This window comes from Aethalodelphis obliquidens, unplaced genomic scaffold, assembly GCF_003676395.1.
Source record: "Aethalodelphis obliquidens isolate GAN/ISIS:26980383/991018 unplaced genomic scaffold, ASM367639v1 scaffold14, whole genome shotgun sequence".
Lineage (NCBI taxonomy): Eukaryota > Metazoa > Chordata > Mammalia > Artiodactyla > Delphinidae > Aethalodelphis > Aethalodelphis obliquidens.
In genome coordinates, this window is record NW_020837958.1 from 28,225,395 (window position 1) to 28,345,706 (window position 120,312).

General features: G+C 39.1%; 1 protein-coding gene, 1 long non-coding RNA gene and 2 other non-coding genes across 5 annotated transcripts; 2 read left to right on the forward strand and 2 right to left on the reverse strand.

Annotated features, from left to right (window-relative positions):
* Positions 1-582: 582 nt before the first annotated feature.
* NUCB2 (nucleobindin 2) lies at positions 583-48,039 on the reverse strand. Of its 2 annotated transcripts, none has more exons than XM_027115288.1 (14): positions 47,908-48,039; positions 42,673-42,824; positions 30,823-30,966; positions 30,117-30,224; positions 24,817-24,943; positions 18,310-18,413; positions 17,299-17,484; positions 17,013-17,103; positions 16,361-16,419; positions 16,171-16,263; positions 14,871-14,960; positions 4,170-4,340; positions 3,803-3,884; positions 583-3,376 (listed from the first exon to the last, which is right to left on the reverse strand). In XM_027115288.1, exons 3-14 carry the CDS (start codon positions 30,964-30,966, stop codon positions 3,369-3,371), a joined length of 1,263 nt encoding a protein of 420 aa, XP_026971089.1. In that variant the 5' UTR covers positions 42,673-42,824; positions 47,908-48,039; the 3' UTR covers positions 583-3,368. The 2 variants fall into 2 exon arrangements, with proteins under 2 accessions (XP_026971089.1, XP_026971090.1); XM_027115289.1 differs by having other exon boundaries at positions 3,002-3,204.
* Positions 48,040-48,241: 202 nt separating this feature from the next.
* On the forward strand, positions 48,242-66,525 carry LOC113624959 (uncharacterized). The gene is made up of 3 exons (XR_003434521.1): positions 48,242-48,342; positions 50,816-50,897; positions 66,478-66,525. It is a non-coding gene; the product is annotated as an uncharacterized LOC113624959 (long non-coding RNA).
* Positions 66,526-107,454: 40,929 nt separating this feature from the next.
* On the reverse strand, positions 107,455-107,527 carry TRNAV-CAC (transfer RNA valine (anticodon CAC)). The gene has a single exon. It is a non-coding gene; the product is annotated as a tRNA-Val (tRNA).
* Positions 107,528-112,626: 5,099 nt separating this feature from the next.
* LOC113625238 (U6 spliceosomal RNA) lies at positions 112,627-112,733 on the forward strand. The gene has a single exon (XR_003434581.1). It is a non-coding gene; the product is annotated as a U6 spliceosomal RNA (small nuclear RNA).
* Positions 112,734-120,312: the final 7,579 nt, after the last annotated feature.

Consider the following 120,312-nt stretch of genomic DNA (forward strand, 5'->3'; position numbering starts at 1 on the left):
TGTTGTATTGATATTTGTCACATTTCATAAAAGTACAATATTATTGTCTCCAATTACTTTCTGATTTGACCCTAGTCCACCATCTAAAAAAATTTATCCTAGATGAATCCCTGTCTTATCACAATAACGCTTACAGATAGAGTCATCAACAAAAGGATATCCCAGAGCATTTAAAAATATTTGCTACAATTTAAACAACAGAGATAGGAATTCTTTTCTATCTCTAAAGAAACATAGCATTAGTCTCCTGAGTGATTTCTGTGGGTTTTTTTAAGCTACATATAAGCATAACTTTTCTAGATTCCTCTATTTAATTTTGGGATCCATGATTTAAGGAAAAAAATCTGAAGTGTTTGGAGGAGTATGCAATGATTATTTTTAAATTTGTAAAATGAGAACTAAGAGTTTTAAAAATTATTAATGTTAAAAGAAACAGTGTAAATTTTTGAGGTATTACAGTGGATTTGTTCACTCAACAGCTTTAAACATGCATTCCTGTACTACAGGGGTAGGAAATTAAATATTATTTCCCAACCTCCCTTGCAGCTAGGGTTCCAGATATGATTGGTCCAAACAATCAGATGTACTCACTTGAAACTTTTACTCAGAACTGAATTACATGGGGAGAGAAGCAGGACATGAAATACCCATTTTTGCTGACACAAAGCAAGGCAGAGGTGGTGTGGTTCTGGAGCTGGCAACTTCATGACTTCCTAATATGGCAGGTGGCTTCCTGATTTAGCAGGCAGCTTCTTGATGGTTCCAAAAGCAGCAGCTTCTTTGGCAGCCCAGTCTCATGATGCAGTTCCTAGAAGCTCAGCCTAAGTTCCGTTCTTTCAGCCCTCCCAAAGATTCTGTGAGCTATCTATCTATACTGCTCCCCCCCCATCAATCCCATTCTGTTTAGTAGCTGAAGATGATTCTATTACTTACAATGAAGAATCTTAACCTATACAGAATTTGGTAGCTAGAAGTAAGGTGCAGCAAGTAAAAGGATCTGAAAAAATGGAATTGGCTTAGTTAAGAAGGCAGGGTTTGGGGCAGTGATACTTCATGCCAACTGAGGTTAAGGTATCAGAGAAAATGGTGGTAGAATTTCAGAATGATAGCATGTGTGGGCTGCGCCTTGCCTCTTTCAGAAAAGTGCTACAGGAGAGATGTGGCTCGGGCTAAGGTAAGCAAGTCTGCAGAGATGGAAGGCAATATAGCTTTGCCGAGAGAACTGCTCTCTATCTACCAAATAAATTGATAAAGTCCCAAATCTGGAGCCCTGAAGAATTGAAAAAGTCACTTACTGTACTACCGTACTCTAAACTGAAACAGTTGTAAGTAAAGGTTCTGAGGAAGCGCTAAAGCTTTCACAACCTTTCCAAGAACCTTCCCTTAAGAATTTTCTGCCAAATAATGGGAGCCATCCTAAGGAAAAAGATCAGATTAAGACTGCTGTTATCCCATCCAAGCCTATAGTTTAAAACAATCCCAAGTGGGTACCATTCATTTAAGACCCAACAGGAGAAAAGAACACAGAGGCCAGCAAGCAAAAGATGAGGTTCTTTGTTAAATATGTCTTGACAAGATCTCTGTGGTTTCTCCTGGTAATAATTGAAGAAAACAGACCAGAAACGTACAACTTTTGAGGGAACTGTTTTGCCAAAAAGCAAAACGAAACAAAAACAAACAAAAACCCTAAACCTGGCCTGAAACAGCCTGTAACTATCTGAAACAATCCCAAGGCCCCAAACCCACAATAACAGGAAGTGAAGTGCGAAGACTGTCCAGCCTTCCAGAAGAGGACACTTCCCAATGCCCACTTGCGTCCTTGAAGGTTAATGGGCAATAAAAACATCCTAGAGGGCAATGCCAAGGGCCCCTGAGGACATTAGACAAGGGAGTTCCTCCCAGAAAGGTGAAGCAGGGGTTGCCTAATAGAAAAACCGAAGAATATATTTATGGACAGAGCAGAGAGACCTTGCTATTTTTGCCAAGCAGTATTTTTTTAATTGTTATGGAAAGATGACTGCTCTGTTTCCTGTTTTCCCCTTTTCTAAAAGGTTGATTTTATTGCAGTTATCCTGTATCTATCCCATTATGCATATGGTGCTCAGGGGGCAGACATGTTGCTTTTTAGTTTGTAGATGACCAGAACATAAAAAAACCACATCCTAACCTGATGGAGGGGACTATACTCAGATGTCATGGGCTTTGAACTACATGCAATAATAGATTGGGCTTTGGTGGTTTCCTTTTGAGGTGAGGGAAGTGAGCGGTTTCTGTTTTGGAAGAATGTACATAGATATTTAGGTAACCAAAAGGCTGTTTAAATTAAAGCTGTAAGTTGCCTACCAAACATTCCCTCTTCCCTTCTTAAAGGGAAACCTTCCTAAAAGAATCCTAACTTTTAGCCTGTCCCATTGCCAAATGGATTTCTCAGCTTCCCTAGCAGCTAGATGGCCATGTGACACAGCTCTGGCCAATGAGATGTAAATTCAAATGCTATGTGGTTCTCTGGGAAAACTGCATCAAGGAAGCTGATTCAACTGGGGGACATTCCTTTTGTTGCCCTTCCCCACTGCGTCCAAGAGCCATCTTGGACCCTGAGAATGAAATAACTCGAGAATAAAAACTATGCACTGGGGAGAGCAGAGGAGAAAGATAGGAACCTGTACATCACCTACTTCCAGATTTCTTCTATGTAAAAGGCAGAAGTTCTTATTCAGTTTAAACCACCATTATCTTTGGGTTTTCTGTTATATGTAGCAAAACCTGATCTTGAATGATAGAGTATAAAGCAAAATTGTAAATGAAAAATGAACTTAAGTGGTAGCAAGAGCTGTTTGGTTGAAGAATTTCTAGCAGTTAAGATTGCTGAAAGTAGGAAAAAGTTACCAACACACACTGGGGAATACTATGGTCTTCTCAGGAGAAGAATTATTAATATCAAAGAGCTTTTATTGAGAGAGGGGATGATAAGCACCCATAAAAGAGTATTTACCTTTATGAATAAGAGAAAACAATTTATTTTAAAAGCAGTGGGTGGCGCTTTCTCACTTAAATAGGTACTAATAGTTTCATTAAATTATGGCATAAAGCCACTTAATTAAATCACTAAAGGAGAACAAAGGAAAAAGAAAAGAGGTATGAAAATGAGAGCAGGTATTGAGTTTGTTTCCTTCCTGGTTCTGGTAGACTTCAATCCTTAAACATCTGTGTCCAAAAAAAAAAAAATACGTTCTCATTTAAAAAGTATCTTCCTTTATTCCATATATGCTTTAAAATATTTACTGAGCAGAGGAAAAGGAAGGGAGGTAAAAAGATGACACACATGATGATGTAACAATTTTATTCTAAGTTCTGGCGGACTTTGGACTTTAAATGCCTGTTCAAAAAAAAAAAAAAGCCCTCATTTTAAAGGTATCTTCCTTTATTCTGAATATTCTTTTATACTTAGATATACTGAGTATTTGCTTTTTAACTATGTTTAGTTAATCACTGATTACAATTAAAAAACATATTCTGTGATAGTATCAATAACTGATTAGGAAGAATTATGAATAATACTGAAAAAAATCATTTCACCATGCATATGGCTATCAAATTATATAGCTTTTGAAATGTACTGATGTATACAAATTTGAGAGGCTTTTTCATTTTTCTGTAACACAAATTGCTCTATTTCCACAAATAAACAGAAAATAGCACAGATATTAATGATTTGAAATTATATTTGTAATAAATGTGAATTTCTATTTATTCAATTTTTTAATTTCCTCAAACAAACAAACAAATAAACAAAATTACATACGTGGCTGGATCTTTGATTCTCCACCAGGCACTGATGGGGAAATTTCTTGTTGTAATTTTTTTTGTTCCATCTGCTGTAAAACCTAGTGAATGGAAAAAGAATGCCTTAAAAGTAAGTGTTATTTGATTTTCTCTGATATGTATGACCATTGACAATGCACAACAAACTGAAAATTGTTTTCCAAAATGGGATATTTACGTTCTATAATTTAGATTAATATTCAACAAGGAAGTTTAAAAAAATGCAGTTTAAAAAATACTAAAATTTAAAATACGACAGCTAATTAAAATATATTACAAAAACACAGGCTTGTAGCAAAGCCCCTAAAATCCTTTTTAATGCCACAAGCCTTTTTACAAAATATCACCTGATGGTATTCCAGCTTCTGAGCCTCAAGTTGGTCATGCTGACGTTGTAGCTCTTCTTTTTGTTTCTGAAGCTCATCTGCCTTTTTCTTAAGTTCAGTTTCTTGTATGGAGATAAGATTTTCATATTCCTTCAGTTCTTCCTCTGTGAAGAACTGTTGTTGATCCAATGTCTAAAAGACAAAGAAATGAGAAAAGAAAAACCTTAGAAAGAAAACAAAAAGGTCTGATTCAGCTTTAAAATTCTATGCTTAGCAAAGTACAAAAGAATATCTATAGTATTATATCTTTTGGGTAAGAAAGAAAGGGAAATAAGAATATACACACTTGCACTTATTTGGGCAAAAGATATAACAGGAAGGAAAATCCAGAAACTAATAAGACTGGTTACCTACAGAGTAAGGGGAGAACTGGGTGGAAAGGACAAAGACAATGTGGGAAAAAAAAAAATCACACTCCTTTGAATATGCCTTTTTTTGCACAGATTTGATTGTTGGAAACATATCAATGTTTCACATACTCAAAGAAAAAAAGAAAATAAATAAAAATCCACAAGGACAGAAAACCTCTCCAAATTGAATACAAATAGAAACAAATAATACTTTTATTTTAAGTGAATAAAACAATCCACAGAAGGGGGCAGGAGAAAAGAACTAACCCAAGAAACTTTTTTTTTTTTTGCGGTACGCGGGCCTCTCACCGCTGCGGCCTCTCCTGTTGCGGAGCACAGACTCCGTCCGGACGCGCAGGCTCAGCGGCCATGGCTCACGGGCCCAGCCGCTCCTCCTCCCACACCGGGGCACGAACCCGTGTCCCCTGCATCGGCAGGCGGACTCTCAACCACTACGCCACCAGGGAAGCCCCCCCAGAAACTTTTGATCACAGCATTTGGACTATATGCCCTTAGGCTAAAACAACAAAAAAAACTGTAAAAAACATTAAAGTCTGGCTTTGCAGAGGCATCGATTAGCAATTCTGAAACTCTTCGTACATCTTAGGATTGAACAAATAAATACAATATTATTGTGGAAAATGAGAGCCAGGCTTTGTATGAAATATGGAAAAAGAAAAAGAATGTATTGCAAGTAGAAGCGTTAGATTGAAATTTAAGGAGATATCAGTATGAACTCATGAGTTTTAATACCTCTTGATAGCTAAAATATAAAAATGAATATAAATGTGTAGATGTGTCTATATACATATGTGCATGCATGCATATATATATATACACATACTATAAATATATATTTTTTATATATATATATATATTTTTTTTTAATTCCTCAACTCTGTTACTTGATAAGACCTAGAAGCAATGGCACTCCAGTAGCAAGGAGCAAATCCAGTGTCCAGATCCTGGACTGTAATATTGATCTCCACTAAAAGGAACCAGTGCTCCTCAGAAAAATGTCTGAGTCCAGAGGTAGGGCAGAGAAAGAACAAGATGAGCCTTGGACACCTTATTACGCTAAAAAGTAAGGAAGTCCTCAAAGAATGATAGGGACATGCCTGAAGGACACAAAAGCCAGTCTGAGGAAACTCCTACTAGCCAAATCAGGGACAATTTGAGCATTGAAAACAAATGACAGTAAGAATTCAAGTTTACTGAATAAAATAAGAAGCCAAGAGTCTACATTGATATAAACAACTAGAGAAGGGAGAAGGAACAGCTACAGTGGAAAGTCAAAGGGAATATTGGCTTTTTCCACCTACAGCGGAAAGCCAACTAAGGAATGATGATTAGAAAATCACCATTTGTCAACAGTCACAGTAACAATTTATTCTGGCTAGATTCATCAATGCATGCTAAACCCCGTAGATAATGAGTCTCAAAGTATATCCCCAAAGACAATACCTTTTTAAAAAGTAGAGCAATCTCTTTTTTTATTGGTGGAAATGTAAATTGGTACAATTCTTCTGAAAAGCACTTTTACGAAGTATATCAACAACCTTAAAAATATTCCCTTGGTCCTGGTAATGCTACATTGAGAATTTATCTTAGAAAATAATCCTGAACACATAAAAACTTTATATAAAAATGTGTTTATAGCAGCACTATCTTTTTAAATAACAATAAAAGACTGGAAATAACCTATATGTCTAACCCTCAGAAAACAGTTAAGCACCTCCATAGTTATTAAAACAATTCTTACAAATAGTATTTGGAAATACTTTTGATATGATGTTGAGTGATCTTTTTTTTTAAGCTGACTTCTGATTCTAGCAGTATGGTGGGATAGACAAGATACTTTTCAAATTACAAAAGGTAAAATAGTAATTTTACAGTGGGAAAACCTGGTAGACACCACCTTAACCAAATAAGCAAAGTTAACATTGCCAGTTATGGAAATAATCAGCAGCATATGATTCTTGATATGATGCACTTAGCATCACTTCAGTGATATTCCTATCAAAAGTAGGAATCATAAGGAAACACCAGACAAATTCAAAATGAGGGACATTCTACAAAATAACTGGTCTGTAATTTTCAGAAATATCAATGCTATGAGATACAAAGACTCAGGAACTGTTTCAGATTAAAGTAGACTAGAAAGACATTACAACTAAATCCAATGCATGAACTTGGATTTTCTTTTGCTATGAAGACCAATACAGGAAAAATTGACAAAAATCTCAATAAAATCTAGAGATTAGAGAATAGTATTTTGTGCGTAGCATTGATAATCTTATTGTGATTATGTAAGATAAATCTTTGTTTGCAAAAAATACACACTCAAGTATTTAAGGTTAAAGCAGCATCGTGTGCAACTTACTCTCAAAAATAATTATAGATGTTATATATAAATACACACACACAGATTAAAAATAGAGAAAGAGAGAAAAGGAGGGAGAAAGCAAATGTAGTAAAATGGGAAATCTGGGTGAAAGGTATTCAGGAATTCCTTGTTCATACTTGCAACTTTTTTGTAAATCTGAAATTATGCCGAAGTGAAAAAGGTATATAATTGTCTATTGATCCAGTTCACCAGAAGCACTCAAGGGAATTCATGTTCAAATAATCTTAGCATTCTTTTTCTTCACCAATGTCCAGAAATAGTTCAAACGTTAGACAAAAACTTACAACAAAAAAGAAGCTGATTTCTTTAACCTCAAACTAAGATGACCAATCGTCCCAATTTGTCCAGGATTGTCCAGGTTGTAACGCTGAAAAGTTCCGCATCCTGGGAAACTCCACAGTCCGGGTAAACCAGGACAGTTGGCCATCCTATCTCAAACTAATTAAAAAGGTAATATTTTTATTTTATATAGGAAAGGACAATGTTCTTTTTTTTTTTTTTAACATCTTTATTGGAGTATAATTGCTTTACAATGGTGTGTTAGTTTCTGCTTTATAACAAAGTGAATCAGCTATACATATACATATATCCCCATATCTCCTCCCTCTTGTGTCTCCCTACCACCCTCCCTATCCCAGCCCTCTAGCACCGAGCTGATCTCCCTGTGCTATGCGGCTGCTTCCCACTAGCTATCTATTTTACATTTGGTGGTGTATATATGTCTACGTCACTCTCTCATTTCGTCCCAGCTTACCCTTCCCCCACCCCCGTGTCCTCAAGTCCATTCTCTACGTCTGTGTCTTTATTCCTGTCCTGCCCCTGGGTTCTTCAGAACCATATATATATTTTAGATTCCACATATGTGTGTTAGCATACGGTATATGTTTTTCTCTTTCTTAGTTCACTCTGTATGACAGACTCTAGGTCCATCCACCTCACTACAAATAACTCAATTTCGTTTCCTTTTATGGCTGAGTAATATTCCATTGTATATATGTGCCACATCTTATTTATCCATTCGTCAATAGACACTTAGGTTGCTTCCATGTCCTGGCTGTTGTAAATAGAGCTGCAAAGAATATTGGGGTACATGACTCTTTTTGAATTATGGTTTTCTCAGGGTATATGTCTAGTAGTGGGATTGCTGGGTCTTACGGTATTTCTATTTTTAGTTTTTGAAGGAACCTCCATACTGTTCTCCAAAGTGGCTGTATCAATTTACATTCCCACCAACAGTGCAAGAAGGTTCCCTTTTCTGCACACCCACTCTAGCATTTACTGTTTGTAAATTTTTTGATGATGGCCATTCTGACTGGTGTGAGGTGATACCTCATTATAGTTTTGATTTGCATTTCTCTAATCATTAGTGATGTTGAGCATCCTTTCATGTGTTTGTTGGCAATCTGTATATCTTCTTTGGAGAAATGTCTATTTATGTCTTCTGTCCATGTTTGGATTGGGTTGTTTGTTTTTTTGATATTGAGCTGCATGAGCTGCTTGTAAATTTTGGAGATTAATCCTTTGTCAGTTGCTTCATTTGCAAATATTTTCTCCCATTCTGAGGGTTGTCTTTTGGTCTTCTTTATGGTTTCCTTTGCTGTGAAAAAGCTTTTAATTTTCATTTAGGTCCCATTTATTTTTGTTTTTATTTCCATTTGTCTAGGAGGTGGGTCAAAAAGGATCTTGCTGTGATTTATGTCATAGAGTGTTCTGCCTATGTTTTCCTCTAAGAGTTTTATACTACCTGGCCTTACATTTAGGTCTTTAATCCATTTTGAGTTTATTTTTGTGTATGGTGTTAGGGAATATTCTAATGTCATTCTTTTTTTTTTTTTTTTTTTGTGGTACACGGGCCTCTCACTGTTGTGGCCTCTCCCCTTGCGGAGCACAGGCCCCAGATGCGCTGGCTCAGCGGCCATGGCTCACGGGCCCAGCCGCTCCACGGCATGCGGGATCCTCCCGGACCGGGGCATGTTGGCTGTGGGTTTGTAATATATGGCCATTATTATGTTGAGGTAAGTTCCCCCTCTGCTTACTTTCTGGAGGGTTTTTATCATAAATGGGTGTTGAATTTTGTCAAAAGCTTTTTCTGCAACTATTGAGATGATCATATGGTTTATCTCCTTCAAGTTGTTAATATATTTTATCACATTGATTGATTTGCGTATATTGAAGAATCCTTGTATTCCGGGGATAAACCCCACTTGATCATGGTGTATGATCCTTTTAATGTGCTGTTGCGTTCTGTTTGCTAGTATTTTGTTGAGGATTTTTGCATCTATGTTCATCAGTGATATTGGCCTGTAGTTTTCTTTCTTTGTGACATCTTTGTCTGGTTTTGATATCAGGCTGATGGTGGCCTCGTAGAATGAGTTTGGGAGTTTTCCTCCCTCTGCTATATTTTGGAAGAGTTTGAGAAGGATGGGTGTTAGCTCTTCTCTAAATGTTTGATAGAATTCACCTGTGAAGCCATCTGGTCTTGGGCTTTTGTTTGTTGTAAGATTTTTAATCACAGCCTCAATTTCAGTGCTTGTGATTGGACTATTTATATTTTCTATCTTCCTGGTTCAGTCTCGGAAGGTTGTGCTCTTCTAAGAATTTGTCCATTTCTTCCAGGTTGTCCATTTTATTGGCATATAGTTTCTTATAGTAATCTCTCATGATCCTTCCTATTTCTGCAGTGTCAGTTGTTACTTCTCCTTTTTCATTTCTAATTCTATTGATTTGAGTCTTCTCCCTTTTTTTCTTGATGAGTCTGGCTAATGGTTTATCAATTTTGTTTATCTTCTCAAAGAACCAGCTTTTAGTTTTCTTGATCTTTCCTACTGTTTCCTTCATTTCTTTTTCATTTATTTCTGATCTGATGTTTATGATTTCTTTCCTTCTGCTAACTTTGGGTTTTTTTGTTATTCTTTCTCGAACTGCTTTAGGTGTAAGGTTAGGTTGCTTTATTTGAGATGTTTCTTGTTTCTTGAGGTAGGATTGTATAGCTATAAACTTCCCTCTTAGAACTGCTTTTGCTGCATCCCATAGGTTTTGGGTCATCGTGTTTTCATTGTCATTTGTCTCTAGGTATTGTTTGATTTCCTCTTTGATTTCTTCAGTGATATCTTGGTTCTTTAGTAGTGTATTGTTTAGCCTCCATGTGTTTGTACTTTTTACATTTTTTCCTGTAATTGATATCTAGTCTCAGAGCATTGTGGTCGGAAAAGATACCTGATACAATTTCAATTTTCTTAAATTTACCAAGGCTTGATTTGTGACCCAAGATATGATCTATCCTGGAGAATGTTCTATGAGCACTGGAGAAGAAAGTATAATCTGTTGTTTTTGGATGGAATGTCCTATAAATAGTGATTAAGTCCATCTTGTTTAATGTATCATTTCAAACTTGTGTTTCCTTATTTATTTTCATTTTGGATGATCTGTCCATTGGTGAAAGTGGGGTGTTAAAGCCCCCTACTATGGTGGTGTTACTGTTGATTTCCCCTTTTATGGCTGTTAGCATTTGCCTTATGTATTGAGGTGCTCCTATGTTGGGTGCATAAATCTTTACAATTGTTATATCTTCCTCTTGGATTGATCCCTTGATCATTATGTAGTGTCCCTCTTTGTCTCTTGTAATAGTCTTTATTTTAAGGTCTGTTTTATGATATAAGAATTGCTACTCCAGCTTTCTTTTGATTTCTATTTGCATGGAATATCTTTTTCCATCCCTTCACTTTCAGTCTGTATGTGTCCCTAGGTCTGAAGTGGGTCTCTTGTAGACAGCATATATACAGGTCTTGTCTTTGTATCCATTCAGCCAGTCTATGTCTTTTGGTTGGAGCATTTAATCCATTTACGATTACAGTAGTTTTCAATATGTATGTTCTTATTACCATTTTCTTAATGGTTTTGGGTTTGTTATTGTAGGTCTTTTCCTTCTCTTGTGTTTCCAGCCTAGAGAAGTTCCTTTAGTATTTGTTGTAAAGCTGGTTTGGCGGTGCTGAATTCTCTTAGCTTTTGCTTGTCTGTAAAGGTTTTAATTTCTCCGTTGAATCTGAATGAGTTCCTGGCTGGGTAGCGTAATGTTGGTTGTAGGTTTTTCCCTTTCATCACTTTAAATATGTCCTGCCACTCCCTTCTGGCTTGCAGAGCTCCTCCTTAAAGATCAGCTGTTAACTTTATGGGGATTCCCTTATATGTTATTTGTTGCTTTCCTTTACTGTTTTTAATATTTTTTCTTTGTATTTAAATTTTGATCATTTGATTAATATGTGTGTTGGCATGTTCCTCCATGGATTTATCCTGTATTGGACTCTCTGTGCTTCCTGGACTTGACTGACTATTTCCTTTCCCATATTAGGGAAGTTTTCAACTATAATCTCTTCAAATATTTTCTCAGTCCCTTTCTTTTTCTCTTCTTCTACTGGGACCCCTATAATTTGAATGTTAGTGCATTTAATGTCGTCCCAGAGGTTTCTGAGACTGTCCTCAATTGTTTTCATTCTTTTTTCTTTATTCTGCTCTGCTATTTTATTTTCCAGGTCACTTATCTGTTCTTCTGCCTCAGTTATTCTGCTACTGATTCCTTCTAGAGAATTTTTTTTTTTTTTTTTGCGGTACGCAGGCCTCTCACTGCTGTGGCCTCTCCCATTGCAGAGCACAGGCTCCAGACATGCAGGCTCAGCGGCCATGGCTCACGGGCCCAGCCACTCCACGGCACGTGGGATCCTCCTGGACCGGGGCATGAACCTGTGCCCCCTGCATGAGCAGGTGGACCCGCAACCACTGTGCCACCAGGGAAGCCCCTTTCTAGAGAATTTTTAATTTAAGTTATTTTGTTGTTCATCATTGTTTGTTTTCTCTTCAGTTCTTCTAGGTCCTTGTTAAACGTTTCTTGTATTTTCTCCATTCAGTTTCCAAGATTTTGGATCATCTTTACTATCATTACTCTGAATTCTTTTTCAGGTAGACTGCCTATTTCCTCTTCATTTGTTTGGTCTGGTGGGTTTCTACCTTGCTCCTTCATCTGCTGTGTGTTTCTCTGTCTTCTCATTTTGCTTAATTTACTGTGTTTGGGGTCTTCTTTTTGCAGGCTGCAGGTTCGTAGTTCCTGTTGTTTTTGGTGTCTGCTCCCAGTGGCTAAGGTTGGTTCAGTGGGTTGTGCAGCCTTTCTGGTCAAGGGAACTGGTGCCTATGCTCTGGTGGATGAGGCTGGATCTTGCTTTTCTGGTGAGTAGGATGACGTCCGGTGGTGTGTTTTGGGGTGTCTGTGACCTTATTATGATTTTAGGCGGCCTCTCTGCTAATGGGTGGGGTTGTGTTCCTGTCTTGTTAGTTGTTTGGCATACAGTGTCCAGAACTGTAGCTTGCTGGTCGTTTAGTGGAGCTGGGTCTTAGCTTTGAGATGGAGATCTCTGGGAGAGTTTTCCCCATTTGATATTACGTGAAGCCGGGAGGTCTCTGGTGGACCAACTGTCCTGAACTCAGCTCTCCTATTTCAGAGGCACAGGCCTGACACCTGTAGGAAGGAAGGAAGGGAGGGAGGGAGGGAGGCAGGAAGGAAGGAAATAATTAAAATAAAAAATTTTTAAAAATTATTAAAAATAAAATAGATTAGGGCTTCCCTGGTGGCGCAATGGTTGAGAGTCCGCCTGCCGATGCGGGGGACACGGGTTCGTGCCCCGGCCCAGGAAGATCCCACATGCCGCGGAGCGGCTGCGCCCGTGAGCCATGGCCGCTGATCCTGCGCATCTGGAGCCTGTTGCTCCGCAACGGGAAAGGCCACAACAGTGAGAGGCCCGCATACCGCAAAAAAAAATTAAATAAATAAAATAAATTAAAAAGTAATAAAAAAAGAAAGAAACAAAGAAGAGAGCAACCAAGCCAAATAACAAATCCACCAATGATAACAAGCAATAAAAACTATACTAAAAAAAACAAACAAAAAAAACGGACAGACAGATTATCTAGGACAAATGGTAAAAGCAAAGCTATACAGACAAAGTCACACAAAGAAGCATACACATACACACTCACAAAAAGAGAAAAAGGAAAAAAATATCTATATAAAAAAAAAAGGAAGAGAGCAACCAAATCAATAAACAAATCTACCAATGATAATAAACTCGAATTACTAAACTAAGATAAACATAAAACCAGAAATAAATTAGATGCAGAAAGCAAACCCCAAGTCTACAGTTGCTCCCAAAGTCCACCAGCTCAATTTTAGGATGATTCGTTGTCTATTCAGGTATTCCACAGATGCAGGGTACATCAAGTTGATTGTGGAGATTTAATCCGCTGCTCCTGAGGCTGCTGGGAGAAATTTCCCTTTCTCTTCTTTGTTCACACAACTCCTAGGGTTCAGCTTTGGATTTGGCCCTGCCTCTGCATGCAGGTCGCCTGAGGGCGTCTGTTCTTTGCCCAGCCAGGATGGGGTTAAAGTAGCAGCTGATTAGGGGGCTCTGGCTCACTCAGGCCGGTGGGGAGGGAGGGGTATGGAATGCGGGGTGAGCCTGCAGCGGCAGAGGCTGACATGACGTTGCAATAGCCTGAGGCATGCTGTGTGTTCTCCTGGGGAAGTTTTCTCTGGATCACCGGACCCTGGCAGTGGCGGGCTGCACAGGCTCCCAGGGTGGTGTGGATAGTGACCTGTGCTTGCACACAGGCCTCTTGGTGGCTGCAGTAGCAGCCTTAGCATTTCATGCCTGTCGCTGGTGTCCACGCTGATAGCCGCGGCATGCACCTGTCGACAATGTTCTTTTTTCAATCTACTTTGTTTGGTACCGCTCAACTATTCTGTTCAAGATGTGTATGCACTCACTTATACACAGTAAACCACGGTATAAATTCAAATACTTTTCAGGAGCAATTTGACAGATATATTTAGAAACTAAAAAATGTTCATAAAACTTGAGAATAGTTCTATTCCTAGGAATTAATCCCAGGGAAATCATCACAGATGCCCCCAAATGCATGAACAAATGGATAGTCATCATAATGTTATTTATCACAGTAAAAAAAAATTAGAATTGACCCATAATGTCTGAATCTGGAAGAACGGCTATATAAATTATGTTACAACCACACAACTGCATGCTAAGTGGTCATTTTTCAAATCGAGATTTTGAGACATGGCATTGAAATGTTCATGAAATAGTTATATTTTTAAAAAACAGAATTTCACAAACATACAAAGTCATTTATATAGTGAATATATGAAGCCATTTAAAAAATATATAGATATGAATTTATGTGTATATGTAAGCTAAAAATGGGACAGTATACTATTTATTCACTGTATGCTATATATACATATACTAAATATACAAACGATTTCCAAACTGGCATAACACAATGCATAATTTAAGTGTCTACCTCCGGATGGTAGAATTACATGTAACCTCTAATTCATACTTTAACTGTATCCATATTTTTAATTTTCAAGAATGAACATATTTTACACATAAAAAAAGCACGATTTTAGGGCTTCCCTGGTGGCACAGTGGTTGAGAGTCCGCCTGCCGATACAGGGGACACGGGTTCGTGCCCCGGTCCGGAAAGATCCCACATGCCGCGGAACGGCTGGGCCCGTGAGCCATGGCCGCTGAGCCTGCGCGTCCGGAGCCTGTGCTCCGCAACGGGAGAGGCCACAACAGTGAGAGCCCCGCGTATCGCAAAAAGAAAAAAAGGACGATTTTAGAAAGACACAATTACATGCAATGTGATTACCAATAGAGATCAATTGTCCCCGCTTTGCAAGAAATCAAGTTCATTATTTTATAGTGAAATTTCATATGAAAAGCCAAGATGGTAAAACTATACATGCAAACATAATGGCGAATAAAAGTTAAAAGCAGAATAGACTGATGTAGAATTTCTTGAACGATACATCCCATTTCACGTAGGTTCTATTACCTCCCAGCTGTCTGGCTCCAAGAATTCCTTTTTTTCTGTAGCTTTCAAAAACTCTTCTAGAGTCACCAATCGGTCTTTGTTAGTATCAACCTGATTAAAGGAAAGTGTACGTGTAAAATAAAATAACTCTTTCACATTATGTAGATACTAGAAATTCTTCTAACAGATGCTACTACATAAATATACAGCAATTAGGGCTAGCCTAACATCCAGAGAAACTGAGGGAAAAAATCAAAACAGGACACTCAACATTATCCTAGAATCAGAAAATAGATAACTTTTTCTTCTATATAATTCAAATTTGAAAATAACTGATACCCCCAAAGATCACCAAGTTTGAGTCTGCTGATATGACTGGGTAGACTAGTATTGTTTTCCTTACTCACCACACCTCCTTTCAAAGCCAAGTGCTTGGGCAAGAAAAACAATCTTTCCAGAAAGAAGACTGTTTTAGCCAAGAGTAAAGGAGTTTAAGTTAAAATGCTCTCAACAATGTTTTCCTAAAAACAAACAACTAACTAAATCAAAGCTAAAGTTGACAACCTTTCCAAACCTTGTTTAATGGCTCTTATAGACTATGGCAAATTCAGTTACAAAAGTGAACTCTATGATGGCCAAAGAAATTAATTTGTTACTTGGAAGCCAGCACTCAACAAAAATCCCAATTTACCATAAATAGCTCAAATAACAGGTGAAAATCACTGAAGCAAAACAGTGGGCTTGGGGAATTCCCTGGTGGTCCAGTGGTTAGGACTCTGTGCTTTCACTGCCAAGGACCCTGGTTCGATCCCTGGTCAGGGAACTAAGATCCCAAAAGCTGACCCCACAAGCCACGTGGTGCAGCCAAAAACAAATAAACAAACAAAACAAAACAACAAAAAAGTGGGCTTAAGTTACCCTGCCTATGATAGCTATTTCAGAGTTTTCAGCTTAGTAATGTGAACAAGAAATAAATACTTGTTGTTATAAACCATTAAGGTATTGAGTTTTTAAATTTCTTAGCAAAAACGAATACAGCATTTACAATATCAAATAATGGACTACAATAATAATTATTTTTTACTTCTAAAAGAATGCTTTACAGCATTCTTTTATATGCAGCAGCATCTTAGTATTTTAAAATATTTTAAAGCAGTTACAAAATAATTTTATTTACACTAAGGGAACCTACTGACTGTTCTGGATCAAAAATGCAAAATCCAATTAAATATTATATATATTTATTTTCCATTTTACAATAAGATTTATTGCAAGAACTTGAAAACTCCACAGAAGTAACAGATAAACTTTTCAAACATACCTCATTCATTACATGTTCCCTCATTCTAAGCCTTTCTTCCTCCATTTCTACCATATCATCCTCTTCATTTTTGGGGTCATATACTTTCTCCAACTAAAAAGAAAAATTTAAAACCAACATAAAAGAAAGGAAGATAATAGAAGGAAAAAAGACAGAGCAAAACCACTGAATACTTAATGAACTCATTTACCTCTTTAGTAAATAGGGCTTCTAATTCTTGTTCATCTAGGAAGCCATCACTATTGACATCTAAAGTTTAAAAGTTACAAATGCAAAAACTGATTTTAATGCCTTAGAAAATTGATAGTTAAAATACAACTAATTACTAATGGTTTGCAAAAGTATTACTTAACACGAAGCATCAACATGCTACAGAAAAAGGTATCCTTCTTTTTTATGAAGCCTCAGATCAGTCCAACTGATAACAATTCACTACTTATTCATAATTCAACATAGTTATTTAGAAAAATATATATATTAACTAAAATATAAAGTGAAGCAATATGCTATAAGACTAAAAGTAAATTTTAATATTACAGCATAAAGTCCATTAGATATAACCTAGCTAGTCACAGAAATGCCTTCATTTTACAGAGAAACTTGTAATAAGTCATAAAATGACTCAAAAGTAAAAGCAAGTATAAAGACATAGCTACTGACCTAAAATATTTTATACTGCAGACCAGCAATAAAGACTACTATACTACCCTAGAGGAAAACTCTAAATGTTTACTATCAATAGGACTCGATTAGCAAACCTTGGCAGAAGTCAATTAAGAGTAAAGCATCTATAATTTTTCAAACAAAAGATATAAATATTAATATTGTATCAAATCTGTTACCATGTAATTTGAAAAATGTCTTGGGGTCAAAGTCATTAGGATCCAATCCATCAGTCTCTTCCCACACTTCTTTTAGTTGATCTTTGCTTCCCTGTGAATCAATTTTAAAAAACCACTCAAGACAAACTATAATCTATGTATATAGGCTCAAAATAAAATATAAAATTGAAAAACTTTGCAGAATTAAGAATCAAGATTTTAAGTACTAGTAACTTATAAAATTCTACTATCTGGCACAAAGAAGTATCTTCATCTAACTATGGTTTTACAAAGTCATAATCCTTACTGGATGATTAACTTTGGGATGACTTTCATGCTTTCTCTTCATTTCCTCAAATTTAGATTCTTCTTCTTTTCTCTTTTCTTCATTCAGTGTTTTTAAATATTCTCTCCTTTCATGTTCTTTCATCATTTCATATTTTTTAAATTCTTCATGTCGAGCTTTATCATAGTGTTCCAGATCACTTGTAGCCTATAATTCAATTTTTAAATTAAATAAGAAGATGTGCTTGAAAAATATAAATAAAGGCTTTCTTGCATATAGCATACTCTCTAACAGAAGGTAGCATAGGAGGGCCAAAACATATTTGACTTCTGTTTTAAATTTTACCCTTCTATTTTAGTCATTATTACTCTCAGAGATGTAGGCATTCAAAGAAACTAAAAGTTCAAAGCTAGCTTCAACTTTAGGAAGTTCCTTACAAGCAAGTAATATATAAATTTATTTTAAAAGGAAGAAAAAGGAAGGGACTGTATCAAATCTGTACAGTATACAGAACTAGAACAGTTCCTAACGACTTAACTAAATCTAGTAACACCCAGGCTAGAACATCTAATTTGCTAACTTCATACAGTACAACACGAGAGGTCTACAAATTATAATCTAAAATCTCTGAGGCAGGATGTGTTTAAGAATTTTCTAGATTTTAGAAAAGACATACGGCATATATGCCATATCGTTTAACACCCCAGAAGAGTTTGTAATCAAACAGATTAGTACTTCCTTATCAAAATCTATAAATACACTAAGTAAGCTAAATAAAACCTATAAATAGCCTTACTATAATTTAAGCCAGGTTTCCATTTTTATAGTATTTTGGATTTTGGAATTGTTTGCAAGGGATTACAGACCTGTATGTCCACATTATTATCTATACTAATAAGGGTTAAGCTATCTCCCTTTAAAGATATTCTAGAGAATATGTAAAAGTTATACTACCACTTCATGGAATTTACTTGTCAAATTACAAAACCTCAAAGGCACAACGAAGACAACACATTTTGAAATGAGTCTCACCGCTTTGATTAGCATATCTAAATCTGTAGATTCAAACTTCTCAGGATTCAGGTGATTTAGATGATCAAATTGTTTTAGAAGAGCATGGTGGTCTATGCCTGTATCTGAAAGAAAATGAGAAAACTGTAAACAATAAATTATTAGAAGCTAGAAACATTAATATAAATAATACATAAGAATAAGCATTCATATTAATTCCTATAGGATTTTATAAGAAAATTCAAAGTTTTAGATTTAAAAGTTCGTATTTTCTTTTAGAGTATTGTACATATTGTTATTCTAGTCAAAGGTAATGCCCTTGAATCTAGAATGGAATACAATTTAATGTGTACATTTTAATGTTATTTCAAGAAAGACTAGTTAGCTATCTTTTACAGTATAATTTACAGTAAAAACTTTTTCATTATTGTAAAAGTACCAAATTTCCTACTTTTAATTAAACTCTAATATACTATCCTCACCAAAGGTCTAAGAAGAATTTCTTTCTTTTTTTTTTTTTGTTTTTTTTTTGGTTTTTTTTTGCTGTATGTGGGCCTCTCACTGTTGTGGCCTCTCCCGTTGCGGAGCACAGGCTCCGGACGCGCAGGCCCAGTGGCCATGGCTCACGGGCCCAGCCGCTCCGCGGCATGTGGGATCTCCCTGGACCGGGGCACGAACCCGTGTCCCCCGCATCGGCAGGCGGACTCTCAACCACTGCGCCACCAGGGAAGCCCTCTTTTTTTTTTTTTAAGAATTTTTTTTCTTTTGGCTGCACCAGGTCTTAATTGCAGCATGTGGGATCTTTTATTTGCAGCATGTGGACTTCTTAGTTGCGGCATGTGGATGCTTACTTGCAGCATGTGGGCTTCTTAGTTGTGGCATGCGGACTACTTAGTTGAGGCATGCGGACTTCTTAGCTGCAGCATGCATGCAGGATCTAGTTTCCCGACCAGGGATCGTACCCAGGCCCCCTGCATTGGGAGCACAGAGTCTTACCCACTGGACCACCAGGGAAGTCCTAAGAAGAATTTCTAAAAAGAATTGCTCTAAAATTTGTATGAAGGAACTATTTTTATGCTGCTCCAATTAATCCTTTATGGAACAATAAAAATCTAATTCAGTAAATTCAATTGATTATGACTTTTTTTTTTGGCTGCACAGTACAACATATGGGATCTTAGTTCCTCCACCAGGGATCAAACCCTCGCCCCCTACACTGGAAGCACAGAGTCTTAACCACTGGACCGCCAGGGAAGTCCCTGATTATAACTGATTTTTAAAGAAACATCAACAGTTTTCTTTGTAAAGAACTTAAAAAAAAAAAAAAAGCTATAGTGTATTGTAGTTGAATGAGTGAAGCAATTCTGGACGATTTCAGTTGTATTATAGAACTGAGCAAAATATGTACATGTGTTGATTTGTTAGAAGTCAGGGTTCTCACTTAGGAAAAAAGAACATACAAACATGAAAATGATGGAAGGCAGGTAAGAAACTTGGGGAAAGGGATGGGAATTAGTGCTAACTGTGTGAACTTATTATTTCTAAACATACATATATAATGTGTACACATATATGCATGTGTATGAATATATATTTATATATGTGTGTGTACATGCATATGTGTATGGACATGCATGTATTTCCTATCTCTGTCCTATGGAAGTGTCAAGAAGAAAATATATCCCAGGAGTACTGAGCACACCTAGTGCCATCTCTTGGTCTGCAACATCATTTCGCACTAAAATTAAGAACCAGGAATCCTCAGAGAAATGGCTAATTCCAGGGCTAGGGCAGGGTATAAAGTACAAGATGAGCCTGGAACATATTGTTATGCCAGAAAGTAAGAAACAGCTGAATTTAGTTCAACTAAGCTTTCACTGAATTCTCAGTATGGCCCTGTACTAGAAGTTTTACTTATGAAGAAAAGATCTGTTACAAAACCTAGCCCTAAAGGATACGACCCATCACTGAAATACATGAAAAGACACTTAGCCTCACTCAAAATAAGAGAAATACATATTAAACCTGCACAATTATACCATCTAACAGAGTGGCAAAACTCCTAAAGTTTGATGATACTTATAATTAGCAAGGCTGTGAGAAATTATTGCTGGTGGGAATGGGTATTGATCACCCTCTGTGGAGGTGGCAGTATCTACCAAAATTACAAATACATATATCCTTTGGTTTAACAGTTTCATTGTGGGGAACTTATCCTACAGATAATCTTACATGGATACATAGTGGTATGTGTACATGAGTGTTCACTAGAAATAACCCAAATATCTATCAACAGGGGTCTGGTAAATAAATTATGGTATACCTATATAATGGAAATCTGCACAGTTGCTAAAAAAAATGATGGTCTCTATGTACTAATACAGAAAGATCTCCAAAATATATTAGTAAAGGAAAAATACAAGCTACAAACGTGTATTGCATGTATCTTTTGTATAAAAGAGAGGAAAAATAAGAACTTTTATTTGTATTTGTTTATATGTGAGTAAAGAAACTCAGGAAGGATGGTATTAGGGGCAGTGGGAACTGATAAAGTACAAAAATATCATGGAACTTTTTGCTATATACTTTCTTACACTTTTTTTTTTTTCTTTTTTTTGCGGTACGCGGGCCTCTCACTGTTGCGGCCTCTCCCATTGCGGAGCGCAGGCTCCGGACTCGCAGGCTCAGCGGCCATGGCTCATGGGCCCAGCCGCTCCGCGGCATGTGGGATCTTCCAGGACTGGGGCACAAACCAGTGTCCCCTGCATCGGCAGGTGGACTCTCAACCACTGTGCCACCAGGGAAACCCCTTACACTTTGTTTTTTTAAACCATGTGAATGTATTGCCTACTTTAAAAATTACACACACACCCCGCAAAATTAAGACGCTTTAAGCCCTCCTTCAAATTATCAGAAATTTTAATTCATAAATTTTGAATCAATGAGAAAATACTCATAACTTTTCTAAGCATATAAAACAGTTTACTTTAGATAATGAAATTCAGCTGCTGTCTTGGAATAAAGAAAATGTTGCCAAGATTAAGGGGATGGAAGTTGTCTAAGGGCAAAGAAATCTCAAACCACCTTAGGCCTGGCTTCAAGGATGGAATTACCTTGTGTGTCTGACCAGCTGAAGTAGGATGGTATGAGTTAATTTACCTCTCATTGATATCCTTAGTTTCAGGATAAAGAGTATTTGTTTTCTAAGTACTTGTTTTCTAAGTCTATTCACCAGCAGAGAGTTTACTGCTCTACACAATTTCTCCAATATGATCCATTGACCAGAGGTACATGTTTAAAATGCAGGAACTTCCCTGGTGGTCCACTGGGTAAGACTCCGTGCTCCCAATGCAGGGGCCCAGGTTTGATTCCCGGTCGGGGAACTAGATCCTGCATGTATGCTACAACTAAGAGTTTGCATGCAGCAACTAAGAAGCCCGCATGCCACAACTAAGACTCGGCACAGCCAAAATAAAAATAAATAAATAATAAATAACTATTTTAAAAAGATAAAATGCAGATTACTCATCCCTAGAATCAGAGTATCTGGAGGTGAGATCCAGTAATCTGCATTTTTAACTAGCTCCCTAAGGTGATTTTTATGCAATCTGAAGTTTAAGAACTGCTATTCCACCCTTAGTAAGTATTCAGATATTTATTGATGACAATGAACCACCCAGATAACCAACCTATGGGGGCACGTTACAAGGACACAGGAGCCAGCCTGAAGGGTCTCCCACTTGCCAAAGCTGGCCCTTGGATTTTGATTCATAATTAGAAAGGCCATTCCAAGACAATAAAAGAATTCACTTATGCTGTCAACTGTTGCTTTTATGGTTTTATTTTCTACACTTAAATCTTTGATTTATATAAGCACTTATTCTGATGTATATGAGATATAAATCTAACTACCTTTTTCCAAATGGCTATCCAACTCTATTAAGACTACTTATTTTTTTTCTAAACCTTTATCTCACTAATAATGAGATACCACCTTTAATTCAAACTAAATTCCATATGTATTTAATTTTATTTCTGGAATTTCTATTTTGTTCCACTGGTCTTTCTACTTACATGACAAAACCATAGAGTTCTAATGTCTGAGGCTTAGTGATATATTTTAATACCTAATATATCTAGTCCTTCTTCTTTGTTCTTCTTCAGAGGCACATCGCTTTTCTTGCTCATTTCCCTTCTCATATGAACTTTAAAATTAACTTGGCTAGTGCCAGGGGAAAAAAGTACATTTTTATTTGGATCATGTTAAATTTGTAAATTAACCTAAGAAGAACTGACATGTTCATAATGTTGAGTCTTTGTATCAAAAAGATGTTATGTCTTCCCCTTTTTTCAAATCTACTTTCGTGTTCTTCAGGAGCACTTTAAAGTTTTTATCTGAAAGTTTTGCACATGTCTTAATAGGTTTATTCTGGGCGTTTTATCTTTGTTGGTATCATAAATGGAGTCTTTTCTTCCATTATATCTCCTAACTGGCTGTTGTTTGTACATATGAAAAACACTGATTTCTGTATATTGTTTACCTTGCTGAATTTTACTTTTGTATATACTAAGTTTTTCAGACAAGTTCTTTAGGTTTTCCAAGTGAATAATTATATTACCTGCAAATAGAGATGGTTTTATCCCCTACTTTCCGACTATTTTACCTCCAATTTTTTCATTTGTATAATTGCTTTGGCTAGTACCTCCAAAACAATATTAATTAGTAGTGGTGACAGTGAGCATCATTGTTTTGTTTCTGATTTTAGTGAGAAAATATATTTGTGTTTCCCCAATGTGTAGCTGAGTTGGACATATCTGATCATGTTACAGAAGTATCTATTGATTACTATTTTATTACTTTTTTAAAATTACGAAGGGGTGTTAATTTTTGTCAAATGCCTTCTCTGAATATATGGAGATGATCATATGAACAATGAGATTACTTTCTTTAAGATATCTTCACATTTCAAAAACTCTGCTTCATAGCTATTTAATCTTCTCATAGTCTAAAATTAAAAGAATATAGAAAGATGAATAGGCAGAGCACAGAGGATTTTTAAGGCAGTGAAACTACTCTGTATGATACTATAACAGTTGATACATGTCATTATAAATTTGCCTAAACCCATAGAATGTACAACACCAAGAGTGAACTCTAATATAAACTATGGATTTGGGGTAATTATGATGTGTCAGTGTAGGTTCATCAATTGTAACAAATGTACCACACTGTTGGGAGATGTTGGTATTGGGGGAGGCTATGAACGTTTGGGGACAGGGGTGTATGGGAAATCTCTGTACCTTACCCTCAATCTTTTTTTTTTTTTTTTTTTTTTTGCGGTACACGGCCCTCTCACTGTTGTGGCCTCTCCCATTGAGGAGCACAGACTCCGGACGCGCAGGCTCAGCAGCCATGGCTCACGGGCCCAGCCGCTCCGCGGCATGTGGGATCTTCCCAAACCGGGGCACGAACCCATGTCCCCTGCATTGGCAGGCGGACTCTCAACCACTGTGCCACCAGGGAAGCCCTAAACACATGTCTTTTTTTTTTTTTTGCGTTTACCCTCAATCTTGCTGTGAACCTTATATTGCACTAAAAAAATTATCTTAATTTTAAAAAAATACAAATTTCAAAGATTTATTCTGATTCATTATTTGTCCTTTGACTTTACAATTTCTCTTGTCACACCAAAAATTTCTTTCTTCTTACATCTATTCATATGATAATTTACAGCATTAGATTTCCTAAAATTAAGTTAATCTCGCATTCCTGAAATAAATCCACTTGCTATGATAGAATATTCTTTTAAGGTCCAATAATTTTGGTTTTGGCATCAACACATAATAAAAGTGTGGAAGTTTCCTTCTTAATCTATGCTCTGGAATACTTTAAATAGCACTGACAATCTGATCTTTAATGGTTTGGTGGAATTCCCTTTGGCACTATCTGAACCTGGTGTTTCTGTGGAGCTAGCTCTGACGATTGTTCTATTTCATCTATGGAAATTGTTCTAATTAGATTTTCTCTCTCTACTTTCTTTTGGTTTGCTTTGACGTTATTTTTCCTCTTTTAAATCAGTGGCTTAATTCATTATTTTTCATTCTTCCTTTTCACTGATATAATTATTTAAGGCTAATCATTTTGATTTTTGAATGACATGAATATATAACCTATTCAAAAAATTAAATTTTAAAAATTAAGAGAAGGTGGGACTTCCCTGGTGGTCCAATGGGTAAGACTCCATGCTCCCAATGCAGGGGGCCTGGGTTTGATCCCTGGTCAGGGAACTAGATCCCACATACATGCCGCAACTAAGAAGTCCGCATGTCGCAATGAAGATCCCGAGTGCCGCAACTAAGACCTGGTGCAGCCTAAATACATAAATAAATAATAAATAAATAAATTTTAAAAAAAATAAGAGAAGCCAAATCAATACTAACATTAAATGTTGACTATAGGAACATGGTGTGTAAACTGACCTTAACAACCAAATATTGGAATTTTCCTGCCTTTTCTTTAGCACTTACCTTGAAGGGAATCCAATTTAGCTTTAATCAGCATTCTTAACCTTGCCACTTCTTGCCTTTTCAGTTCATCAAGTTTTGTCCTCACATGGTGACTTACTAAATCCAGTTCTTTGCTTAGCCTCCCACTCTGTTAACAAAAATAATAAATTAATTTTACCTATTCCATTGCATTTTTAGATAAGACACAATATATTAAAAATAGGGTTATAATAAAGTAGTGATACTTTTGACTATTTTAGATAAATCTGACATTACAAACAGCATTTCTTTCAGAAGATATTCAGTTTGTAACTCTAAAATCAAGATGTCTAAAAACCATATAATTTAGAAAAGCATAATTAAAGCACAAAGAAGAAACTCAAAAAGTAACTTAAATTGCAAAATGGTGCAGCCACTTTGGAAAACAATTTTGGCAGTTCCTCAAAAAGTTAAACCCACAGTTACCATATCACCCTGCAACTCCATTCCTAGGTATATACCTAAAGAGTTGAAACATATATTCACATAAAGTCTCTTTTTAAATATTTATTTATTTATTTATATTTTATTTTTGGCTGCATTGGGTCTTCGTTGCTGCACTCGGGCTTTCGCTAGTTGCAGTCAGCGGGGGTTACTCTTTGTTGCAGTGTGCAAGCTTCTCATTGCGGTGGCTTTTCTTGTTGTGGAGCACGGGCTCTAGGTGCGTGGGCTTCAGTAGTTGTGGCACCCAGGCTCAGTAGTTGTGGCTCACTGGCTCCAGAGCACAGACTCAGTAGTTGTGGCACACAGGCTTAGGTGCTCTGCAGCATGTGGGATCTTCCCGGACCAGGGCTCGAACCCATGTCCCCTGCATTAGCAGGAGAATTCTTAACAACTGCGCCACCAGGGAAGTTCTCACATAAAGTCTTAAATATGAATGTTCATAGCAGCATTATTCATACGAGCCAAAAAAGTAGACATAACCCAAATGTCCATCAACTGATGAATTGATAAAATATGGAATATCCATACAGTGGAATATTATTCAGCCATTAAAAGGAATGAATACACCAATACATGCTACAACATGATGAACATTGAAAACATTATGCTAAGTCAAAGAAGCCAGGCACAAAAGGCCAAATTTTGTATGATTCCATTTATATGAAATGTCTAGAATAGGCAAATGCACAGATAATGAAAGTAGATTAATGGTTGCCAGGGGCTGAGGAGAGAAAGGAAAGGGGGAGTGATTGCTTAATGGGTACAGGGTTCCTTCTGGGGGGAAATAAAATTGTTCTAAAATTAGATAGTGGTGATGGTTACATGACTCTGTACATATAATAAAACCACTGAATTGTATACATTAAAGGGGCAAGTTTTATGGTATGTGAATTATATTTCAATAGTTTTTTTTTAAGTAACGTGGCCTCCTTAAGCTTTAGTCATTCCATATATAAACAACTTTTCAAAATTCATCTTTTTTAGGTTGTCTCCTTTGATTACATTTTTTCATAGATGAGTAATTCTATAAATGTTCCAAAATTTAAGAGACAAAATAGCTAGTGGTTTACCTTCTCTTGTTTAAAAATGCATTTTCAATCAGAAACTGCAAGTCTAACTAGCAATCAGGCACACAGACCCTTCAGGACTGAGTCAAGGGGGAGGACGGGAAGGAAAAGAAACCCTCAAGCAAGACCAAGAAAGAATGTTCAGAGAGGGAGGAGAGCTAAGAGAATATGCTGTTACAGAAGCAAAAAGAGTAGTACATTTCAAGGAGAGAATGGTCATTATTATTAGATAAAACAATAGTTCTCAAGTGTGGTCCCAAAGTGGAAGCATCAGCATCACCTGGGAACTTTAGATATGGAGGCCCTAGACTTACTGAATCAGAAAGTCAGGAGGTGGGGCCCAGAAATCTGTTTTAACAATTTAAAATCTGAGAACCACTGAGATAAAATAAAGGAGTCCAGTAAGAAGAGGAATAAAAGGTGCTCACTAGATCTGGCAATTAAGAAATCACTGACAGGTACTTCCCTAGTGGTCCAGTGGTTAAGACTCCATGCTCCCAGTGCGTGGGACCTGGGTTTGATCCCTGGTCAGGGAACTAGGTCCCGCATGCTGCAACTAAAGATCCCGCATGTCGCAAATAAGACCCGGTGCAGTCAAATAAATAAATAAATATATATTTTTTTTAATTAAAAAAAAAAAATAAGGAAGTCAACTGATATCCTTCACAAAAGTACATTCAGGGAAGTGGTGTGGGTGAAGCCATAATCTTCCCAGTTAGCAATGTTTGGTAAGTGAAGAAACATAGTCTGATTCTCCTTTCAAAATGCTTAGCTGACAACAAAGGACAACTTCTTCTAACTTTTTTTTTCCAGTTTTTCCTGAGACAGGAGGCTTTGCTCAGCTGTTTGTAATGATTCTGTCGGCTTGATTTTTATTGTCTATTTTTACTCAATTTCTTTTTCATTAAACAACTGTTTAACTTACTTCATTTTGTCTCCCTCCACGCAACCCTACAGGGAATAGGAATTGACTGTGAAAGGAAGACAGTTATAAAAGTATTCTCCTATACCGAAGAAGGCAAGCTTGTTGTTTTCTTTTCCCTGATTATCTCTATATAGTAACTCCCATTACCCACACTGTCTGTTAGCCCCCAAATAACGCTCTTAGTCCTAACTGAAGTAAATAAGAGACTTTGAAAGTTCTACATTAAATATCATTCATCCCAGGAAATTAGTTCCACAGCTCAAATGAATTTTTCAAGGAAACACGAGATTATTCTCAAAACAATTCAGGGGACTGTAGATATCATGCTAAGTGAAATAAGTCAGAGAAAGACAAATACCACATGACATATGTGGAATCTAAAAAAACAGAACAAACAAACCAACTAAACCAAACAAAAAACAGGTTCATAGATACAGAGAACAAATTGGTGGTTGCCAGAGTGGAGGGAGGTTGGGGGAGAAGTGAAATGGGTGAAGGGGATCAAGAGGTACAAACTTCCAGGTATAAAATAAATAAGTCATGGGGATGTAATGTACAGCATGAGGTCAATAATACTGTATTAACTTTGTATGGTGACAGATGGTTACTAGACTTATTGTGGTGATCATTTCACAATGTATACAAAAGTCAAATCACGATGTTGTACATATGAAACTAATATAATACTGTATGTCAAATATAGTTCAATTAAAAAAAGATAATTCAGGGCTTCCCTGGTGGCGCAGTGGTTGAGAGTCCGCCTGCCGATGCAGGGGACACGGGTTCGTGCCCTGGTCCAGGAAGATCCCACATGCCGCGGAGTGGCTAGGCCCGTGAGCCATGGCCGCTGAGGCTGCACGTCCGGAGCCTGTGCTCCGCAACGGGAGAGGCCACAGCTGTGAGAGGCCCGCGTACCACCAAAAAAAAAAGATAATTCAAAAAAATAAAATAAAATAAAATAGATAATTCAAGGGAATTATTGGCATAAGGCTGTTAGCATTCTCCCAGAAAAATTCACAGCCTCCAAGAGGACAGCTGTGAACTAAAAGCCACACACAGGGATTTCCCTGGTGGTGCAGTGGTTAAGAATCCACCTGCCAATGCAGGGGACATGGGTTTGAGCCCTGGTCTGGGAAGATCCCACATGCCACAGAGCAACTAAGGCCGTGTGCCACAGCTACTGAGCCTGCGCTCTAGAGTCCATGAGCCATAACTATTGAGCTTGAGTGCCACAACTACTGAAGCCCGAGCGCCTAGAGCCCATGCTCTGCAGCAAGAGAAGCCACCACAATGTAAAGCCCACACATCTCAACGAAGAGCAGCCCCCACTCACGGCAACTAGGGAAAGCCCATGTGCAGCAACGAAGACCCAACACAGCCAAAAATAAATAATAAATAAATAAATTTATTTTAAAAAATAATAATAAAATAAAATAAATAAAAGCCACACACAGGTTCTGATAGTGGCCACAACCTAATGTGGGTCAGACTTTCACAGGGGCCCAGACCAGGGACAGAGACTAAAATAAGGATGTTTGATTCAGAAATTTTCCTTCAAACAAAGTTCCAGGTAAGATAACTTTTTACGAAAGTTAAAAACAGATAAACAAAAATAACATGAGCAAACCAATAAAACTATCTTGAGAGTTATAACTGAAAGTTTAAAATTAAATCATTGGAATTTTTTTTTTACTGCTGACTCTAAGATAAACCCAACTAAGTGGATTCATTACCCTTCAAGGGTGGCCTTTAAAAGAATCTCATGTCAGATCTTGGTTTTTACAACCTTCTTTCTTTATTGTGAATACTAAGGAGATGTCTAGGGCTAGGATAATGTCAAATAAATAGGGTTCTTAGGACAGAGACAAATAATTAAACCTCCCCTATTGAGATAAGATATGGCCCGTTACGTCTTCTATTAATCTGGACCTGATTAAAACACCAGAACTAAACCTGTGCTAAACCTTTGAATAGCTTCCTGCTGTCCTCACATCATGATTCAAGCCCCTTACCATGATGTACAAGGCCCTCTGTTATCTAGCCCATGACTCTTTCCAACCTCATCTTTTGGCCAGTCATGGCCTCCACTTCCCAGGCCAGGTTCCAGCAGCAGTTACTCCTTCCAGGTTCCTATATATTCCTGTCTCTGTTCCCTTGTACCTTGGCCTAGCATGTCTCCCAGTCTTTCTCCTTTTCTCAGCCGCATATTTAAGCACAGGCATAATCTCTACCAGGAAGAAAGACTTCCCACCTTCCCCCACTGCTTCCTACTGAATTAGGTGTCCATCCTCTGTATCTCCAAAATGTATTATACACTCAGCGTATATTTATCTTAGTAATCTTTCTCTGGATATTAGTCTCCCTTGAGGGTTCTTTAAGGGCTAAGAATGAGTCTTTGTTTTTTGTTTGTTTGTTTTAATTATTTATTTTTTTATTTTTGGTTGCGTTGGCTCTTCATTGCTATGTGCGGGCTTTCTCTAGGTGCAGCAAGCGGGGGCTACTCTTCCTTGCAGTGCGCAAGTTTCTCATTGCAGTGACTTCTCTTGCTGCGGAGGACGGGCTCTAGGTGCGTGGGCTTCAGTAGTTGTGGCATGCGGGCTCATTAGTTGTGGCTCATGGGCTCTAGAGCACAGGCTCAGTAGTTGTGGCAAATGGGCTTAGTTGCTCCATGGCATGTGGGATCTTCCCAGACCAGGGCCTCGAACCTGTGTCCCCTGCACTGGCAGGTGGATTCTTAACCACTGTGCCACCAGGGAAGTCCCGAGTCTTATCTTTGTAATCCCAATACTTAGCTCAGTGTCTGGCATGCTCAAGTGTTTGTTAAATAATTATTTAATTACATTTACCTTTATTTCCTCTATGTCTGCTTTCTGGAGCTTTTCTCTGAAATGATTATCTGTTTCCAGCACATCAATCACTTGCTTGAGGTATTCATCATAATAAAGTCCAGTATCCTTCAAATTAAGAAACAAACAGTAACTCTTCTGAAAGTTTTTCCTTTCCTGTATCTAAAGATTTCAATCCTAAAAAAACAAACAAACAAAATAAAAAACGTCTAGCAAAATGGCATTGAGACATACCTACTTTGATAGTTTGGGCAGCCAAAGTTAAAAGCTGTATTTCTCAAATGAAGAGAGTTGTATCAGAACCAATGTCATGTTTTACTCTTACATAAAGGTAGATTTTCTATATGGCTTAGACAATGAATACTTAACCAATATACTAATTGGTTTTACCCCCTTGTCACCTGTCTCTCCTCATTGTTATCTGTCTCTTCTCTGAATATAGTACGTTTTCTTGGTTGGTTATCTCTACATTGGAAATATATTATGATTAATTCTTCTATATACTAATATACTAATTAGATATATATATCTAATATAACTACATTAAAAAAACTTTGTCTGATATTAAAGAACATATGCTTATCCAATACTCTTTTTACTGCTATTTCAGAAATAGTTCCTAAATGTCCAATTTTATAAGTAATAAATTCTTAGCAATATTTTAGTTAAAATTCTTCCCACAAGGTTATCTTTAGCATTCACTTACTGGTGGTTCTATCTTTGCACTGTCCACAGGTTGAGCATTTTCTACTTTTGTCTTGTCTATGTCTATAGGCACAGCTTCAAGAGCAGTAAGTATACATGTAACCAAGAGAAAACAGTATTGTAGTAGGATGGTCCTCCACATCATCTGAAATAAAGGTACAATTATATTAAGGTTCTGAAAAGACGTTTTCAAACTATATATACATGGATTCCCAATGCCACATTAATAATATATTTAATTTCAGGAAGTTTAATTCAACAAAAGAATTCTAGGAAAGGGGTTAAAAATAGATTATAACATCAAAAATAATGCTTAAAATAGATCACTAAGGAAAATCAGGAAAGAAATGCTTTTCAGCTAAAATTGAAATGACAAGTAAACAAAATTTTAAAGTTTAAACTGCTATATAATATAAGAAAACATTTGGTTAATTATAAAAGCTTCAGATAAAGACAGTAATGAGGGACTCAATTTTTTTTTAAATAAATAATCCAAGTTTAAGAAAGGGAGAAGGGGGACTTCCCTGGTGGCACAGTGGTTAAGACTACACGCTCCCAATGCAGGGGGCCCGGGTTTGATCCCTGGTCAAGGAACTAGATCCCACATGCATGCCGCAACCAGAAGTTCATATGCTGCAACTAAGGAGTCCACATGCCGCAACTAAGGAGCTGGCGAGCTGCAACTAGGAGCCCGCCAGCCACAACTAAGACCTGGCACAACCAAATAAATAAATAAATATTTTTTTAAAAAAAAGGGAGAAGGGAAAACTATTCATTTTTTTCTCTATTAAAATACTAAAGAGCCAAAATTATTTCTGGATATAATATTTAAATTAGCTTCAATCGAATTTTGAAAATAAGTTGCTCTATGAACATAAATTGATTAAAAGAGACAAATAACTGGCTACAAGTATTCTCTTAACTTTCCTAGACATTATTTTACCATAGCCAATAGTCTTATGTTAAAATTCTGTTTGGCCAATAATTTTTCAGATAAATAGGTCAATAAAATATCAAGCAGGATGTAACAGCATTGAAGCAAAAGAGGAACAAATACTGCTGGTCCCGCAATATTATTCAAACCTTGCTCATTCAGCTTCTACTTCATAAGGATTTTTGTAGCTCCAGAGGATCTACTACAAGAATTAGAATGAATAAAAAGCTCATACTTAATTGATTTTATATAGAGAGAGTGATATTAGGATCCAAGTCAAAAATAATGGTCTGACCATCAATCTGGAATATGCATTATTAATTTAGAGACTCCCAAACTTAGCTGGCCATGGACTTTTTTTTTTAAGTAACATGTTTTTATCTACAGAACACAATTTGGAAGAGTACATTGCCTCATTTTCATCACAACCCTACGTAATACATAGAACAGTGACTCATTTTATGGATGAAGAAATTTTTAATGGAAACAAATCACTCATAGAGCATTGTCTTGCATTAACAAAATCACTAGAATCCACATTTTAGTGCTATTTCTAGTATATCAAATTTTTTAGCATCTTTATTGAGATATAATTCACATGCCATAAAATTCACCCATTTAAGGTACAGGATTTGACTATTCTATAAAGATGCTACTCAAAGTTTAGTTCTCAAACCTGAAGGATAAAATCATCTGGGAGCTTGTCAGAAATGCAAATTCTCAGCCTGCAGCCAAGACCTCTGAAATCAGAATCTCTGGGGTGGGGACCCAGAATGTTTTAACAAACAATCCAGGTGATCCACCTATATACGTATGCTCAAGGCCAAGATTCACTCTTCTCTAGGACACTAGTTCAACATGATTGCCGTGAATAAATGGTTTTTATAATGAAATGTTTGGGAGATACTGGCTCAATGAAGCTAAATAAGTTTCCACCTTCATAAGACTTTCAGAACTTCAGATTGGCTACTCTGCATTATGAATCTCTAATAGAAGGATGGTTTGTTTCTCCACAGAATCTTTTCCTAACCATGAATTACCTCCTCTTCCCACAATTATTTTTTATGACAACAAAGTTTACTTCTCATTCATGCTTCATGCCCACTGTAGGTACATGTTTTATTTTTGCTCTTTTGAGATACAATTTACATGCTATAAAACTTACCCTTTTCAATTGTACAATTCAGTGGTTTTTAGTATATTCACAAGGCTGTGCAATTATCACCATTATCCAATTTTAGAACATTTTCATCACTCTAAAAAGAAACCCCATACCCATTAGTAGTCACTCTCCACTCCCCCTATTCTCTCAGTCTCTGGCAACCATTAATCTACTTTCAGTCTATACAGATTTGCCTATTCTGGACATTTCATATAAAACATGTGGCCTTTTGTATCCGGCTTTTTTCATTTAGCATTGTTTTCAAGGTATAACCATGTTGTAACACGAATCAGCACCGCATTCTTTTTTTTTGGCTGCATTGGGTCTCGTTGCTGCGCGCAGGCTTTCTCTAGTTGCGGGGAGCGAGGGCTACTCTTCATTGGGGTGTGCAGGCTTCTCATTGCAGTGGCTTCTCTTGTTGCAGAGCACAGGCTCTAGGCGCGCGGGCTTCAGTAATTGCAGCATGCAGGCTCAGTAGTTGCGGCATGCAGGCCCTAGGGTGTGCAGGCTTCAGTATTTGTGGCGCATGAGCTCAGTAGTTGTGGCTCGCAGGCTCTAGAGCGCGGGCTCAGTAGTTGTGGCACACGGGCTTAGTTGCTTTGAGGCATGTGGGACCTTCCTGGACCAGGGATCGAACCCGTGTCCCTGCATTGGCAGGCGGATTCTTAATCGCTGTGCCACCAGGGAAGTCCCAGCACTTCATTCTTTTTTACAGCTGAATAGATTTGCCATTGTATGGATATTCCACATTTTGTTTATCAATTCATCAGTTGATGGACATTTGGGTTATTTCTACTTTTTTGGCTCGTATGAATAATGCTACTATGAACATTTGTGTTCAGGTTATTGTGTTAGCATATTTTGAATTTTTTAGGTTGTATACCTAGGAGAAGAATTGCTAGGTCAATTCCATAACTCCATGTTTAATTTTTTGAGGAACTGCCAAACTGTTTTCCATAGCAGCTGCACCTTTTTCCACTACCACCAGCAATATATGAGGATTTTAATTTTTCCACATACTAACCAACACGTGCTCTTGTCTATCTTTTTTATTATAGCCACCCTACTGGGTGTGAAGCGGTATCTCACTGTGATTTTGATTTGCATTTCACTGGCTAATGATGTTGAGCATCTTTTCAAGTATTTATTAGCTATACCCTTTACCTTTAAAAAAATTAATTTAAAAATATTAAGTTAGTTGTTTTTTTAAAAACTCTGAATTGAAAGTTTTGTTTACCTTTGCAAGTCCCATATGCCACTGTAAACAGGCTGACCAAATGACCATTAAACAACGTAAAAGTTTTAAGTGTAATCATGGTTGAAAGGCCCAAGTTATGACTTAACTGCTCAAGTCAATTTTGATGTCTTCTACACACACTTCTGGAGCTTAATTAAGTCTCTGCAGCCCCTAACGTGGTACCTGTACAGTTAGAAAATGAATAATTGCTAAAATGGTTTGAATAGTCTCTCTATAATAATGTACACAGAGAAAGTCAGCTCAGGGATATACCTCCATAACTTCATTTTGCAGACCCCATCAGGAACTGTGATTATCCCTTGATGTGGTCAATCCAGAGTTCAAAAGAATCTTTCAGGACTTCCCTGGTGGTGCAGTGGTTAAGAATCTGCCTGCCAATGCAGGGGACACAGGTTCAATCCCTGATCTGGGAAGATCCCACATGCCGCGAAGCAGCTGAGCCTGTGCACCACAACTACTGAGCCTGTGCTCTAGAGCCCGCGGGACACAACTACTGAGCCTGTGTGCCACAACTACTGAAGCCAGCATGCCTAGAGCAACAAGAGAAGCCACCACAATGAGAAGGCTGCGCACCACTACGAAGAGTAGCCCCTGCTCGCTGCCACTAGAGAAAGCCCTTGTGCAGCAATGAAGACACAACACAGCCAAAAAAAAATAAAATTAAAAAAAATACATTAAAAGAATCTTTCATACAGACTTCTCCCCTCCACCTGTGTCATCTCCGATGTCCCTTAGGCTCTCCTTTTCCCACCATACAACACACGTACACATTAATAAGCAGTTCTGTCTTAGCAATTGGCAGCTATGTCACATACCTTGAAATATGCTCTTTTTTTTATAGTGTCCACCTTTACTTCAATACACAATAGAAGCTGAGAGTAATAAAAATAAGCTATAGATAAATCCATCTTGGAAGTGGAATCTCTTTACCAATTTGTCACTTCTGCTCTCTCACTCTTCTTTCAAGTCTACCATAAATACGAAGAGAGTCAAGCAAGAATGTGTTTGTATATATGAATGTGTCTATGTGTCTGTGTCCTGACAGCATCTCAAAGTGACAGAAAGTCTCTGGGCATCTACTCTAAAACACTGACTGAATTTATGGTTCATAAACATTTCACTGGGTCCCAGGCTTATTATAAATAACAATAGAAACCATCTATTGAGTGTCTACTATGTAGCAAGCAGTATGCCAAACTTTTTTATTATATTAACTAATCTATTTCTTATAATGGTCCTGTGAAATAAATATTATTATTCCCATTTTATAGTACAGGAATCTGAAACATATCAGTTAAAAAACTTGATCTGGGTCACACAGCAGTATATCGTAGATCCAGAGTTTGGACCTGAGAGTGACTGACTTCAAAGAGTATGTCTGCTTTTAAGCACTGGTTCTCAAAGTGTGGTCCCTGAACGAGCAGCATCTGCACCACCTGGGAATTTGTTAGAAATGCAAATTATCAGGGCTTACTCCAGATCTTCTAAATCAAAGAATCTTTGAGGAGGGTGAGGAAGAGAAGGGGGGGGGGGCAAAATCTGTTTTAACAAGCCCTATAGGTGATTCTGAGGCATGCTAACATTTGAGGACATACTGCCTCTCCTTAGCTCTATTATTCACAAACCTCTTCTACTATGAGAGACAAAGAGAATGTGTATCTGAAAAGTAAATTTGGATCCTCAAGGAAATGAAAGTCAGGTGTTACATCTAAGAAGGGTAAGGCAAAACTAAATTTAGGTCTATATTCTAATTCCAGCTGTACCATTCACTTGCTATGTGATCATAGGTCAGTCAGTTAACTTTCCCTGCTTCCTCATTTTTTTAAATAATGAATTTTTTTAAAGAGACTTTAACTAGACTTCAGTATTCTTTAAGCTCTTAGATTCTATTATCAGCTTATTCTTTTGAATAATGTGTAGATCTTTTCTGTTACCTTATCAGAAATACTACTAAAATTGTTTGTACTCACACCAATTGTAAGAAATTAAATTATATGATTTATAAATGTCTTTAAACCAAACATTGCTTATTCAGCCAGCTGAAAATTACCTTGGTAGATCAAATAGAAGATCTGGGTGCTGGGATACAAAGAATACAAAAATCAACTACCAAAGAAAGTTCCTATCTAGATAAAATAAGAATGAAGTAAAGCCAGGAATGTTTCACACTTCCCATACAGAGTGTGAGACACTGTACACTTTAAAAAGAGTGAATTTTATGATATGTGAATCATATTTCAACTTTTTTTTAAAGTAATGAAAAATAGAGCAAAAAATCTGAGCTTATAAAATAAAATGCGAACATTAAAAAAGGAACAAATACAATTTACAAATATCATTTACCTACAAAAGTAAAGAGGTTTTAGAACTAGCCATGCTCTATAAATTTTCATAATTATCCAATTTTTACATTCTTAATGATTTTTGTCTGTTTGTCCTATCATACTAGAAAACTGAAAATCTTGCACTTTAATTTTGGATTTATCTGTTTTTCCTTATAATTCTGTCCATTTTCATTTGAATATTTTGAGGCTATGTTATAAAATGTACACAAATTTGGGCTTCCCTGGTGGCGCAGTGGTTGAGTCTGCCTGCCGATGCAGGGGACATGGGTTTGTGCCCCGGTCCGGGAAGATCCCACATGTCGCAGAGCGGCTGGGCCCGTGAGCCATGGCTGCTGAGCCTGCGCGTCCGGAGCCTGTGCTCCGCAACGGGAGAGGCCACAACAGTGAGAGGCCTATGTACCGCCAAAAAAAATGTACACAAATTTAAGATTTTCTAGGTTTCTGGTGGGTTTAATCTTTTTCACATTTGAGTGACCTTTATACCCCAATTTGCCTTAAGGTCTATTCTGACAGTAATATAGGTAAAACAGTTCTCTTTTGATTAGTGTGTAGATACACACAAACACACACATTCTCACACACTTTATTTTATTTATTTTTTCCATTCTCTAATAAATTTTCTTTTATTTGTATGATAAAGACCAGTTATATATAAAAAATAAGTGTCATATTTTGGGTTTTTTTGGTTATTTTGAAGTACACTTGGTAAGGATGAAATCTTCCTAGCTCATATTTTTATTTTTTTAACTTTTTATTTTATATTGGAGTATAGCCGATTAACAATGTTGTGATAGTTTCAGGTGCACAGCAAAGGGACCCAGCCATACATATGTATGTATATCCATTCTCCCCCAAACTCCCCTCCCATCCAGGCTGCCCCATAACATTGAGTAGAGTTCCCTGTGCTATACAGTAGCTCCTTGTTGGTTATCCATTTTAAACATAGCAGTTCATACTTTTTTTTAAATTCAGCCTAATAATCTTTCCAACTAGAGTATTTTTTCTGTTTATATTTAATCAAATTACTGACATTGTACTTAATTCCTCAGTTTAACATCTCAGAAATCAGAGTGTTTTTCAGTTAATGGAATATTAAAATGTGGTTGACTAAGTGGCAATAGCAACATAATCTTTACTGCCTGCACATGCATGAACTTTATTATAGCTATTCCTACTTCCATCACTTCAGACTGAGTTTTTGCATTTTGGGTACTTCACAAATTGAATTTAATTGCCATTTAAAATATCTTCAAAAGGATTAAATTGTGATTTGGCATTGAAATGAAAAGCTATTCTGGGGAATTCCCTGGTTGCCTAGTGGTTAGGATTCTGGGCTTTCAATGCTGTGGCCCAGGTTCAATCCCTGGTCGGGGAATGAGATACCGCAAGCCTCGCGGCCAAAAAAAAAAATATTTTGTAAACACAGAAATGAAGCAGCTGATATTAGTGAAGCAAATATTTGATGTTAAAGGAATAACAGCAACTTTACATTTTCTTGTAAAAGAACATTTAAGTGCTTCACCTGACTTTAGACAGGAAGATACCAACAAATAGACAAAGCTGCCTTACATTTTGAGATGCAACAAGATTATCTACGAGCAGCCAAACAATGCAAATGAAGGCAGTAGAAACTGACAATGCCTCCAACAAATAAAAAAAAAATTATAGAACATGAGGCTGATTTGATGGATTCATGAATCGTTAAGGCAAATGTTAATTTGTCAGAGACTTCCTATCAAGACTAAACAGAAGCTGCATAATTTCCATGTAATCTGACGAAGAAACAAAGCTGAATTTAGTCAATAGGGAATGCTGAAAAAATCCTGGTGTTCTTCACAGGCCTCAAAATGATATACTAATGCTAAAGGTACTAAAGAGATTGATATCCTGAGAATGGGTTACATAGGGAATAGCATATCACTGAAACACTAGCATAAGCACCTATGGCCACAAGTTGCTGTCATATTAAATTTTAAACTACAAAAGCATTTCCCAAAAACGTTACTGTGTATGTAAAAGAGGAATTATGGCTGAGTTAAAGGAAGGCTAGCTAAATCTGGTTTGAATGTTCAAGAGCCTTTCGTGGTCTGCCAAGGGTATGAGTTTAGTTCTTGATGCATTCTGAGGCTGCATACATGATGCCTGGGATTGTTTTAAAAATAATCTGGGGGCTTCCCTGGTGGCGCAGTGGTTGAGAGTCCGCCTGCTGATGCAGGGGGCACAGGTTCGTGCCCCAGTCCGGGAGGATCCCACATGCCGCGGAGCGGCTGGGCGTGTGAGCCATGGCCGCTGAGCCTGCGCGTCCGGAGCCTGTGCTCCACAACGGGAGAGGCCACAACAGTGAGAGGCCCGCGTACCACAAAAAAAAAAAAAAAAAAAAAAGAATAGGTTGCTGGAAAGGTATCACAACTTGATGTTATTCCTGATGCCGTGTCTAGACAAAATATAACCCCTCAACATTTTAGTCAATAAACAACTGAAGGAGAGGTTGAGGAAAGAAGATGAATCTGACAACTTTCCATTGTCATCTTTTGAAAAGCACTGGCATCAAAGCTTGCAAAATGAATGTCAGAGGCTTGGAAGAAAATTCCAGGCAAATGGTCTTAAAGAAATTCCCAGAATAAAATTACCCTCACTCTTCATAGGAGAGAGAACAATGTCGTGTGGGAAAACACAAACATTCACAATTCTGAATCAAGGAAGCATTTCAAAAGACTCAGACTATGAATGTGAAAAAGCCTTAGGAATACCTTAACCAATTTATTTAACTTGTAATTTCTTTATGTATCTGCAAAAGTGATGTGAGAAAAATCTATATGTTTAAATGAATCTTAAAAAGCACTTTCAGTAAACACAAAATGAAATTATAAGTGATAAAGCACAGTGTAATAATTTAACTGGCAGTATGTGTTCTATATAGTATAAACTGGTGTCTTAATATCAATGGAGTCTTAGAGTTGATGAAACACCATCTTCTTTTCGGCTTTCTATTTATCCTGCCTCTTTAATATTTATCTCCTCTCCTTTCTTGCGTGTTTTTTAAAATTTTGTTTTTGATTGATGAGGAATTTTTAAAATACATTTTTCCCTTCTATTAGTTTCTAATCTTTTACTGTTTATTCTAGAAATAATTAGGACAATTAACTTACTGAAGTCTAAAGCTAATTAAAACATTTACTCCTTAATAAGCCCTCAATAAATGTTAACTGTTATAACAAAAGAAATGAAAATTTTTCTAGCTCATTAGGTAGAAAAGTAACGATACAAAGATGTCTTTAAATACCAAGATAATGTCAAATGTATCAGAGATAGGTTTACAGATTTTCATTAACCCAATAATATACAAATGTCCATACAAAAGAAGGAGAGATGAACGATAAGGAGAGGCAATGGAAAGAAAGGGAGAATAATTTACTTCTCTTCCACTATCAGGTTAGTAAGAATGGCCTTCTCCTTTCTTTTATCACTCTCTTCTTCCATAAGAACAGAGTCCTAAAGAGGAAATATTGGGCCAAACTAGCTGGCTGACACAGCAGACTGATCCAAACCAGGATAGACTGAAAATTAACGCTCTGAAGTAGGATAATATGAAATTCTAAATCAGGCAGTAATCTCAAGACAGCATGGAGGGATTTCCCTGGTGGTGCAGTGGTTAAGAATCCACCTGCCAATGAAGGGGACATGGGTTCGAGCCCTGGTCCGAGAAGATCCCACATGCCGCAGAGCAACTAAGCCCCTGCTGCATGACTACTGAGCCTGCGCTCTAGAGCCTGCGAGCCACAACTACTGAACCCATGCACCACAACTACTGAAGCCCGTGTGCCTATAGCCCGTGCTCCACAACAAGAAAAGCCACCGCAATGAGAAACCTGCGCAACACAAGGAAGAGTAGCCCCCACTCACCGCAACTAGAGAAAGCACGTGCACAGCAAAGACACAACACAGCCAAAAAATAAATTAAAAAAAAAAGACAGCATGGAAAGCACTGATCCCAAAGGCATTAGAGCCTCAAGAAAAATTACAAAATAAGCAGAGTTCTTGGAACTTCCCTGGTGGTCCAGTGGTTAAGAATCTGCCTTCCAATGCAGGGGACACAGATTCAATCCCTGGTTGGGGAACTAAGATCCCATATGCCGCGGGGCAACTAACCCTGTGCGCCACAGAGAGAAGCCCGTGCACCACAAGACCCAGCACAGCCAAAATTAAAAAAAAAAAAAGCAGAGTTCTTAAGCCTCTCCTAACATGCAGTAGATACAAAATAATTTCCCTAAATGTCCAAGTCCTAAAAATAAGTTTAACTCTCCTTCCCTGTCTCCACCAAATCAAAATTCCCATTCATAAACAGAGGCACATTTCTCAACTACTGATTCCTACCAGTAATTATCCAGATTAAGTTTACTTGGGGTGTGTATGTGTATGTGTGTTTCTCAAGAGTTTCATGTTTTGCTTGTTTGTAAGGAGAAAAACCGTGGAAGTGATTAAAAAGCATGGTCATGGGTGAGAAGTGTGAAGAGTACAAAAAACTGAAACTAGTTTGTCTCTCTTTCCTTTTGTTTCTCTTCTTCCTCCCTCATCCATCTCTTTCTCCCTCCCCCAACCCTCCTCTTTTACTCCTATTCCTTTTAAATTTAAGACTGAATTGAAGTACGTTTTGTTTAATCTGTTGTATGCTATTTATTAATTTAACAAATATTTACTAAGTACTCACTATATTCCAGCTATATGCTGGATACAAAGGTAAGTGAGATAGACATGGTCCCTACCCTCACAGAGTTTTCAATCTAGTGTGGAAGGCAGCCTATTAAGTAAACAATTGCAATTTGAAAAAAGCTGCTTACAAAGCAACATGCCGCATGATCCTTTCTGTTAATTGAAAAACTTTTAAGGCATTAAAATAGTATTCAGCAAATAAGACGTTTTCAGTCAGGTGACTAACAATGCTAAATGTCTTAATTTGCTCCTTATATTCCTTCTAATATTCTTAAAAGATTCACTGAATCTTTAGGTTCTTCCCCCATCCAATTTCCATTTCTAAATTTCAGTTTCCTTTTCTCAAAACTTTATTTCATTCACTTTCTTTACAGATGTAATGGCAATTGAATCATTTCATGTGACAAGTATAGGGTATATTTACATAATATTTACCCAAAAAGGTCTGGAAGGAAATAAAATATTGGTATACCTAAGTAAGTTAAGCAAGGGCTAGTAGTTAAGTAAGAGGAAATTTCAAGACGGTTAACAGTTAAGTTGTTTTAAAAAAACCACAACTTTTAACCAAGAAGAAAGGTAAAAATGTTCATTGCAAGACAACATTGAATTTAAATGTATCTTAAGGTGGATTACACTTTTCAACATAAATTTACTTCCTGATGACTTATTATGTGATACTCTTAGGATAACTTATCTCTGTCTTTATAGTACTTTGCATAAAGCAAGTGGCTCAATAAATGTTAGCTACACAACCAACATCTACTATTGAACATTTATGGGTAATTTTTTTTAAATAACCAGAACAAATACCCAATCAAGACAGAAAACCTTCTATAATGAATCATGGGATAAACATAACAAAAGAAAAACAGTGTATTAGATGAAAGTTATTTTCTTCTAGAGACAATGGTCAGACTAGAGCTCTGCCGTGGCAAACTACTGAAGCTTCTTTGAGTGGTTATCACAGCTTACAGATATCAGAGATGAAAGAGAAAAAGATCCATATTGTGGCAAATACTTCTATTTCCCAGCCAATATCCAAATCTTCCCTTCCTCTTCAATAACAAAAGCCCAATTTTGTTCAGGGCAGCCATGTATCCAGCTACATTTCCCTGCTTCCCTGGTAGCCTGAGCGTTGGTTCAGGATAATCTCCTTAAAGGGAGAGGATGCATCCTTCTTTGTCTTTGCCTTGCTGCCTGGAACTCTGCTTTGACAGTTAGAGCTCTGGCAGCTATTCTGGACTACGAGGACCAGGGCCACATCTTAGGAAAAGCAGATCAAAGAACTGGAAAAAGTTTAGGTCCCTGGTGACTTTATGAAGCTACTACACCTATTCTAGGCTGCTTACTTCAAGAATCACTTTACATGAGAAAATAAATATTTTATGTTGAAGCCACCACTAAGTCTGTTTTCATTTTTGCTTTCTTAACTGATCACTTACCTTCAAACAGGTAAAGAATTTTTATCTCCTTTTTACAGATCAGGCAACTGAGATCCAGAGAGGTAAGATGACTTGCACAAGATCAGTCAGTGAAGAGGTGGGTCTGGCTCCTGGCTCAATGCTTTTTCGCAAGAACTGACTCTTAACAGGTTCTAAATATATGTAAAAAAAAAAAAAAAATTAAAAATAAACATAAATTTAGCCTTATTACAGTGGTAATGGCACATGACAGTGTAAACATTTGTCAAATCCTGTGATAAGAAAAGGTGCCAAATTTCTATAAAGTGGAATGAGACTGTATCATATTCCAGTGGCGGAAGGGAAAGAAATATATTAACTAAACAGAATCAAAGACCAGAATAAGCAAAGATACTCATTTATTGTACCCAGGTTTTACCATATTGCTCCTCTTTTAAATAACTAAGAAAAGTTCAAATTAAAAGCTTATTTTCCTCTGCAATGAGACTTCAATATATAGGGTAAGTTTCCCCATTAAATCCTTAACTGGAATTTTTCTTAAAATCTTTATCTGGAATCTTTTTTTAATCTTAGCACCACTTTTAAAAATTAACCTTGGCCCCAGCCTCAGACATAGTGATCAGTAATAAAGCAAAACATCTCAAAATCTTTTTTGAAATCCACTACCTAACTGTAAAATACAAGGCAGTTAGCTCATGTGCAAACTCACCAGTGAACATAATTATTTCTAAACAGTATGTAAAGAAAATAAGGAAATAAAATATCTTCAAGTTTTAAGAACACAGATTTGTTTCTTTTCATGGTACTATATTTAACATAAAATTATCTAAGCAGGAGAGTAATCATATGCATGTAATATGTCGGAAAGGCACATGACTTTTATTAACACAGCATGGTCAAAAATAAACAGCAGGGCTTCCCTGGTGGCGCAGTGGTTGAGAGTCCGCCTGCCGATGCAGGGGACACGGGTTCGTGCCCCGGTCTGGGAAGATCCCACATGCCACGGAGCGGCTGGGCCCGTGAGCCATGGCCGCTGAGCCTGCGCGTCCGGAGCCTGTGCTCCGCAATGGGAGAGGCCACAGCAGTGAGAGGCCCGCGTACCGCAAAAAATATATATATAAAAAAATAAAAATAAACAGCAGATTTAATCCTAAACACCCTCATTTACTGGCAAGCTATTTGACCCTCTGAGTCTCGATTTTCCTATCTATAAAATTGAACTAATACTTCTCCATAAGTTTTTGACTGGATGAAAATAAGAATGAATACAATGTAACTAGCACAGTACTGGCAATAGTAAATGCTCCATAAACAGTAATGCCCTTCCTGTCTTGAAAATTTAATATCTATATATTTAAATTAAATCTGTGCTGTAAACACCCAAAGTCATTGAACTTAAAAAGCAATAAACCAGTTTGACATACAACCTTAAATGTCATTTTTTGAAAGGCCATGTTAGAGCTCTCCTCTGAGCATTGCCATAGCCAAAGTCCTGATGCAGCTGTAGGCCAATGAAAAGAATACATCCAACAAAAGAAGAACACAATCTCTTCCTCCCTGGAATTAAAACAGAGCTTCTGGGCTTCCCTGGTGGCACGGTGGTTAAGAATCCGCCTGCCAGTGCAGGGGACATAGGATCGAGCCCTAGTCCAGGAAGATCCCACATGCCGTGCAGCAACTAAGCCCATGCGCCACAACTACCAAGCCTACGCTCTAGAGCCCACGAGCCACAACTACTGAGCGCAGCATGCCGCAAGTACTGAAGCCCACGCGTCTACAGCCCATGCTCCGCAACAAGAGAAGCCACCGCAATGAGAAGCCCGCGCACCTCAACAAACAGTAGCCCCTGCTCGCCGCAACTAGAGAAAAGCCTGCGAGCAGCAGCGAAGACCCAACGCAGCCAAAATAAACAACTAAATAAATAAAATTTAAAATAAAATATATATGAAAAAAAGAAACTTTCTAAAATTAAAAAATTAAAAAAATAAAACATCAGATGTATGACCAGCTGAGCTGGACTCCAACCCTTCCCTGTATCAAGATATCAGCATAGATCTTAGTGTCTCTGCTGCTCATATCTGTAGAAAAGGACACCAATCAAGAAAACCAGTATATTGCCTTTTTTTCCAACCTTAAAAGACAGTTTCAGTATTCTTTTTTTTAAATTAACCATTCTTTTAATTGAAGTATAGTTAATTTACAATGTTGTGTTACTTGCAGGTATACAGCAAAGTGATTCAGTTATATATATATTTATATTTATTCTTTTTCAGATTCTTTTCCACTATAGGTTATTACAAGATATTGAATATAGTTTCCTATGCTATACAGTAGGTCCTTGTTTATTTTATATATAGTAATGTGTAGTAGTGTGTATATGTTAATATAGTAGTATGTAGTAGTGCGTATATGTTAATCTCAAACTCCTAATTTCTCTCTCCCTCTCCCCTACAGTATCCTTGATGATAAGGCTTCTGAAAAGCAGATACTGTTGCTCATATGTATACTCAATAAACATATGAGCAACAGTAAGAATTTTAAATTTATTAAAATTACAATGTCTTCATTATTTACACATACTGTACTTCAATAATTAAAATACAGTACGTCAAGAAGCTCTGCCAAAAACAACAAAGAAAAAACAAACAAACACAAAACTGCCAAAAATAAAAGCATGCAACTGCTATCTCATTTTCCATTAGGCTGCTTTAAATTTTTTAAATCAGAGAATGCTGGGACCAGAAATGATCTTAGAGGTTGTTCGCTTCAGACCCTACTTTTATAAAAGGTTATAAGGCACAGGGAGGTTAACCGAGTTGGCCAAGATCATTTGGCAGAGCCAGGATTGGAATCTGGCCATTTAATTCTAAGTAAATGTACTTTTTACCATATTGTGGTGGTTTTTAAAATTTTTAGATTGAAAATCATTAAAGTGATCAACACTTTTCCTTGAATGAATTATTTTAAATTGTTAGGAGCCTGTTTTTTAAAGCCTATAAACTAATTGCATGTATTAAACAGAAAAATAACAATTTCCCCTTTCTAGACCTTCAATTATTTAGAAAAAGTTAATCATCTATCATGCCAAATATAGTCAACTCAATTACAATACTTAAAAGATTATTGACTTTAAGAATTATTTTCAGTACATTTTGAAATCCTACACTTGATTCCTCCAGCTACCCAGTACTTAAAAGGGTATTTTGCACACTTCAGTCATCTAAAGGGTCCTTAGAAAGTGGAAAGGAATTTAAATATTATTCCAAATAACACAAAATTAGTTTGGTATGTCTATAGAGGTACATAACATATCCCAAAATAAAAAGACACTGGTATTGATCATGTTACTGATACTCTATATTAGTGCCCATAATCAATAACTAGTGTTTTGAAAGGTACCCTTATTGCCTTAATTGTGCATTTCATTTTAACTGGTATTTACAGAGCACAAACCAACTTGGCAAAAAGCATACTGAAAGGGTATATACAAAATGTGTGGTATGAACAATAAGTACCTCGGGAGATCATAGAAAGGTAAACACAACATGAACTTCACCCTTGCAAAATGGGTAAAACTAAAATAGAAGGAGAACAACATAGGTAACCACAAGGAGACAAATGAATTTTTCACTTATCTTGAAAAGCAGGACCAGATCATGGAGAATTTAAAGACCAAGATGAGAAACAGAAGTTCCTATGGGTTTTTTTGTTTGTTTGTTTTTTTGCTGTATGCGGGCCTCTCACTGTTGTGGCCTCTCCAGTTGCAGAGCACAGGCTCCGGACGCACAGGCTCAGCGGCCATGGCTCACGGGCCCAGCCGCTCTGCGGCATATGGGAGCTTCCCAGACCAGGTCATGAACCCGCGTCCCCTGCATCGGCAGGCGGACTCTCAACCACTGCGCCACAAGGGAAGCCCAGAAGTTCCTATGTTTACCCTAATAACAAGAGGGATATTATTTGAGATTTCATTTCTAATTCTAATTTCCATTTTTTTCTTAAAATTTTGACTCTACTAACGGAGGAAGAATTGTTGAAACATCTGTTGGTTCAACGTTTGTTGAACTTGGTTTTCAAGTTTTGTAAAACAAGAACTAACACTCGGCTTAAATCAGAATGAGTCTCGAGGCAATATCTATGAGGAACAAGATGCAAGAATCTGGATATTGGCTGACACTATGCAACAGAGTTTACCAGGGAAGGTCTTAAGAAACAAGTAATTTAAGTAGGCTGTAAAAGAAGCTATAAGTTAATGGATCCAAATCTATTATACCACTAGTCATACTACTTTTAATGAATTCCTTAAAGCAAATATCTCATCAATTCTTTCAGTTCTTATAAGGAAAGTCCACAATATCCTTCAGACAACATTGAGTATCAGATATAATTGCATTTAACCTCCCTTCTCCCTCCTCCCCCCTTTTTTAACCCAGGTAATATATAGTTTGGTGCTCATAGTCACTCATGAATTTAATAGCCTTAATAAAAGGCTTAGACGGCAGCACCTACTTATTCAATTGTGTAAATGGACATTATCCAATTTAGGAGTTTAGCGGACACTGAGACTTTCAAGAGGTTCTGTCTCCCAGAAATGAGAGTAATGGTTCAATGGTTTATGTCCATATTTTCTTTCTTGACATTATAAAATAACTGCCATCCAAGACCACTGCCAGCACCAACCACAACAATAACCACATTTTACTCAGTCACTATTTAGCAGGTGCAACGAGGAAGTACCATCCTTCTCAAACCCTGTACCATCATCTCACACCTAATGATTTGTCACTTAGGGAAAACAATACCACACCCGGCACGAACTTTCTCCTCCCCTAATGTCAGCGGTTGCCGGCTGAACAGAACCGGCAGAAGAGCAGGATTCACCGGCCTATCTTAGCTCCTGCGCCTCAGCCGGTGGTGAGCATCAGTCTCACCAGGGGGCACCTCCCTCGCCCATCAACCTGCCAAGGCCGGGCTGGAGCCCAGACTGGGACTTGGACCTGCACTCACCCCACCCCCCCCCGCCTGCTCCTCGCCAAGAGCCTGCCACTTTCATCGACCGCAAAGAAAGCATGGGTGCCCGGCAGCGAGTGGAACGGAGAAAGAGACCTCGCGTCTCAAGCTCGAGCTGGAAGCCACTCTCCACCGTGCCCGCCCAACCGTGGAGCTCCCACCATCCTTACTGCCGGGGCAGGGTACGCGAATACCTGAGCTTTATCTCAGGACCCACCCCAGCCTCCCGCGGTGCAGATCCTCACCCACCTCGAGACCGCCGGCCTTACGAAGCCGCGTCTCCACACGCGAAGCTCCGCCTGCTGAACGCTTGCAGCGCACGGACCTACCTCTCCAGCCCCCAGCCGGCAGCTCTGCTCTGTACTTCTACCCACCGCGCGCTCCCGCCTCCTTGCTGCCATGGCGACCGCCCCGGGCCCCAGCAGCCGCTAATTGGTCCTACCCGAAGAGTGGAAGGTGCCGATTGGCAAGGGCGGAGACCAGGCCGCGCCGGAGGGCTTGGAGGCGGGCGGTGTGGAGAGCTAACGCGTAGGAGCCCCGGGGAGGGTGAGCCAGGAGGGACGTGGCGCGCTGCGGAGCGGGCTGAGAAGCCGCGCCCCTTCCTTCTCTGGCTTTCATGGAGAGTCCTGTGGAGCAGGATTTGGGTGGGTGAGGTGCTTACCCGGGACGCGGACAAAAACCCAGGTATCTCCTCCCCTTCGGCCGCCGGTCCGCGCCGGCAGCTCCCGGACTGGTCAGAGACAGGCTGTTAGGCTCGTTTTCGCCCACAGGCCTCGCTTGGGTCTAACACCCCGGGCCTCCTCCATGGCGGGAATCTTCCTCATATTTGTAACCGCACCCACCCCCGTTTTGCTGGGCCCTGGGCCACTATGGCTTGATTGCTTTTATTTCACCTTGTCTCACACCCAGCTGCGGACATCTGTCTTTTCTTCACACCCTTCTCATGGAACTGAGACATCTACTCCACAACCCTCATTTTAAAGATAGGAAAACTCAGCTTCAAAGATATTAGTGGTCGAGGGTTAGAGAAGCTGTTGGAGCCTCAAGGCTGGTTTCAAAACTTAAGTCTGCCAAATAATGGCATCTTTCTCCGAGCCTTAGTTTTCTCCCTTGTGAAAAATAGTATATACCTCAGAGTTGTTAGTGAAGATTAGATAAGATTCCAGAAAACCAGTATAGAACCTGTTGCATATATGTTAGTAATGGTAGCTTCTTTTTTATCAGGAAGTAATAGAGAATAGTAGCTAAGTCACAAATTTGGAGCCAGACTGCCTATGTCAAACCAATTCCTTGTCTCGCAGCGTTACTTAAGTGCTCTGTGCCTCACTTTCTTTGTCTGTAAAATGAGAATAATAGTACCCTCCTCCTTACAGCATAAGTTAATAGAAAAGTGACAGGCATATAGTAAGTGCTCAGTAAATGTTAGCCCTTCTCACTTTAGTGGCTGAGCTACGGCTATAATTCAGGTCTCTGGATTCCAAGACCAGCAGTCTTTACTCTTACACACCTCTCATCTGTATACTTACAACAGTGCCTGGAGGTTAAGCTGTTTTGAAGGTTAAGGAGGAAACACTTGTCCATTTTCTTAAAATCTCAAACTATCTCCCTTATCATCATGAAAGTCCTAGAATGTTATGACTCTGCCTTCACTGAGGGTTTAATAGCAGAGACAAATGTGAGGAAAATAATCATATTCGGTTCTGATGGAGAGATTGAAAAGTGAAAACACTAGAGAAAGAAAGTATATTCAAGAGGTTATGGTATAGGAGGACTAAATTTCTATTTGAAAAACATGCGAAATACTAATACGGGGGTATTGGTTATGTACCATTAGTAAGCAATGTTACTGTTAGGTCAGGAGACAATACCATATCCCATCACTGTGGAAAACACTAAACTGTAAATACATCAAAGGCAGGAGCTATCTTCCACATTTTTATTACCCACTATCTACCAAAGGGCCAAGCACACTGTGCCTGATCTAGGCCCTAAAAATTGGGATAAACCCTTTAAGGGGAGACCCTGAAAGATCTTGTAATAATCTATCTAGATTATTTATCTAGATAAATATTATTTATTACTATTATCTAGTAATCCAGTGGAGAAGAAGAATGGAAAATGAGAAATTGGATTAGTCCAACAACACAATGAAAAGAAAAAAATAACACTAGCTTGGTGGCTGAGATGCTGGCAATATTCTCAGCAATATTCTGGGGTGAAAGAAGAAGAAAACAAGAAAGACAGGAAAACAAAGATGAAACAGCAAGACTCAGGATTAGGAGAGATCACTGAGGAAGGTATTTCAGAATGTCATGTGCCTGTAAAGCAGGCAACAGCATCTCTTATACTAGTAAAGACTATCTTGTGGTAGAGAAAAATAGGAATGTTGATAGTGAGCCCTGGAACTATGAGCTCATGTGAGGGACTTATAAGGAAATGTTATTACTTAAGAGGTAAAACCCCAAACTTGGAGAGGGAAAAAACAAGACTTTGGAGCCAGACCTGGGTCCCAGCCCTGCCTGGATTAAAAACTCAGTTGTCTTTATTAGTAGAGTATCTTCTGGCAAGTTACTTAACCTCTCTCCATAGCATAGCTTCCTCACCTATAACATGGAGGCAATAATAGTTCCCACCTCATAGACTTGTGAGGATTGAATGTGTTTATATTTGTAAAGCAGAGCAGTGCCTGGCACATAGTAAGTGCTATATTAATGTCTGATACAATATTAGTCTCAGTTTCTCCATCTGTAACCTGGGAGCATAATATTGAACTTACAGTAAGGGTTCAAAGGATGTATGTAAACTCTTAGAGAAGAGATGCTCAATAAATATTATTTCTCTGCCCCCTCCACCCCTGCAAGCCCCCAGCCTGTTACCTCTGAACTCCTCTCTGATTAACACTGCCACTGCCATCAAGGGGCTATTGCTCAACCTGGTCTAAGCAAGGATAAAATATCTTTGCTTGATTTTTCTTGGCTCAGAGGAAAAGCTCAAAATGAGTTTACTGGAGGCCAGGAGAAAATAAAAGGGAAACAACTCCAGAGAACCAGCTGATGTGAAGCCTGCCCCATACCTTGGTCTTCCAGGAAAAAAAAAAAAAAGGTGTCAGGGAGATTCTGGCTTTTTAACACTTCAATTTTCTCCTTCTCACTTCTAGGATCCCACAGGACATCACTTGGCCAAGTTCTTCACTGTGTTCAGAATGGGGGAGAGGGAGGCAGGAGTACTTACAAGAGACAGTAAGTAATCAGAAAGAGGAAAATCACAGTACACTGTACATGGGCACCAAGATGTAACAGTTTTATTACGATCTAGGTCAGTGGTCAGCAAACTAGGCCCTTGGGCCAAATCACCCAACTGCCTGTTTTTGTAAATAGTTTTATTGGAACACAGCCATTCTCAACAGCCACGCTCATTTGCCTATGTATTGTCTCTGATTGCTTTTGAATTACAAGGGCAAGGTTGAGTGGTTGTAATGGAGAATCTATGGCCCTCAAAGCCAAATATATTTACTACCTGACTCTTTACAAAAAAAAAATTGCTAACCTTTGATCTTGATAATTCACCCAGAATCATTTGTCAATATCCCGACCGCAAAAATGTTCACCTTCGTCAAATCCCCTAATCCATTGCTTCTCAAACTTTAATGTGCATACAGATTACCTGGGGGGTCTTATTAAAATGCAGATTCTGATTCAGTAGATCTACAATGAGGCCTGAGATTCTGCATTTCTAACAAACACTAGGGTGATACCCTAGTGTTGCAATACTAGCAGTACTAGCAATAGTCCCTAGATCAAACTTCATCCCATCAGCCTGCATTTCTAACAAACACTAGAGTGATACCCTAGTGTTGCAATACTAGCAATACTAGCAATACTAGCAGTATTGCTAGTTCCTAGATCAAACTTCATCACATCAGCCTTTTTTTTCTTTATTTTATTGAGATATAATTGACATATATCATTTATATTAGTTTCAAGTATACAACATAATGTTTCAATATTACATATTCAATATGTATATATTGCAAAATGATCACCACAATATGTCTAGTTAATGTCTATCACCACACATAGATACAATTGTTTTTTCTTGTGCTGAGACTTAAGATTTACTCTCTTTAGCAACTTTCAAATGTGAAATACAGTATTTCACACTACATAAAGGACCAGCTGTATAGCACAGGGAACTCTACTCAATACTCTGTAAGGACCTATATGGGAAAAGAATCTAAAAAAGATGGATATATGTATATGTATAACTGATTCACTTTGCTGTACACGTAAAACTAACACAACATTGTAAATCAACTATACTCCAATAAAAATTAAAGTAAAAACCTAATTAAACTTAAAAGCTTTTGCACAGCAAAGGAAACCATAAGACAACCATTAGAATAGGAGAAAATATTTGCAAGCAAAGCAACCTACAAGGGATGAATCTCCAAAATATACAAACATCACATGCAGCTCAATATCAAAAAAACAAACAACCCAATCAAAAAAATGGGCAGAAGATCTCAATAGACGTTTCTCCAAAGAAAACATACAAATGGTTAAAAAGCACGTGAAAAGATGCTTCAACATCACAAGTTATTAGAGAAATGCAAATCAGAACTACAATGAGGTATCACTCACACTGGTCAGAATGGCCACCATCAAAAAAATCTACAAATGATAAATGCTGGAGAGGGTGTGGAGAAAAGGGAACCCTCCTACACTGCTGGTGGGAATGTAAACCAGTATAACCACTATGGAGAATAGTATGGAGGTTCCTTAAAAAACTAAAAGTAGAGCTACCATATGATCCAGCAATCCCACTCCTTGGCATATATCCAGAGAAAACCATAATTCGAAAAGATACATGCACCCCAGTGTTCATTGCAGCACTATTTACAATAGCCAGGACATGGAAGCAACCTAAATGTCCGTCAACAGAGGAATGGATAAAGAAGATGTGGTACATATATACAATGGAATGTTACTCAGCCATAAAAAAGAACGAAATAATGCCACTTGCAGCAATATGGATGGACCTAGAGATTGTCATACTAAGTGAAGTAAGTCAGATGGAGAAAGACAAACATCATATGATATCACTTATATGTGGAATCTAAAAAAAGGGTACAAATGAACTTATCTACAAAACAGAAATAGAGTTACAGGTGTAGAAAATAAACTTACGGTTACCAGGGTATAAGGGGGGGAAGGGATAAATTGGAAGATTGGGATTGACATAAACACACTACTATATATAAAATAGATAACTAATAAGAACCTACTGTATAGCACAGGGAACTCTACTCAATACTCTGTAATGGCCTACATGGGAAGAAATCTAAAAAAGACTGGATACATGTATATGTATAACAGATTCACTTTGCTGTACATGTGAAACTAACACAACATTGTAAATCAACTATACCACAATTTAAAAATTGTTTTAATTAAATTAAAATATAATAAACCATATAGTCACCATGCTGTACTTTACATCCCTAGGATCATTTATTTTATAATTGGAAGTTTGTACCTTTTGACAACCTTCACCCATTTCACCCACTGTCCACCCACTGCCTCTGGCAACCACCAATCTGTTCTCTGTATCTATGAGTTCATGTTTTTATTTTTGCTTTTTAGATTCCATATATAGTGAGATCACATGGTATTTGTCTTTCTCTGACTTATTTCACTTAGCATAATGCCATCAGCATTCATCCGTGTTGTCACAAATGGCAGGACTTTCTTCTTTTTCTAATGGCTAAATAATATTCATATATATATATATATGCGCCAAGAGTGCAAAGTCTTTCAAGGAGAGAGACAGGTCAGCAGCAAAGAATGCTGCTGAGCAGTTGAATAAGATGAGGACAGAAAAGTGTCCACTCAAAGGAGAGCTTAATACTGTAAAAGCCATCTCAGAGGAGTGGTGGAGATTCCATCTTGCATATGCATATATATATATATATATAATTATATATATATTATGAAAATGTGATATAGATATATATCACATTTTCATTATCCATTCATTCACTGATGGACACTTAGGTTGCTTCTATGTCATGGTTATTGTAAATAATGCTGCAGTGAACACAGGGATGCAGGTATCTTTTCAAGTTAGGATTTTCATTTCCTTTGGATAAATATCCAGCAGTGGAATTGCTGGATCATATGGTAATTCTATTTTTAATTTTTTGAGGAAACTCCATACCGTGTTCCATAGTGGCTGTATGAACTTACATTCCCACCAACGGTGCACTAGGGTTCCCTTTTTTCCACATCCATATCAACACATTTCTTTTTTATTTTTTATTGAAGTACAGTTGATTTACAATGTTGCGTTGATTTCTGCTGTACAGCAAAGTGATTCAGTTACCCATACATATACATTCTTTTATGTATATATATATATCCTTTTCCATTATGGTTTATCATAGGATACTGAACCAACACTTATTTCTTGTCTTTTTGGTAACAGCCATTCTCACAGGTGTGAGGTGATATCTCATTATGGTTTTGATTTGCATTTCCCTGAAGATTAGTGATGTAGAGCACCTTTTCATGTACCTGTTGGCCATTTGAATATCTTCTTTGGAAAAATGTTTATTCCAGTCCTTTGCCCATTTTTAAATTGGATTATTTGGTTTTTTGTTATTGAGTTGTATGAGTTCTTTTTATTTTTGGATATTAACCCCTTATCAGATATAGGATTGGCAGATATTTTCCCCCATTCCATAGGTTGCCTTTTCATTTTGTTGATGTTCTACTTTGCAGTGCAAAAGCTTTTTAATTTGATGTAGTCCCTCTTGTTTATTTTTGCTTTTATTACCTTTGCTTTTGGTGTCAAATCCAAAAAAATCATCAACAAGATTGATGTTCAGGAACTTACCACCTATGTTGAAGTTCTTCTAGGAGTTTTATGGTTTCAGGTCTTATATTCATGTCTTTAATTCATTTTGAGTTAAATCCACAAACCACCATGATTCTGTAACCATTTGCTCTTTTTTCCCTCTGTAACAACAAAAGGCAATCCCTTTACCTGTACTCTGAATCCTGTTCCCCTCCCTCAGTTCTCAAGGGCTTCATTTCTCACTTGGTTATTCCCTTTCTTTCTTTTTTCATTAATCTTCCGTACCTGTTGAATCACACTGTAGGCATACAAACATGCTCTAGGAGTGTTTTTCATCTTTAGAAATTCCTTCCTTATGGATATATAAAAAGATATGATAGGGACGTCCCTGGCAGTCCTTGCCTTCCAACGCAGGCGGTGTGGGTTCGATCCCTGGTCAGGGAGCTAAGATCCCATATGCCTCACGGCCAAAACACCAAAACATAAAACAGAAGCAATATTGCAACAAATTCAATAAAGACTTTAAAAATAGTCCACATAAAAAATATTATATATGATAAAGCAAGCATAGTAAAATGTTAATGATAGAACTTAGTGAGATTTACTGTAATATTCTTTCAACTTCCGGCATGTTTAAAACTTTGATAGTAAAATATTTGAAATAAAATCCTTCCCTTGACCCCAAATCATCCTCCATCTTGTTTCTCTGCTTATTGTTTATTCAAATTCCTTTAAAAATTTCCTTTCTCTGCTTGCTCCCCTTCCTTTACTCTCAGCTTGTGCCCATCTGGCTTCCATCTCCACCACTCCTCTGAGATGGCTCTTACAGTATTAAGCTCTCCTTTGAGTGGACACTTGTCTGTCCTCATCGTATTCAACTGCTCAGCAACATTCTTTGCTGCTGACCTGCCTCTCTCCTTGAAACACTCTGCACTCTTGGCATCTGACACCACTCACTTCTAGTTTTCCTTCTACCTTTCTAGGTACTCCTTTTTTGGTCTCCTTTGCCAGCTTCTTCTCCATTACCCAACTTCTTAAAGTTGGAATGTCCCAAGGCTTGGTTCTGGGACCACTTCTCTGTCTACAGCCAATTTTTCCACCCAGGCTCTATTGGCATTTTATGTTGGACACTTCTTCACTGAGTAGAATTTCCCATGTATTTCAGGATGTTTTACAATCCTAGACCCTACCCACTAAATGCCAGTAGTGTCCCCCTTGTCCCCTTAGTCAGTGTGACGACCCAAATTGCCTCCAAACAGTCCCTAGAGAAGTGATATTTCTCAGGGTTAAAAACCATTTTGTCTCTTAGTAGGTGATGCCAGCCGATCTGTGACCTTAAATATCATATATATGCTAATTCTCAAGTATCTCAGGCCCAAACATCTCTTGTGAACTCGCTACCAACTATGCACCTGACATTTCCATTTGAATGGTCTATTATAGAAGCTCAATAAATATTTGATGAATGAATGATCTAATTAACTGTCTTAGCCCCGCTCCTATCGAAAACTAAATTCTTGATCTTTTCCTACCTGTTGTTCCCTGTGGTGGACATGGAGATGTGCTTACTTACATTCCCCTTCAAGGAAGAACTGCCTGCCCAGCTGTGACGAATGTGGTTAACTGACAGATTCCAGCTCTTACCTGTTTCAGGGTCCACCTCACCTTTAGAGCCAGTTACACTCTTCTTGGGGTATAACTAACGGCATACTGTTCTTGGGGAGGCTCCCAGCCAATGAATGAGCAAGGTGGTAGTACAAGGACCTAGTCCAACACAGAACTCTACTAACTAGCAGTCTGTGCTCTGGTACTCCCCACTGGGCTGGCAGAGACTTTGTCAGGTTTGCATCATGCTTGCAACCTCTCTCTATACAACTATGCTTCTGCCTCTTTTCCTTTTACAAGTGTTATTCCCTGAGAAACTTTTTGCACACCTAACTCTGTGTCAGCATCTGCTTCCCAGAGAACCTATTAGCACTCTATCTTTTTCATTTCAGTAAATGGAATGCACCTGTTGTTCAAGCCAAACCCTATGAGTCATTCCTGATTCTTAATGTTCCTTCATATTACATATCTAATTCATCAGCAAGTTCTGTTGACTCTACTCTGAAATACATAATCTACTTCCCTCTCTGCTGCTACCAACCCAGTCCAAGTCATCATTTCTCACTGGAATACTGCAGATAGCCTCTAAAGTAGTGTCCTACACCCACTCTGATCACCTATATTCCATTCTCCACACAGCAGTTGGGGTGATCTTTAAAACATAGCACTGCTCTACTTGAAAACAATGGCTTCTATTCCAAACTCCTTGCTCTATCTATCAAGCTTCTTCATGAGGTCTCCTAGCTCTCCATTCAACCTTATTTCTCACTACCATCCTTCTCAATCACTATACTCTAGCCATGTTGATTTTTTTGTTTGATTTTTAAATTTTATTTATTTTTTATACAGCAGGCTCCTATTACTTCTCTATTTTATACATATTAGTATATATATGTCCATCCCAATCTCCCAATTCATCCCACCACCACACCCCCACCCCACTTTCCCTCGGTGTCCATATGTTTGTTCTCTACATCTGTGTCTATTATTTCTGCCTTGCAAACTGATCATCTGCACCATTTTTCTAGATTCCACATATATGTGTTAATATATGATAATTGTTTTTCTTTCTGACGTACTTCACTCTGTGTGACAGTCTCTAGGTCCATCCACGACTCTACAAATGACCTGATTCCGTTCCTTTTTATGGCTGAGTAATATTCCATTGTATGTATGTACCACATCTTCTTTATCCATTTGTCTGTCAGTGGGCATTTAAGTTGTTTTCATGACCTGGCTATTGTAAATAGTGAGGCAATGAACATTTGGGTGCATGTGTCTTTTTGAGTTACGGTTTTCTCTGGGTATATGCCCAGTAGTGGGATTGCTGGGTCATACTATAATTCTATTTTTAGTTTTTTAAGGAAGCTCCATACTGTTCTCCATAGTGGCTGTATCAGTTTACATTCCCACCAACAGTACAGGAGGGTTCCCTTTTCTCCACACCCTCCCCAGCATTTGTTGTTTGTAGATTTTCTGATAATGCCCATTCTAACTGGTGTGAGGTGATACCTCATTGTAGTTTTGATTTACATTTCTCTAATAATTAATGATGTTGAGCAGCTTTTCATGTGCTTCTTGGCCATCTGTATGTCTTCTTTGGAGAAACGTCTATTTAGGTCTTCTGCCCATTTTTGAATTGGGTTGTTTGTTTTTTTAATATTGAGCTAAATGAGCTGTTTATATATTTTTGAGATTAATCCTTTGTCCGTCAATTCGTTTGCAAATATTTTCTCCCATTCTGAGGGTTGTCTTTTCATCTTGTTTATAGTTTCCTTTGCTGTGAAAAAGCTTTTAAGTTTCATTAGGTCCCATTTGTTTATTTTTGTTTTTATTTCCATTACTAGCAAGTGGGTCAAAAAAGATCTTGCTGTGATTTATGTCAAAGAGTGTTCTTCCTATGCTTTCCTTTAAGAGTTTTATAGTGTCCTGTCTTACATTTAGGTCTTTAATCCATTTTGAGTTTATTTTTGTGTATGGTGTTAGGGAATGTTCTAATTTCATTCTTTTACATGTAGCTATCCAGTTTTCCCAGTACTACTTATTAAGAGACTGTCTTTTCTCCATTGTATATCCTTGCCTCCTTTGTCATAGATTAGTTGACCATAGGTACGTGGGTTTATCTCTGGGCTTTCTATCCTGTTCCATTCATCTATATTTCTGCTTTTGTGTCTGTACCATATTGTCTTGATTACTGTAACTCTGTAGTATAGTTTGAAGTCAGGGAGCCTGATTCCTCCAGCTCCGTTTTTTTCCCTCAAGATTGCTTTGGCTATTAGGGGTCTTTTGTGTCTCCATACAAATTTTAAGATTTTTTTGTCCTAGTCTGTAAAAATTGCCATTGGTAATTTGATATGGATTGCATTGAATCTGTAGATTGCTTTGGGTAGTATAGTCATTTTCACAGTATTGATTCTTCCAATCGAAGAACATGGTATATCTCTCCATCTGTTTGTGTCATCTTTGATTTATTTCATCAGTGTCTTATGGTTTTCTGAGTACAGGTCTTTTACCTCCTTAGGTAGGTTTATTCCTAGGTATTTTATTCTTTTTGTTGCAATGGTGAATGGGATTGTTTCCTTAATTTCTCTTTCTGATCTTTCGTTCTTAGTGTATAGGAATGCAAGAGACTTCTGTGCATTAATTTTGTATCCTGCAACTTTACCAAATTCATTGATTAGCTCTAGTAGTTTTCTGGTGGCATCTTTAGGATTTTCTGTGTATAATATCATGTCATCTGCAAACAGTGACAGTTTTATGTCTTCTTTTCCAATTTGTATTCCTTTTATTTCTTTTTCTTCTCTGATTGCCGTGACTAGGACTTCCAAAACTATGTTTCATAATAGTGGTGAGAATGGACATCCTTGTCTTTTTCCTAATCTTAGAGGAAATGCTCTCAGATTTTCACCATTGAGAATGATGTTTGCTGTGCGTTTGTCATATGTGGCCTTTATTATGTTGAGTTAGGTTCCTTTAATGCCCACTTTCTGGAGAGTTTTTATCATCAATGGGTGTTGAATTTTGTCAAAAGCTTTTTCTGCATCTATTGAGATGATCATATGGTTTTTATACTTCAATATGCTAATATGGTGTATCACATTGATTGACTTGCATATAGTGAAGAATCCTTGCATCCCTGGGATAAATCCCACTTGATCATGGTGTATGATCCTTTTAATGTGTTGTTGGATTCTGTTTGCTAGTATTTTGCTGAGGATTTTTGCATCTATAGTAATCAGTGATATTGATCTATAATTTTCTTTTTTTGTAGTATCTTTGTCTGGTTTGGGTATCAGGGTGATGGTGGTCTTGGACTTTTGTTTTTTGGAAGATTTTTAATCACACTTTCAATTTCATTACTTGTGATTGGTCTGTTCGTATTTTCTGTTTCTTCCTGGTTCAGTCTTGCAAGGTTATAGCTTTCTAAGAATTTGTCCGTTTCTTCCTGGTCGTCCATTTTATTGGCATAGAGTTGCTTGTAGTAGTCTCTTATGATGCTTTGTATTTCTGCAGTGTCCATTGTAACCTCTTTTTCATTTCTAATCTTATTGATTTGAGTCCTCTCCCTCTTTTTCTTGATGAGTCTGGCTAAAGGGTTATCAGTTTTGTTTATCTTCTCAAAGAACCAGCTTTTAGTTTTATTGATCTTTGCTATTGTTTTCTTTGTTTCTATTTCATTTATTTCTGCTCTGATCTTTATGATTTCTTTCCTTCTACTAACTTTGGGTTTTGTTTGTTCTTCTTTCTCTAGTTCCTTTAGGTGTAAGGTTAGATTGTTTATTTGAGATTTTTCTTATTTCTTGAAGTAGGCTTGTATTGCTATAAACTTCCCTCTTAGAACTGCTTTTGCTGCATCCCATAGGTTTTGGATCATCGTGTTTTTGTTGTCATTTGTCTCTAGGTGTTGTTTGATTTCCTCTTTGATTTCTTCAGTGATCTCTTGGTTATTAAGTAGTGTATTTTTTAGCCTCATGTGTTTGTGTTTTTTACATTGTTTGCCCTGTAGTTTATTTCTAATCTCATAGCGCTGTGGTCAGAAAAGATGCTTGATATGATTTCAATTTTCTTAAATTTTCTGAGGCTTGATTTGTGACCCAAGATATGATCTATCCTGGAGAATGTTCCATGTGCACTTTAGAAGAAAATGTAATCTGCTGGTTTTGGATGGAATGTCCTATAATTATCAATTAAATCTATCTATTGTGTCATTTAAAGCTTGTTTTTCCTTATTAATTTTCAGTCTGGATGATATGTCCATTGGTGTAAGTGAGGTGTTAAAGTCCCCCACTATTATTGTGTTACTGTTGATTTCCTCTTTTAGAGCTGTTAGCAGTTGCCTTATGTATTGAGGTGCTCCTATGTTGGGTGCATATATATTTATAATTGTTATATCTTCTTCTTGGATTGATCCTTTGATCATTATGTAGTGTCCTTCTTTTTCTCTTGTCATAGTCTTTATTTTAACGTCTATTTTATCTGATATGTGTATTGCTACTCCAGGTTTCTTTTGATTTCCATTTGCATGGAATATCATTTTCCATCCCCTCACTTTCAGTCTGTATGTGTCCCTAGTTCTGAAGTGGGTCTCTTGTAGACAGCACATATATGGGTCTTGTTTTTGTATCCATTCAGTGAGCCTGTGTCTTTTGGTTGGAGCATTTAATCCATTCACATTTAAGGTGATTATCAATATATATGTTCCTATTACCATTTTCTTAATTGTTTTTTTTTTTTTAGTAGGTCCTTTTCTTCTCTTGTGTTTCCCACTTAGAGAAGTTCCCTTAGCATTTGTTGTAGAGGTGGTTTGGTGGTCCTGAATTCTCTTAGCTTTTCCTTGTCTGTAAAGCTTTTGATTTCTCCATCGAATCTGAATGAGTTCCTTGCCAGGTAGAGTAATCTTGGTTGTAGTTTCTTCCCTTTCATCACTTTAAGTATATCATGCCAGTCCCTTCTGGCTTGTAGAGTTTCTGCTGAGAAATCAGCCGTTAACCTTATGGAAGTTCCCTTGTATGTTATTTGTCATTTTTCCCTTGTTGCTTTCAATAATTTTCTTTGTCCTTAATTTTTGTCAGTTTGATTACTATATGTCTCAGCGTGTTTCTCCTTGGGTTTATCTTGCCTGGGACTCTCTGTGCTTCCTTAACTTGGGTGGCTATTTCCTTTCCCATGTTAGGGAAGTTTTTGACTGTCATCTCTTCAAATATTTTCTCAGTCCTTTCTCTCTCTCTTCTCCTTCTAGGACCCCTATAATGTGAATATTGTTGCGTTTAATGTTGTCCCAGAGGTCTCAGACTGTTTTCATTTCTTTTCATTCTTTTTTCTTTATTCTGTTCCACGGCAGTGAATTCCATCATTCTGTCTTCCAGGTCACTTATCCTTTCTTCTGCCACAGTTATTCTGATACTGATTCCTTCCACTGTATTTTTCATTTCAGTTATTGTATTGTTCATGTCTGTTTGTTCTTTAATTCTTCTAGGTGTTTGTTCTTTAATTCTTCTAGGTCTTTGTTAAACATTCCTTGCATCTTCTCAATCTTTGCCTCCATTCTTTTTCCAAGGACCTGGATCATCTTCACTATCATTATTCTGAATTCTTTTTCTGGGTGGTTGCCTATCTCCACTTCATTTAGTTGTTTTTCTGGGGTTTTATCTTGTTCCTTCATCTGGTACTTAGTCCTCTGCCTTTTCATTTTGTCTGTCTTTCTGTGGATGTGGTTTTTGTTCCACAGGTTGCAGACTTGTAGTTCTTTTTGCTTCTGCTCTAGCCATGTTGATTTTTTATTGTTGTTGTTCTTAGAAACCATTCCCAGCTAAGGCCTTTGCTCAAGTATACCCCCTTCGGTAGACCACTATTTCCCCTACATTTTACATGGCCGGATCCTTCTTCACTTGTACTCAGCTTGCCATTGCCTCAGAAAAACCCACTCTGACTACTCAACCTAAAGTAATTTTCCTCTCCTCCTTTCCATTATTCTCCATAATAATATGTATATATACATTTACATATATGTGAAATTCATTTACATATATAGGTATACATATATATGCACTTCTTTCCTTAATTGTTTTTTGTCTGTCTCTTTCACTAGACCAGAAGATCCATGAGAGTATAGACCATATTTGATTTGTTTTTCACCATTTACCCAGAGCCTAGCACAGTGTCTGATACATATAGTAGGCAATCAATACATATTTGTTGAATGAATGAGTGAATGAAAGGACAATCACCTAATTATCTTAGGTATTCATGTTGTTGGGGATGTTTTTTCTCAGTATTTTGACAAAGGGATTTGATTCTTGTTTTTATCTTTTTTTTCCTTTATAAGGAGAATGGAAATTGTGTCCTCTGCCTGCTGATATTAGTGATCATCACAAAGGAGACAAATATTAATAAGAGTAAATCAATAGACAGTAAAAACAATATCTAGATCCATGTTACAATGACAATAATTTAAAGAGTCCCATACTTTAAAAATTAGACTATCTCTACCCAAAAAGTTTTATAGCATCCTAAGAATGATAATTTTACTCCCACTTAGGAATCCTAAAAAAAAAAAAAAGAAGAAACTAGAAACAAAGTAGTATGAAGTATGTGTTCCATAGATTACAAGAATTTAGTGAGAAAAAAATTCAGTCATGCTGCCGTAAGGAATGTTATCAAATAAATATTGTGTGCTACATTCATAATTTTTGTTTCTGTTCAGCAAAAAACCTTATAATGTGCAATGACTGTAGTTATATAAATCTTATTCCCAATCACTAGATTTTCACTTTATGAAGTTAAAAAAAAGATAACCTCTCACTCCCCCTAAAGAATAAACAGTATATCCAGAAAGCAGAATCTCTTTAGGGATCTCCTATAAAACTTCACTATGATAGATGTTTGCCTGAAATACTTGGAAAACTGAATTTATACTTTTTACTCACTCTAACGAGATCTAAATCACAGTATTTACACATCCTTCTCTAACTTTTATGATCCTTTTTTTTTTTTAGAGAGATGTTTATTCAAGGCCTTTGCCCATTTTATTTTATTTTATTATTTATTTATTTTTGGCTCTGTTGGGTCTTTGTTGCTGCATGCGGGCTTTCTCTAGTTGTGGTGAGCAGGGGCTACTCTTTGTTGCGGTGTGTGGGCTTCTCATTGTCATGGCTTCTCTTGTTGCGGAGCACGGGCTCTAGGCGTGCGGGCTTCAGTAGTTGTGGCACCCGGGCTCTGTAGTTGTGGCTCATGGGCTCTAGAGCGGAGGCTCAGTAGTTGTGGCACACAGGCTTAGTTGCTCCGCAGCATGTGGGATCCTCCCAAACCAGGGCTCGAACCCATGTCCCCTGCATTGGCAGGTGGACTCTTAACCACTGCGCCACCAGGGAAGTCCCTATGATCCTTTTAATGTAGAAATTTTCTTATGACATCATGAAGTTTCCCAAGCAACCTCATGCTTTTGTGATGCCATACAGATTTTATCTTCCCACTTCCCATCCTATGTTGCAGTCCTGAATGAGGTTAATACATGATATCATGGGGCATGATACAAAGAAATAGGCAAATGATTGCAATGGTATGGAGGCATGGGTTGTCATTCCAAGGTGGTAGGGCAATTCATGAGGTCATAAAGGGTAGGGTGTGGCCAGGGAAATTCAAGAATGGAGGGGAAGATTGTTGGTATAGTTCATGTTATCACAAGAGAGGTTTTAAGCATAAAACTTGATGCTTAAAGGAATGGGCAAACTGCAATTACTAGAGGGTGGTACAAAATAGTTCTTCACAAGAGAAAGAGATTGAGTCCTTATTTGGGAATCCAGTAATGTCAGGAGACGGAACAGTCCTTCATTCCTTTAAGTATGATATCATAGAAAACTAAAAAAGTTAACCAACTGGTGCCCAGGGGTAGAATCAGACCCATAGACATGTTGTTTGACCTGCTTATAGGGTTGGGGTTTTTTCCAACTAGTTACCAAGTCACAAGTTCCCATAATAAAAATCAGCATTTCTGGCTTCTCTCTTGAAAATATTGGAGTTCTGACAGTCCTTAGCTTGTATTCCTACATGGCAACAACTGGCTGGAGCAAAGTAACAGCTTCCCTCTTTGGACAAGGCAGATACTTATTAGTTTACAATCCCACTTAGCCAGCTTTACTCATATTATCCACCTAGCACTTGTAGGCTTTTAAGTTTGTGACACTAGTTTGGGGAATTCCATATAACAAAGAGGTGAGTCAATGTTGTAGGAGGGGAAGGTAATCTATGACATAAGGTATAGAGACCTTGGAAAATTCATTGTGACAAGAGTAGAAGCAGCAGGATGTTTATATCCTGCCATTTTAATCCCAATAATATTCTTTCTGATTCTGCCACTCTGACCTCAGAGGATTTTGCCTCCATTATGCAGTCTATGTATTAATCAAGGAATTAAACTGGATCGATGGAATTTAATTCATAAGATACTTTCCTCCCAAATTCACTAATGTTGACATAATTTTTATTATATATTTGTATATTGTCGAGTGTCCTTTGTGTCAAACATCCATGGGTCAAGTTTAGAACAAATCTCATTATCCCTAAGTGGTATAAACCATTATGTCTCCAAAGAATAAGACATTCCATAGCATCATCAACTGTTTGTCCTTGGGGCATCCTATTCTCCTCACTGCCTGCATGCCTTGGCACAGACTGCTTCTTTTCTTGTAATGTTTTTCTCTCTCACTAAACTAGTCATTTTTCAAAGAACAGTAGAGAAATCACTTTCTCTAACTATACCTTCCTAGCATTAAAAAAAAAAATTCTGGGACTTCTGGGGTGGTGCAGCAGTTAAGACTCCATGCTTCCAATGAAGGGGGATCACGGGTTCAATCCCTGGTCGGGGAATTAAGATCCCACATGCCGCATGGCGTGGCCAAAAAAAAAAAAGAAAGAAAAGAAACAACTCGTTTATTAGGCTCTCATAGAATTTTGAAGATACCTTTATTAAAGAACTTATACCTTTATTTTAGAACTGCAGTAGTTTTTTTTAATTTATTAATCTTCTTGGGTAGAATTAAAGACGGTGACTTACTTAAAGGCAGTAGTTTCGTTTCTCCAGGGCCTAGCAATCTAAAGACATTTAATAAATGTGTTGAATGAATGGTCATAAGCAAGTATAGAAATCTACTAGGTCAAAAGGTTATGGGGGGGACTTCCCTGGTGGCGCAGTGGTTAAGACTCCGTGCGCCCAATGCAGGAGGCCCGGGTTCGATGCCTGGTCAGGGAACTAGATCCCACATGCGTGCTGCAACTAAGAGTTCTCATGCCACAACTAAGGAGCCGGCGAGCCATCAGAAACCAGGCCTTGGCCCTAATCTGGGTTAGTCAGGAGTTGTTTGGTTTCTACGTCAAGGTGGACTGGCACATAACTATGTTCTGAGTTGGACTGATCTCTTAGCTGAGGACATGTTTGTCTATCTGTGTCGACACAACTCTGGGTACAACATTATACTGAGATGGTACTGGCTGGGATTCTGGCTGGACTGTAAACTGGTTTCTGAACTGATGTGCTAGGATTGGTCAGTGCTTGCTTTGGCAGCACATATACTGAAATAGGATTGGTCAGCAGGTCTAATCTTGGATATGGGTTCCAGTTTAGTCTATGGATCAGTCTGGCACTTTCCTTGGCAATGGAATTAGCCCATAACTGAAATCATGAACTAAATAACAGGTGTGAGTTGATATCTCATTGTGGTTTTGATTTGCATTTCTCTGATGATTAATAACGTTGAGCACCTTTTCACGTACCTGTTGGTCATTTGTATGTTTTCTTTGGAGAAATATCTATTCAGAACCTTTGCCCATTATTTTATTGAAGTATGGTTGATTTACAATGTTGTATTAATTTCTGCTGTATAGCAAAGTGACAGTTATACATATATATACATTCTTTTCTGTATTCTTTTCCATTATGGTTTATCACAGGATATTGAATACAGTTCCGTATGCTGTACAGTAGGACCTTGTTTTTTATCCATTCTATATATAATAGTTTGCCCCTTTGCCCATTTTTTAATTGGGTTATTTGGTTTTTTGCTATTGAGTTTGATGAGTTCCTTATATTTTTTCAATATTAACCCCTTATCAGACATATGATTTGCAAATATTTTCTCCTACTCCATAGGTTGCCTTTTCATTTTGTTGATGGTTTTGTTTTCTGTGCAGAAGCTTTTTAGTTTGATGTAGTCCCACTTGTTTACTTTTGTGCTTATTGCCTTTGCATTTGGTGTTAAATCCAAAATATCTGTAAGCAGGTTTTAAACTCTAGTTTGTTAGTTTGCTTTTTGCCATGGAGCAAGTTAGTAATTCTGTTTTTGTTTTTGTTTTTGTTTTTTGCAGTACACGGGCCTCTCACTGTTGTGGCCTCTCCCATTGCGGAGCACAGGCTCCGGACGCGCAGGCTCAGCGACCATGGCTCACAGGCCCAGCCGCTCCGCGGCATGTGGGATCTTCCCGGACCGGGGCATGAACCCGTGTCCCCTGCATCGGCAGGCGGACTCTCAACCACTACGCCACCAGGGAAGCCCAAGTTAGTAATTCTGAAACTACCTTTTGTGCATTCTAAGACAGAGAAACTTAGTAAACATATGTGAATAATTTCTAGATTTCTCACTGTCAGAAATGAGTTCAAATATGGAAAGGAAGAAGGCTAGAATGAACCCTATGGTAATAGAGTGAAATTGAGGGAATCAGAATAAACTCAGGGTTCTATACAAATAGATGAATGGATGGCTGATTGGTAGTTAGTTCATTTCCTGGGTCCTCTGAAAAGCAGACATCAAGACAGGATTAAATGTGCAAGGAATTTATTAAGGGAAATGTCTTTGAGAGAGAAAATGGGTAGGGAGCCAGAGAAGGCTGGGAGATCTGTCAGACTGCAGTACAGCTCTGACCCTGAGTGAAGGATAGAAGGAAGGAAGGAAGGGAGGAAAGAAGGGAAGAAGGGAGGAAAGAGGGAAGAAGGAAGGAAAGAAGGAAAGGAGAGAGGAAGGGAGGGAAGGAGGAAGGAAAGACAGGAGGGAGGGAGGGAGGGAGGGATAAAGGGAGGAAGGGAGGAAGGGGGGAATGCTTAGACAGCCATGCAGCTCTAAGAAAACTTTTCCAGGCCATCAGGTAGCCTTCCAGCTGAAGTCTCCATAAGAAGAGTAACAAGTCTCCCAGGAAGGGGCCTACCTTAGTATCCTTGCTGTGCTCAGTCACTGGCTAGGGAAGCATGGCCTTGGCACAAACATAAGGATGAATTTCCAAGCACAACAGCAGAGGCCTACAGTCAATTATGGTCCCTGGAGTCAGAGACCTGAGAGCTCATAGCTGCCATAGTCCACCTATTGTGCCATGCAGACCTACACTGTACAGGGAGCACCTCCTCCATGCTGCCCGTGGGCCTCTCTTTCTGAGGGGAAACTTGCTTCCTGAGGGAGGTGTGTTGGAAGAGCTACAGCCTCTATTGCTGCATTTGATCTGAAGGCTTCATTTAGAACGCATCCTCTCCTTCCTCCACTATGCATTCTTTTTTTTTTTTTTTTTTTTTTTTTGCGGTAAGCAGGCCTCTCACTGTTGTGGCCTCTCCCGTTGTGGAGCACAGGCTCTGGACGCGCAGGCCCAGTGGCCATGGCTCACAGGCCCAGCTGCTCCGTGGCATGTGGGATATTCCGGACCGGGGCACGAACCCGTGTCCCCTGCATCGGCAGGCGGACTCTCAACCACTGCGCCACCAGGGAAGCCCATATGCATTCTTTTTAAAAAAAAAAAAACTTTATTGTAGTATAATTGCTTCACAATACTATATTAATTTCTGTTGTACACCAAAGTGAATCAGCCATATGCATACATATGTCCCCATATCCCCTCCCTCTTGAGCCTCCCTCGCATCCTCCCTATCCCCCCTCTGTAGGTCATTGCAAAGCACCGAACTTATCTCCCTGTGCTATACTGCTGCTTCCCACTAGCTATTTTACATTCAGTAGTGTATATATGTCGATGCTAGTCTCACTTTGCCCCAGCTTCCCCCTCTCCTAACCATGTCCTCAAGTCCATTCTCTTCGTCTACATCTTTATTCCTGCCCTGCCACTAGGTTCATCAGTACCATTTTTTTTTTTTAGATCCCATTTATATGTGTTAGCATACAGTATTTGTTTTTCTCTTTCTGACTTACTACACTCTGTATGACCATCTCTAGGTCCATCCACCTCACTACAGATAACTCAATTTTGTTTCTTTTTATGGCTGAGTAATATTCCATTGTATATATATGTGCCACATCTTTATCCATTCATCTGTCGATGGACATTTAGGTTGGTTCCATGTCCTGGCTACTGTAAATAGTGCTGCAATGACATTGTGGTACATGTCTCTTTTTGAATTGTGGTTTTCTCAGGGTATATGCCCAGTAGCGGGATTGCTGGGTCATATGGTAGTTCTACTTTTAGTTTTTTAAGGAACCTCCATACTGTTCTCCATAATGGCTGTATCAGTTTACATTCCCACCACCAGTGCAGGAGGGCTCCCTTTTCACCACACCCTTTCCAGCATTTATTGTTTCTAGAGTTTTTGATAATGGCCATTCTGACCAGTGTGAGGTGATTCCTCATTGTAGTTTTGATTTGCATTTCTCTAATAATTAGTGATGCTGAGCATCTTTTCATATGCCTCTTGGCCATCTGTATGTCTTCTTTGGTGAAATGTCTATTTAGGTCTTCTGCCTATTTTTTAATTGAATTGTTTGTTTTTTTGATATTGAGCTCCATGAGCTGTTTGTATATTTTGGAGATTAACCCTTTGTCTGTTGTTTCGTTTGCAAATATTTTCTCCCATTCTGAGGGTTGTCTTTTCATCTTGCTTATGGTTTCCACTATGTATTCTAAATCCCCCTCACCCTCAGCTACTACCCCAGCAGATCAGCATGGCTTACCTGATAGTGCAACTCAAACTTTTATGTCTGAGGGGTCTGAACCTATTGATAATCATACCCTTCTCAGTCCAGGTTTGCTACATGTAACCATTCATAGTTATAATGGATCAAAAGAATTCCAGGAGGTGCTCAAGTGGATAGAAGAGGCCTGATGTACTCAACTTGCCACAAAGTGGCTGACTGCTCTCTTGGAGGAATAATTTCATAAAAGCAAGCTGTTCAAGACAGAGTGAACTTCACTAAAGCACTCACCAATTTCATAGCTTCTTTTCAAACTCAGGTAGTATAAATCGAGGTGCTATGGTCTAAATGATCACTCCCCCCTCCAAAAATTCATATGTTAAAAACCTAACCCCCAAAGATGATAATATATTAAGAGATGGGAACTCTGGGAGTTGCTTAGAATGGGATAAGTGCCTTATAAAAGAGACTCCACAGAGATCCCTGGCCCCTTCCACCATGTGAGGACACAGGGAGAAGGTGCCTGCTAATGAACCAGAAAGAGGGCCATCACCAGAAAGTGACCATGCTGGCACCTTGATCTTGGACTTTCCAGCCTCTAGAGCTGTGAGCAATAAATTTCTGTTGTTTGTAAGCTACCCAGTCTGTGGTATTTTGTTATAACAGCCAAATGCACAGGCAAATAAAATTAACTTTTAAGTTTTGCCTATCATTATGCTCTTTAATATTCTGGAACAAACTGACACTCTACTGAAGTTTAGGACAGTGGTTCTCTCTTGGATCCATGAGATCACAGCTATTTCATAATAATACTAAGATGTTATTTATGTTAACATCAACGGAGTCATCATTGCTAACTTTAAATAAATCAATAAAAAGGTCTTTAAATTTTCTTTGGTTCCATTTCCAATGTAAGTGTTAAGAAATCTGGAGATGAGAAAACCAGAGGATTTCTGCTTTAGGACAAAAGGTTTTTTTTTTCCCCCTTGGAAAAAAAAAAAAAGACATACATAGTTTTATTTCTCTATGACTGTTGCTCCTGGAATAGTCTCAGCCATTTATGTTGGATTACCTTTAACCAAAGCAACTAACTTCTGTTGTACAGAGAAAACTGGCGGATGGATAAATGAGAATTGCTTGTTGTACAGGAGCACTTTAGCAGACTAGCAAAGCTCATGAACACATATACTACACCTTTCTACAGCCACATACATCTCTTTCAGCTTCTTAAAGTGGCAAAGAGAACATGTTTATTACCATGACCCAAGTTATAGCCTCTCTATAACACATAAAAGTAAGAAGCAGGGCTTCCCTGGTGGCGCAGTGGTTGCGAGTCCGCCTGCCAATGCAGGGGACACGGGTTTGTGCCTCAGTCCGGGAAGATCCCCCATGCCACGGAGCAGCTGGGCCCGTGAGCCATGGCCGCTGAGCCTGTGCGATCGGAGCCTGTGCTCCGCAACGGGAGAGGCCACAACAGTGAGAGGCCCGCGTACTGCAAAAAAAAAAAAAAAAAGTAAGAAGCAAAACTATGTATACTTAAAACTATGCTTAGTAATAATCAACAATACAGTATTCTACATTACTTAGAAGTTATCTAGGTATTCAATGATTATCTAGTAATTAACCTAATATCAGTCCAATGTTGGGGTTTTTTTTGTTTTTTGTTTTTGTTTTTGGCCAAGCCACTCAGCTTGTGGGCTCTTAGTTCCCTGACCAGGGATTGAACCCATGCCGCCCTGCAGTGGAAGTACAGAGTCCTAACCACTGGACTGTCAGGGAATTCCCAGTCCAATGTTTTAAGTTAAAGAACTTGAAAATTAACTTCAGGTTACTACAAAACATACATACTACAAAATATAATTATTATTGAAATAAAAATGTTGTCAGTATAGTGATTCAATTTAGTTGAGCACAAATTTACATTTCATAATCTTAAATATTGTTAATGCCCTTCAGCCAAAGACCACCAGGAACACTCCTGTAGTTGAACAAGTTTGGTTTTGTACCAGGAGAGAACATACACCATAGGGAACTGTGGGGTGGCTCAGTAATAGGATGTTAGAAAGGACTTATACAACTAGGGGTTTGGTTGGGTGATTTTGGAGAAGGTATAGGAAGAGAGGGTTTACTCTAGGCGAAAGCAGGGACAGTCTATGATTATCTCGATACATCTTATTCATAGGGAAGGCACACTAATGCAAGCGTAGAGCTATAATTGGTAAAGCAGTATGAGTCACATACTAGCTGGTCTAGAGAGATATTTGGTATTTTATGGCTTGGACAATGTTCTTGTTTTGTCTATGTTCAGACATGATTACTGGAGTGAGCTCGTTTTTGTAATAATCTGTCATGGTCACAGAGTGGCCTTGTCTGATGTTGATGTTCTGTGAAATAGTTCATGTCCAACAGGAGAACATTAAGACCTAGCTGTGAGTGACAAGCCAGCTCATAGCAACACCAAGGCCCAGCAGAAGATAGCACCAGGCCAGCTCCTGGATGTCAGGGTCTGCTTTTTTTCTTTATTAACATTATGTAGAAGTAATGTTAGCTTATTTGGTCAGTAAACCTCCATACGTTTAGGAAAAACAAATACAAATAGAACAAAATGTAGATTTGTATTATACTTAACACTGATAAATCAGAGAAGAGATAGCTATTTCTCAAAACCAAAATTGTTAAATGAGTCTTGAAGGGGTTCAGAACATGCCGCCTCAAAATATGCTGATTTGGCCTACTGATTATTTTGAGCTAAAGGCACTTGTAAAACAGCAGATGCAAGAAGGGCACTCTGACCTCCCCTTTCTTCTTGAAAGCAAGAGGTAAAACTCCCATGTGAAAGATGCCCTCTTTGCCCCTGGAAGAAAAGGACGTTCTTATCACCAGAGACAGGGAATGGAGGCCACAAAGAATCTGTACCTTGTTAGAAGAACCCTATTTTCCTTGAGCCTCCCCATATATTCTGTTAGAATTTTTTTAGTTTAGCACATTTAAAGTATTAGATGCTTGGTCTCCTTATTTTAAGAGAATTTGAGGAATATTTGATTTACGTGTGTGCTTAGTTATCTCTATAAGCCAATCAGAGCAGAGCTCCTTTAATTTAGAAGTCCTTATAATCTTATTTATTTATTTTTAAAATTGTTATTTATTTATTTATGGCTGCATTGGGTCTTCGTTGCTGCATGCGGGCTTTCTCTAGTTGTGGCGAACAGGGGCTACTCTTCATGGCAGTGCGTGGGCTTCTCATTGTGGTGGCTTCTCTTGTTGCAGAGCATGGGCTTTAGGTATGCAGGCTTCAGTAGTTGTGGCACACGGACTCTAGAGCGCAGGCTCAGTAGTTGTGGCACAAGGGCTTAGTTGCTCCGTGGCATGTGGGATCTTCCTGGACCAAGGATCAAACCCGTGTCCCCTACATTGGCAGGCGGATTCTTAACCACTGCACCACTAGGAAAGTCCGTATAATCTAATTTATTAATATCATCTAGAGATAGGTAGACATTCTGCAACTGAGTCCCCCTAAAGCCGAGTTCCTTTACCCAATTTTCGATTTTCTTTCCATCCCAAATTTTATTTCCTTTCTTTCTTCTCTGACCTCAATCCTGTGCTAACTAAACACTAATCAACCAGAGTCAGATAAGTAAAACTGATGTTGTTGATAACATCATTAATGTACTAAAATTGCTGTTGTAGATATTATTATTAACTTAAACAAACTCAGGTGGTTTCTCCAGGGCAAGATGAGCTAATAGGCCTCTGAGCCATGGACCACTTGGCCAGAGAATCACAAACCAGAGACATCCTGATTCCCAAAACTACAATTAAGAAATGTCACAAGAAGATGATTGACCCCAGCCTCTTTGTTCTCCCCCTTGAAAAAACTCGTAACTCAAAGACCAAGTTGGAGTGGAGACTAGTCTCCCACTCCCTTGCTTGTTGCCCTGCAGTAAATCCTTACTTTGCTGCAAATTCCCACTGCTAGAGTTTGGCTTTCTGTACTGCTGGCCCATGAGCCCTTTGCTTAGTTACAGTTTCACACTCATACACAGAGAGGTAAAGGCCTTTCTAAATTACACAGAGATGTAGATTTATAGCTTTAAATCTACAATTTCAGCTGCAAGTCAAGAGTAAAACCAGAAACACAAAAACTTACTAGTTTGGATATCAAAGAGCTGTTTCCCATCCAGGTAAAAGTCTGTTCTCCTTCCTGGTTTGCACGGTCTTAAGATGGACAAGTAGAGAAACAAATATGACTAACAAAATTTGGGGAATAACTTACCAGCCATAAGCAATCCTGAAACAAACAAACAAAAAAAGCACAGAATTAGTAGTGACGACAAGAAACTAGAGAAACATATATTACCTAACTCAGATTTGGCCGTTTGCCACTCAAAAGCCAATACTCGAGAGACCAGTGTTGACTGGAAAGCGAAGATTGCTTTATTCAGGAGGCCAGCAACATGGGGAGAAATAGGACTTGTATCCAAGAACCAACTCCCAAGATTCTGCTTGACCGTGAAAGTTTCTTAAGAGGGAGAAAAGGGAAGTTAATCACAGTTAATCATTTGGGGAGGGGGTCAGAGTCTTTTATCTTCCACAGTGTGCAGATTTTCTTCTGACTGGTTGGTGGTGAGGTAACAGGGTGATGCTCCAGGAATTATACCCAGCCTGAAGTTAGCATCCTCCACCTGGGTGGCGGCCTTAGTTCCTACAGAAGAACTCAAAGATACTGTTATGTATGTTCCTTGAGGAAGAACCAGGACCCTGCTTTATTATTGCACTATGGTTTCCTGACTGCTTCTCCTTTGTGTCTGCATTCCCTCTCTTCCCCGATAAGCAACTGTTTGAATCTACCCGTTGGTACTCAGGGAAGGTCTAGGAGGCTGAAGCTTCTTTCCTACAAACAAGAAATGGGGAACACAGAAAGGATTTGTATCCAAAAGGATTTCTACTGAGGAGGGCCCCACAGGGTCCTGCTCAGTTTCACACAGTGTCAGCAAAGTTCTATTGCCACTTAGCATTCACCTATAGGAGCCAAAAAATAAGTGGCTGGGTTTAAGACACCCATGAGGTTCCTTCTCCAGCAATGTAATATACCTGGCCCTTTTGAAACCGTGCACCTCAGATTGGGACTTGAACCCACATGCCAGGACTCGAACCCAGCCTAAACCCACAATCTTCCAACTGAGATCACACACCTGGTTTCAGGACTTAATGAAACTCAGGTTCTTGATGTCTCATCACAGAAAGAATTCAGTGAGTGACAAAATGATACATAAGAAGTGGATTTATTTAGAGAGAAACACACTCCACAGACAGTGTGGGCCGCTCAGAAGGCGAGAGCAGCCTTGGGAGAAACACACTCCACAGACAGAGTGTGGGCCATCTCAGAAGGTGAGAAAGGCACCAGTGTATGGGGTTGTCAGTTTTTATAGAGGTGGGTAATTTCATAGGCTAATGAGTGGGAGGAGTATTCCAGCTATTTCAGGAAGGGGTGGGGATTTCCAGGAATTGTGCCCCTGCCCGCTTTTTGACCTCTATGGTCGGCCTTGGAACTGTTACAGCACCTGTGGGTGTGTCATTTAGCTTGCTGATGTGTTACAATGAGCATATACTGAGGCTAAAGGTCTAGTGGAAGGCCATCTTGGACCTGTTTGGTTCTAATCACTTTATGTCGTGTCCTTGGGTCATGTCATTCTTTTGAAGATTGTGCCCTGCCCCCTTCCCTCCTGTTTCAACACATGTAGGTTCAAGTCCCAATCAGAGTTGCATGGTTTCACGCTCTCACCGCTTGTTTGTAGTCCTTTCTTAAAGATAAAGCAAAGCATGGACTTGGGAGAAGACTACCTGGGCTTTACCACTTACTAGCTGTGTGACCTTGGGCAAGTTACTCATCTTCTCTGTGCTCCAGTTTCCTCATTTGTAAAATGAGGATTTCAATAGTGTTATTTCATAGAGTTGTTACAAGGATTAAATGACCTAATATTTATTTGGAAAGTACTTATAACAGTGCCTAGCACATATTCAGTGTTATATAAATATTACTTAAAGATATGTGAATAATTTGCTATCTCATTTATCTATTTTCAAGTAATATGTTCAGGTACTCTAATGCTATGTACATGATAATGTTAAAATTTTCTCAGAGGAAAAGGAGTGGGGAGGGACAAGGCATATCTACAAAAAAATGGGTGTGGTTTATTTTTTTTTCACCATCATCCCTTCTATATTCCCTGTTTGTGAGGAAATTTTTTCAAAGACACTTGACATCCCTACTCGTGTATTTGTGCAGAGGACAGACTCTTGTTCGGTTCCATTGCAAGATCTCCTTCCGTAGCATGCTTTGTCCTCCTGAAAGAACCTTTCCTTTCAGTTCCTCTCCCTAATGCTGCAGATCTGCTCCTTTGCCCCAGTCCTGCCCCCACGGCCCTGAACTAGTGGGAGAATCTCCTAGATGCAGAATGCCTGCCTTGCTAACCACACAGATGGACCAGACATGGCCTCTGCCTTCAGGTCACTCACAGACCAAGAGGATCAGTACTGTGTAATCTTGAAACTAGCCATTTCGGCTGTATATGAGAACCTGTCCTGCTTTCATGTGGTTCTCTAGCATAATTTACATCCACACGTCCGACCGTAATCAGTCAGTTATGTCTTATATTAAGCCACCCAGAAAAATAACCACTTCCTTAGAGGAAATTATGTTAGACCAACGTCTTCTGTGTTTTTCTTTTTCCCTGGTGCATTTTTATTTTAATAGCAGGGAAGTTCATCTCTGAAAAAGATTTTAAGTTGCTTGCCATTATAGAAAGTATCCTGAGCTAGAAGTCAGGCATTTTGGAGTTTAATCCTAGCTCTTCCCTTTTAGCACTGGGGGTGAGTTGCTTCACCTCTCTGGGTCCCCGCTTACTAAAACCTTCAATGGTAAAGAAAACAGCAAATGCTTTTTGATGCTCTCACAATCAAAAGCAAACTTCTGCTGAATCAGTGGAGCACTGGGACTGGATACCAACTAGTCTAATCTCTCATTTTACAGAGGATAAAATGAGACTAATACTGACAAAGTGGCTTACCAAGTTCAGAAATCTAATTGAGATCAAAGTCAAGACTGTGTGATGAAGAATTGTGCTCTGTTATTTGCTAGACCCCAAGCCATAGTGTGCCTACTGGTTATTATGTAGCAGCAAACAATATTATGCTTAGCTTAAAACACAGTTTTCTTCCTTTATTTAGACAGTTCCCTTTGAAGGAAATAAAGTTCTTGCATTTGTTGTGATGTACTTTGAAGGATTACAACCTTTTATCGTATGTTTTTGGTTATAATAATTAAAACTTTGCATAGCTTTAAAACATTATTCGTAGGATACAAAAAAATTAAGTAAAAGTTTCTGAAAGATGAAAAATGTCTAATTTTGTAATTCAACAAGACACAGCATGCAGAAAAAAAGGGGATATTAAAGTGCCTTTATTTGGACAGAAGAATTATAACAGGATTTCCCTTGTGAGAGAAAAAAACAAAGGGACAAGTTTTAAAGACTTGAAGGTTTTTTGATAGTTAATGCAGTGGTAATTAATTTTCCTCTGACATCTTGCACTTTATTCCTGTGTAACACCATTCATCTGAAGATTATAGATGAGTTTCGGACTTCCCTGGTGGCGCAGTGGTTAGGAATCCGCCTGCCAATGCAGGGGACACAGGTTCGAGCCCTGGTCCAGGAAGATCCCACGTGCCGCAGAGCAACAGTGCTCGTGCACCACAACTACTGAGCCTGCGCTCTAGAGCCCATGAGCCACAACTACTGAGCCCACGTGCCACAACTACTGAAGCCCGTGCACCTAGAGCCCATGCTCCGCAACGAGAAGCCACCGCAATGAGAAGCCCGTGCACCTCAACGAAGAGTAGCCCCAGCTCGCCGCAACTAAAGAAAGCCTGAGTGCAGCAACAAAGACCCAACACAGCCAATAAATAAATAAATATTTTAAAAAATAAAAATAAATAAAGATTATAGATGGTTTTAATCTTGTCTATACCTAAGTTTTATATAACCCATTTATATATATATTTTTTATTGAAGTATAGCTGATTTGCAATGTTGTGCTAATTTCTGCTGTTCAGCAAAGTGACTCAGTTATGCACATATACACATTCTTTTTTTATATTCTTTTCCATTATGGTTTATCTATGACCCATTTATTTCTCTCAGTTTTCAGATGAGCAAATCAAAATTTTCAAAAATAAGATACTCTCAAAAGCCCTGCAATGCCTGTTTCTTATTTTAACAACTCAAGTCTGGCTATGGCTTGATTCAAATTTAGCTTTGCCTGTTACAGGGATTCCATCATGCAAGCCGCAAGTTCACGGTTTGCCAGATAAGCTGAGATCTCCTAGCCTCAAAACAATCATCTACCATCATCTCTTCACCCCACTCTCGGGTGCTCTTCCCATTCACCCAGCTAATTTTGCTTCAGCTTCCCCTGGTTTGCCTTTGGGCTTCCTGTAGGACCCGTGTTCAATCAGTCTTTTCTCTCTCTCAGCTTCAGTCCACCTCAGGCAGGATACAGCTAAGCAGCCTTAGCCAGTGCCCTTGCTGGACCTGCCCTGGATTAGAGAGAGGAAGGTTTAGACACCCATTATTGCCCCATGCTGACCCCTAAGTATGAACGAACAAAACAAAGGAAGCAAGTCAAAGACTTGCTCTAGTCCTCGGATGTAGAGTGCTTGGGCAGCAAGCGTTAGGTTCTTAGTTGGACACTTATGACCCCAGGAAGAAAGAGAGGATGATAAATACTATTGATGAATCCTCGTGGGAAGTAGAGGGGTAACTGAAAGTGGGGGTGCATGCATTGTCTGCAGCTCTGTTATTCAAAGTGCGACCTAGGGACCAGCAGACTCAGCATCACCTGGGAGCATCTCAGGCCCCACCCCAGATCTACCAAATCTGAATATGCATTTTAGTAAGACCTGTAGGTGATTTGTGTGCACACTGTCTAAGGTGAGTCTGGCTTGATCTGTCCTTTCCTGTGAAAGGCCTCGGAGTGTCCAGGGCCTGAGAGACAGACTTAGGCACCCCAAAATTCACAGGAGCCAAATGCTAACCTAGCCATCCACAGAGAGACTCACTGCCCCAGGGTTTACATACTTGAAGGCTGAATGCCTGCTCATTTCCTTCCCTATCGGCAAACTTAACCCAGGAGGCTAGATCCTCATCAGGTTACCAGGAGAACCTGGGATATTTACTCTCCCCTTCTAAATAATTCAGTGTTTCTCCAAATACATTATTGCCAGCCTAAGCACACTTCAGTCTCCTTCTTCCACTTCTGAAAAGCAGTTTTACTTGCCTCATTTTCTCAAGCTTGGGGGACATCTCCTAGTAACTCTCAAACAATTTTTTTTTTTTTTTTTTTTGCGGTACGCGGGCCTCTCACTGTTGTGGCCTCTCCCATTGCAGAGCACAGGCTCCGGACGCGCAGGCTCAGCGGCCATGGCTCACGGGCCCAGCCGCTCCGCGGCATGTGGGATTTTCCCGGACTGGAGCACGAACCCGTGTCCCCTGCATCGGCAGGCGGACTCTCAACCACTATGCCACCAGGGAAGCTCCCAAACAATTTTGATAATCATAAGTCAGTCACACAACCTCATCTAATCCTCATAACAACTATGCAATAGGTACTAGTATCCCCATTTTACAAATGCAGAAACTGAGGCTCAGAGATGTTAAGTAACATGTTCAAAGTCATACATCTAATAGTAGGGGATCAGAATTCTTGCTGGCCCCAAAGCCAGTGGTTTTACTATCTGGAACATACACAACCACCTCTTTGGCCTTTTCCTCAGACAAGCTCCAAAGATGCTTTGCAAGCTGTTATTTACAGACATACGACTTGTCTTCCTGCTCGTTCGTGTGGTTCATATGTCATGTGTCAACCTCATTATTATGATTACTATCATTTTCGTCATCATCAATCAACATTTGTTGAAAGCTGTCATGGTGCTGGGCACTATAATTTTAATTCCCTGCATGCAGTTTCTGCCTGTATACCCCTCCTTTTAAATAATCACATTGCTAGGAATATTTTCTTTTGAAAGTGTGACAAACTACCAGCAGGTGCTTGTAGTTTCCAGCAGGCATTTGTTTTAGTTCTGAAAGCTGGAGAAAAAATTTGCTCAGTTATTCACTATGTACAAAATCTGAACAATTGATGTCTGCTTTCACACTTCATGCTTGATGGCTTCAAAGATCAAGATAAATTCTTTCAGCCAGAGGAAAAATAAATCCATAAGAGCTTAATCTGTGGTCTATCACTGCTCAATGTTGAACACCTATGCTTTTATTCTATTCTGATTTCTTTTTATTTTTTTTAAATTTTTATTGGAGTTGATATACAATGTTGTGTTGGTTTCAGGCATACAGCAAAGTGAATTAGTTATACATGTACATATATCCACTCTTTTTTAGATTCTTTTCCCATGTAGGCCATTACAAAGTATTAAGTAGAGTTCCCTGTGCTATATGATTTCTTCTTAAATTTTATTTTATATTTTTCCCAAGACATTTTATTTTATTCTCTATTTTTTTATTGAAGTATAGTTGATTCACAATGTTGTGCTAATTTCTGCTGTACAGCAAAGTGACTCAGTTACACACATATATACATTCATTTTTTATATTCTTTTCCATCATGGTTTATCCCAAGGAGATTGAATACAGTTCTGTGTGCCAGACAGTAGGACCTTGTTGTTTATCCATTCTAAATGTAATAGTTTGCATCTACTAACCCCAAACTCCCAGTCCATCCTTCTCCCCTCCTCCACTCCCCCTTGGCAACCACAAGTCTATTCTCTTTTTTAATTTTAAAATGCTAAGATTTACTATTGAAGCTTAGAGTTTTAATGTCTAACCTTCAGACTGCGAATATTTATATCAGTCAGTAAATGGCAATGTAAAGGAAGTCAGGTTTATATTTGAATTTTGGTTAATACACTTACCAGCTTGGTCCCTTTGGGCATGTTACTTCACCTTGCTGAGCCTCAGTTAATCAACCTATTGAAAGAGGTTAATAAATTATTTTTCTTTTTTTCTTTTTTTTGGCCGCACCATACCACTGCAGGATTTTAGTTCCCCAACCGGGTATTGAACCTGGACCCTCAGCAGTGAAAGTGGGGAGTCCTAACCATTGGACCACCAGGGAATTCCCAAAAGAGGTTAATAAACTCTTAAAAGATTTCTTATCTTTTAGAGATATATACTGAATGAAATGATGTGATGGATGGGATTTGCTTCAAAATAATCCAAATGTAGGGGGAAAGTTGGGTGGGTGTATAGTTGAAACAAAACTAGCTAATATGTTAATTGTTGACACAGGGTGATGGGTACCTAGGGATTCATTATAGTATTCTCTCTACTTTTGTATATGTTTGAAAATTTTCAATTAAAAGAATGAAAAAAAAATCCTCATAGGTCTTTGTGAATATTAGAAAATATATGTGAAAAATATATATATATGTGAAAGTGCTTTAGTCTGGAATAATAGCAACCACTTTTCAGGCATTTACTGTGTGCTATATGCCATTCAGAACACTTTACATACATTATTTCATTTAATTATCACAACACTTGCATGAATTAGGTAATTGTTATTATCTGCATTTTAGAGATGAGGAAAAAGAGACACAGAATTTAAGCAACTCACCCGAGGGCACGCAGCTAATAAGTACCAAAATCAGATTCAAACCTTAGTTGACCTCCAGAGCCCATGCTACATTGCCTCTCATCTGATAAGCATCTGAGTAATAGCCAATAATAGCTGCCATTTTTTGTGTTCCAAACATACTAGGAATCATCCTAAATGTCTGCTCTACTTTATCTCTGATTTGTTCAACAAAAACCCAAAGCAGCCAAAATTAATTAATTAATTAATTTTAATAATAATAATAATAAAATAAATTAACTGAGGCAAATTTGGAGCCAGGTTGACTGAATACTCTGAACTCCTTTTGAATGAGTGGCATGTTTGGTCTGCTCCCTAGCCAACACATCAGCAATGAATAGAGGGCTAGTTCATGGTTAACAACTGTCCCTCTGGGAGGGGGAGAGAGAAAAGCCCTGATTTGTAGCAGTTGCAGGGATAAATACTCCTACCGTGGCCATTTTTGCAATGTCATTGAGTGCAGAACTGGGAAGAGATGTGCAGTATTACACACTGTTATATAAGATTTCCACCCTGCAGATAGTTGATGTAAATGCCTTCAAGAACATAGGTAATGGTAAAATGTAGCAGAATAAGGAAGTGATGAGTTTTGATCATTTTTTTGTCTTTGTTCTTGATGTAATTTATTTAATTGTAAGTTTATAAAAGTTAATTTTTTTTAACTATTTACTGTGAGGTCCTAATAAGGTAACAATCTGAAAGTTGTTGCAAAGTATTTTATTTATTTATTTATTTTGGCTGTGTTGGGTCTTCGTTTCTGTGCGAGGGCTTTCTCTAGTTGTGGCAAGCGGGGGCCACCCTTCATCGCGGTGCGTGGGCCTCTCACTATCGTGGCCTCTCTTGCTGCGGAGCACAGGCTCCAGACACACAGGCTCAGTAGTTGTGGCTCACAGGCCTAGTTGCTCCACGGCATGTGGGATCCTCCCAGACCAGGGCTCGAACCCGTGTCCCCTGCATTAGCAGGCAGATTCTCAACCACTGTGCCACCAGGGAAGCCCAAAAGTTAATTTTTAATAATTGCATTCTTTAACAGTTGGCTCACAAAATTCCCAAAAATTGAACAGCTGGCTCTCTTGAGCTGTTACAAACCATTTCCAACATAACAGTAAAGATCAAGTTTGCTCTCTATCAGTTACGTGATAGTGAAATGTAAGTGGTTATTGCCAGCAAAAATTATTGGCCTAAAAATTAGGAATTTGCAGAAGACAGTTTTATCACCAGATTTCTTTTCATTCAGAATTAGCTTCACAGGTATATATATAAAAGTATGTGTTGATCTGAGACTCCAGTTTGGAAGGATTTGTGAGTGGAGACATGAATGACTTTAGAAAGAGGTAATTTCTGCTAGAATCTAACAACCAAATGGCTCTAAAGTGCAACCCATCAAGAGATTTGAACAGACAGTTCATAGTAAAGAACTAGAATGGCCCTTCATCATGATAAAAAGACTCATCTTTCAAGAGAGTAAGACAAGTCACAGACCAGGAGAAAATATTTGCAAAAGACATATGTGATATAGGACTGTTATTCACAATATACAAAGAACTCTTTAAACTCAACAATAAGAAAACAAACAACCCAGTTGAAAGATGAGCAAAATACCTGAAAGCTCACCAAAGAAGATATACAGGTGGCAAATAAACATATGAAAAGATGCTCAACATCATATGTCATTAGGGAATTGCAAATTATAACATCAGTAAGATACTACTACACACCTATTAGAACGGCCAAAATCCAAAACACTCTTAGCACCAAGTGCTGAGAAGGATGTGGAGCAACAGTAACTCTCATTTATTGTGGTGGAAATGCAAAATGCTACAGCCACTTTTTGGAAGACAGCTTGACAGTTTCTTACAAAATTAAATGTACTCTTATCATATGATCCAGCAATTGCACTCCTTATCAAAATGAGTTGAAAACTTATGTTCATACAAAACCCTACACACAGATATTTCTAGCAGCTTTATTCATAATTGCCAAAACTTGGCAGCAACCAAGATGTCCTTCAACAGATAAATGAATGAAGAAACTGTGGCAGATCCAGACAGTGGAATATTATTCAGCCCTAAAAAGAAATGATCTATCAAGCCATGAAAAGACATGGAGAAATCTTTAATTCATATCACTACATGAAAAAAGCCAATCTGAACAGTATGATTCCAACTACATGACATTCTGAAAAAGGCAAAACTATGGAGAGAGTAAAAAGATCAGTGGTTGTCAGAAGTTAGGAGAGTGGAAGGGATGAATTAGCAGAGCACAGAATATCTTTAGGGCAGTGAAACTACTCTGTAGGATACTATAATGGTAGATACATGCCATTATAAATTTGTCCAAACTCAAGGAATGGACAAGAGTGAACTATAAGGTAAACTGTGGAATTCAGGTGATAATGATGCATCAGTATAGGTTCATCAATTGTAACAAATGTACCACTCTGGTGGGAGATGTTGATAGGGGAAGAGGCTGTGCATGTGTGGGAACAGGCAGTATAAGGGAACTCTGTAGCATCTGCTCAGCTTTGCTGTGAGCCTAAAGGTGTTCTTAAAAATGTCTATTTAGGGGGCTTCCCTGGTGGCACAGTGGTTGAGAGTCCGCCTGCCGTTACAGGGGACAAGGGTTCGTGTCCCGGTCCTGGAAGATCCCACATGCCACGGAGCAGCTAGGCCCGTGAGCCATGGCCACTGAGCCTGTGTGTCCGGAGCCTGTGCTCCCAAACGGGAGAGGCCACAACAGTGAGAGGCCCGTGCACCGCAAAAAAAAAAAAATGTCTATTTAAAAAAATAAAGGGTGGGGGAGACCTTCAAGATGGCGAAGGAGTAAGACATGGAGATCACCTTCCTTCCCACAAATACATCAGAAATACATCTAAATGTGGAACAACTCCTACAGAACACCTACTGAACGCTGGCAGAAGACCTCAGACTTCCCAAAAGGCAAGAAACTCCCCACGTACCTGGGTAGGGCAAAAGAAAAAACAGAGACAAAAGAATAGGGACGGGACCTGCACTTCTGAGACGGACGTGTGAAGGAGGAAAAGTTTCCACACACTAGGAAGCCCCTTCACTGGCAGAGACGGTGGGTGGGTGAGGGGGAACCTTCAGAGCCACGGAGGAGAGTACAGCAACAGGGGCGCAGATGGCAAAGCGGAGAGATTTCCGCACAGAGGATCGGTGCCGACCAGCACTCACCAGCCTGAGAGGCTTGTCTGCTCCCCCGCCGGGGCGGGCAGGGGCTGGGAGCTGAGGCTCAGTCTTCGGTCGGATCCCAGGGAGAGGACTGGGGTCGGCTGCGTGAACACAGCCTGAAGGGGGCTAGTGCGCCACAGCTAGCCGGGACGGAGTCCGGGAAAAAGTCTGGACCTACCGAAGAGGCAAGAGACCATTGTTTCGGGGTGCGCGAGGAGAGGGGATTCAGAACACTGCCTAAATGAGCTCCAGAGACGGGCGCCAGCCGCAGCTATCAGCGCCAACCCCAGAGACGGGCATGAGACGCTAAGGCTTCTGCTGCAGCCACCAAAAAGCCTGTGTGCAAGCACAGGTCACCCTCCACACTGCCCCTCCCGGGAGCCTGTGCAGCCCGCCACTGCCAGGGTCCCGTGATCCAGGGACAACTTCCCCGGTAGAACGCACGGCGCGCCTCAACTGTTGCAACGTCACAGTGGCCTCTGCCGCCGCAGGCTTACCTCGCATTGCGTACCCCTCCCTCCCCTCGGCCTGAGTGAACCAGAGCCCCCTTATCAGCCACTCCTTTAACCCCATCCTGTCTGGGCGCGGGAACAGACGCCCTCACGCGACCTACACGCAGAGGCGGGTCCAAATCCAAAGCTGAACCCCAGGAGCTGTGCGAACAAAGAAGAGAAAGGGAAATTTCTCCCAGCAGCCTCAGGAGCAGCAGATTAAATATTCACAATCAACTTGATGTACGCTGCATCTGTGGAATACCTGAATAGACAACGAATCATCCCAAAATTGAGGCTGTGGACTTTGGGAGCAACTGTAGACTTGGGGTTTTTCTGTATGCGACTGACTGGTTTCTGGTTTTATGTTTATCTTAGTTTAGTATTTAGAGTTTATTATCATTGGTAGATTTGTTTATTGATTTGGTTGCTCTCTTCCTTTTTTTGTTTGTATATATATATATATGTATATATTTTCCTTTTTTTCTTTTTGTGAGTGTGTATGTGTATGCTTCTTTGTGTGATTTTGTCTGTATAGCTTTGTTTTTACCATTTGTCCTAGGGTTCTGTCTGTCCGGTGTTTTTTTTTAGTATAGTTTTTAGCTCTTGTTATCATTGGTGGATTTGTTTTTTGGTTTGGTTACTCTCTTCTTTCTTTCTTTCAATTACTTTAATTTTTAATAATTTTTGCTTTTTATTTTAATAACTTTATCTCTTTTTATTTTCTTTCTTTCTTTCTTTCTTTCTTTCTTTCTTTCTTTCTTTCCTTCCTTCCTTCCTTCCTTCCTTCCTCCCTCCCTCCCTCCCTTCTTTCTTCCTTCCTTCCTTCCTTGCTTTCTTTCTTTTTTTCTTTCTTTCTTTTTTCCTCCCTTTTCTTCTAAGATGTGTCACTGACAGGGTCTTGGTGCTCCAGCCGGGTGTCAGGCCTGTGCCTGTGAGGTGGGAGAGCCGAGTTTAGGACATTGGTCCACCAGAGACCTCCCGGTTCCACGTAATATCAAACGGTGAAAGCTCTCGCAGAGATCTCCATCTCAACACCAAGACCCAGCTCCACTCAATGACCAGCAAGCTAAGTGCTGGATACCCTATGCCAAACAACTAGCAAGACAGGGACATAACCCCACCCATTAGCAGAGAGGCTGCCTAAAATCATAATAAGGCCACAGACACCCCAAAACACATCACCAGATGTGGACCTGCCCATCAGAAAGACAAGATCCAGCCTCATCCACCAGAACACAGGCACCAGTACCCTCCACCAGGAAGCCTACACAACCCACTGAACCAACCTTAGCCACTGGGGACAGACACCAAAAACAACGGGAACTACGAACCTGCAGCCTGCAAAAAGGAGACCCCCAAACACAGTAAGATAAGCAAAATGAGAAGACAGAAAATCACACAGCAGATGAAGGAGCAAGGTAAAAACCCACCAGACCTAACAAATGAAGAGGAAATAGGCAGTCAACCTGAAAAAGAATTCCGAATAATGATAGTAAAGATGATCCAAAATCTTGGAAATAGAATAGAGAAAATACAAGAAACGTTTAACAAGAACCTAGAAGAACTAAAGAGCAAGCAAACAATGATGACCAACACAATAAATGAAATTAAAAATCCTCTAGAAGGGATCAATAGCAGAATAACTGAGGCAGAAGAACAGATAAGTGACCTGGAAAATAAAATAGTGGGAATAACTACTGCAGAGCAGAATAAAGAAAAAGAATGAAAAGAACTGAGGACAGCTTCAGAGACCTCTGGGACAACATTAAATGCACCAACATTTGAATTATAGGGGTCCCAGAAGAAGAAGAGAAAAAGAAAGGGACTGAGAAAATATTTGAAGAGATTATAATTGGAAACTTCCCTAATATGTGAAAGGAAATAGTTAATGAAGTCCAGGAAACACAAAGAGTCCCATACAGGATAAATCCAAGGAGAAACACGCCAAGACACATATTAATCAAACTATCAAAAATTAAATACAAAGAAAAAATATTAAAAACAGCAGGGAAAAACAACAACACACAAGGGAATCCCCATAAGGTTAACAGCTGATCTTTCAGCAGAAACTCTGCAAGCCAGAAGGGAGTGGCAGGACATATTTAAAGTGATGAAGGAGAAAAACCTACAACCAAGATTACTCTACCCAGCAAGGATCTCATTCAGATTTGATGGAGAAATTCAAACCTTTACAGACAAACAAAAGCTAAGAGAATTCAGCACCACCAAACCAGCTTTACAACAAATTCTAAAGGAACCTCTCTAGGCAGGAAACACAAGAGAAGGAAAAGACCTACAATAACAAGCCCAAAACAATTAAGAAAATGGGAATAGGAACATACATATCAATAATTACCTTAAAAGTAAAAGGATTAAATGCTCCAACCAAAAGACATAGACTGGCTGAATGGATACAAAAACAAGACCCATATATATGCTGTCTATAAGAGACCCACTTAGGACCTAGGGACACACACAGACTGAAAGTGAGGGGTTGGAAAAAGATATTCCATGCAAAAGGAAATCAAAAGAAAGCTGGAGAAGCAATTCTCATATCAGATAAAATAGACTTTAAAATAAAGACTATTACAAGAGACAAAGAAGGACACTACATAATGATCAAGGGATCGATCCAAGAAGATATAACAATTGTAAACATTTATGTACCCAACATAGGAGCACCTCAATACATAAGGCAAATGCTAACAGCCATAAAAGGGGAAGTCGACAGTAATACAATCATAGTAGGGGACTTTAACACACGACTTTCACCAATGGACAGATCATCGAAAATGAAAATAAATAAGGAAACACAAGCTTGAAATGATACATTAAACAAGATGGACTTAGTCGATATTTATAGGACATTCCATCCAAAAACATCAGAATACACTTTCTTATCAAGTGCTCATGGAACATTCTCCAGGATAGATCATATCTTGGGTCACAAATCAAGACTTGGTAAATTTAAGAAAATTGAAATTGTATCAAGTATCTCTTCTGACCACAATGCTATGAGACTAGGTATCAATTACAGGAAAAGATCTGTAAAAAATACAAATACATGGAGGCTAAACCATACACTACTTAATAACTAAGAGATCACTGAAGAAATCAAAGAGGAAATCAAAAAATACCTACAAACAAATGACAATGAAAACACGATGATCCAAAACCTATGGGTTCTAAGTTCTAAGAGGGAAGTTTATAGCAATACAAGCCTACCTCAAGAAACATCTCAAATAAACAATCTAACCTTACACCTAAAGGAACTAGAGAAAGAAGAACAAAAAAAACCCCAAAGTTAGCAGACGGAAAGAAATCATAAAGATTAGAGCAGAAATAAATAAAATAGAAACAAAGAAAACAATAGCAAAGATCAATAAAACTAAAAGCTGGTTCTTTGAGAAGATAAACAAAATTGATAAACCATTAGCCAGACTCATCAAGAAAAAGAGGGAGAGGACACAAATCAATAAGATTAGAAATGAAAAAGGAGAAGTTACAACAGACACCGCAGAAATACAAAGCATCCTAAGAGACTACTACAAGCAACTCTATGCCAATAAAATGGACAACCTGGAAGAAATGGACAAATTCTTAGAAAGGTATAACCTTGCAAGACTGAACCAGGAAGAAACAGAAAATATGAACAGACCAATCACAAGTAATGAAATTGAAACTGTGGTTAAAAATCTTCCAACAAACAAAAGTCCAGGACCAGATGGCTTCACGGGTGAATTCTAACAAATATTGACAGAAGAGCTAACACCCATCCTTCTCAAACTCTTCCAAAAAACTGCAGAGGAAGGAACACTCCCAAACTCATTCTATGAGGCCACCATCACCCTGACAACCAAAACCAGACAAAGATACTACAAAAAAAGAAATTTACAGACCAGTATCACTGATGAATATAGATGCAAAAATCCTCAACAAAAAACTAGCAAACAGAATCCAACAACACATTAAAAGGATCATACACCATGATCAAGTGGGGTTTATCCCAAGGATGCAAGGATTCTTCAATATACACAAATCAATCAATGTGGTAAAACATATTAACAAATTGAAGAATAAAAACCGTATAATCATCTCATTAGATGCAGAAAAAGCTTTTGACAAAATTCAACACCCATTTATGATAAAAACTCTCCAGAAAGTGGGCATAGAGGGAACCTACCTCAACATAATAATGGCCATAAATGACAAACCCACAGCAAACATCATTCTCAATGGTGTAAAGCTGAAAGCATTTCCTCTAAGATCAGGAAAAGACAAGGATGTCCACTCTCACCACTATTATTCAACATAATTTTGGAAGTCCTAGCCACAGCAATCAGAGAAGAAAAAGAAATAAAAGGAATACAAATTGGAAAAGAAGACATAAAACTGTCACTGTTTGCAGATGACATGATACTATACATAGAGATTCCTAAAGGTGCCACCAGAAAACTACTAGAGCTAATCAATGAATTTGGTAAAGTTGCAGGATACAAAATTAATGCATAGAAGTCTCTTTCATTCCTATACACTAATGATGAAAAATCTGAAAGAGAAATTAAGGAAACACTCCCATTTACCATTGCAACTAAAAGAATGAAATACCTAGGAATAAACCTACCTAAGCAGACAAAAGACCTGTATGCAGAAAACTATAAGACACTGATGAAAGAAATTAAAGATGATATGAACAGATGGAGAGATATACCATGTTCTTGGATTTGAAGAATCAATATTGTGACAATGACTATACTACCCAAAGCAATCTACAGATTCAATGCAATCCCTATGAAATTACCAATAGCATTTTTTACAGAACTAGAACAAAAAATCTTAAAATTTGTATGGAGACACAAAAGACTCTGAATAGCCAAAGCGGTCTTGAGGGAAAAAGACAGAGCTGGAGGAATCAGACCTCCCTGACTTCAGACTATACTACAAAGCTACAGTAATCAGGACAATATGGTACTGACACAAAAATAGAAATGTAGATCAATGGCACAGGATAGAAAGCCCAGAGATAAACCCATGCACTTATGGCCAACTAATCTATGACAAAGGAGGCAAGGATATACAATGGAAAAAAGACAGTCTCTTCAATAAGTGGTGCTGGGAAAACTGGATAGCTACATGTAAAAGAATGAAATTAGAACATTCCCTAACACCATACACAAAAATAAACTCAAAATGGATTAAAGACCTAAATGTAAGACCAGACACTCTAAAGCTCTTAGAGGAAAACATCAGAAGAACACTTTTTGACATAAATCACAGCAAGATCTTTTTTGATCCACCTCCTAGAGTAATGGAAATAAAAACAAAAATAAACAAATGGGACCTAAGGAAATTTAGAAGCTTTTACAAAGCAAAGGAAACTACTAACAAGATGAAAAGACAACCCTCAGAATGGGAGAAAATATTTGCAAACAAATCAATGGACAAAGGATTAATCTCCAAAGTATATAAACAGCTCATGCAGCTCAATTTTAAAAAACAAACAACCGAATCCAAAAATGGGCAGAACACCTAAATAGACATTTCTCCAAAGAAGACATATAGATGGCCAGGAAGCACATGAAAAGCTGCTCAACATCACTAATTATTAGAAAAATGCAAATCAAAACCACAATGAGGTATCACCTCACACCAGTTAGAATGGGCATCATCAGAAAATCTACAAACAACAAATGCTGGAGAGGGTGTGGAGAAAAGGGAACCCTCTTGTACTGTTGGTGGGAATGTAAATTGATACAGCCACTATGGAGAACTGTATGGAGGTTCCTTAAAAAACTAAAAATAGAATTACCATATGAGCCAGCAATCCCACTACTGGGCATATACCCAGAGAAAACCATAATTCAGAAAGACACATGCACCCCAATGTTCATTGCAGCACTATTTACAATAGCCAGGTCATGGAAGCAACCTAAATGCCCATTGACAGACAAATGGATAAAGAAGTTGTGGTACATATATACAATGGAATATTACTCAGCCATAAAAAGGAATGAAATTGGGTTATTTGTAGAGACATGGATGAATCTAGAGACTGTCATACACAGTGAAGTAAGTCAAAAGAGAAAAACAAATATCGTATATTAACACATATATGTGGAACCTAGAAAAATTGTACAGATGAACCGGTTTGCATGGCAGAAATTGAGACACAGATGTAGAGAAGAAACGTATGGACACCAAGGGGGGAAAGTGGCAGCGGGTAGAGGTGGTGGTGGGATGAATTGGGAGATTGGGATTGACATGTATACACTGATGTGTATAAAATGGATGACTAATAAGAACCTGCTGTATAAAAATAAATAAAATTCAAACAAAAAAAATTACAAGTGAGTGCACCCTTTGAGACAATAATTTCATTTTGGGGAACATATTGTAAGGCTGTACTCCCCAATGCGTGAAATGACAATGGACAAAGGTATTCATTGCAACAGTTTTTGTGCTGGCGAAGATTGAAAACAGATAAAATGTACATCATTAAATAAAGTTCAAACAAAACTTCCCTAGGAATGTGGAAGCTTTTATGTACTAAAACAGAAATATTTCCTAGATGGATTAGAAAAGGAAGAGGCAAAACTGCATTGTTATCTGTTTTAAGTTTAAAGAAGAAACACCAGGAGATATTTCACATTCCTATGTATTATCAACATAAAGAGTATCTCTGGAAGGATATACAATTCGCTAATAATAGTAGTTACCTATTGGGAGAGTGTGGGAATTGAACAGATAAGGGAGGGACAGAAAGAAGATTTTCTCTGTACTTCAAAAAATTTTTCAAATCATGTGAATGTATTACATATTCAATAAAGTAAATATATAATCTCACTCCCAGAAAAAAATATATAACCCATGCCTAAGTCATAAATATATATGCCATCCCTAATAAAATGGAAAACATCTCAAATGTCAGTTTTTGTTTGAATTTTATAGTTGGAATTTTAGATGATTTTAATAGAGTTATGCATGTATGCATATGCACACATATTCACACACACATGCATATATATATGTAGGTACTGAGAAGGAAGAAGAGCATCCTTTGACATCCAGGAACTGACCTGGTACTACCAGCTGGTAGTACTATTGGTACTACTACTACTGGTACTACTGCTATGAGCTGGCCTGACAGCTAGGTCTTAATGTTCTCCTGTTGGACATGAGCTATTTCACAGACCATCAACGTCAGGCGAGGCCACTCTGTGACCATGATACATCAACACAAAAACAAGACCACTTCATAATCGTGTCTGAACACAGACAAAACGTTAACAGTATGCAAGCCATAAAATGCCACACATCCGCCTATCCTGACTAATGTAAATGATGCTGCTTTAGCTTTGCTCTAATCTGTCCTTCTAATAAATAAGATTTATTGAGATACTCAATGATAGAATTGTCCCCACTTTCTAACAGCCTAGGTGAACCCTGTCTTCTTTGTACCCTCCTCAAAATCATCCAACCAGAGCTGAGGTCCTAAATGAGTCCTTTCTAACACCCTCTTACTGAGATGCCCTGCAGTTCCCCATGGTATATGTTCTCTCCTGCTGCAACGAGTTATAAACCAAACTTGTTCAACTACAGGAGTGTTCTTGATGGTATTTGGCTGAAGAGCATTGACAAAATATATGAATAAAGCTTAAATAATCTCCAGTTTAGCCTGGCATTTACACATTAGACTCTACTACAGGCAAACCTGGATTCAAACCTGTCACTAGCCCAGTCAGCCCCAAACCACCAGGGACAAGCATGCAGGTGACAAAGTCAGGTAAAATGACTCCTTACTATGAGGGAGACTGCACACCAAAGGAGCTATGGGGCAGGAAAATATAGAATTATTGTGGGATTTGAGGAAAGGGCAGAATTTTAGGTGTAACTGAGGGAAGCAGTGTTCTGATTAGGCTTAGAGTGAAACAGGGCTATTTGTAAATGGGTGAACATCAGTTTAGGACTGCTAATGGACCAAGGGTCCTGTTTCCTTGGATATTACAAAGTTAAGGTAGATATGGATTGTTGTATCCAGAACTCGTCTGAAACTCTCACCTAGGTTGAAAATCAAGGCAGTCTCTCTGTATCAAAGCGACTAAGAACCTCTAGGCAAAAATAGGGTGTTTCTTTTTTACTGGTATAATTTCAAACAACGACGTTTTGGATACTCTGTGATTTTAGAAAACAAGGTTTTTCAGTGAATAAGAAAGCAGTGGTCCCTCTAGAAGGGGATCATTTGTAACACTTTATGGTTACCGTGTATCCTTAAGAGAAACAATAATTCTTGCCAACTTTGCAGCTAGCTTTATCTGTGTCTGTCCCCGCAACCCCCAACTTGCCTGCCAACTTGATGAATGGCAGGACAGTCTTCTACTTCCTCAGATTCCATCTGTGCCTCTTACTATGTACTTTCGCCCAGGTAGCTTGACCTCTTATACTTCAGTTACCTCCCGTGTAAACTGGGGATACCTACTATATAGGGTTAATATTTAAATGAGATAATGTTTGTAAAGAGTCCAACATGTTACACGGATATAGTGCATACTCAAAAAAAAAAAAATCGTCTGTCACCATAGAGATAGACTTTCTGGGTCAGATAAGTTGTTTCTCCTGGTCTAGAATATAAAATGAAATCCTGTCTTATGAGAGTCTGTTAGAGTTCATCCTGTTGTATGATACTCCATTTATTGAGCGCCTATACTGTTGGGGGCAATCAGGAGAGAAGCTTCATAACACAAGGAGGAGTTCAGCCCTTTTTTAGAGCCAGCAATGCAGCCTGAAAGGTGAAGAGTTTAAGACTCAGGGAAATTATGGATGCAGGATTCTTTTTATTTTCTTCCAGTTTTACTGAGACATAATTGACATATAACATTGTATTCATTTTAGGTGTACAACATAAACATCAGTATTCTGATTAATAGCGGTTTAGCATACCCTGGAGGTCCAATAGCTACTAGAACTTACATGATGTGCTGTTGTAAGTTGTAATGATGTGTTGTTGAAAGAAAGAGAGAGAGGAGGGAGGGAGGGAGGGAGGGAGGGAGGAAGGGAGGGAGGGAAGGAGGAGAAAGGAGGGAGGGAGACTATAAACACAAGCCCAGAGACGGATTTTCTTCATGATGTGCCAGAGGACAAAGCACTTCTGAGCTGTAAGGACTGATAAACATGTATTTGATCCTACCTGTAGCATTTCTGAACCACTTTATCTTGGGCATCTTCTCAGACTTTTGATCTTTTTCTTTCTGTCCTGAACTGTACATAATTAAATCTGGATGTCTGGCCATCTAATCCTCTAGTCCTAGCCATATTGAAGTGTAGCCAGTAAAGAGTACAAAATACATCATGACCATTTAGTATAAGAGTGTCAGTCTCTGAATATACATCCTTGAAGAAAGCTTGTCAAGAAAAAAAAAATCTTCTTTCAGCCTTAAAAATGTCATATCCTTTGACTTAGTAAAAATGTATCTGAAGGAAAGAATTCCAATTATGCAAAAGCTTTTATGACAAAATATTTACCAAAACATTATTTATAATGGTGGAAAATAGGTAACAATCTAAGGATACAACAGTAGAAGATCTATTAATTACGGTACTTCAACTGGATGGGCTACTATGCAGTCATTTTTTAAAATGATATTTCTGAATATAAGCCCCTAGAAAAATGTTTCCATAAAATTTTTGTTTAAAATGCAGAAAATAGGTCTTCCTGGTGGCACAGTGGTTAAGAATCCACCTGCCAATGCAGGGGACACGGGTTCGAGCCCTGGTCCGGGAAGATTCTACATGCCACGGAGCAACTAAGCCCGTGCGCCACAACTACTGAGCCTGTGCTTTAGAGCCCGCAAGCCACAACTACTGAAGCCTGTACACCTAGAGCCTGTGCTCCACAGCAAGAGAAGCCACTGCAATGAGAAGCCTGTGCACCGCAACGAAGAGCAGCCCCTGCTTGCCGCAACTAGAGAAAGCCCGCGCACAGCAACGAAGACCCAATGCGGCAAAAAATAAATAAATAAAAATTAAAAAAAATAATAAAATGCGGAAAATAAAATAGGATATACAATATAGTCCATCAACAACCAAATCTAGGCTTAAAAAAAAGACGAGAAGGAAATAGACAAAAATGTTAATAGGGGTTGTCTTCGGTTGTGGGAGTATGAGAGGGCTGAGATTACTGTCCCTCATTCTTTCCACATGTTGGTATTTTTGCAACTTTTTTTGTAATGAGCACACTATATTTTCCTCTTGATGTTTCTTCATCTGTTCTTATTATCCTTACATAATTCTTAGAGCCCTGAGCAATAGCACCCTCAAGGAGCTGTGCTGTGGAGGAGCGAGTACAATACTAAAGAAACAGAGACTAGAACTCACCATCCTAGGAACTCAGGTAGGATGCATCCAAAGCTAACTAATGTCAGACATTGTTTTTCATGTGAAATTTTAATTTGCTTAGAATTTTTTAAAGTTACTGTAACTCCAACTTCCAGAGGGAGTTGGAAGGGAAGTCCCTAGACAACAACTATGTAGCAGGCTTATAAAACAACACAACTAGATTGGAGGTGTATGAGAACAGAGGGCTCCAGAAGGAGTATCTCTAGGAAAGCATGGAGACCATGCGTTGTCTGATATGTTTGACTCTATAGAAGCCTATAATAAGAAGCTGTTGGAGTATATGGGAAGAATTAGCAATAGATATATAGAAAATTGAGCAAATTAGAAGATGAGACAGTTATTAAATCTGGAAGAAACAGAAATATATGTAAGAAAGGAAACATAATTTATGTATGATATATGCTTCAATAGTAAATTATGCTTAGTCATATTGAATTAACTTGCTTACACAATTATATGGGAGGAGTGGAAGAAGAGAATGGTTGAAGAATGCTGAATCTCTGTCTGCCATAATTACAAAATAATAACGACCGAAACAGATAAATCGAGAAATAACCATCTTACCACACTATTTAGGACTATGGAGTGGAGGACCAGAAGAACAATTAAAATAGTTGGAAAAAAAAGCTGCTCTGAGGAGCAGGATTGGGGAGCAAAGAGGGATGGGATAGGAATGGGGACATTATAACCCTTTTAGAATTTCATTATTTGACTTTTTAACCTCACGCAGCCATTTTTAAAAAGGTTTTATTTTGATTTTTAAATTAACCACAAAACCATCATGAGATATTACCTCATACTCATTACGATGGCTACTGTAAAATGAACAAAAACAAAATCAGAAAATAACAAGTGTTGGGACTTTCCTGGTGGTGCAGTGGTTAAGACTCCATGCTCCTAATGCAGGGGGCCTGGATTCAATCCCTGGTCAGGGAACTAGATCCCACATGCATGCTGAAACTAAGAGTTCACATGCCACAACTAAGGAGCCTGGGAGCCGCAACTAAGGAGCCTGTGAGCCACAACTGAGACCTGACACAACCAAATAAATAAAATAACAAGTGTTGATGAGGATGTGGAGAAATTGGAACCCTTGTGCACTGTTGGTAGGAATGTAAAATAGTGCAGCACTATGGAAAACAGTATGACAGTTCCTCCAAAAAATTAAAAATAGAACTACCATATGATCCAGCAATTCTACTTCTGGGTATATACCCGAAAGAATTTAAAGCACGGTCTCAAAGAGATATTTGTATATGCATGTTCATAGCAGCAGTATTCACAATAGCCAAATGAGGGAAGCAACCCGTGTGTCCATGAATAGATGAAGGGATAAACAAAATGTGCTACATACATACAATTGTATGTTATTCAGCCTTAAAAAGCAAAGGAATTCTGACACATGCTACAACATGGATGAACCTTGATGACATTATACTAAGTGAAATAATCCAGTCACAAAACGATAAACACTTTTGTATGATTACACTTATATGAGGTTCCTAGAGTAATCAAATTCATAGAGATGGAAAGCAGAAAGGTGATTGATAGGAGCTGGAAGGAAGAGGAATGGGAAGTTGTTCTTTAATGAATATAGAGTTTCAGTTTTGCAAGGTGAAAAGAGTTCTGGAGGTTGGCTGCACAACAGTGTGAATATACTTAATGCCACTGACCTATATACTTAAAAATGGTTAAAATGGGGACTTCCCTGGTGGTGCAGTGGTTAAGAATCCACTGCCAATGCAGCCAAGACAATGAGAAGCCCGTGCATCGCAACGAAGAGTAGCCCCCACTCGCCTCAACTAGAGAAAGCATGTGCACAGCAACGAAGACCCAACGCAGCCATAAATAAATAAATAGATAAATTTATTTTAAAAATGGTTAAGATGGTAAATTTCATGTTATGTGTATTTTACTGCAATTTAAAAAAATTGTAAATTAACCAAAGTAGTTGGAATTCAGACTACATATGACTATGGTATGTGCTCTGCTATTATACTCTCTTGTGGGTGTAATAATCTTTAGCTGAGCTCTGCAATGCAACTGCACATCTTAAGATATCAAGAAATGATAAACATAGCCCAAGAGAACATAATATATTTTTCCTTTTAAGATTAAGTGATGAATACGGCTTACAACGCCTGACTAAATTTAGAATATAAAAGGAGGTAGTTTTGGTCATCCTAACTAATGCCTAGAAACTGGCTTGACATCAAGCCAAAATCAATGTCAAATTAATTAATGTATACATTCCATATTTATTCAGCAAGTGTTTATTGAGCACTGACTATGTGCCAGGCACTGTACTAGACAATGAAACTACCTTGTAATTCATGAGCCAACTTCAGAAAGAGAAAGGGATGAAGTCAGGAAGAGCAGAGTCTGAGCCCCTACTGGGTACCAAGCACTATGCCAGCTTTTTTTTTTTAAGACTTATTTATTATTTATTTTATTTTATTTTATTTTTGGCTGCATTGGGTCTTAGTTGCGGCACGTGGGATCTTTGTTGAGGCATGTGGGATCTTCGTTTTGGTGTGTGGGCTTCTCTCTAGTTGTGGCCTGTGGGTTTTTCTCTCTCTAGTTGAGACGCGCAAGCTCAGAAGTTGTGGCGTGCAGGTTTCTCTCTCTAGCTGAGGTGCATGGGCTTAGTTGCCCTGCGGCATGTGGGATCTTAGTTCCCTGACCAGGGATCGAACCCCGTCCCCTGCATTGCATGGCAGATTCTTTACCACTGGACCACCAGGGAAGTCCCTATGCCAGCTTTATACACATTATCTCCACTAAGCTGCACACGATGGTGTGTTTTTCATTAGCTGTCAAGCTGTAAGCAAATCACTTTTATGAAATAAGCTTCCTGAATGTCTATGATATTTTTTCCAGTCAACATAGAATGGATTTGTCTATTATTGAAGAATACATATGTAAGTATACCCCATCTTTCAAATCACATTTACTTAAAAACCTTTCTAGTTGACAATTTCTGCTTTAATAACTTTTCTTTGCAATTCCCACCCCCAGCTCCTCCTGAACTCCCATAGCCCGATGTTTATACATTCTTTTTCACAATTTTCTGCTCTATAGTTTTGAGTCTCCTTTTCATATTCCCACTGGATTGCAGGGGTCGGGGTTGATGTGTTCACTACAAGTGTCTAATCTCACACAGACCAACTAACTGTTCCAGTTTGCCCCAGGACTGAACAGATTCTCGGGTTGTGATTCAGTTTTTTGGGTTTTTTTTTTCTCATTTGTAATTTTAATCGAAGCATTGCTATTCATTTTTAAAAGTCTTTCCTTATAAGCACCAAATTTTAATATCTATGTCAAGTTTGGGGGGAAAGAAACTCCATCAACAACTTCCCTCCAGAAGAAAACAATGATGTTCGTTCCTCCAAACAACCAAATTCAAAGTCTACCAAAACAGAAACAAACAAACAAAAAGCCCGCACAGAAAAACAAAGACAAAAATCACATTCTAGGGGTTCAGTGCATTTAGCAGCCTTCACTGTGCTGTCTAATCATCCTTCAGCTGACTTTCAAAAAACTAACAGTCTAGCTCATCAAAATATACACTTTCCATTTGATTTTTAAATTAAAAAAATAATTTAAAAAAGAAAACTTGAAGGGATTCACAATCAATTGTCTGACTTGCTTCGATGTCATGTACAGCCTACGAAGGTCAGGAAGGCTATTTGCAGCACACAGGGTTAGGGGAAATTGATTTTCAAGGTTTAGCTTTCTACCAAACAGTGTAAAATACCCACAACTCCAAGTATGAAGGGACATAGACAATCTCCTTTGAGAATTCCACAGAACAATACAGGCACCGCAGCTGTTCTTCAGAGAGTGACAGGGCTTCTGTCAAATTGACACAGTTCCCCTGTGTAAAATATTTCCCATCCTGTTTCAATACTTTCATTGAGAGGTCAAGAATCAGTCTGAGATGGGCCTTCCCTCGTGGTGCAGTGGTTAAGGATCCGCCTGCCAATGCAGGGCACACGGGTTCGAGCCCTGGTCCTGGAGGATCCCACATGCCACAGAACAACTAAGCCCATGCGCCACAGCTACTGAGCCTGCGCTCTAGAGCCCGCGAGCCACAATTACTGAAGCCCTAGCACCTAGAGCCCGTGATCCGCAACAAGAGAAGCCACTGCAACGAGAAGCCCGTACACAGCAGCAAAGAGTAGCCCCCGCTCGCTGCAACTAGAGAAAGCCCACGCACAGTAACGAAGACCCAGTGCAGCCATAAAGAAAGAAAGAAAGTTAGTCTGAGAAACTCCCATGTGGAATCTTCTTCCAGAGATGTGTATATTGGAACAGCTGTCAAATCATTATGTGATTCAGTTTTAAAACCGAGAAAGTACTTGGCAAACTCACTTTTAGCAGTTTAAGTCCCATGTTCTGGGAACCCCCTTGGTCCTGAGGTTGGGGTCATCCTAACTCTCAGCTTTCTCTTCTCATTGTCGATCTTGATCTTGTGAGTGTGTGTTGATATATTTATATAAAGTCAAGCGCTCAGCAGAGCGGGAGAGAGCTGAGCTGCCAGATGTTCAGAGTGCTCCATTAAAGCAACAGGCTAAAATGAAAGTAAGAGTCAAGCCTTTCATCACTTACTGTGATAGTATAAGCAAGAGGCTAAAACAGAGAAAGTTTTGACTCCATCTGCTTGCATTTTCCCTCATGGAACATTGCAGGTCAGGTGGATCAGCACAGATATGGGGTCGGGGTGGGGGGGGTAAGGAGGATTATAGGAGGGCTAGGAGTGGTAAAGTACTGAGTACTGAGTCAGAGTGGAAAAGTACTAGTACTGAGTGAGAAGGGAGAAAGTGTCTTCATGGCCTCTCCCTCCCTCCTCTCCCACCAATAAGGAAGCCTAAGCAGAGGCCCCGAGGAAAGTCCTAATGAAAGAGACCTCCAAGTGAAGGCTCCTGGTCTAGAAATGCAGATATGTAAGACCATGGGCGGTCAGAGAGGGTCCTGAGTCCTTGAGTAAAACTCCCTTCAGAGGCTGCAGCGTACTGCCTGTGCAATTCTCGTGGGGGCAGTATTCACCTGTGACACTTGCCAAGTAAAGCCTTTGTAATTGCCTACACCTGGGCCTGAAAAAATTACATGTAGGTTTTTGGCCAGGAGCTGGAATATATCTCTCTTCCTCTACAACCCAATAGAAAAATGGACAACGATTATGATCAAATGGTCCACACAGAAGAAGAAGTGTTAAATGATTCTTAAATACATGGAATGATGTTCAATCTCACTTATAAGAGAAATGCAAATTAAACCTGCATGGAGATAACAATTTTTCACTTAACACACTGTGATCCTAAAGGAATGGGGAAACAGATACTCCTGTTGTAGGAGGGCATATATACTGGTACTGCCTCTACAGAGAGCAATTTCACAACTTCAATCAAAATTACAGATTCAGGAAGATGGCAAAAGAGTAAGACGCGGAGATCACCTTCCTCTCCACAGATACACCAGAAATACATCTACGCGTGGAACAACTCCTACAGAACACCTACTGAACGCTGGCAGAAGACCTCAGACCTCCCAAAAGGCAAGGAACCCCCCACGTACCTGGTTAGGGCAAAAGAAAAAACTAAACAGAGACAAAAGGATAGGGACGGGTCCTGCACCAGTGGGAGAGAGCTGTGAAGGAGGAAAAGTGTCCACACACTAGGAAGCCCCTTCGCGGGTGGAGACTTCGGGAGGCGGAGTGGGGGAGCTTGGGAGCCGCGGAGGAGAGCACAGCAACAGGGGTGCGGAGGGCAAAGCGGACAGATTCCAGCGCAGAGGATCGGGCCGACCGGCACTCACCAGCCGAGAGGCTTGTCTGCTCGCCCGCCGGGGCGGGCGGGACTGGGAGCTGAGGCTCCGGCTTTTGTCGGAGCGCCGGGAGAGGACTGAGGTTGGCGGCGTGAACACAGCCTGCAGGGCGTTGGTGCGCCGCGGCTGGCCGGGAGAGAGTCCGGGGAGGGGTCTGGACCTGCCGAAGAGGCAAGAGACTTTTACGTCCCTCTTTGTTTCCTGGTGCACGAGGAGAGGGGATTAAGAACGCTGCTTGAGAGAGCTCCAGGGACGGGCGCGAGCCGCGGCTAAGAGTGCGGAGCCCAGAGACGGACATGGGACGCTAAGGCCGCTGCTGCCGCCGCCAGGAGGCCTGTGTGCGAACACAGGTCACTAGCCACACGCCCTTCTGGGGAGCCTGTGCAGCCCGCCACTGCCAGGGTCCTGGGATCCAGGGACGGCTCCCCGGGAGAGCGCACGGCGCGCCTCAGGCTGCAGCGTCTGCCCCGCACTCCGTGACCCTCCCTACCCCCCGGCCTGGGTGAGCCAGAGCCTCCGAATCAGCGGCTCCTTTAACCTCGTCCTGTCTGAGCAAAGAACAGACGCCCTCCGGCGACCTACACGTACAGGCGGGGCCAAATCCAAAGCTGAGCCCCTGGGAACTGTCAGAACAAAGAAGAGAAAGGGAAATCTCTCCCAGCAACCTCAGAAGCAGCGGATTAAAGCTCCACAATCAACTTGATATACCCTGCATCTGTGGAATACCTGAATAGACAACGAATCATCCCAAATTAAGGAGCCCTGTGGATGAAAGGCTCTTGGTGCTGCAGCCAGGACTCAGTGCTGTGCCTCTGAGGTGGGAGAGCCAACTTCAGGACACTGGTCCACAAGAGGCCTCCCAGCTGCACATAATATCAAACAGCAAAAATCTCCAAGAGATCTCCATCTCAATGCCAGCACCCAGCTTCACTCAACGACCAGCAAGCTACAGTGCTGGACATCCTATGCCAAACAACTAGCAAGACAGGAACACAACCCCACGCATTAGCAGAGAGGCTGCCCAAAATCATAGTAAGTCTACAGACACCCCAAAACACACCACCAGACGTGGACCTGCCCACCAGAAAGACAAGATCCAGCCTCATACACCAGAACACAGGCACCAGTACCCTCCACCAGGAAGCCTACACAACCCACTGAACCAACCTTAGCCACTGGGGACAGACACAAAAAACAACAGGAACTACGAACCTTCAGCCTGCAAAAAAGGAGACCCCAAACACAGTAAGATAAGCAAAATGAAAAGACAGAAAAACACACAGCAGATGAAGGAGCAAGATAAAAACCCACCAGACCTAACAAATGAAGAGGAAATAGGCAGTCTACCTGAAAAAGAATTCAGAATAATGATAGTAAGGTTGATCCGAAATCTTGGAGATAGAATGGACAATAGAATGGACAAATTGCAAGAATCAGTTAACAAGGACCTAGAAGAACTAAAGATGAAGCAAGCAACGATGAACAACACAATAAATGAAATTAAAAGTACTCTAGATGGGATCAATAGCAGAATAACTGAGGCAGAAGAACGGATAAGTGACCTGGAAGATAAAATAGTGGAAATAACTACTGCAGAGCAGAATAAAGAAAAAAGAATGAAAAGAACTGAGGACAGTCTCAGAGACCTCTGGGACAACATTAAACGCACCAACATTCGAATTATAGGGGTTCCAGAAGAAGAAGAGAAAAAGAAAGGGACTGAGAAAATATTTGAAGAGATTATAGTTGAAAACTTCCCTAATATGGGAAAAGAAATCATTAATCAAGTCCAGGAAGCACAGAGAGTCCCATACAGGATAAATCCAAGGAGAAATACGCCAAGACACATATTAATCAAATTGTCAAAAATTAAATACAAAGAAAACATATTAAAAGCAGCAAGGGAAAAACAACAAATAACACACAAGGGAATCCCCATAAGGTTAACAGCTGATCTTTCAGCAGAAACTCTGCAAGCCAGAAGGGAGTGGCAGGACATATTGAAAGTGTTGAAGGAGAAAAACCTGCAACCAAGATTACTCTACCCAGCAAGGATCTCATTCAGATTTGATGGAGAAATTAAAACCTTTACAGACAAGCAAAAGCTGAGAGAGTTCAGCACCACCAAACCAGCTCTACAACAACTGCTAAAGGAACTTCTCTAGGCAAGAAACACAAAAGAAGGAAAGGACCTACAATAACGAACCCAAAACAATTAAGAAAATGGGAATAAGAACACACATATCGATAATTACCTTAAATGTAAATGGACTAAATGCTCCCACCAAAAGACACAGATTGGCTGAATGGATACAAAAACAAGACCCATATATTTGCTGTCTACAAGAGACCCACTTCAGACCTAGAGACACATACAGACTGAAAGTAAGGGGATGGAAAAAGGTATTTCATGCAAATGGAAACCAAAAGAAAGCTGGAGTAGCAATTCTCATATCAGACAAAATAGACTTTAAAACAAAGACTATTAGAAGAGACAAAGAAGGACACTACATAATGATCAAGGGATCGATCCAAGAGGAAGATATAACAATTGTAAATATTTATGCACCCAACATAGGTGCACCTCAATACATAAGGCAAATACTGACAACCATAAAAGGGGAAATCGACAGTAACACATTCATAGTAGGGGACTTTAACACCCCACTTTCACCAATGGACAGATCATCCAAAATGAAAATAAATAAGGAAACACAAGCTTTAAATGATACATTAAATGAGATGGAGTTAATTGATATTTATAGGACATTCCATCCAAAAACAACAGAATACACATTTTTCTCAAGTGCTCATGGAACATTCTCCAGGATAGATCATATCTTGGGTCACAAATCAAGCCTTGGTAAATTTAAGAAAATTGAAATTGTATCAAGTATCTTTTCTGACCACAACGCCATGAGACTAGATATCAATTACAGGAAAAGATCTGTAAAAAATACAAACACATGGAGGCTAAACAATACACTACTTAATAATGAAGTGATCACTGAAGAAATCAAAGAGGAAATCAAAAAATACCTAGAAACAAATGACAATGGAGACACAATGACCCAAAACCTGTGGGATGCAGCAAAAGCAGTTCTAAGGGGGAAGTTTATAGCAATACAAGCCCACCTTAAGAAGCAGGAAACATCTCGAATAAACAACCTAACCTTGCACCTCAAGCAATTAGAGAAAGAAGAACAAAAAAACCCCAAAGCTAGCAGAAGGAAAGAAATCATAAAAATCAGATCAGAAATAAATGAAAAAGAAATGAAGGAAACAATAGCAAAGATCAATAAAACTAAAAGCTGGTTCTTTGAGAAGATAAACAAAATAGATAAACCACTAGCCAGACTCATCAAGAAAAAAAGGGAGAAAACTCAAATCAATAGAATTAGAAATGAAAAAGGAGAGGTAACAACTGACACTGCAGAAATAAAAGAGATCATGAGAGATTACTACAAGCAACTCTATGCCAATAAAATGGACAATCTGGAAGAAATGGACAAATTCTTAGAAATGCACAACCTGCCAAGACTGAATCAGGAAGAAATAGAAAATATGAACAGACCAATCACAAGCACTGAAATTGAAACTGTGATTAAAAATCTTCCAACAAAGAAAAGCCCAGGACCAGATGGCTTCACAGGCGAATTCTATCAAACATTTAGAGAAGAGCTAACACCTATCCTTCTCAAACTCTTCCAAAATATAGCAGAGGGAGGAACACTCCCAAACTCCTTCTACGAGGCCACCATCACCTTGATACCAAAACCAGACAAGGATGTCACAAAGAAAGAAAACTACAGGCCAATATCACTGATGAACATAGATGCAAAAATCCTCAACAAAATACTAGCAAATAGAATCCAACAGCACATTAAAAGGATCATACACCATGATCAAGTGGGGTTTATTCCAGGAATGCAAGGATTCTTCAATATACGCAAATCTATCAATGTGATAAACCATATTAACAAACTGAAGGAGAAAAACCATATGATCATCTCAATAGATGCAGAGAAAGCTTTTGACAAAATTCAACACCCATTTATGATAAAAACCCTGCAGAAAGTAGGCATAGAGGGAACTTTCCTCAACATAATAAAGGCCATATATGACAAGCCCACAGCAAACATCATCCTCAATGGCGAAAAACTGAAAGCATTTCCACTAAGATCAGGAACAAGACAAGGTTGCCCACTCTCACCACTCTTATTCAACATAGTTTTGGAAGTTTTAGCCACAGCAATCAGAGAAGAAAAGGAAATAAAAGGAATCCAAATCGGAAAAGAAGAAGTAAAGCTGTCACTGTTTGCAGATGACATGATCCTATACATAGAGAACCCTAAAGATGCTACCAGAAAACTACTAGAGCTAATCAATGAATTTGGTAAAGTGGCAGGATACAAAATTAATGCACAGAAATCTCTGGCATTCCTATATACTAATGATGAAAAATCTGAAAGTGAAATCAAGAAAACACTCCCATTTACCATTGCAACAAAAAGAATAAAATATCTAGGAATAAACCTACCTAAGGAGACAAAAGATCTGTATGCAGAAAATTATAAGACACTGATGAAAGAAATTAAAGATGATACAAATAGATGGAGAGATATACCGTGTTCTTGGATTGGAAGAATCAACATTGTGAAAATGACTCTACTACCGAAAGCAATCTATAGATTCAATGCAATCCCTATCAAACTACCACTGGCATTTTTCACAGAACTAGAATAAAAAATTTTGCAATTTGTATGGAAACACAAAAGACCCCGAATAGCCAAAGCAATCTTGAGAACGAAAGAAGGAACTGGAGGAATCAGGCTCCCAGACTTCAGACTATACTACAAAGCTACAGTTATCAAAACGGTATGGTACTGGCACAAAAACAGAAAGATAGATCAATGGAACAGGATAGAAAGCCCAGAGATAAACCCACGCACATATGGTCACCTTATCTTTGACAAAGGAGGCAGAAATGTACCGTGGAGAAAGGACAGCCTATTCAATAAGTGGTGCTGGGAAAACTGGACAGCTACATGTAAAAGTATGAAGTTAGATCACTCCCTAACACCATACACAAAAATAAGCTCAAAATGGATTAAAGACCTAAATGTAAGGCCAGAAACTATCAAACTCTTAGAGGAAAACATAGGCAGAACACTCTATGACATAAATCACAGCAAGATTCTTTCTGACCCACCTCCTGGAGTAATGGAAATAAAAACAAGAGTAAACAAATGGGACCTAATGAAACTGAAAAGCTTTTGCGCAGCAAAGGAAACCATAAAGAAGACCAAAAGACAACCCTCAGAATGGGAGAAAATATTTGCAAATGAAGCAACTGACAAAGGATTGATCTCCAAAATTTATAAGCAGCTCATGCAGCTTAATAACAAAAAAACAAACAACCCAATCCAAAAATGGGCAGAAGACCTAAATAGACATTTCTCCAAAGAAGATATACAGAGTGCCAACAAACACATGAGAGAATGCTCAACATCACTAATCATGAGAGAAATGCAAATCAAAACTACAATGAGGTATCACCTCACACCAGTCAGAATGGCCATCATCAAAAAATCTAGAAACAATAAATGCTGGAGAGGGTGTGGAGAAAAGGGAACCCTCTTACACTGTTGGTGGGAATGTAAATTGATACAGCCACTGTGGAGAACAGTATGGAGGTTCCTTAAAAAGCTACAAATAGAACTACCATATGACCCAGCAATCCCACTACTGGGCATATACCCTGAGAAAACCATAATTCAAAAAGAGTCATGTACCAAAATGTTCATTGCAGCTCTATTTACAATAGCCCAGAGATGGAAACAACCTAAGTGTCCATCATCGGATGAATGGATAAAGAAGATGTGGCACATATATACAATGGAATATTACTCAGCCATAAAAAGAGACGAAATTGAGCTATTTGTAATGAGGTGGATAGACCTAGAGTCTGTCATACAGAGTGAAGTAAGTCAGAAAGAGAGAGACAAATACCGTATGCTAACACATATATATGGAATTTAAAAAAAAAAATGTCATGAAAAACCTAGGGGTGAAACAGGAATAAAGACACAGACTTACTAGAGAATGGACTTGAGGCTATGGGGAGGGGGAAGTGTAAACGGTGACAAAGCGATAAAGAGGCATGGACATATATACACTACCAAACATAAGGTAGATAGCTAGTGGGAAGCAGCCGCATAGCACAGGGAGATCAGCTCGGTGCTTTGTGACCGCCTGGAGGGGTGGGATAGGGAGGGTGGGAGGGAGGGAGACGCAAGCGGGAAGAGATATGGGAATATATGTATATATATAACTGATTCATTTTGTTGTGAAGCTGAAACTAACATACCATTGTAAAGCAATTATACTCCAATAAAGATGTTAAAAAAAAAAAAAAAATTACAGATTCAGGGACTTCCCTGGTTGTCCAGTGGTTAAGACTCCGTGCTCCCAATGCAGGAGGCCTGGGTTTGATCCCTGGTCAGGGAACTAGATCCCGCGTGCTGCAACTGAAAGGTCCCGCACGCAGCAGCGAAGATCCTGAGTGCTGCAACTAAGATCCACCACAGCCAAATTAAAAAAAAAAAATTACAGATTCAGGTATCTTTGACCAGTAAATACATTCTAGGAATTTATCCTGCATATAGGCCCACACCTGTGGGAAATGACAGATACACAAGTCTTTATTCCTTGCCATTCATTTTTTTTTCTTAATTTTAAAATATTTATTTATTTGATTGTGCCAGGTCTCAGTTGCGGCGTGCGGGATCTTTAGTCGTGGCATGTGAACTCTTGGTTGTGGCATGTGGGGTCTAGTCCCTTGACCAGGGATCGAACCTGGGACCCCTGCATTGTGAGTGCAGAGCCTTAGCCACTGGACCACCAGGGAAGTCCCCCATTCGTTGCTTATAATAGCAAAAGATTGGAAACCAACTAACAGTTATGGACTGGTAAAACAAAAATACAATACATCCATACACAGAAATACTGTGCAGCCATTAAGAAGATATATCATTATGTTTTAGAAGCAAATGTGGGGCCTTCCTGGTGGTGCAGTGGTTAAGAATCTGCCTGCCAATGCAGGGGACATGGGTTCGAGCCCTGGTCTGGGAAGATCCCACCTGCCGCGAGGCAGCTACGCTCGTGCGCCACAACTACTGAAGTCCACGCGCCTAGAGCCCCTGCTCCGCAACAAGAGAAGCCACCACAATGAGAAGCCCATGCACTGCAACGAAGAGTAGCCCCTGCTCACCCCAACTAGAGAAAGCCCACGTGCAGCAACGAAGACCTAACACAGCCAAAAATAAAAAATAAAATAAAAAATAAATGTGGAAAAATATGTACTGTATACACAGTTTGTGTGATAATATGGGGAAATAACACATATATTTTTTGTTTGTGTATAGAAGGATACATAAGAAGCTAATAGCATTGGTTTTTAGGGAGAGAACTAGGTCTCTGGTAACAGTAATGGAAAGACACATTTCGTTGTATACTATTTTACACCTTTGGAATCATTTTGACTGTAAATCAAAATTTAAACAACAACAACAAGCAAACAAACCAACCACAAAAACATGGGCTCTGGTATCAGACTGCCTGGGTTTAAACCTTTCTCCATCACTTACTGGTTGTGTGACCTCAGGCAAATTACTTAACTTTATGTTTCTTTCCACATCTACAAAATGGGTATAATGATAGCACTGATTTCAGAGAGTTGTTGTGAGAATTAAAGGAGATCACACGGGTCAAATATTTATTTATTTAAATTAATTTTATTTAGTATTTTTATTTTTGGTTGCATTGGATCTTTGTTGCTGTGCGCGGACTTTCTCTAGTTGTGGCGAAGGGGGGCCACTCTTCGTTGCGGTGCGCAGGCTTCTCATTGCTGTGTCTTCTCTTGTTGTGGAGCATGGGCTCTAGGAGGGCGGGCTTCAGTAGTTGTGGCACTTGGGCTCAGTAGTTGTGGCTCGCGGGCTCTAGAGCGCAGGCTCAGTAGTTATGGCACATGGGCTTAGTTCCTCCGCGGCAGGTGGAATCTTCCCGGACCAGGGCTTGAACCCGTGTCCCCTGCATTGGCAGGCGGATTCTTAACCACTGCGCCACCAGGAAAGCCCAAGGGTCAAATATTTAGATCAGTGGCAGAGACTGGAGCAAGACTTTCAGGTCTCAAATGCCAGCTCCACTCCTCCCAGGTTGTGTGACCTTGGGCAAATTATTCAACCTCACTTTTCCTCAGTTTCTTCATTTGGAAATGGGGAGAATAATCAGATTGTGTGAAGATTAAATTAGTTAATAGTTATAAAGTACTTACAACTGCATTTGGAATATATTAAGTGCTATATAAGTATTTGCTGAATATTAGATATTTATTTAACACAAATATTAGTTATTATGGTTAGCTATTATCCAACACTGTTGAAATAAACTCTACTTAGGTTACTTTTCAGAATTATCTTACCTACCCTCAACCTTGCTCCTCTCCTATCTGTAATTCTACAAATACACTGCATCTGTTATTTGCTCATATTATTCTCACAGTCTGGAATGCCAGTTCCAACCATGACTGACTGAAGAATGCTTAACTGTCCTTCAAGATACAATTCAACGATCTCTTCCTCCCTGAAGGTGGCTGCTGTCTCCTATTAGCTGCCCCATCACAGATCTCTAGTCTGACCCTTCCCTGCTCTCACTGCCTCTTGTCCTGCCTCAGACCAGCAGGCAGAGCAGGCAACAATTCGTGCTTGTGGGAATAAATGGGTAAATGGAATACTGACGTTTTCAAGGGAATTCAAAAAAGTGTAAGTTTTCTGTTGTGACATGTATTAAGTTCATTTTTATGCCCTAAATTCTCAGAGAGGAAAGAAAGAGCTGTTCACGGACACTTAATGGAAGGTGGAAATAGAATACTTTGGAAATTAGAAGGGGTTTTTTTAGTGTTTTTTTGGGGAGGTGTGTTGTTTTGGTTTGGTTTTTGCCTTTAATTAACATGGACCTGGCTCCCCCTGCTGGATCTAGAGTGAAACGTGGGTGGACTTGGAGAGTATTATACTTAGTGAAATGTCAAAGACAAATACTATATGATATTACTTATATGTGGAGTCTAAAAAATAAAACAAACTAGTGAATATAGCAAAAAAGAAATAGACTCACAGATATAGAGAACAAACGTGATTACTGTCAAGGAGCGGGAAGGGGGGAGGGGCAAGATAGGGGTAGGAGATTAAGAGATACAAACTACTATGTATAAAATAAATAAGCTACAGGGATTTCCCTGGTGGTTCAGTGCATAAGACTCCACGCTCCCAATACAGGAGGCTCGGGTTCGATCCCTGGTCGGGGAACTAGATCCCCCATGCATGCCGCAGCTAAAAGATCCCGCATGCTTCAACTAAAGACCCCACATGCCACAACTAAGACCAGCACAGCCTAAATAAATAAATAAATACTTTAAAAAAGCTACAGGGCTTCCCTGGTGGCGCAGTGGTTGAGAGTCCGCCTGCCGATGCAGGGGATACAGGTTCGTGACCCGGTCCGGGAAGATCCCACATGCCACGGAGCAGCTAGGCCCATGAGCCATGGCCGCTGAGCCTGCATGTCCAGAGCCTAAAAAATAAGCTACAAGAGTGTATTGTACAGGGACTTCCCTGGTAGACTTCCCTGGTGGTGCAGTGGTTAAGAATACTCCTGCAAATGCAGGGAACACGGGTTCAAGCCCTAGTCCAGGAAGATCCCACATGCTGCGGAGCAACTAAACCCATGCGCCACACTACTGAACCTGTGCTCTAGAGCCCATGAGCCACAACTGCTGAAGCCCGTGTGCCTAGAGCCTGTGCTCTGCAACAAGAGAAGCCACCGCAATGAGAAGCCTGTGCACCGCAGTGAAGAGTAGCCCCCGCTCGCCGCAACTAGAGAAAGCCTGTGCGCAGCAATGAAGACCCAAGGCAGCCAAAAAAAAATTAAAAAATAAAAAATTTATTTAAAAAAAAACTGATTTGGGACCCTTCTCCTTTAAGAAAAAAAAAAGAATATATTGTAGAGTACAGAGAATATAGCCAATATTTTATAATAGCTATAAATGAAGTATATAACATTTAAAAATTGTGAATCACTATGTTGTATACCTGAAACTTGTATAATATTGTACATCAACCATACTTAAATTTAAAAAGTCAATTCATTTCTGTAAAGGCAGAGGAAACAAAACTCATAGCATATTTAAAATAGTACCGAGAGCTTTCATCAAGGCTCTTATTACAGATGGCATAGTTGTAGCTATCCCCGTAATGACTGGCTACATAACAATTACAGTTACCTCATGTATTTGGAGGGAGAGGTGTGGCTTTGAAATCTAAGCCCAGGACTGCAGGCCAGGAAGTCCTGAGTGTATATCCAACTTTGACAAGACCTGCAAAAATTGGTCTCTGGCAAATAATTTAACTTGTTTTTTATGGCATTGTTAATTTTTATTTTACTGTCTGTGTGCCAGCACAAGAATGCTACTAGCATCTCATTGCCATTGAAGCACTTGAATGATATCAGTTGTCAACTGAATACCAAATGTCTCCTATGTGCACAGCAACACTCAGGGCCCTGAGGAACCGAAGAGCAGTATAATGTTCCTCCCCTCAAGGATCTGTGTGTCTTAAGGGAACGTGGAGGTTGTGTATGGTGCTTCGAATGGTGTCTGATATACAGTTTTAAGTCTTCAAAAAACATACATTCACTTCCTTCTTCCACCTCTGAATCTGGCTTCTGCCCAAGGCTAGAATCCCTGATTTCAGGCCTGATGGAACATTTTCTGTGATGGATTCTTCCCATCTAGATTGTCTAGATTGCCTAGATTGTCAGTGCCATGAGAATAGGGACCAGGTCTTATTCATGCTCCATCCCCAGTAACCAGGACCATGCCTGGCACATGAAATGTGCTCAGTACATTTTGTTGAGTGAAGGATCTTCCAAGGAAACTCATTCTATTTTTGGCTTACCCTCATTGTTAAAGAAGTGAAGTGAAATCTACCTCCCTGTCATTTGCATTCACTGGTTCTTCTCTTCTCTAATCTAAATAGTTCTCAATAAATGTAAGCTCTCTTTCTACCTCCCCTTCATGCCCTTCTGTCATCATTGCCCTCATGAATATCACAAGAGACTATTTAAACCCCTTGCTGAAATCTAGGTACTACTGACTGTACCTCCAGTGTTCCTCTAATCCATTAACCAAATAATTAAAAACTCACAATGTAATTGAGGAAATCCATCCTGAAACATGAAACAAAGAGGAATCAAAGCCTTTAAATGTGGTGGGTGATTGTGGTCAGACAGGAGTAAATTCAGGAGTTCAGAAAAGGGAACTATCCTTAGGGTATAAGAGAGTGAGAAGAGATTTTCTGCAGTTTTGGGGCTGAAACGTTGATTCATTCATCTTAAGACCTAGATGAAGCAAATTACACAGTACTTCCCCTCACATGTTCACTCTCTAGTGGAGGAGACAGGTAACTATCAAGTGAATTAATAAAATGAACTTAAAAGATGGTGCTATGAAGAAAAAGGCAGGGTGCTTGGGAGGGAGAATAATGAGGTGAGGTAGGTAGGGGACAAACATCAGCTTTAGAGAGAACGGGGGTCAGAAAGCCTCTCTGAGGAGCCATCAAAAAGGAGCTTTAAAAAAAAAAAAGGAGCTTGAGAAAAAGTAAGGATGGGAGGGGTTTAAAGCATGAATTGGAGGACAGATGTTAGAATCAGTGAAGTACAAGGAAAGAAAGAAACATGAACTCCAAGGTAAAACTCGTGTTTAAGCAAATATCTAGCTCAAAATCTTTTGTTTGTTATTCCAAATATTTGAGCATTACTTCATATAAAAACATACACACGCAAACATGTTCTGAAACATGTAAATAGTTTATATGTTCCCAAAAGGATTCGAAGCACCTTATAGAAATATAACAGGAAATAATTCAGAAATTAGGATGAAGGTGAAAAGTAAAGACAGTGCTCCCTTCAGCAGCACATATACTAAATTTGGAACGATACTGAGAAGGTTAGCATGGCCCCTGCGCAAGGATGACACGCAAGTTCGTGAAGCGTTCCATATTTTTAAGCAGCCGCATATCACAGAGAGATCAGCTCGGTGCTTTGTGTCCACCTAGAGGGGTGGGATAGGGAGGGTGGGAGGGAGACGCAAGAGGGAGGGGATATGGGGATATATGTATACGTATAGCTTATTCACTTTGTTATACAGCAGCAACTAATACAACAATGTAAAGCAATTATACTTCAATAAAGATGTTAAAAAAAAATAAAAGTAAAGACAAACAGGAGAAGGAAAATGAAGTCAATTGTTAGGACTGACATACAAAAGTGCATATTATACAGGTCTAAACAGTAACTAGATCTGGGCTGTATATTTGATTCTGAGCTTCCAGGAACAGAGCAATAGGGAAATATGAACAATTATGAAATTCAGTGTGCCCATAATAAAAAAAAAATGAAGTAGTTCTTAAGAGAAATATAGCTTCCTAGCTTCCTGGTATTAAGATCTGAGAGAAATACTCCTTCATCATGAGTCACTCTGTGACATACTGGTCAAAGTCCTCAACGATATCCCTGCAGTAAACACAACAGCAAGATTCCCAGGGCCATCTCTCAGAACTAGCTTGAATGCATAAAACCAAAGTGCAGCTCAGTAAAAGCAGTTCTATAAGGGACCAGAGGCAATCCAGCTACACAGCTTATACTAGCAGCTGTGAATCAGCGATAACAGTTAGAATGTCTAGAGAAATGGATGGATTACTTATCCTTCAGGTAATCCTCAATGAATATTACTTCTTTCACCTGAGCTTTTGATAAATAATGTGTAGGAGAGAATTGAAGTCATTTCTCTGGCAAGAGACTAGAGTGGAAATGATCTTGCTGCTAATTAGTAATTGTTTTGAAAATCAATGGCACTGAAGATAGGACTAACAATCTTTTAGAGAAGTAAGGGGTCTAACAGTGTGATAGCTTGAAAAAAGGCTATCCTACTGCCATTTGGAAGTGGACTTAAAACTTTCCTCGAAAAATAGATCTTAACCCACATAATCACATGGACAGATAATGCCTCAGGCCCCAAAGTACTTCCACACACATGTGGTCAAGATCATTCTAGCTGGGCTTCCCTGGTGGCGCAGTGGTTGAGAGTCCGCCTGCCGATGCAGGGGACACAGGTTCGTGCCCTGGTCCGGGAAGATCCCACATGCCGCGGAATGGCTGGGCCCATAAGCCATGGCCGCTGAGCCTGCGCGTCTGGAGCCTCTGCTCTGCAGCGGGAGAGGCCACAACAGTGAGAGGCCCGCATACCACAAAAAAAAAAAAAAAAAAAAAAAGATCATTCTAGCCTCTATTAGTCAAGAGAACTCAATAAATTAGTTAAAAATTTTTACTTTCCAGGTAACTGCATAGTGCATGTGCTGTATAAATTTTTTGTCAATAAATCAATTAAATGTTGGAGGACAGCGACCTAAAACAATATTTGAATATAAAAAGAGTTGATTTCAAGCCATGCTTTCTGACGATAATTATGTAGAAAGATTCAGAGCCTGCTTAGTGGTAATATCCTCAGCATAGAGGCAAATAATTATCTTTCCCTTCTTAAAAAAAAAAAAGCCATGCACTAAGCTCATCTAAAAGTGCCTTTAGGGGGCTTCTCTGGTGGTCCAGTGGTGAAGACCTCATGCTTCCACTGCATGGGGCATGGGCTCCATCCCTGGTCAGGGAACTAAGATCCCACATGCCCTGCGACATGGCCGGAAATAAAAAATGGTTTTAGTTCTTTAAGGAGCACATTTTGAAAGAAAAAGCGGAAGCTTTCTGCTTGAACCAGTAGAGTTATCTGATCTGTTAGTTTGACTGAGACTGGCTAGCTGGTTGCCAAACTGGTTTTGTTTCCCTCTGGGCCCACAGTTCAACTAAATTTCCCAGCCTCCCTCGCAGTTAGGTGTAGGCAAGAGAATTCTGGCCAGTTGAATTGGATGTATTTCACCTTCAGGATGATGCAAGAAACCTCAGAGTGACTTTGGGTGTAGTGTACCGAAGACGATAGACCTTTCCATCAGTCTGGGTCACTCAACACCCAAGCTCTTATTGGGCATATGTGTGAGAGAAATAACTTTATATTGCATTAAGCCACTGAGATATCAAAGTTTGTTGTTACAGCAGCTAGTGTATAGTCAATACAACATTTAAATCAAGTCAAGAATATGCTTCTACCTCTCTGTACCTCAGTTTCCTTAACCGTAAAATGTAGATTTTAATAGCACTTACCTCATAAATTTGCTCTAAGAATTAAATATGTTAATTCATGTTAATGCGTCCAACAGTGCCTAGCACATAGTAAACATTCAATTCATGTTAACTATTATGGTTATTACAATAGTACAAATCTTCCTAGTAGAATTAAGTTCCATATAACTCAAATTTCCTCTGACTACTCAGATTGTAGTAACAAGTGATGTCACATTCATGTTACTATCTGCACTGTGCTGATCTGTGCCCCAATCACTGCAGGATTTCAGTACATTTCTTGGTCACCTTGGGTTGTCCCATACATGCTCTGAAATTATTCTCTGATCTCCATTTTGTTGTCTGCTAACCACTTTTGAAGTTACTGGGAAGTAGGGGGTGGCAGAATGAGGAAGGCTTGCCGTCACGGTGTGCTGCCTCTCATTTGTTCCAAAGCTATAAATCCTCAAAGTGCCAGAATAGACTCCCATCCATTTGTATCTGTTTTTTCTCAAATTTGCTTTAATTTTTAAACTTTGTGTAATAATATACTGCGTTTCAGGAAATGTTAGAAACACATTTAAGGAATTATTCTCAGATAACACAGAACAAGTTTTAATTCATTTAATTTTCCATTGTCAGTCAACAGGCTTATGGGAAGGGGCAAACAGTCCACACCACTGAATCCAGGAATTCTCAGTGAGGTGCCTGGGCCTCTTCTTAACCCACTTCTTGTCCATACAGCGGGTCACCACAGTTTACCCTAAAACTGCTCCTAGGTTTGGCTCACAGGGATTTTTAACCTGAGGCCCACAGACCTCCCTACCCAGCTGAAATAATCCCCAGGATATCCATGGACAGAACTCAGAGGCCTGTGATCTTGGATGGGGGAAAAAAAATTATATATATATATATATATATTACTAATCTCTAATAGAAATATAGCAATTCCTTCATTACTAATGTAGGCAACAAGTTATAGTAGTATTAGCTGTACCTGTGACTGTCACCAACAGATATACTAATAGATATTTCTATGTTACATTATAGCAGTTAAAAATATTTTGAAATAGCATTTATGCTCACACTACCATGAAATTATGGTAGTCACTAGATCTGCCAATGTCCTCCCTTTTGTCTTATTTCATACATTAATAAGGATGTATATTACTATAGCAAATGCTGATTTAATATTCTGAGAACTATATTTTAATATAATTGGCTTCCAAATGTTTGTATGTAGAAACATTGTTCTGAGAAAGGAATCTATAGACTTTACCTGACTGCCAAAAGGGTCCATGGTACAAAAAAGAAAAACCTTTGGGTTATTGGGTTTGACATTAACTCCACACCCCCATGTATTTTTCCTTACTCACGCTCCTCTGTAGTCTTGAAGAGGACTATAGGGGTGAAAAACACTCAGACACGTTGAAATGCCATCCCCTAGGACAGCTTGGTAGGTGGTTAAGAGCTTGGGCACTGGAGTCAACTTGTCCTGCTCTACCACTTATTAACTGTGTGACCCAGGGCAAGTTACTTAACCTCTCTGTGCCTCATGTCTGTAAAATGGGAATTATAATTTTTCCTTCCTCATAGGGTTATTGTGAAGAATAAACAAGTTAATCCATTAAGTCTCTTAGAGTCTAGCACATAGTAAGCTCTCAGAAAATGTTAGCTGCTCTTTCAAGTGCCTGTCACAGCTGTTTCTTTATGATATTTATAGGGAAGGGAGAGGAAGAAAGAAAAGAGTAGGCTAGACATTCCTCTTGTGAGTCATAGCCTACACATATTACTTTTATGATGCACAAAGTTAATATCCTTTTTTAAAGCATGCATAGTTCTTCCTTGAAAAGTTTCCAATTTAATTTTATGTTTTATATAATAAGTCCCAACTGAATCTTTTTTAATGCTTCCGTAGCAGTACAAATGCTCCCTGCCCTTGGTTTACAAAAGCAGGGCTTACATTTAAATAATATTAGTCTTTCATAATTCATGCTCCTTTCTAAGCACTTTAAGAGGTGAATCTTGGCTATGTCATTTTAACTGAAGGGGAGAAAATATTAAAAATAAATGAAAGTAGATTCATTCATTTAACAATTATTACGCTCCTGCTCTGTGCCAGGCACTGCTCTAAATGCTGAGGACTTAGTGATGAACAACACAAAGTCCGTGCTGTCACTGAGCTTACTTTCTAGTGTGGACAATGAACTAAAAGTATCAGGAGGTGATCAATGCTTCACAGAGCATTAAAATAAAGTGATGTTATATACATAAGGACTAGGTGGTTATTTTATATTGGGTAGTCAGGGAAGTTCTCCCCAAAGAGGCGACATCTAAGCAGAGATCTGAATGACAAAACAGAGCTAGCCAATAAGGAGACAACATTCCACGCAAAGGGAAGAGCTAGTGCAAATTCATTAGAGCAGGACTGAGCTTACCTGTTCTTATCTCTTTAGGAATGAAAAGAAGGCTGCTGTTGCTGGAACATAGTGTGCAAAGGGCGGAGCCATTCAGGAGAGTTAAACAGGGATAAGATATTGTGAGGTTTTGCAAGTAAAGGCAAGGTTTATTTTCAGTGCAATGGGAAGCTACTACAGAGTTTTAGTCAGAGGCGAGGTGATCTGATATACCATTTAAAAGCACTCCAAGACAGGGAAGGAGAGTTGAAAATAAATAAAGTCCACTTACTCATGGGGAATGAATTTAGTGGGGCAAGACTAGATATGGGAAGACTGGTTGGATGGTGGCTTAGACCAGGATTACAGCAGAGAGGTGGCAAAGATGGTCAGTTTACACGTTAGAGTATATTTTGGAGGTAAAGCCAGTAATACTTACTGATTGGGACATGAAGAAATGAGAGGAATCAAGGATAACTCCTGACCTTCTGGCCTATGTAACTGGGCTGATGGTGCCAATTGTAGAGATGGATAAATCCTGGGAGAATGAGGGGATGAGGAAGTGGGAACAGATGTGAGATAATGAGTTGCAATTTCTCATTTAGTGCTCATCTTAATTTTGAGTTGCCTATCAAACATCCAAATGGAGATATCAAATATACAGTTACACAAGTTTTAAGTTCAGGGGAGAAGGCAGGGGCTGGAAATATAAGTTTAAGAATCATTGGCCTAGGAATGGTATTTAAAACCACGGGACTTGATGAGCTCACCTAGTCAGACAGTATAAACAAAGAAAAAAGAGTTGAAGACTAGGTCTTGGGGGCACTCCTAACTTTGGAGGTCTGATAAAGGGGAAGGAGCTGATAAGAAACTAAGAAGTAAGCAGGAAGATAGAAGGAAAACAAGATGAACCTGGCATCATGGAAACTTTGAGAACAAAGTGCTTCCAGGAGGGAGTGATAACTAGTGTCAGAAAATGCTGAGTGGTCCAGAAGGGTGAGGACAGAGAATTGACCTGTGTCTTTGGCGAGATGTGGGTCAGTAGTGACTTGATAGGAGATGTTTCAGTATGTGGAGGGGGATGAAAGTCCAGGGGGATGAGAAAGTAGAGTTGGCGAATATGAGACAGTTCTTTTGAGGCACCAAAATCGGGCAGAAGCTGGAGGCGGTGTAAGATCAAGGGAGAGAGGGAAGTTATGTGTGTAAGGGGGTTCAATGAGGAGGGCTGGGTAGGGAAGTTGTGAGAAAGGAAAACATAGGTCTAAACTTTGGTTTCTGCCCTCAGGGAGTTTATGATCTTATCTGGGAGAAGTTGAGGATAGCAGTAGCAAAAAATTTAGGCTTTGGATTAAATAAAACAGCATCTGTAATGCTGAGCACGATGCCTAACAGTAAGAACTCAATAAACGGAAGTTATAATTACAAAACAATTTGAAAGCGCTCTAAGATAGGCAGTAATTAAGGACTAAACTGAGTAAGTAATTGAATGTTAGGATTTTAGAAAATGGAGAGATTACTGTCAGCCACAGCGACCATACTTCCCAATTAAAACTCAGGACCCATCATATGACAGTGGGTTAAAAAAAAAATCTGTCAGTATATTTATGTGAACAAATTTGCAAAGGTCTAAGATTTAAAAAAACTTTCAGCCACCTACTTAAACAATTGCCTATATTGGAGATACTTAAGTTCCACGTATCCCCAAATACCCTGAGCCATTTTGAGGCCTCTGTACCTGTGCTCTTGCTTTTCCCTCTGCCTGAAACACCATTCTCCACCTTTACATGACTAACTCCTACTCATTCTTCAGAGTTACTTCCTCTGGGAAGCCTCCCTTGTCCTGCCCTCCCCTCCAGCGGGGCTGGGAGCTCCTGTGTTGGGGCCTTGTGCACAATTTTTTTTTTTTTTTTTTTTTGCGGTACGCGGGCCTCTCACTGTTGTGGCCTCTCCCGTTGCGGAGCACAGGCTCCTGACGCGCAGGCTCAGCGGCCATGGCTGACGGGCCCAGCCGCTCCACGGCATATGGGATCTTCCCGGACCGGGACACGAACCCGTGTCCCCTGCATCGGCAGGCGGACTCTCAACCACTGCGCCACCAGGGAAGCCCCTTTGTGCACAATTTTACCATAGCTTTTACCACACTGTATTGACATTTTGTATTTGTGTACCTTTTGTGTTTTTTTCTGCTGTTTTGGGGTTTACTAAACTGCAGGCTTTCCAAGGGCAGTGTCAAGATTGTATTCACCGTTTTTTCCCTTGCACTCAGCCCAGCTTATGGCTGATCTCAATCAATGTCTATTGAACCCAACAGAATCTGATACTAGGACTATGCTGGAATATCCTGGACACAAGTCCTTGAATGACTGATAACTAGCTTAAACACCCCACTGTAATCTTATAACAGGTTTATAATATGAGAACTACTCAGGACCCCATCCTTCCTCACTCCCTCTGAGTCTGCACAATTCCACATACTTCCTGAGCTGTTTTACAACACTTCCCAATACACTTTTTAAACAATCTTGTTTCTGATCATTCAGCTTCTAATCAAAATGTATTAGCATCCAGTGCTGTCTAACTATACTTCATGCCAAAATTATTAAGCTCTCATGGTTTTCTCTTCTAAGTTGAAAGGAATACACACTTATGGTAACAAAGCCAATCTGTATAAAAGGAATATATAGTTAAAAGGAAGGCTCCATTCTGTTGCTGACTCCCAGCCTCCCAGGTCCTCTTTATAGACACAGTCACTACTACCAACTTCTTTTGTATCCTTCCAGAGGTATCCTATGCTATTACAACACACTCGGTTGTTTTTTATTTTAATAAATTTATTTTACTTATTTTTATTTTTGGCTGCATTTGGTCTTCGTTGCTGTGTGAGGGCTTTCTCTAGTTGCAGCAAGTAGGGGCTACTCTTCGTTGTGGTGCGCAGGCTTCTCATTGCGGTGGCTTCTCGTGTTGTGGTGCACGTGCTCTAGGCGCGTGGGCTTCAGTAGTCGTGGTACATGGGCTTAGTTGC

Excerpts from the sequence above, each read along its gene's own strand:
- NUCB2 (XM_027115288.1), bottom strand. The coding sequence starts at position 30,966 with ATGATGTGGAGGACCATCCTACTACAATACTGTTTTCTCTTGGTTACA. Across the intron at positions 30,225-30,822 it reads GTGCAAAGATAGAACCACCA|GATACTGGACTTTATTATGA; the intron begins GTAAGTGAATGC and ends CTTAATTTGAAG. Across the intron at positions 16,264-16,360 it reads AAGCCCTATTTACTAAAGAG|TTGGAGAAAGTATATGACCC; the intron begins GTAAATGAGTTC and ends TTTTCTTTTTAG.